At 39.7% G+C, this 144179-nt stretch overlaps 1 protein-coding gene across 1 annotated transcript; it reads left to right on the top strand.

The window, feature by feature from the left end:
* The first annotated feature begins 33873 nt into the window (after positions 1–33873).
* Positions 33874–143372, top strand: grin3ba (glutamate receptor, ionotropic, N-methyl-D-aspartate 3Ba). Its single transcript, XM_055038737.1, has 12 exons — positions 33874–34770; positions 95918–96618; positions 101894–102390; positions 104352–104623; positions 106366–106602; positions 111985–112131; positions 113365–113510; positions 121303–121418; positions 135050–135201; positions 136321–136485; positions 137767–137834; positions 138351–143372. The coding sequence occupies exons 1-12, from the start codon at positions 34231–34233 to the stop codon at positions 139321–139323; spliced, it is 4014 nt and encodes a 1337-aa protein (XP_054894712.1). The 5' UTR covers positions 33874–34230; the 3' UTR covers positions 139324–143372.
* The last annotated feature ends 807 nt before the right edge of the window (positions 143373–144179 follow it).

Here is a 144179-nt window from a genome sequence, read left to right as displayed (position 1 = left end):
GATTTGAAGGTTTGGCTATATATATATGTTTGAGAGGTAAACAAGTTAATGGGATGAAATGGGACCAACACCCAGGGGTGTTGGTTCAATTCAAGAGTGCCATGTTACCTTCTCCTTTCCCTGCTTTAATATTCAGCTTTGGCTTTAACAGAGGATGTGTGAGCGTCTGCTGTCTTGTTTCAAAGTGTATGAAATGCTACTTTCGAAGCACAGAGCTTATCCCAAGAAATTCCCGGGAGATTTCTACACCTTTTAAGGTTGGATGAAACCACTGGTTTAAATGAACTCTGACATTTCGGATTATTCCCTCACCTTTCGGCGTATCAGTCACCATCAGCGGCGCCAGAAGGCATCAGGGGACTTGTGGGGGGGAAGAAGAGGTCTTATTGGATCTGTTGCATGTGTGTGAGCATTGGTGGTTATTGACACCAGCAGAAGGACAGAGACGCCCTCGGGTTGAGAGAAGAGAAGATGTGGCATTCTAGTCGTTTATTTTCATTTCGGTCCATACCTCATAGGAGCTACCACACAAACACTCATGTTTATTTACAGTGAAAGTCGCACACTTCCACACACATGCACACACGCCGACACACACCCACACATACACACACACGCAGAGCGCGCTGAAAACATAAACGTTCAACCATCTCACAAATCCGAGGATTAAAGCCCTCTGTTTGCTTACAAATTAAATGCATGTGACTTTATGTGTGTGCATCAGAGAGTTGGTTTGGGTGTTGGTACTCTTTGATGAGAAAAAGAGGAGAGATTTTTTTATTTATTTTTTTGGCAGAATGCTGAGCAGAGAGATGGCTCAAAGCTGTGAGATTTTTTTTTCCCAGTGTCCCTGCTTTCGGAATGTGCACCACCAATGACCTCAATTAGCTCTCTGTCTGACAGATACACACAGTGTCCTTAGATCATACACATATATGGCAAATGCTGAGAAATTACATAATGAGGAGGCGGGGGAGAGGCTGTGCAGTGACGAGGGGATTAGAGGAGAAGAGAACCTTTTGAATATTTGGCTCCAACATGTTTGCGTATGTCTGTGTTTCATCACGGGAGAGGAAGCCTGCTGCCTGTTGATCGGCATGCAGAACAAATGACTTTCCCAGCGATCGGAAAGTGACAGAAAAAAAGGGGAATTAGAGCGAACGAACAATTAACAATAATGGAGGCGACAGTGATGAAGAAGTTTGTTACGGATCAATGAGAGTTAAGAAGAATGAAGGGAAGCGGAAGAAGCATCGAGACAAGTAGGGGTAAAGAGAACACAAAAAACTCAAATGCTTTTTCAATTGCAAAGGTTTTTCATTCAAGTTTCACTCGTAGTTCCTGAGCTTCTCCATTTGCAGTCATGGTTTAGTTTCGGGACGTTTCGACGTATTTCGTGTTTCTCTGAATGTGACTGTGCCTCTTTGGGTGCAGATGTGGTGAGAGTCTTATTTCTTACACTTGAAGCTAATAGCTACAGCTAATCTTCTTTAAAAAAAAACCCATATTATATACCCCTCTTTAACCTAGGGGGTCAGGATGACTGCTGTGATGTTACAGCATAGTGGATTCTCTGGAGGTGTTTTAGGAAAGCTGTGGGCAACCAGAACACTAATCTTAGCTCTGGTTAAACTCCCTTCCTCTTGGTTGCTCTGGGGCTGTCTTGCCAGACGGCATGGCACTTTGCCCCCATTGGTTGTTCTGAGTTCCAGACACCTTGCCGGGCTGTTTGGAGGCTCTGGGGGGTTCTCCTCCGCTGTGCTGTTAGTTTTTTCTGCTGGGGGCTTTGCAGGCAATTAAGAAACATGTGCTGCTGCTCCAGTGCTTTGCAGCTGACCTACATCTGCATTTGGTTATTTCTGAGGGGTGCCTGGTGTCTTGCTACCTGCGACCACTGTGGCCTGCAGGTAACAAAGGCTAACAGCCCATTGCTGATCTTGGGCCCAATTTGTTGCAGTGTTTCTCTCTTTCTCAGCATTCCATCAATTTTGCACCTCCATGTGCCTGACAAATTCAGGTGACAACAATTATAAGCGCACAGAAACAAGAAAAAAACCCTTACAAATAATCCAGATGGTTTCAAGGCAGGTACACAGATTCCTGTTTTATTAAAAGTCAATCACCCATTTAGGATGTCCTCTTGAGATATTATTTTCTACAACCCTGACACATTGAGGTGACCAGTTTCTACATATGGGATTTCTGAAACGCTGAGAGGAAACACACTCACACACACGCAGAATGATCAAATAATAACTTACTTAAATAGGCTACTTCGGGACACCAGCCACATTAGGCAGTAAAGTAGGTAATATCCCAAAGCAGCGCACAATTACTTTACTCACTCATATTTTTTAAAGACTGATTTTTTTCAAATAGAGAAAGAAACAGAAAAAGCAACAGTTCCTGTAATACTTTCTACTTTTTGGTCTGTTAAGAACATCATGAAGAGATTGTCATTGTAATAACAAACCAGAACTCTCATGATTTACAATATGAACTCAGTTTTCTATCCTTATTTTTCTTTTTAATTACAAGAATGATAATACTAAAATTATCCTTCCTTTCTGTGTTTTTATTAAGTTCTCCAGGTATTTTGGCATCTTTTGGAAGTTATTAATTATTTTAGTCATGTATGTTTTTTATATATAAATATACAAAGTTGTCTATCACAGGCTTCAGATGACAAACCAAACGAGAAGCAGAAATGAGAAATTCTGAAAGTAATAAAATACTCAAATGAAATCTGCACAATGTAATACAAAAGCAACACTGGAGAGAAAAGTAAGGAAGACAAAGATGGAGAAACAGGCTGTTCACAGATGTAGACAGAGAAAGCAGGAATCTGTCAAACCGCAGGTACACCACTCTGACCTTCATGGGACATGCTGTTACTACTGGCAAGAATTTATGCATCATTTCACTTTGCTTTCTTGGCCAGGTACAGTAAGAGGATGGAAGAGTACAGAGCACAGATGCCTGCATGTATTTGCACAGTTGCATGCGTGGTCTCATGTTGGACTGAGGATGTTGGGTCGGAACAATTTCAAGAACATGCAGAAAAAGGAGCGAGCAGATTGTGTGTGTGTGTGGCCCGTGCCAACCACAGCATGAGTAAAGTCAAGATTGAGGATATCCCATCTATTGCACCTTCTCTGTCCTTGTCTTCTGTTTTTGCTCGTTCTCTTACTTTCTGGGCAGCTCCAGTCCTGCCCCCTCCTACCCCCCCCCCACCTTCCCCTCCTCGCTCTGTGGGAACTCCATCAGGCGTCGCACCACGTTGTGTTATCCAGGAAAAATAGCCGAGCCGCCTGCAGTTCAGAGCAATTATGGAACACCGTATCTCAGGAGAGGTTACAAATTAAATGTGGCTTGAGCTATGCACGTTAAGCTTTAAGCAACACAGTAACAAATAAAAGCTAATAATGGAACATTTGACTATATCCCTCATCACAAAAGACACATAGAGACTCGCACACTTTGAAATAGCTTGAAGGAAATAGACGTCAATGTGAAATTAGAAAAAAAAAAGAAAGAAAGATTATCTTCTGCCAGAAGAATTAATGTGATTCACCGTAAACGTCTATCACCACATACACACTGGAGGAAGCATTGATGGCCTTCAGAAGAGATTTTTTTTCAACTTCGAACTCCTAAAGCTATTTTATTTTGTCCTCAGAGTTGGCCTGAATAATGAGTAACTGAATTATTTATGAGCTAATGGGTCTCATGGTTTTCTAAAAAGACATAAAATGGTTGCAGGCGCAGCTGTGAACTGTTCAGCTGTCAAAAATGATTTTAAGCTCCAGACCACCAGCTACGGTATCCACACCTCTTTTTATGTCACGTATCCTCATTATTTTAGTGTTGAATATGATGTTTGAATTAATTAGATTCACCTGTAATCGCTGCATTATGTAAAAAAGCGTTCACTCTGGGGTTACTCTGCCTTACCTGACAAGCACCGTACGCTTTCAAACCAGGGAATACGTTCCACAGAAGGTTTGGGAGTGACATTACGTTTCTCTAAATGTTCTTCAACCGTATTCTAAACACTAAAGATTTTTTTGTGTTTGTTTTTTTTTTTTTTTTTTTACAGTGCTTAGTGACTTTTGTGAATGTTTCTATTTGCAGATCAGTGTTTTGCATAGATGAGAGCCAGCATCAATGCATAATGGAATACATTAAATTGTGTGTGAAATCTTAAATTGGTTAATTTGTGATACATTTAATCTTTATCACTGCAGTAACGGCTCCAGAGGACTTTAATGTCCATAAACCAATCGGTTGGCGAGGTTTATCAACAATCAGCCTAAAAGGACAAACCATTCCTTGAGTTTCCCTTTTATACGAAATCCAATGATTATTTATTATAAAGAAACAAACAAACAGAAAAATAAAATGTCTAAATTACTTGACATCAACTCCCTATTGATTATCTGGGATTAAACAAGACAGATTGAATCTAATCTATATTCCATCAATGGAAGGGTAAAAAAAAATTACGCGGACCAGATTATGGTTATTAAAAAGTTAAAACCTCATACTGATCACAAGAATATCAGTCCTGAAGGTGGAGATTTTAAAACCTGGTGCTATCATCTAAATCTGTTTCCTTTAAAACAGTTGAGAAGAAGGGAAAGTAGTTGCTGGAGGAAGCCTAGTTTTCTTGAACCTATTTGGACCTTAAACCTTAAAAAAAAAAAAAAAAGGCACTGCTTTTGGACTCTGTGAACCCAACCACTGGGTTTCAACGAGGGACAATCAGGTTTCTGAATTTTTCAGTAATTCTGAAACAGAAGAAATTGATGCAACATGGTTGCAGCAATGCTCAATCCAAAGTCTCCAGGCGTATTCTCATCCAGCTCCCGCCTCCGTCATCCATCCAAAGTTAGAGCTATACTCATGACTCTATGATGTGTTCAGCTATAGTAATAGTAAAAAAAACTGAGCCTAGATGGCAAATTCAGACTATATTTTTCAACAAGGATGAATAATTTAACATTTCTATGCAAGGCTTAATAAAATAAGTTCAAATTAAAGGGTAAAAAAGAGAGAGAGAGAGAGAGAGATTGAAATGGCTTATTGAAGAACAATCAGCCTCAACTGACAAGTAAATCATTCCTCTTTTAGCATTTCCTTTATTTCTAATAGTCTCAATTTTCCGCAATAAAGTCTTTTCTTGCTTACTCGACAAATGTTCTGGCTGTTTATCTGGCTCTGGGAGTCTGTGAATAATTGACGGCTCGACATTATGCAAGCAAATTAAATGCATCTCATGATAAGAAATAACGACGAAGTGGGGAAAACACTTTTTACATAATTTCCGCACCATTGCAATACTTACTTGGAATCCTGTAACCAAAACAAATTGCTTCCTTGTAGATCTCCTGCAGTACTAATGCGGGATAGCTGCGTGCAAGGCAGATTTTCTACAACAGGCACAACAGGGGGGGAGTTCATTTTCAATGAATTGAATAAAAAGCTGCTGTGCTGCTCAAAATGTCAGGGAACTTAAATGTACACTAAGAGGGAAAAGTGAGTTTGCAGACTGTGCTTGTTTTATTGTTTATTCTTTACCTTTTCTGATCTAGGTTTGCATATAACTCCTGAATTTGTATCTAGCCTCAGTATGTATAGGTGTGTGTGTGTGTGTGTGGGGGTGTGTGTGTGTGTGTGTGTGTGGGTGTGTGGGTGTGTATGTCTGTGTAATGATGTGGGTCCCTGCATGTGCTTAACCGTGTGGTTCTTCTGAACGCTGAGCGTTTCCACACAATCTGGCAAATAGTTCTTTTTAGGAAGCTTCAGCATCTGTGCCATCCACCTGTTGTGCAAGCAAACTGTGCAGACGGCTGTCCAAGATTTCGAGAAGTTGGGTGGAGAGGGGGGCTCTAATGTTTGGCCATGAGAGCGGTAGGAGATTTGTAGCAACACAATGATATATTAAAAAACACGGAGGATAATAACATGTTTGACAAAAATAAACCACTCTGTGGGAAAGGGAAAGGAAGAGTACAGTGCCTTGTATTCAAACCCACAACAGTTTCTTTCTTTTTTCAGATTTTGTCACATCATAACCCCAAACTTCAAACTGTATTTTATTGGGGTATAATCTGAAAAGGCCAATTGAAAGTAGAGTTTTTCTTTCAGGATTCCTCTGCATTAAGTTCATCCATCTCCACCATCAATGCTCATTAGCTTTCCTGTCTCAGCTGAAGAAAAGCATCCCAGCAACCAGGTGATGAAGAGAGAGCTATGAAATACTTGCTGCATACATAGTGAGAATCTAGTTTTTTAAAATTTTTTATAACATATGTCTTTTTGTAATCTTTTCAGAGAGACCAGATACAGCGGTCATTAATGGAAAAACTGAAATTAGAAATGGACTCATTGACCGTTTTTGCAGCTGGAGCTCCGTGTAGGAATGTCAGCATGGAGAAATGTTGAACTTGAAAATTACATTTAGAAAAAATACTGCATATCATTTTTGATATTGTGGCAACTTTTTAAATACATTTTTTTTAGGAAGCATAAGGTTCTGTTGTAATAAAGACTAGAAATATATGATGACCATGTGGAAATATTTTCACTGGGGCAAAACGGACTATTTAGTAAAATCTTAAAGGGATTTTTTCCCTCAATAGAAATAGAAAGAAGATAAAAGTGTTTATATCCTTTATGAAAGTATGTCTCTTGGTTGTAATTATAGGAAAACAAATATTTTTACAGCGTGAACAATAATGTGGTCCATATTAAGTTGATTTTTTTTTCACAGGGTAAACAAGCATATAAAACACCGGCAGCTCCCTTCTGATTCCTACTGGTTTCTGTTGAAATTGTCAACTTCAAGTCAACTGCTTACTGTTTACTCTTTTTATTAGTCACCACCAGCAGCTAATTTCATAACAGATGTAATGGAGAGGGGATTCACTTGTCACCACTTTGTAGTCGGCAGAGCTGTCTGTGTCCCTGTGTCAGCTTGTACTATTCACAAGTAGTAAATATTTAAACAGATCGAGCAAGCTTACACGTGTTTATTACCCCACTGTTGCGGATGATATTGTCTAACGTTTTTAAATCGCTCTCAAACATTGGCAGTCTTTAAAATGCTTCGCGGGGTTTTTAAAAATCCATCACCTTTTTCTACCTTGTAGATAAAATAGCTCAGAACAGAACTTTACTGGAAAGAGTCACAAACGGTCTTTTCTCCAGACATATTGGTTAAGTTGTAAACTTCATGACAATTCAGGTCACCCTGTTTTCCAGGAGGGGAAGGACAAGATGCCTGCCTGTCTGCAGCACTCCTGTGCTGTGTACACTTTTACACCTACGTGAGGAGATAACGGGGTCTGAGTGTATTTTTTTTTTTATGCAAATCGGTTCCTTTTCGAACAAATTTATGGATATTTTTAGTACTGACTGCGACATAAAATCTACCATTTCACTTTGCTATATTCTGTGTTGGTCTGTGATGTTACATACTAATAAACTACACTGCTGTTTGTGGTTGTAAGGTGACAAAATGTGAACAAATTTACATACAGCTGCATGAAGTTTTTTTTTTTTTTGTTACAGTTGCACAGGCAACAGATTCCTGGGTGATATCCGAGTGTAGCACACACAAACCGACTGATAAGTTAAAGAGGTGTTCTGCCCCGTGGTCGTCCTTGGGCCAAATAATCAGAGAGAATCAATAGAGCTATGGCTCAGAATGAACAGAAAGGAGAAGACGGAAAGACATTGAGAAATATACGAGACTGGGGGTGCGAGAGATTAAGCGCGAGGAAGAAAAATAGACGTGCAGCTGATAGAAAAAGACAGAAGGGAAGGAGAGAGAGGAATAGAAAAAGTAAGCTCTAGAGTGTATCATTAGAGAGAAGAAAAGTAGAGTATCACTGTAGGATGAGAGAAGTGAGGAGCCGGCAAGGATATGAAAGGCAAAAGCACGCAGGAAAGAGCAAGAGACAAAGTGAAACAGAGGATAGAAGGAAACAAGTCAAAAGAAGAGGGATAATTTAGAAAATGTATGTGATCAAATAGTGAATGAAAGGAAAAAGCTGAGAGGTTCAGGCTGATGAGAGTGAAATCACTCCTGGAGTGAAATAAAGAAGAACGCATGGAGAGAAAAGGAGTAAAAGGTGTAAATGTGGACGGGAGGACATGCAGGGAATTACAACTAAGAAAAAAAAAAGAGAATGATTAAGCCCTTGAGTGAGTCTGTGATTAAGTGAGACAAAAAAAAGTGACCGTGCAATCAAGTTTTGGCAGATTTGTGGTGTGCTGTACACGGATGACACGTTTTTATGTCCGAGGATCAAACCGCCATGTAATTGTTCTTGTCGGTGTGGCTGAACAGAGCACATGATTTCTGCTTGAGCAGTAACACATTTTCCACTTCATAGCAAAAAGGAAATCTATAAAATGTTTTAGCACTTATTCGCGTAAAAATTGGGCAATACCAAATATCCATCTATGTTACGTGTGACAGAACATGACTAAGCAGTTCAGCCTTCACATCCTAGTAGAGATGTAACGAGACTTTATGTCATATTGACATAAAGTCTGTCTCACTCGCAATGCCCTGTAATTGCTGGCTTTCAAATGCACCTGGAGACTTAAATTTAAGCTTTAAGAGAAAGAAGAGAAAGTGTGTTTAAAATCAGATTTTCTGTACTTATGTTTGAGTCTTGAAGCAACAAAAAATAAATGAAACTGTTCTTCAGCTATTCTGTTGTCTTATCCTTAGATAAGAGTTGACTAGCAACACTTCTTCAGCTGTTACTTAATCACTGAACATCTCAGATTCTGATTTTTGAAAACCATCTATTTTCACATAACCACATCGAAGTTGTCAGATCTCATGGAGCGAGAGTGTACACCCTTCACTAATTCATTTATGAAATCTTTACAAAGGGATTCTTACTCTTCCACTATATATATATATATATATATATATATATATATATATATATATATATATATATATATATATATATATATATATATATATATTCCACTCTGTTTCTCATCTATTGCGTATTGTCTCAAGCTTGTGAGTTGGGTGTATTAGCTCTCTGTGGATGCCCATGAGTAGCTCAAGTTTTGGTGAGTTAATCCTATTGACTTACTATACATTTCCGCTTGATTCAAATCTCGCTTCACAGCTCAGCCTGGACTTCTTCCCCTTCACCTGGATTCCATCCGGTCAATCAACAAACAGAAGGACAAGTTGTGAACTATAACATCAATTTTTGGTGCTATTGGGTCAAATTTAAAACCTCAACAGAATCCACACCTTCAGGAAGCAGTCGTTTCTCAATAGCCGAGACCCCAGTTCCTCTGGATGAAGCAAAACACAGTACATGAAGCTGGTTTCTACCAAGCTGTGTGCGCCAACAGTGAGAATACACATGCAAGCCAGAAGGTGGAGCCCTAAATGTAGCAGTCAAAGAAAACAGAGTCATATTAGGAGCAGAGGAAGAAAAAACAACAATGGTACTTTTATAGAATTTTTCAAAGACCATAAATATATCAAAACGTAATTGCTATCCTATTAAGAAATTACTTTAATGAGTCTTTCAAGGATCTACTACGTTTCTGTGTAAGAAAACAATACACACCACAATTTCAGGTTCTAGACTATTCTGTCTGAGTGAAAATGGCAGCTCAGCTGAGCTAGAAATGGTACAAATACGGTGATATGCATGTGAGGTTTGAGTCACTCACATTCATGCAGTTATATACTGCAGGTTATCAATTATAAACCATTCATAAACTTTCACTAGAACCTATTTTGAAGCTTCTTAATCTTTTAAAAGCAGAGGTTTTTTTCAATCTAATTTCTTTGATAATTTTACAACATGAGGTAATAAGGTTGGAGCTTTTTCCACGGACCACTGTTTTATACAAGGCGCACTAAAAATGACAAATTGTCTTGCGTGATCTAATTGATTTTATTCAACATGACAAGTCTTACAGCCACCATTCATTATGCTGCGAAATTACATCTGATATTGCTAAAACGATGTAATTTCAACTCGGTTTTGATGCAAAGTTTTATGAAATGAGAGCAAGACGACAAATTGGTTTCTGTTTGTATTTGCACAAACACTCAGTCATGCTCTGTTTACCTTTTCAGTTGGCACAAAAAAAAAATAAACCGCTACATGTAATTAAAGCTGTAATACAAAAGCAGCAAGTATTCATACTCCAGCTGGCAGAGCAGGTTTTTCTTTTTCAATTCTTTGTGTTGACAAAATTATGGTGGGAAATAATTGCCATGATGTTTACCTCATTTGCCATCCTGTTGTGTGCCGTTTCAGTTTAGTCCTGTACACACTATCATAGCCTCTAACAAACATTTGTTTCCATTACGATCAAAACAGTAACAAGTGAGTCATGTGAAATCATATTAATTTCCTCCTCTGTTAGTCACTGTTGTAGTGGAAGGGGTTGCAGATGAGTAATTCCATTGGAAAGGAGCAAAAACATGTTGGGGGTTTCAAATAGCAGCAGCATAAAATGATAGCATGACTTGGAAATGGAAATTAGAACCATATAATTATAGTTTAATCATTTCATTAGAAAATACATTCATACATACAGGCAAAATATGAATAACAAACTATTCCACCGGTAATTTTCTTTTTGTGAACCTAGCTATAAAATTGTCTGCTTGTGTCAACATTCCAGTGCTAATTAATGCCATAGGAACTAATTAGCAATTTAGCAATGACTGTAACATTTTTGTGGAGTAGGTCAGGTAGCGGCAAACAGTCAGAAGAAGTGGAGCAAATCTCTACAGGGAACCTCCCTCACACAGAGAGCTACGCCACAAAGAGATACTCAACATGTGTCAGCTTATGGTTTATGCTTGACAGCTTGTATCTTTTTCCAGTTTCATTGACTCACTGGCTGTGTCTGTCAGCATGTTTCTAGCTGCCAGCCGCTGCTAGCAAAATGGCTGCGCGCATTCTCATGATGTCACGTCAACCCCTTTGAGTATTTCAGGGAGTTCTTCTCAGCAGACATTCCAGATAGTCCTTACCGATCAGTCAGACGTCCATGCTGTACATTGCGTCCCAAACAGGTCACTGACCTCGCCGCAAAATAATTGGAGCAGTTTCTAGGTATTGGGGGATGTCATTATTCAGTCCAGTGACATATTTCTAGGGTACACCAAGCTCACTATTGAACTGAATATGTCATTATTCAGTTTACTGACATATTTTTAAGGACCACCAAGCTCAGACAAAAATGGGGTACAATATATTTTTTCCTAGGGACATAAAAAGTCATGCCAGGGGCTAACTGTGTTAATGTTTAATTTCAAATTGCATCTCTTTAACGCTTTTCTTACCTTAGAAGGAGTGAAAATACAATCAACAAGCCTTTATTGCCCTCTTGATATTTGAATAAAAAAACTTTTAATTCGGTAGATTATGGATTTGGTCGTCTCACTTTATTCTCTCGTTAATAGATCAGACCTTTATAGAATTGAACCCGGACAAAACATTTGGTTTCAGAAGTTAAATTGTCTCTTCATGTAGAGAAATTCAGGGAAACAGGAGAATACTTCGCACATCATTTCTACCAACACACACACTAAGATTTGACATCACACAACACTGCAGCATGTCACTCTGACTCGCAGTCTGGTCAGAAATGTTGTGGATGGACATGGCAGCATACTGATAAAATGAATTTATGCATTTTATCAGATATTTATCTTTGTCAACCATGGCTCGTGCATTTACACAGAAATTTACACAAATGAAAGCTGAAGTAAGAGGAAATACCTTGTCTAAAATATGACAGAAATAAATTGTTCAGCATTATCCAATTTTTTTTAGATGCACTTGCATGTTCAGAGGTGGGCAGAGCAGATGTACTACTGACATGACATAATTATAATGGGTCAGTCCTGGCCAGTAAGGCAGCCTGTCTATCATCAAGTTGATTAGCGAGTCCCATGTTAATGCAGTGACAAATGGCCTTGGACTGGACACAGGCTGATTAAACTCAAATGGATCAGAAAGGACCCAGATTAGCACGTTAGCTCCACACAGGAGCTGTCATTATTACCCAGCTGGCCTGCGCTGAGCTTGGACTCCCGAGCACCTTCTCCTCTTCCACATACGGTTCTTCATCCTCCTCTCTCCAACTCAACACATTGCAAATTGCTGTGAATACCTAGGGAGAGGCATCGCGGCCTATATTAATGTAATCCTCTACACCTAGCACTGCCAACTCAGCACAGTGCAGCCTCTCTTACGACAATAGAAGTAATGGGTGCAGCTCTTGCCTATTATCACAGCTCACCGTTAGCTGGGGGACATTAACCTGTAGAACTCAACATGTACATCTTGCTCTCTACGACAGTCTGCCGCAGTCTGATTTCACTCTCTCTCTCTCTCCCTCCCTCTCTGTCTCTCTCTTTTTAACATAGCGTGAAGAAAATGATCCACCAATATTTAATGAAAGCTGCATCCATACTGCTGTTCTGGGGGAAATCTCTATCTCAGAGAAAAGTGTTGGGATCATTTTATTTTTTTTTTTCCCACAGCTGAGAAAATTGAATTCGAGAAAACACGTCCAAGGTACAGCTAATCTTTCTAACATGTAAATGTGCAAAAAAATGTAATTAACCCACACATCCTTGAGGCATGAAATGAAAACACACTTTATTCACACATACCAGTTCTATTCCCTTGGACCTTATAGTTTCAAAGTCTCCCGAAACAGGACGAAAACTTTTCTTCAACCGTAAGTCGTGACAACAACACAAGTAAACCCTGTAATTGTAGAGTTGGGTTTTCTAACAAAATTATTGATAATCTAATGATAATAATAATATATAATCCATTTTCTATCTGCAAACGCTGTGTTATACAGATTCTTCATAAGGAGCCAGTTCATAGGCCATATATCACTGTCGAGTTATCCCTAAACCCTGTTACAATTACCTCAAGTAAACAAAGCTGAAAACACTGCAGATGTACTTACATTTTTATAGATGTTTTTCTGTTAAATCTGACTCTTGTTAAAACTATAAAATTTGCTCCAGGAAAGAAGTGCTAAATCTCAACATAGCTCCTTGTACAATTCGATTTACTGTTTGAATACACTGTGAAATAAATATGCACCTTTTGATGAAGCATTTTAAAAATTTAAGTTAACCTGAATAAATACAAACCAATGATAATTTTTTTAAAGAAGAAAACAAAAAAATCTCTCCGATCTGCCATGTTCCATTATGGGAAAAAATAATTGCCCCCAAACATAACTTGTGTCACTCTGGGAAGATGAGTTTTTCACAAAATGTTCTGAACTGAGTCTTATTAAAGGATTTTTGAACCATAATGCCCAGCTCAAGGTCATACTTAATGATATCCATAAAACTTTCATCACTTCAAAATCTTTGTTTTGTGTGTGTTTTTAAGCCATTTGGCTGTAGACTTGGTGGTGTATTTTGGATTACTGTCCATAATTTACCAAATGGAGTTTTAGTTTTACACCAGATATAAGAAGTCCACACAATATTTTTAAAAATGTCTTTGGGATCATCAAATGTATTTAAGCAGGTTTTTTCTCTTTTTTTTGGTTGTATTTTCTCCTAGAAACTCAATTTCTTTTTCACAATGCCATCGGTATTTCCTCTTGGTGTATTCTATATCTCCATTCATGAAATTAAATGCAAATTTGAAAACTGCTTTCGGTATTTACCCAGGCTGATCCTTGCCTGATTATGAAGTGGTGACAATTTAAATGAAGCGCAATAAAGTGAGATATTTTTGTTGCCATTTTCAAAGCACACTTGGCATTTTTTTTATATAATTATCATCAGTTGATCCTGATAAAACAAAAATGATTGTTGCTGTTGATAAAACATTTAGGACAATATTAAAGCTCCCATTAGGTTTGAGATAAAACAACCATCTCAACAAGATTCTTCCAAGTGACTTTCGTTGTACATTTTATAGCGACATCGGCAGTGTAGAGCCTGCTAAGGGAGATAGCCACATAATTATAATGGTCAGCATGTGGAAGGGTAAAACAACATGACAATGTAAGGATGAATAATAGGTCAGTGCAAATACCATTAACACCACAAACAGACTCATGTAGGACTCTGTGAGTCATCCGCAGTAGCTGAAAGCAACCTTGTTTGAACTTGGATGTAATAAATGCATTGATAGCCCACAAGAGGATCACAACAGTTATTGTTTTGGAAATAATGATTTGGGGAGATATCAGATATGATGTGTAGTGTGAAGAACCACAGGGGCCTGAAAGAAAGAGGAGCTTCTTTTGTGACCATAAATAATATGGAGCTTCATTGTGAGAATGCATTAAAAAAAAGTGTTTGTTGTCTAAAGGAGGCAGGAGCAGTTTTTCACAGTGCAACAACAAACTGTATTTATTTGTTAATAAATAAAACTCTGAAAGGTTGTATCCATTTACGATAACTGTTATATCTCTCAAATACAATCAGTGGTCTTCAGAACTCATCTAATATTGAATCTTTGTGTAGTTTAATCTTGGTAAATGTTCTGTTAAGACATACTACGTTGGTTGGAGAATATCAGTGAAAAAACAGCATCATGACGCCAACGAAACGCAGCAGAAAGGTCAAAGATGAAGTAGTGGAGAAATTAAAAGCAGGCATAGGTTTCAAAAAATGTCTCCAGCTATGATAATCCAAATAAATGGATGTAGATACCACACATTTTAGATTGTTAAAATGTGTACATGCCATGTACATGGTAGGTACTCATAACCGCTTTGCAGTTCGTTATGAACTGCATCGTAGTTTTAGGTGCTTAAAAGCACCTGAAACTTTGTCATCATTTACATTAACATTTTATTTATTACCTTTACCTCAATAAAATTTGTCCTTTGTAATTATGTAATATTTCATACAGATGGTTACATTATTTCCAAGAAGACGGATAAATTAATCATTTTATTTTGCATACCCACGACAAAAAGAAAACGAGTCAGTTTATGTGTGTGATTTATTCCTCAATACACTTGATAGGAAGGGGATTGTAATAGCAAGCGCAATACATCAAGTGATGTAAAATGTGGTTAGAAAAGACCTCATCAGATTGTGGCTGTGACCTTTATAGACAAGTGCCTTGGCAGGAAACAACTGCCATAAGATTAATGACATCTACTTCAGAGTTTGATTTAGAGTTTCTCTTTTATTAATATATGTAAAAGCGTACACTTAACACAATTGTTAAAATAAAGTCAGCAGAACAACTTACCTGGGTCGCATCTGACAGGTATCTTGTTTGAGAAAGTTCAAGAAATAAACCTTTACCCAAAGAAAATGAGTCGCGCACAAGAGACTCCATCTCAGAGCTCCAGACTGGAGCAAAAGAGCATCTCAAACTGAAATCGGATGTGCATGACTCAAAACAAGAAGGGATCCAAGGTAGGCAATTAAATCTGTGCAGAACGTCTCCGGTACCCATCTACAAAGCAGAATATCTGTGCGGTAAGGAGTCTGTGGAGCCCAAAGGATATTGGTGGGGAGAAACAGCTTGAGTCGGTTCAGCCTGCTGCTGTCTGACAACGAAAACATCTGCTGCCTCACCGGCAGGCCTGGGCAGGTTTTCTCAGCTCAGGAAACAGAATTTATCTTTCACATACAAAAACTAACTATTTATTCTGGAGGTGGTTATGTTTGTCGGTTTTTGGCCTTGCCAAACAAAAACGATTAAACTAAATGCAGCTTAATTTAAATTAAAGGTTTTCTAAATGTACTTTTTTAAATAGTAGAAAACCAGATCTATGAGTCCTAACAACATATTTAGCGCTAAACAGAACAATGCACACACCTCTATTGAATTAACCACTTAGTTTACTACGTATCTGGTGTAATCTGACAAGACAACCAGCCTATTGATGACTCTGTACTGCAAGAGGTAGCAACACAATTGCATCCAAACAGACAATTTAAAGTTTCGGGGGATTTAGACAAAATTCATTCGAACAGACTTTTAAAAGATAATACCTTTTAACTTGCTCCTGATGATCACTAAAAAAAATAAAAATAAATCCATCCTTTTCCTTTGACTGAAACTGCCAATAATCCAATTACCAAAGGTGGCAGTGATTGTCGCCCTGACACGGTCTGGTAGGGTTTCAGCATTTCTTTCTGCTTTTTGCTAAACAGTGATTTGTATTGTAGCTTTTCCAATTTCACAGAGCCCTCTATACCCAAAACTCCCATGAGCAGAACCTCTAGAAGCAAGGAAATCCAAGTGTTTTTTTTTTCTGTTGCTAACTTAAAACCAGCTATCAAATAAAAGGGTAAATAGTTTTTTATAATCACACAGTCATCATGAAAAGGGGAGCAATAATCTGAAACAGTTTGGAATATGGCCAATATGGCTCTTTGCAGATAGCGCCACAACAGCATGCATGTTCAAAAACAAAAATTATCAACAAATAGTGCCCCAAGAGAGTTTTCTGTGACTTATTGGAATATCCAGCTAAAGGGGGGAAGGCTTGGGTACCCATGTGTTTTGTGTATAATGTTTAAACACACTGCATCAATGGCTGCCACAACCAGCCATTGATGCAGAAATGTATTTCCAAGTCAAAATTTAGACTCAGTGTGCTAGACAGAGATGGCGACTCGAATTAAAACTTTCCAAGTTGAAACGTATATGTGATGCAAATTAAAAGACTTGTGCCCAAAGGACTTGACTTGGACTACTGGTCTGAAAGTAACTGGTATGTGAGCTACTCATTGCAGTGACGTTGGTGGATCATGATGGAATGTTAATGTCCCATTAAAATTTGATTAGATGAAAACATGTTCTTCTCAGGCATTAGAGATTTGTATAAAAGCCTTAAAAGGTAAGTTTTTAAATCTTACCAAATTTTCATTTGCTCTTGATTTGTTTAGTTATTTGCATGTAAAAAATGAATATTAAAATATTTAAAAGTGTTTCCCCTCCCCCTCTTTATTCATCTTTTTCTGTCAGTTTTCAGGCTAACAGAATGAAACACTGGACGACCCTCGCCTCCCATCTCCTCGTTCGGGGGGATCCCAAGGTGTTTGCATGTCAGATAAGTTCTTAGATGAGTTGCAGGACTGCTTCCCATAGTCAATGGGATATGAGTGCAGAACCTCCAAAGGAAGGCACCCAGGAGGGACCCAAATCACATGATCGCATCATCTGATGCCTTATGCTTCAGTGCAGATAAACCACAGATCTACTTTGAGCTCCCAGGTGAAAGAGCTCTTCACCTTATCTCTAAGGAATCCGGCCATGCCATGCAAGAATCTAATTTTAGCCCCTACTATTCTGGATCTTATGCTTTCATTTATGGTTTCTACCTCATTTACATAGCTGAGAATGTAACGGTAGACCATTGCTTCTCTATTTTCTGAATACTCACCGCTGTGACTATAAACATGGTGGCTGTATAAACCCTGCACATGCCAAAGTGGACATACAAAAAGGTGTTTTGTATGTCCACTGTAGTATTATTTGTATATAAAATTGTTTCTTAATTCCAGTCCTCAGGCCCCACTGGTCTGCATGTTTTAGATGTGCCTCTATTTCAGAACAGCTGATTGAACTGATTACATGACCTCTTCTGCAGTCATTAATTCCTGCAGAAGCCTGTTAATCGCCCACAGATTCAATCCAGGTGTGTAGCAGAAGAAAAACTCCTCCTGCCACAGGAAGCACCTGCCAAGGGAAGCCACAGAAGGGTGTGAGGCCATGTCAAGCTCAGCTCTGAATCGCTCCAGCGAATCCTGAAAGTGATAGTTTGAAGATGCCAGCAGGGTGACACTATGTGCAAAAAGCAAATTGAACACCTTGATGTTGCCTTACACCCTCCTTTCCATCTGTTGACCATCTTAACATCCTGTCAACAAACACCACACATAAATTGATGTCATGTGCTGAGAACAAGCTCGACGTTTTGCTAAGACTGCAGTCAATTCATGGTTTGGACTAGCCCTGATAAAATCCTCAACACCACATATTCCATGTTTTTGCTTTTATGCAAGTAATGTGACTTTGTCTTTGTACATTTTTCCATTCATGGATGTGTAAATCTACTCTTCTTTTACATCTGTAAACTATAGTTTTACCAAAAATTCCCTTCCCCTTGAAAAACAAATTGCAAACAGATTTTCTAAGCTTTTTTGCTCACAGACAATCAAAATTGCAACCACTTGTATATTTCCTCTTTGTGTTACCTGTCTGAGAAAATGGCAGCGAAAACTACAACAAGCTGTGCAGGAGCTGAAGAACCAACAAATTACCTCTTCTGTCTTTTTGCTTCCACTGGAAACAGATGCACTCGAGATTTGTGTTTGATCAAACGAAGGTGAGAATCTTTAGCAATACATCAATGATTGATTGATTGATTTATTTATTTATTTATTTTAGCTTGGAAAGTGCAAGAGATCATTTTCAGGATACTTTATAGTAATCACAGATCAAGAAAAGACCCCAAAGAAGACTACAGTCTAATTCAAGTTTCCACCTTGGGAAAGATTAAATGATTAACCAGCTCCCCCGTTCTTCTCCCTCCACAATCCTTCTGCTCATTATGCATCGTGTCCCAGTATTGGACCTCATCATTTTCTATAATTGCCTCCCCTGGCCGGATTCCCATTTGGCCTATTTTGTACCATTCTGTTGAGAAATTAAGGCATTCCTCTTGCAACCCTGACCTGTCCCAGGCCTTGTCACTTGACTGACAGCCCATTAGCGGCCCATTGATTGGTTGAAACTCAAATTGTGTGAGCCAACCTAATTAGGGCCGAGTCCCACCTCTCTGAATGTCAATTGGGACCCTCTGTGGGGAACAAAAGTGAGGGAAAATTAGGCCTTTCTAATCCTCTGTTGTTTCCACACATGTAGATTAGTGTAGTTTTCAGACACAATCTTGAAGTACCCGAGTGGAAGTGTTGTACAATATGCACATATTAATCAGTCATGTCCAAGAGTGGACATGTGAATGAACTCACTTGGGTAATAAATGCGTATTTTGTCTTTTATACAGATACATGTTCATTAAAATCTCTCCTAAGGACTTGATTAAGACTTCATCTCACTTATATGCAAAAATACCTTTGTCTCTCAGGGAGTTGATTAAGCAGACTAACACCCAAACAAACAATTAGGCATGACTTTGTAATGACACTGCTGTTTGTATTGGCCCTTATTCTCTGCAACACACTGGCTTTTATTTTGCTGTTTGTAACTTTACTTTACCATACTTTTTGTTTGCCTTTTTTCCCCCATTTACCATACGCAAAGACCCCCATACGCAAAGACCCCCCCTTAATATCTCCCCCCCACACACACACGCCACCTACAACATTCAGTATGATTAGATATGTGTGTACACGATTTCCAGGCAATGCCTTATGCCTACAGCATTTCTGGAGACTGTTTAGGCTAATCAGTGCTGCTTTCCACCACAGATGTTCCCTGACTGAATCTACTACTATCGGGCCATTAGTCATCTTGCATTCTGCTTGTTATTCATGAAGCACAACAATGTATTTCTTCAACAATTTACCTTGACAGTTTGGACTTTAATGGGTTTGTGAATTTAATCCTGAAAATGGGCCCACTTTTGTGGCCACGGCAGGGGGGCCCAGTCTTTCTCTTTTTCTTTTTTGCAGCGTGGGTCAGATCCTGATGAGATGTATCACTAGCAATTTTTCCTGCCATAAAGAACTGGAGGCAGTATAGATATGAAACTGACTCCTGATGTCTTTGTTTGAGAGCAAGGGGAACCAGTAAAATTTCACCTTGTTTTATTGTGGTACTGTGTTACGGTGGATATATAAAGTGTGTCTGTTCCCTTGTTAAAATGTTGAAAAGGTTCAGCTGTTCTAGTACGCTGTTCCTGAGAGTTGCATCCAGCGACAAGAGCCGTGGTTGACTGAGTTTCTAAAACATATCAGGAGAGGAGAATGGTATTGAAGATTTTTCATGGCATTGGGTAGAACTCGGGATACAGAATGACGATCATCACACAGTGGAAAAAATATTGTATTGCAAAAGCATTAGCATGAGCTGGAGGTGTTACCAATGTTCATGAAAAGACTGATTGACATTGCTAAGACCTTCACTCTTGGCTCTGATTGGTTGTTTCTGACTGGCAGCAGATTGTTTCTGACAGTGTGGCTGCTGGAAGGAGACAGTTTGTTGTATCTCTGCTAAGAATGGAGTAAATATTCCCATATTTTTGTCAAATGTCATCCAAGATGATCCGTTTCTGTAGTTTTCAAGTCATTTAGTTGATTGTATGAATCTGCCACCTGTGAGGCAGATTCATACAACATATATATGGATAGGTTTTCTTAGTTCTCCATCAGTCTGATGATTTACTCGCTTTTTAACAAGTTCACAGAAATGTGACATCTTTATAAGAGAATTATTGCTAAATTCTAACAATTTTACAAAACATTACTGCAAGAATTATGATCAAACCTTTCATGGCTGCACACACTTAATATCAGATTTTTCATTTCTGCCTTCACCTTCATTTGAATTTACCACATTAAAGCAGGAAAGAGATCAGATATATTTTACCTTGGTTGCATTTTTTTCACACTAAAAAAATCCCTAGAATTTTAGCCGTAGTTTGTAGGCTTTTTTATAACCACTGTACAAGCTCTATGCAGTGGCTTCAGGATATAAAACCAGACTAAGCTTTTCAGTCGAGTATAATTTGCTCAGTCGCTTTTCAATTACAAAGTAACATCAAACATTCATCTCCCATCTAAAAAAATACTACAACACAAAAGTAGGTGCATACTTTATTCTTAACCCAAATTGCTAAAAAGCTTCAGTGTGAAATAATTCACCTCTTAATTGCATTTCTTTGTTATGACATTTGCTGCATTATCACCTGAGGTTACACAAATCTACGCTGGTCAAGACTTTGCGGCTTGAGTGTTGTAAAAATGTCAGTAAGAAAACATGGGAGTGGAAACAGCCCAAATTATTACAATAATGAATCAAGGACAATATGAATTTGCCAACATGAAACTGAATATAGTGATTTTTAGCCTTTTCTGTGCTGAATAACTCCACATCCAATGCATTATTGATTCTGAATTTTCCCACTGCAATAAAGGATAGTTTAATTATACTGTATTGCATTTTATTGTCACACTTACTACAGAAGAATATGATACACCACAACTCTGCAGAGATCAGTGGGTAGAGACCATGGATGGATGGATGGATGGATGGATGGATGGATGGATGGATGGATGGATGGATGGATGGATGGATGGATGGATGGATGGATGGATGGATGGATGGATGGATGGATGGATGGATGGATGGATGGATGGATGGATGGATGGATGGATGGATGGATGGATGGATGGATGGATGGATGGATGGATGGACAGACGGACAAATGGAAAACGTTTACATAAAAAGTAGATCATGGATTGGTTTTCATTTTCGTCTCAGTCCTTCTGCTGTCCTCCCACGGAGTTGCCAGGTTGTTCGTTGGTTTGTGGTATCGCAGCCCTCCTTCTAGTTTTGTTTGAAGTGTTTGAGCAAAACATACTCATTACCTCCCTGTGACTTAGAACTACCTCTCTTCCAACTTACTTTGAGCCTCCGTTAGAGCTCCCTTCCTGTTCCTGCTTCAATGTTCTGAGAACCAGTGTAATACTTTGTAAGTGGCATGCAGCTGAGATATGAGTGATCAATGATATTGACCAGATGTGGATATTCTTGGACTGTGTTATGTTATTCAGGTTTTGCTTCAAATTCGATGCTGGCATGAAGACCTGAGGATACTTTTGCTCCCAGTGGAGTTTAAAAAAAAAAAAAAAACTATGAAAAAAGTAAAAGTAAAACCATAAGAGGTGGTTTGCAACCAGTGTCGACTATTATTGAGTGACAGCCATGTTGATCCTTTCAGCAGAGGCTAAAGAAGAGACTCAGGTGAAACAAAAGCACAACTAAGCCTCCTGTCACTTATGAAGGTCGTTAACCAGAAACAGGAGGAAGCAGAGAGAGGTAGGAAGAGGCACCAGAAGAAAACAAAACCACATCAAGATTATTATTAACAGTTACCTGGGAAACTCAACTCTCCATAGGAGCTACCCAGTGCTTTTGCATATGAGTTTAAAGTAAATTGCTGGCCTTTCTGGTGTCCTTCAGCAACAGTAAGCAGAGGCATAGTTATTCTGGCTTTCAAGGCAGTAAACAAACTAATCAATAACATTAAGGCATCATTGTGTAAACTGGAGATGTTCTTGTTTTAACATTCAGTTTTTGATCTTTACTTTTATGAAGCTTCAATACGTTAATAATTATTCATTATAATTTTTAAAAACAGATTTATTTGCTTTTCTATGTAGACAGCAAACAATTTTTTTTCAACATGTTTAAGTAAAGTCTGAAAAAGTTTTTTTTTTTAAGGTGGTAATAAACATTGCATTCACTCTATATACTTATTAGTCATTTCTTTTGTGTAGATTATGAGCCAAACGACATCATGCATCATGTATCTCTCACAGGCCTGGGTGATATTCAGTTCAATGCAACATAATTAAAAATCAAAAATGATCTATTAATGCCATATGGATATGAAGTATCCATCATATGAAATGCTAAACTAATTGACTTTCTTTACAGCAAAGGACTCGGGGAATCTAAACGACCAAACTCGTCAATAGTTATTTGAGCTTTCAGTGTTGTTTTTGTACCAACCCTTAAAAAATCCGTAGCAGTACAACCTGCTATGAGGGCTTCCTCAGCGCTGACAGGGAGTATGGTGGCAGTAAATGGACCGGACATACGCCTGCATGCTCACAAAGGGAGCTGTCTGCCAGACACATGCCTGTCAACATACATTTGCACATGTGCTAAACACAATACACCAAAAACACACTCGAGAACACATGTTCAGCACACATACATAAGCAGACTGCTGCTGCTCCCAGATAAGTCTCCCTTCATAGACCGCCGTCTTTGTTCAGCGGTGTGTCTAAGGAACTTCAACTCTGCAAACCCCAACACACACAAAGTCCAAATCTTCACAAAACCTCCCCTCTTCTTCCAGACGTGTTTGCCTTGTCATGCAGCCGGGAAACCCTTCCAGCCCCCCGATTGTCTTTCCTCTTTTGATTTCTTTCTTTCCTTTCTTTATTCTTGTCCTGTGTTTCTCTCTTGCTCCGTGCTACTGAGCATTGTGCTAAAAGGTGATATTATAGAGCCTTTAGTGCTGTGCCAGGAATACTAACTCGCAGCTCCCTGGCATTTAAAAAAAGCTTGTGTGCAACCTGGGCTCGTCCTGCCAGATTACTTAGGATTACACACACACAGAGCGAACACACATGCTTAGGCATAAACTACCCCCCACCCAGACCTCACTTCGTCTCAAATTGGCAAGTGTTATTGGCTCACCCCTCAGCTGAACCCTTGTGTTCTCCTGCAGTCTTTTACCTGTGTAATTGCAGTTGTGACTCAGGAATGAATCACTGATGCGATTTAATAGAGCGGGCCACATGTTTCGGTACAAGCTGCAAAATTTCCGTCTACCTTGAAGTGACATAAAAAAAATATGTATATATGAAAGGCAAGAGTTAGACTGTGGGAGGAAAAGATCAGAGCCAAAAGGGATAAAGGTGAAAGGGGAGCGAAAGGGGCGGGGCTGCGTTGATAAACCAAAACGGATCATGCAAAGAAATGATATGTGCGGGTTTAAAAACGCTTTCATGAAGGGAAGAAATCATAGAAGGAGGGCCCTGACAAAACAGAGGGCAGAAGGCAGCGAAGCGGGGATCGCACACAGCGGAAAACAACAGGCTCGGCCCCGCTTGGAAAAGATGAAGGGCTACTTTAATTAGGTTTCTGATGCCTGCCTAATCCCATTCTCCATAATAATCCCCCGCAATGTACATAATCAAAACAAATACACCCAAAGGAGAGAAACTGGTAATAAGGAACACTATTACAGAGAAAGTATGCGTTTGAGACACCTGTATACTACCTTAGGGCATGCACTGAGGACGCGTCCCAGTCATCGCTCTCCCTGTGCAACCATCTGAGCACCAGAAGGGCTTTGCTGCTACACTGGAGACTCTTAAGAAGCTTCACACTCCCGGAATGCATTGTGCTGCTGAATTGGAAATGTACCACTATTATATTGTTGAATGCAGCTTTAGTTTGATAGAAGAGAGCAACAAGTGGAAGCAAGTCACACTGGCCAAATATGAAATGACATTGCCATGTACCTGTATTGGATCTTCTGCTTGCTCCAGTTCAAATATGTTACAATTACACTGCTATACTTGAGCCATACGTCTTAACAAATGTATATAATTTATTAAGAAATGAGTAATCCAAATACTGTTTGCAACAAGCCTTTTAACTGAAGTATATGTTGATTTTACAATTAAGTAATGTTGAGGCTAAGGACCAAGGGCTGAGAGGGCTGTAAAAAAAAATGTAACTCCTGTTCCAGTACAAACAGAAATTAAATACTCAAATTTGCTGTAATTTAGCATTCCTATTATTTGCTGAAGCTCCACTTCCTTTAAAGCAGCAGCGAGAGTGAAATGTCTCTGTGGAAAATACATTTTCTTTTCAAATAGCTTCCAAATTGTTTTAGGTTTCCTCTGACTTCATTTTGACAGAGAAACTACCTTCAAATTCTTCTTCAAAACTGCCTGTCAAATTAAAATTTAGATACTTGAAACTAGGAAATAATTGAATGCTAATGAGAAAATGACCCTGAACGTAAATAAATTTGATGAAGCAAACTAGCATGAGATTTTTGCCTTCTAAGTTATATAAAAACTCAATTTTGCTAAGGAAGCTGGTCAAATTTCCACCTAGAAGTGTGACAGGAGCATGCTGATGGTAAGAAGTGTGTGGCTGAGGTGAGATTTGCTAAGGGACTTTTGGACAAATAATAATGTGGTTGACATTCTGTGTGGATTAAACCAAAACCCATCATAAATTAAACATTTGCAAGCAATACTATTTATCAAAGCTTGTTAAGGGTGTAAATTGTGCAATTATTCCACACTAATAATAGTTCTAAAAGCGTTCTTAAAAGCCAAAACATTACTAATATTCATGGAACTGAGGAGTGTATTTAAATATCTAACCATGAATTACCTTGTGACGTCACACAGTTGCAATGTCAGATTTTCTTTTCTTTTCAGAGCATGAATTTAAGACACATTTTTGTCATTATTCAGGTGTTGCCACAAGAAAATTACAAAAGGTTCAAATTATAAATGTGCATTAGAAAATCAGTAACATAATGCAAACTGTCTTAAAGTAATGAATCAATGTTACTCCAAGTTTCAGTTGAAAGTTTTCCTTTAAACTGAGTGAACGAGTTAATTAAGAAATGAAGACTGAAACAGGTGTTTCAAAAATCGAGCTTCACATGTAATTGGAAACCTTATAAAGTATTGGTTCCTTATTAAAACAAAAGGTTTGACACCTTATGTGATAGATAATAGTGTTTCACATTCATTTAATGTGATATTAAAAATGCTTATTTTTAGACATCACCATGTTAGTGGAAAAGATTGCTTGCCAAGTGTTTGTGTCCATGTCAATGAGCAGCAAAAACAAACAAACAAACAAACAAACAAACAAACAAACAAAAAAGAAACTGTTTTTCTGGGCCTTAAAGTAGCACCAACACAAAAAGCATAACATCTGAATGTCTGGGGAAGTAATTCAGTACATCTATCACAGTTTGAAGCTTTATTCGGAAAGAATGGACTGTAATAATTTGCCAGTGCCACAGAGAAGGAGACACTTAGAATTGCCTCAGGATTAAGCTAAGCAAATTGTACCACTTACTGCTCCAGTCATGTGATCCATGCAGATTACTGAGATATTGGATTCTTTTTTTTTGTAATCCTGTTTGAGATGTTTCATTTTTGCCTGCTGTGCTTAAAAACCACGTTTGTCTTCCTGTGCGTGGGCTCGATAAAGCCTGGAGTTTATTTCTCTCGGTGGCTCGCTTTTGGCAAACAAGAGGAAATCTTCAATAGCACGTAGACATTCACCATCGACAGTTCAAATGGATGTTTAAGTAGTAGGCAGGTGATGGGTGAGGGTTCAGCTTGTTTGGTTAGTCAACAAGTGCTTACAATTTAGACCAATCACATTTCACATGGGGTTATTGAGCTCCTGTTGAGCAAGGAAAGCATTTTAGGGCAAGAACCAAACACTCTCTGTAAAAGCAGGTTACCAGATATCTGCAGTATGAAGTCAGACAGATAAAACATAGTACTGTACAACCACACAAATACAGCAACTTGATTAAAAGAGGTGCAGTTAACTACGCTTTTGTTTCCTATTTAGTGCATTTTTGATTCTTGGGTACCTAAATTTTATGAGGCAAGAATCCATCTCTTACAGGACATTAATATTTATATGTCATGCCTTAATTAACCCACTTTTGGAGAAAGTTTGTTGAGTAATTTTATGAAGCCAGTTATGAGTATTGTATTGATTGATCAGACATCACAATGTTATGTTTTGCAAAACCAACTACGCCAAGATCATGAGCGCAATCAATAAAAATGGGTTGTGACATAAAATCTTCAGTCATTATAAACAGCAGCGATGGGATAATCTGAAATAGTGAGGTCCAGGTGCAACCTTGGGCAGAACATATTTGGAATACCAAGTCTCGCTTATCGGCTGATTCTAGTTTGAAAATCCTTAAAGTGGCTGAGGTAAGAAGACATCAAGCTCTTGGGAATCGATTTCAAACAGAAGATGTGGAGAGTCGAAGTGCATGAGTTACTGTATCTGTGGATGAGGAGGTGGAGGTAGCACTTATCAATGTGATACGTGTTGATTTGTGTGTTTCCCTTACTTGAGGTGGTTGTTCAACAAATGGCGTAGCAGATTGAGGCGAACAATCGGGTGAGTCCAGTGGCTGGAGTGGAATCCAGGGTGGAAACGTGCAGCGATCAGCTCATGCAGAGTCCGGGACATCTTGAAACACAAGGACATAAAGAATAAGTCACTGGAAACTTGAGGAAGGTTAGATTAGCTAAGAAAGCGAGATTATCATGACCACAATGAGCAATTAGGCAACTTGTGGTGCAGAGCACCGACTTCAAATAATTAGAGCTAACTATCCGGTGTATTTGCGGTCGCAGAATCAGCACTTTACACAGGATAGGTTGCATTATCTAACTGTTTGTACCTCATCACTTTAGGTAGAAAAAAACAAAACTATTTGTCACGGGACATTTGTACAAGGAATGGGTTGTTTTGTTCTCACCTTAGGGAACGTTGGTATCCATTTTAACAACTAATAACTGAAAGTAATTTTCTGAAATGAAGTCATAGTCTACTGTAGGGAAATTTGGCTATGTGAGTATAATAACTATTATCTACCAACAGGAGGTTGCTTACTTATTTCCAGTTATCCAGGGATCAAAAGGCCAACACTGGTATGAGAAACATATATCATATGAAACATTTGAGCCATTTTATTGTTTTTTATCTTGGTAATTTAAAGAAAAATAGTTTAACAACCAAGAGAATAAAACAAATGAACAACAAATAATCAGGTGATATAAATGACTTTGTTTCCAGAGAACAGAATGGAAGTAGGTTGTGATGAAATGGTAATGACTTCAAATCAGGCTGTGTATGAAATGGGGCCAGAAATTGGTAAATGGAAAAAAAGAATGACTTGAAACCTTTTTCATTCCACGATTCTGTTTTGTTGATCACTGTTGGGGCATGTTGAGATTTATAAAATAGGAGATCATGAACTCTGAAGGAAGCCAAAAAAATTAATAAAGAAAGATCTTGAAGCAATCTCCTGCTGGTAAATGTTCTTTTTAAAAATCACATACAAACATGTTTTATAGCAGAATAGACTGGGGCAAAATTACTTTAAATTACCAGATGTCTAAAAAAAAAAGACAGACATGGATGGCAAAGAAATAATTATGACGTCTAATAACCAGCACCTGAACAAAGGATTATGTACACATAATATGTACATAATGTGTGTACCACACATTACGTGATAGTAACAATGGGAGTTGTTACTTTATTTAAGGTTTGCCCTTAAGTGTTCAAAGATGTTAAAGAAGACTTAAAGTAATTTGAAATAATCTAATTTAGTCTGGCAATAAGTGTACTAGTGGAAAACAATCAAAACAACTTCCAAATTACCTGGGTTTTTCCCATGCAAGTTCTCTCATAAAAAAAAATAAATAAATAAATCCCAAGACTCTATAGTCTGTAAAACCTCTAAAAATGACATTACAAGATCTACAACAGGCTCCCGTCGCTGATGGAATGAAAATCCTTGGCTCTACATTCAGAAAGAGACTGAAAAATGTTTAATTTTCATGGGAGGTGTGAAAAAAGGAGAGTGCTCTCTACAAAAAAAACCTCAGGACCAGACTGAAAGAGAGTGGGGGAAATGACTATAACCTGTTGAATTATTTCCTTTAGACAGGTAAGTCTAATACTTTATTATTTAGATCCCAGAACAGTGAGCATGTTGATACATTTCAGAAAATAACCTCTTACAAACTGTTGGCCATCCAGGTGAATGTATTATGGTTCGGTAACGGGCAAGTCCACCTTCATCTGATCAACTAATAAATTGACTGCATGTCATAGAATGCTTGAGAAAAATGTTAGTATAAAAAATTGAGTCCTCTATAGTGAACCTCATTGAAAACCTCATGGTTATCCCGCCAAATATTGATTTCTGAACTCTTCCTGAGTGGAAAAAAAATAAAAATTAGTGTTGTTTCTAAATGAACATGAACTTGTCTTCTTTGGATTATTTGAGGCCTGAAAGCACTGAATATTTTTTGTTATTTTGACCATTTCTCATTTTCTGAAAATAAATGCTATATTTTTGCTTGGAATTTCAGAGACATGTTGTCAGCAGTTCATAGAATGAAAGAACAATGTTCATTTCACTCAAATATATTCCTATAATAAGTCAAATTAGAAAAAAATTGTCATTTTGAGTGGTCTCTTGCAACATGAAAGTGATTCCAAACAAATCAGTAAACCCACCAAGACCCGGCGGACAATTAAGAATTAAGAAGTCCACAACAAGAAAGTGTTTTATTCTGATAATATATTTGTGAGCTACTTATCTGTAACTGTAGCACTTCATTTTCCAGCAATAAAAAAACATTAAGACATCTATACATGTCATCTTTGCTTACATATCCAACTCACGTTTTCCCATCTGTATTTAATAACTTACTTTGCAATACTTACTTCAATATCTGACTGTGACTTTCATAGTTAGTGCTCTGGATGACCCAGAAGCAGGACACAAGACACAGGAGGTTAAACTAAACAAAAAGTCTTTAATGAAATTTTCAAAGAACAAAAGATGCTGCAGGTGCAAGGGCGCTTGAACAAAAAGTCCATATGACAGGCAATCCAAGCATGAGTCCAGGGAGCAAATAAAAGGGAGATGAACAGGAGCGAAACACAAGAACACGACAGCCTGGATGAACAGACACACCAACAAAGGCAAATGAGAGAGATGGGACTATATATGAACAAGGGTGAACAGATGCAGATGGCAACATTTACCTCTGAGCAAACAGGAGGCAGGCAGTGGAAGGCAAACCAGATACAGGAGGTTATTAGAAACACACTTTCAAAAGAGGGGCAAGAGAGCTAATTACAAAGTCAGAGACAAGAGAACTATGACAACTTTGACAAAGCCTGGACTTGTAAAACAAAAACTTGATAAATTTGCTTAATATTTGTAAACTAAAATGATAAAAGCGACGATAGACAGCTCTCGGAAAATCTTGATGGGATACTGGTGGTCCATCAAATTTTGTAACTGTATTGTTTAATGCTTTTCTGCTCTTCGGGAGAACCGGTGCACACATCATGAACAAATCTTTTATGTTTGCCGACAGCCACGCAATGAGTTTGATGATGATTTGATCAGCTGTGAAGAACTCAAGCATCAACAAGATACAAGATTAAAGCCCGAGTAGATGAGTATCAGCGAGAATCTCGTCTACTCCTTTCTTCCTTGATAGCTGCTATGCGCGGTGCATAATAGTTCAAATGTAAATTCAAGCAAGTACTGTTTATTAACATCGTTGCACGATTGTAAATATAAGAAGCGATCGCATGTGCTGAATTACAGAAGCATTTGTTTTTTCAAGCACAGGTGTTGCAGTAGGTGGGATGCCATGTGGGAAAAACCTTCAACTGAAAATGAAACCAAACAAATTGCTCTGGGATGTTTTAGAGCAGCTCAGTATGTTAATGATTTGTCAAAAAAAAAAGTTAAAAGAAAGAGCCTTCTGCAAATAAGAAAAATATACTTTTAATATCTCCCAAAAGTATTCACCATCCTAGATTCACAGCCTTTGTTTGTTTTGTTGCCTTTTTTATGTTATTGGGATGTTATCATAAAACAACAAGTGAAGGTTTTTTTCTGTTTTTTTTTCTAATAAATTAAATTCTTGACTATGTAAAGTGCATTTGTATTTTAGCCGCCTTCTTAGGAATGAGTGTTGTAAGTTTTTTTTTTTTTCTTTTTTTTTGGTACGTTGGTACAAATGAGGACTAGAAAGACAGATGCTCCCATCTGGACATTTTCTAAAGATTCGTGATTGGACTTAGGTATTTACTTGGACTAGGCTATCCCAACACAAAATACAGCAGACTGTACCTGTGGCTGTACGTTTAAGGTAGCCGTCTTGCTGAAACTTGAACCTTCACCTCTTCCTGAAGTCAAATGCTCACCTTGCCTGTTAATTCAATAACTGCATGACTTGGGTAGGATTGCAACAATGGCCTATACAGGCTATGACTATGCAGTCATAGCCTGTATAGTTTTATGAGATTATGGATTTTATTTAGGGGTGACACATATTTGTGACTTAAATGTGTCAAATTAGAGGACTGAATACTTTTGCGGCCAGTGTCTGTTTGGAAATAGTTGGACTTAGCTTGAATGTTCCCAGTTCTATGCAGTTTCAATGGCTGCCAGAAGAAATGTTGATGTTTTTGCAATGGAATGAGGTCTACAGCGCTGGTTTTGCTCTTTTCTCCACATTTAGCCAGTCCAGCATAAGGACAAGGACGGAGATGGAGGGGAACACGTTTTTTTTTTTTTTTTTAGATGTATCAACAGTCGAACAGCTTTCCCTCCAGGTCACCCAGCGAGCTGTGAAATGACATGTTGATCCCATGAATACGTGTGTGTAAGTGTGTCTGTGCGCGTGTGTGTGTGCAACCAAGGGACAAGAGAGGTAGGAATTCCTTTATCAGGTTGACCAAAGAACATTATTTATTTTTATTTTTTTTACGCTACCCATCATGGTGAAAGTGGCCCTTCAGTGGAAGTCAAACTTAGTGAAAGTGTGTGAGGAACATTTAAGGTAAAAAAAATAAATTTCAAATACCATAAATCAGAATTGTGGAGGAGAAAATGACTGCTGAATGAAGGGAAGAAGAACTTAGTGCTGTCCCTTGCTTTAAGCCAAATTAGCATGCGCAGTAGATCTCTTTTATGGCTCTGGCGCTGTCTATGGTGCTGAAAAGTCGTGATTACACAAGAGGTAATGTTCTAGCTGGACGCCAGGAAGAAAGTGGAAATAAATCTCCAGGCAAAACTGAGATTTCAGCAAACTATTAGTTTTGTGTTCACCAGATTGGCAGGAACATCTTGGTGGGAGCCCTGAAGGTGCTTGAAAGTGGCCCATTACTAAGGAAAACATGTTGAGCTCCTTTATAGAAAAGCAAAGATGAAAGTCCATTCATGTTTTTACACTGTAAAAAAAAAAAAAGTAAATTCCGGTTGTGTTGAAAAAACTTTAGACAACTTACTGAGTTTAAAGATTGAAAGTACAAACTTATATTTTACTGCAGTAGCATTGATTCACACTGACATTCAGAAAGAAACTGAAACTCAATCTAAGGACTGGTGTCTTAATTATTGCTACCTGCACTCCCCCTTTGCCAATAAGGCATCGCTCAGGCTCCTATAACATTTTACAAGTTTAGATCTGTGTAGGAAGAGGGATCTTTGATTATTCGTCCTTCAACAAGCTCTACAGATTGTCCAGAGATCAGGTTTTCCAAATGCCACTGGTGGTTTTTCAGCTCAGGTTTTGGGTACCTGATTCAATTAAAACACAACCAAAAATGAGTGGCGCTAATAAGTACTAACAGCCAAAAAAGATTAGTTGCTCTCGGTCACCAAGTTTTGGTCCAAGCAGAATGTTGCCAAAACAAACGTTCTCTGCAGAGTATTGAAGGAATAATGTTACTGAAACAGAAACATGTGCTGAAGGCTGCTTTCCAATTCAGAGCTTAAATCTGTGAATCACACCTCAAGTGTTATGCCACACTCGCATATCCGGCATTATATAATTAATTTTACTCAAGTCACCCAGATTGTTATTTCCAGTTACTATTTGCAGTCTTGATTCTTTATTATTATGAGGGACACATCTTGTATTTTCTACTGAAAAGACATTGATTTTTTCCCTTCTGTTTTTAATGGATTCTGAACATTTAAAAATGATTTTGTACCTATAATTTTAAGAGCGACAATCATAATTTGCATTGCTTGAGTGATTACAAGTTTGACATTTTGAATCACTTTCAAAACTGATTTGTTTAAAATTATAATTCATGTGCTTAGGGTATATTTTCAAATGATCATCCTGTTTAATATTCTGTGTCAGAATATCTAATATCAGGGTTTGTCTCCAAGGGCGAAACATTACGTCTTCCGACACTCCATCCTGAATGTCTGATGATATCAGAGGTGGCAGAAAGTCACTGTTTTTGCAGGTCACAGGTAATTGCTGTCAAATCCTTCAAGTTCAGAGTCAAGACACGTAAGTGCCAAATCGAGTAGTAAGTGATAAAGATGTCCATGTTTGGAGCAGAGTCCACATCCTAAACTATGAAACATGAAATTCAAGTCTTACCGTAATCCTATGAAGCGTATTTTAAAATAAAGATGTGGTTGTTATTGTTGCAGTAGGAGTTCGTCCATCAAGTTTTGGGCTTGAGAATACAGGAAATGTCGCCAGCCGCTGCTACTGTCAGAGCGAGGCGGGATAGGGGCGGAACGGAGGGTATTTGACTAGACCACCGTAAACGCGATGAGAGAGAAACACGTGAGAGCGAGGGGGGCAATACTGAATATTCACGAGAAAATACTAATACGTTAGCACGACAGGAGAGGGAGGTAAAAACACGGTGGTTTCCTGGAAGAAATGGGAGACTTGACAGTTATGAGCCTCGAAGGAAAGAAGAAAAGCCAACAAAAAAAGAAAAAAGAAAAGAAAAGAAAAACGTTTTGCATTGATAATAAGAAACTACTTAACACTCCAAGGTAGCAGCTCTGCTGCCTTGCAGCAAGAACGTCCTGGGTTCGAATCCTGGCCCGGGGTCTTCCTGCGTGGAGTTGAATGTTCTCCCTGCGCATGCGTGAGTTCTTTCCGGTTTCACTTGTCCCTGTTTCCTCGCGCGGTCCAAAAACATTTCAGTGAATCTAAACATGTCTTAGGTGTGAGGGGCTATGCGTATATGTTGTACGGCCTGGGTGTCTCTGTGATGTCCCGGGCGTGTCCTGAATTGTGCCCCTATAAAAAGACATGTTCCACGTTCCAAACTTCATATTAAGTAGTACAATATGATTCACAGACTAATCTAATGCGAGCAGCCGAAATATATCCGGCTGCTCGCATTAGATTGACACTGGGAAACCTGAAAAAGTCGGAAGATGTTACTCAACGAATTTTCATTAAAATTCAGCAAGAGGCAAGCTGCGTGAGAGGTTAGGTTATTGGCGGGCAGGCGCATGGACACACACACACAGGCACACGCACACAACCGCTCTCGCTCACACACGCACACGCACACACACACACACATCCATACACACAAACTTCACAGCTGGTGTGCCTTCCTCCAGCAGAGACTGACAGAAGCAGGGCGACCGCTTTAAGCTGCGAGCGCTCATCTCTCCTCTCCGCCACCGGCGCGTCTTTCCCCGCTCTTATGAAAAACTTTGAAGGGCTGAGGGGCGAAATGTACACGAAAATCGTTTAGGGAAAAAAGATAAAGAAAGATCAAGTCCGAGAAGAGCGGTGGAGCCGGGAGAAAGAGGGAGCTATGCCATCTCCCGCCGAGCGGAGCCCAGTCCTCCTCAGTTGCGTGTCGGATCTACAGCATGGTGCCTCTTTCTGGACTCTGGAGCCGCTGCCTCGCCCCGGGGAGAGCCCGTCACCTTTTCATCTCTGTCAGAGTGCTCCCGCTGCTGCTTCTGCTCCTGCTGACTCCCTTCTCCTCTGCCGAGACCTGCTTCCCTCACCCGGCGCCCTGTCACATCTTGGCACGGATCGGACACAGCGTGCGCCTCGGTGCGCTCCTGCCGACCCGCCAGCCGGCGCGGATACAGAACGCGCTCAACCGCGCCCTGGCGAGTATCCGGCACCAGAGCGGCGGGACGGACTCCACCACCGCTTCCGCACAGCCGGCCCCTCTGCTGCCCTACAACCTGACCCTGGAGATGGTGGTGCGGTCGCCGGCGGGGTGGGACCCGGAGTCGTTGTCCCACAGCGCCTGTCAGGACCTTGTGATCAGAGGCGTGACAGCCGTGCTCGCCTTTCCACACTCCAGGGAGGAGCTGATCCAGGTGGAGTTCCTCTCCTCTTTCTTGGAGATTCCTTTCGTGTCCATCCTGGAGGACACGGAACCCCTTGTGACTAAGGTAAGATCAACCCTAGCCAGCGGCATATTGTAAATATCGTGGTAATTGTGCTTCGTTTGCGCCTAAAAACAAGCAACAACCCATGCCTACACATTTTTATTCCCACTCCCCTCACCACCACCACCATTAAACTTGTGGCTTATAAGTGGGTTGACACTCAGCAGAGAATCTGCCTGATCCTGTAGCTTGTGGCAGGGATTTTGAGTTTAAGCTGCTGCAAAAACCAGCCAGATATTCAGGGTTATAGCGTCGAGCAAATGAACAGTTTAAGGGAAAGTAATTGTAACAGGGATAATGAGGGTAATTATCCCTGCACCTAATCTAAGGAATGATTAAAACAATTGTGTTAGGGAACCCAAAAAAACAATCAAAAATGCTGCAGAGTTAATTGCAACAGTAGACAGCAGTCTTCAGACTCCAATCTCTGTCGTTATATTCCTTGTTCTAGAAAACTCTGATGCTCAGATTGATTTTGGTTGAGCAGCTTGGTGGACCTGGAGGCCCACATCATGTTTAATATCGGATCGAGCAGAATTTGTAAAGACAGAACCCTCAAGGCAAGTACATGATGACCCTCCCCCCCCATTCATGCGCCCCCCCGCCAACTCCTTAAGCCTTATTCTTTATTTTTGTGAAAGCGCAAACACAGAAATGGTGAGAACAGTTATTTGTGCTTGTCTGAAAATGTTTCATTTTCCTTAAAGCACCTTTCAGAATGAATTCAACCAGTTGTGATGGTGATAGATAAATAGCCGTTTTGGACTGGTGTTGCTCCTGCACTGTGCGTGATCAAATATTTCTACTTTATTTATATGCATGTGTGGCTCTTGTTCTTGTCTTTTTGGAAAGACAGAAAGAAAGAAAAAGAAAAGTGGCTGGGCAATAAATGTGTTGTTTCAGTACTCCTAACAGCAAATAGAGCTGCTTGCCTGTTAACGTTTCCAGTGATTTCCATCTCATTCCCAAGCAAGCAGCCAGCATCATCTATCACATACATATTTGACTTTGTGCAATAAAGACAAAACGCATGAAAGATATACATATATAAAACCTCACACAGGTGTCAGAATCTGAATTGAAGAGCCAGAAGAAGTGACCTTTTTGACTTTGACGCAGCAAGAGTGAAAAAACAAAAGAGATGCTCTGATCAGATGAAACCATATTTGAACTTTTTTTTTGGCATCAAGAAAAACACAATGCGTGGTTTTAGCCATTCTAAAACATGGTAGCGGTTGCATCATGCATATTTTATTTAAAGTTTTTCTTTAGGGCAGAGTAGCTGCTTAGTGAAGATTGACATGAACGGATGTAGATACAAGGAAAGCTGCAAAAGACTTGAAACCTGGGGTGACGGTTTGTTAGTATTCATTAGAGCAGTAAGAGCGAGTCGCCTGCCAGCGTTTCCAGTGGTATCCGCCTCGATCCGGCCAAGCAGCCAGCTGCATCTCGTCTCCACACCTATTTGTTTGTGTGCGCGCTATTCGGCAAGCTCAATCACCCAAAGCCAATGTATGCATGTATGTGTGGAAGGGGAACTTCCAACTTTCGCAGAAGTCTGTTTAAGAGAAGGGGCACCTTCACTAAAAGGTCATGCTGACACAAAAAAGTTAGAAGGATGGGGAAGAAGAAGAAGAAAAAATGGTGCATAATCCACAGTTTTGAAAGTCTTCTCTGAGTCATGCATTCTTGTCAACAATGTTATGGTTACTTAATCTCAATTGAGCCAACATCGGTGAGAAGCCAAACCACTTGATGAATGGCTTGAAAATGCAAAGAGATAAGCGAGCGAGAGGAGGAGAGAGCAGATATGAGGACAGTTTTTTTTTTTTTTTTCTTGAGCTGTGGGAGGCTGGAAGAGCAGAGTTGTGCCAAGCAGGCAGGCTGTTGAAATAATAATAATAGAAAAAAAAAACTCCTGTGTCCTGATGGCTCAACTTTCAATATTTTTAGCCATTATTTCAAGCATTGTGTTGAAATCGATCATTGTTCCTTTTTCATGCTTAAGAGAAAAGTCTTTTAGTTTTTCATTAAATACAACCATCCCTTTCTCATTTGAAGTCTGGAGTTTATTAGCTTATTGCAGGATTTCAGTTTAGCTTTTGTTGACTTAAATACAATGTTTTTGTAAGGTGCTACAAAAGCAGGTGGTTGGTGTAAAATAAATGTTGATGAATGTGTTACTTTCAAAATATCCAGTGGTATGCGTTTGCGGCGACATAAAAAAAACACAAAAAACACTCCACTGAAGTAAATGACAGTAGATTTCCCCAATGTAAACCCCTATTAGGGAAAAAAACAATTACGGTTTTACTTTATTGTTATTAAGCCAAAGACTACATACCATTTCATAGCACAATCAAAGGTGCTGTACATATAAAACATCACCTAAAAGAAATTTGTCTTTACCTTTTGACACCTTGAAAATTGTCCTCTGTCTCTTTAAGAAGCTCCTGTTCTTCCTGACACCTCAGCCTCAGCACATCATTGCTTGTGAGCAAGCATTTCTGCAACATGAATGGCTGCCATACAAAGATTTTGTAAACATGCATAAAAGACTCAAAGAAACACCTCTGATATGTTTTTGATGCGTATATCACATCATATCATATTGATGTTGAATAAGTCGATTTTACATAATTCCCCAAACAATTGTAGTTCCCTTCAAATTCCCTTCGAAAACAATGACATGTAGAGCATATTTAGATTCCACACATTTAGCAACAGAATTATTCTAAGAAAACTAAATTGATCTTTCCAAAAAATAATATTTTTTTTATTACTCTGGGTTCTAAACAGCTAAATATTTTTGCAGCTTCTTGGTTACCAGAAAAAAAATTAAAATATGCATGGGCATAAACGGCAGAATAGTTTAATCCAACCGCCAAAATATATTATGAGCAAGGAAAGTTTGAATCCATCACACCTGCTATATTAAAGCACCCCGAAGTTTATTGTTATCTAGATAAATCCCTATGCTCATAACAGCAATTTGTTTTCCCAGTAACGATAAACAATTGGATAATTTCCTAACCTGAATAAACTGGATGCATGGTTGGACTAATTTGTAGGATTGGGCTTTTTGTAAATCTGTCCGCATAGCAATAATTTTTGTCAGATGTAGCAGATGATGCAACAGTTCTTCAGGAAACATAGTCAGGTCTTAAAAATTATTTTAATTAAATGTGTTGACCACACTGTATTGTTTTTTTTTTCTTTTTACAACAGAAACAAATAATTGTTGGAGATTTGCCATAACAACATGCAATCATTCCAGTCTGCTCTGTCTCATCCACATATGCGTTTCTTTGGCCAAATTGTTCTAAAATCTATTTAGTGAACACTAGCAAGCTGTACACAATACAAACACTTTTAAAGAAGGAATTTGATCAAAAATGGGAAAATAAATGGTCAAAAGAGCTGTGATCTGTTGTCCCATGCCTTTTGTGATGTCACCAGAGTCGTGCAAACTTATTTGTTGAGAGGCTAGAGTTACATTTAAAGGAACAAAACGGCAACAGAAATAGAAAAGCTAATCGAAACACATTGTTCTATCGGTGACAAACTAGATCCAAATAGAGTTAAGTTTTTTCCTCATCAAAGTTTGGTTTCATTTTATATCTGTTTTGTAGCTTAAAGTTTAAAAAGAAAATCGGTGGGTCTAGTCGCACTTTCCAAACGTGTCCGTGTTGTTTGGGGATATTCACATAATTTAGGGAAATTACAACGAGTCGTTGTTTTGGGACCTTAAACAATATGAACTGCAGCAGGACGGTTCAGAGCACCTCTACAGAAAGGGAGCAATGGGTTCTGAGCAAACAGAGGAAGCAAGGAGGTGGGGAAGGTCCTCAGACACACAAGCGCGCAAAGGGCAGTGATAAGTGGGTTAGGTCAACAGGGAGGCATATTGTTAGCCTGTACAAACAGGGTGCAGCACACTGGTTTCGCAGTGAAGCAGGAGGTACGATTTTAATTAAAAATGCAATTTACATTGTAGCATCAGCGGACAGGAGTGCTCCCCAGAGAGGAGGGCTGGAGAAAACAGAGGCAAAACAAATGGTTCTGCCAGAGAATGTGCTGGATCTGTCACCAATTGATCCAAATGAGGAGGTGTTTTTGTGTTTGTTTATGAAAACAAAATCTATCCCCCTGGGTTTTAACAATTAGGGAGTTTTATGTGACAATGAGAAGAAAAGAGAGAGAGGGGGGATGATGGGGGAGGAAGAAAAATTGGATATTTGGACATGGTGCTCCCTGAATGTATCCAAATAGAAGTATTCAATTGTCATTCAGTGTATCCTGTAAGAAATTTGTTGAAACAAATTAGTTTTTGTTCATTTCATTACATGTTTTTTTTCTGTTTGATTAGAAAAAAAAAACAGTTTTCTACTCCTTTCACCTCAACAAACGTAAAAGCATTTGATTTTCATGCATATTACATAATCGTGAAGTTGCATAGTTTTCAATCTTTTTCACATGTTGCAAAACTGAAAAATGTCAGTCATTTGTGCCCTTCAGTCAGTACTTGAGGAATAAGAACAAGTTTCTCTGTAATATAACAGGATCATTTGGATCAGTCTTAGTTCCTCTTTGCAGAAAATCTCAACATCAGTTAACTGGAGTTAAAAGCAGAATTGTAGGATCTGCATTTGAACATCAAATTGTTTAAAATATGACAACGTATTTATTTTTTAAATGTGAAGAATTATATAAAAGAATAAACACAAAATCAACAGTGTAATATGCTTATACTGTGGCCTTTGTTTGAAGGTATTGTAACAGGAAAGAGGGTAATGAGAAAGGGGGAAGACATGTGGCAAATGTTGCCAGGCCAGGAATCGAACCTGCAACCACCGGCACGAGGACTAAGGCCTCAATATGTGGGTATCTGCGCCACCACAGCATCCCTGCTCACATTTCATTGCAGCCATTGAAATGTAATCCATTGTAGCTCACTCTGCTTTTGAATTCAGGGTAATCGAACCGATTTGTTGCGTTACCAAAACTAACCCGTTATCACCCATTTACAGACTCTGGTAAACGGGTGATATCTATCGCCTTGACGTTGGTGGATGTCTGGCTAAGGTCTGCTGCTTTGGTACAGAAACAACTTAGCCATATTTTGTGATTGACTTGAAGGCCCTTATCACCTCTTTACCCTGAAAACATACACATGCTGAATAAAGAAGAACAACCTCAAATGGATGCTACATGCTATAGTGCAAGCTGCTTTTTGCAATATGCATATTATTGTTGCCAAGTTGAGAAGAGACGCCATCAGTAGATCCTTGTTCTTGATTTCAAAGAATTCCCTCACAAATTAACTCTCTTTTTTTTTTTTTTTTTTTTGCTGGTTGTTTCACCCTTTCACTAAATGTATTCCTCTTCAATTTTGGGTTCATGCCCGACTTTTTTCAAGTCCAAATGATGCTGAGTTATGTTTCGTACCAACCACACATAAATTCATACTAGCCAGGGGGGATGTTTCATCACTCCTGCTCCTCCTGTCATATGTACTTGTTCTGACTTTGAAAGCACAACCGCACGACACATGCAAGTTCGTGCTTTGAAGAAGGTTATAACAAGCAGGAGAACACACTCACAAAGTGGAGTGTCTTAAATATCTTGTATTGTTTTGACAATTGCATTGCTTTTGCGAGTATCAAAATCTGAATTGAACAATGTACATACAGTTACAGCCTTCATGGCGTATGGCTTGCTAAAGATTCACAGCTGCCATTGAGAATTTCACCGGGTGATTATGGGTTTTGCACCATAAATAACATTGCGGTTTGTATTTTTAATGCAACAGATTTGACATCACCGTGAAAAAGCTAATATGGTTTTCCGCCGTGTTTGTTGCGAGCTGTACACTCATAAAATTAGCTTTAAGTTCAAGTCTTGCAGAAAACAACTTTCCTCCTCTGAGATGCTTCTGTTTTGTCAAGATAAAAGTCTTAAACACAAACAGTTTTGCATGAAACTTAAAAATGATAATAAAAATGAAAAAAAAAAAAAGATTTCCATGGAAAGACAGAGTGGACATCCTCTAACCTGTTGCTGATGTAGGGGAATGGAAGAGTTTTTTTTTTTTTTTTTTTTTTTTTGCCAGAACCCTTTTATGAATGAAATCTGCTCATAATTATTCTGGGATTACTTGGGACTGTCGTTTCACCCGCAGGCAAAACTCAAATGCCAAAGTAAACCAAATGTGGAAAAGTGTTTGATATGAAAGAGACATGGAAAATCTCTTCCACCCAGCGGTCATTTTAACACAATACATGCCAGATACCTGCGTAAGAATGGATTGTTTTTGTCACCACATGAAGTTTGGTTTATCTCTCTGCACTGACCAAACAGAAGGAAGGAGGACAGAGGAACAGAAAAAGAGACGGAGACGCAGCACGGCTATCCATCTGTATCGTCCAGTCTCTCTCTCTGCTTCATCAGAAATTGCTGTGGGACTATACGTGATGCATCTCGGCGAGGAAACGCTCATTCCTCTCTCCCTACTTAGGCTAATTAGAACCACAGTGTGACCCCTGACGGTAAATCTCCTTTGTCCATCTTTAGCAGGCATGGAAAGGGAGGAAGGAGAGAACGAATAGAAATGGGTGGAAAAAAAAGAAAATTAGATTCAAATTCCCATTAGGTCGATTATGGGCATATGTGCCAATGATCTGCCGGTTGTAAGCTTTGATACGTGATCTGAAACAGTGAGGAAAAGCAAGAAATAACGCCAAAAGAGCCTTATTCTTGTTTTTAGGTTGATTATATATTCATTTGTCAGTGCGTGTTGAAAATTGCTAAGCAGTCCTTAATAAACTGACAGCTGACAAACGTAATTGAAAATGAACATTCATGCATTATCAATGTGTCCCGCCTTTTCTAAAACCCGGCCTCAGCAAGACAATCCCAGACTTGCTGATAAAAATCGCAGAAGTGATTTTGTGGATCATGATTTCTATTTCAGAAACGTATTAGCGGCTCGAAGTGAAGGAAATGGTTTCTGCCGAATCCCAAATGTGATTAGGTGAGAGCGACGGCATGGCGCAAGTTCATTATTTGTTAGTCTTTGCAGTGGATGCTGCGTTCCCGTGACTCACTTCTGCTCCCCAAGCTGCTTGTCATGCTGCTGAAATCCAACCCTGAATTTTTTTTTTTCATAAAGTAAAATTTACAGGTCTCTATTTCAGGGTCTAATTTGAATAACAAGGACTAAGAAATGACTGGCTCTATTTAACACTGATAAAAACACAGCTGCATTAAAATGTTAAAGTGTTTGCATGAGAAAAGGCTGTAAAATGTAATCACAGAGCTCCAGAAACTCGTTTTTTTTTTCTTTTTTCTTCTTGGAGGTTTGTTGTCCTTCTGCTGATTCAGACAATGCTGCTTTTCCCCCATCAATTATGAATAACTATGTTTTTTTTTTTATCTCTCTTTGTAGTTCAGTTGCCCCTTTTTCATCCATATGAAGTTTCACATTTGAATATATCCACTAAAAGACAGAGGACGGTTTTATTTTTGCTTTGGAAATTGGTGCCTCACAAAAACCATTCATATCCATAATGCATTTCCACATCGTCTGACTTTACACACCACAAATGTCTTTGTGTTTTGTTGGAATTCTACACGATAAACAAAGACAAATTAGTTCACATTTTCACTAAGTGGGAGAAGACTATGGTCTTACATTGTTTTAATGAATATAGATTATGTACTTCTGTACAGTCTCTCCGTGATGAACTGGGGGCCAGTACAGAATGTACCCAGCGCTGGTCTTCTTCAGAGATTTTCGTGTTGTTTCCTTCAGTAGTTCTTGGTGCAGCGCCACCACAGGCAAGGAGGTGAACAGGTTTCTCTATTGGTTTGGATAGATTGACAGTGTGGTGTGAAAGCGATCCACCGCAGCTGAAAGTGTAGCAGATGTTGCAATTTTGCTTCCCAATTGAATCAAGTCTGCTCGACTATCATGTGTGAAAACACCCTGAGTTAGTTCCTTCAAAGGTTTTTGTTGGAGAACGTCAGTGAAGTGACACCATCATGAAAACCAAGGAACTTACCACATAAACCAGGGAGAAAGCTTTGCAGTAGCAAAGCTTCCACAGGTCAGGAAAGACGGTTTGAGTCGATTGGTTGGTGATTTATCTAAACACAAATCAATCCTGGTCCATTTTAGAGCCTGGGAATGATTTTATTTTGACTGCAACCACAATTCAACATTGGTATAGGCTGTTGATGCAGAAGTAATGTTTCAAAAAACATTTTAAGGTGATACTTTATCTTGAAAACCAACATAATCTGGAAATGGAAAGCTAAAAAATTGGTATAGCACACATATATTTATTAACCACATTTTTCGTTCTCGTTTTAACTTAGAGATATAAAATAGCAAGTTTTTTTTTTTGAGAATAGTTACTTATATCTTGTTCTTGTTGAACAAAATATAAGTAAAATTTAAACACTTTCTAGACCAAGAAGATAGAAAACAGTCAACCCTACCCAAACATTTTTTTTTTCTTTTAAAAGTTCAATTGTGCAGGAGTCTTTTTATGTTTTGGATCTATGACTCACATATCCCTTTTTGCACAAAGTTCAGACTACTGTTCACAAGTTTGCGAGTTGTTGAGGATCAGATGTTAAAAAAGAATATTTAATGGAACAAAAAGAACAAAGAAACCAGCGTGAGAATAGCAATAATGTCTGACACTGTTTTACTGATATATATATATATATATATATATATATATATATATATATATATACAACTATTTTTGTTTCACAAAAAACTGCCTGTTTACTGGGTTGTTCAGCATGTAAATATTTTTTTGTTAAATTTATTCAGTTTGATGTTTTTGATCTTTATTTAAGTCAGACCTTCAGTTTCCTTCAGATGTTGTCAATTTAACTATTTTGTCCATTTTGCAAAATGTCTAAACACCAGGGACCTAAACATATAACCAGAACAACTACACAGGGAAAAATGAAAGTATTTTCCCTGTATACCCCATTCACTCCAAACTGAAATCCGATTGAGAAATCCACCAATTTTCCCTCCAGTCTTGCTAAGATTGAGCAATTTTTCACAGGAAAATGGGCAAAATGTTCAGTTGTGCAAGTCTGGTAGAGACCATGGTGTGACTTGTGTAATGACTTGGAGCTGCAGTGAAAAATGATTCTACAGTGCATTAACTCAGAAGGGCCGGATACAAATACACTACTCATATTTCGCATTTGTATTTTTAATAGTTCTGAAAAAAATTAATAACCCTTTCCCTAATAATATTATACTTAGTGGCGTATGGCATAAAATCCCCCAAAATGCACTGAGGTTTGTAGTTATGTTCGAAAAACCTGAGGGGACGCAAACACTTTGGCAAAGTTCTGCGCACTGCTATCTTCACCTTTATGTATAAAAGTGTGTTTTGCCTAAAATGTTGTGATTTGACTCTGTAATTGAGATAATTTTTACTCCCTTAACTTTAAAATCAATCCCGGTAAAAGCAGTCGTTGAATACCAAAGCAGCAAATCTCTTGATGTCATTGTCCCTAAAACTAAAATGCAACAACACACTTATATAGCTGTACATGCATGCATTATTCATTAGGTTTTTACCATTTAGAATAACCTTTGGCATTCCTCTAGCTTGCTCTCCTCTGCTATCTTTCCATCCTGCTTTCTTTCATTAAATCACAGCTTCCTTTTAATGGCATACCTCGTTCTGCTTAGCAAAATGAAGATTAGTACAGTAAAAAACCCAATTTGTGACTTTGAATGAAATTACATTTTAATCCAGGGACCCTGCTGAATAATACACATTGTGGCTTGGAGCTAGCCCCACTCCCACAGCACACACACATGCATGCGTTTCCCACATATGTATCCTCGTGCTGAGTGTCTGCTATGTGTTCACTAAAGGTTATTAAGCCTAATGAGGCTTTACCGGGCCTCGCTGCCTTTAGTGTTTTCTTAGGGATGAAGGAGGGATTTGTGCCCCCGCCACAATGGAATGAATGAAAGAGAGTGGGACAAAAGTTGCACCAAGCCTGCACGCTACGGGCAAGCTGGCAGTTTGAGACGAGCGAGGCCACTTTATGCAAACAGCTCAAAGCTTTATTATTTTTTTTTTTCTGTATTAGCGTTGTGATGACAGTGAGGCCCAGTCTTGACTGAGCCTGATTAATTGAGCTGAGCAGACAGTGCAGTATGTGTTACCTAAAGGAGTGTGCGAGTCTGTTTAGCATTTGAGTTAGTGTTCCAATATTTGGCTTACGCTTGGTGTTTGTTTTTGCCTCGGGTAAAGCACTTGTCTCCAGTAATCCCAAACTAATTTTGTGTTTCGCTGCAGAGCTGAAGAAACAGAAAAAAAATAAAAATAAAAGTAAATGAAGTAGACCAGTGATGGAGATAGAGAGGAAAGGTAAACAAGGTCTTTTTGTGTATCAGCTAGAAATTAAGTTGTATAAAAGTTGCTTTTATAAAAATGTATGTTTTTTTATGTTTATTATTAAAGCTGTCACAAAATCATGACAGATAATCTGTGGAGAACTGTTTATCTGCCATCATTGGTGGTCATGCTAGCTATATTGGGAAGGAGTGGTAGCCTTGCAGAGAGCAAGGGGGGGGGAGATGTGAGGAGCATGTAGACAAGGGTGATTGACAGCGCTGAGACCTCCTGGCCCTGATTGGTTGTTTCTGACCAAGCTGTGTACTTCTATAGAAACACAGGGAGAAGGCAGAAGAGCTTGAGCTTTTTCACAGATGATCTGTCACGACATAGTCACAATTTTAATAAAGATGTAAAACCGTTGCAAAAAATAAAATAAAATCTAAACAATGAGAGAGTGAAAGGACTTTAAAGGCAGGAAAGGACTTTAAATGAAGAGAAGCAGGAGTTTGGAGTTATGGAAAGCTTGGGTTAAGGGGGAATAGCACTAAGTTAAGAAGAAAATAAAAAACAAAAAAAGTCAAACATCTGAAAAACTGAGGGAAGATTTATCAGAGTTAAAGATAAGCTAACGCATAGCATAGACATAGATCAAGGCAGAAAAAGCCAGGATGTTGGAGCAAAGGGTGTGATCAAGAAGGAGGAAATAGAAGGACTGAGTGGGAGGCGAAATGGAAAGAAGGGATTGAGAGAAGGGCCAGAAATAAAAGCTGGTGTTAGAAAAAGGCAGCAGGAACAAAAGGTTAGTGGCATCAATCTGTTCTTATCCAACAGAGCACACTACTTTGAAATACAGTGTACTTTAAAACCCAACCAGTGTTGTTTTTTTTAAAATAATCTTTATGTTGCTGATAAAGAAAAGAAATCCTGACATCCTGCAAAACATAATAAAACAATTGTCAAAGGAGTATTGGTTTTGAAAAAGACATGCCAAAAATTATTCACATATTAATGGGAAAAATAAAATCTTAACAGTACAGCCAAAAAGAAAAAAGCTTTTTATAATTGCGGAGTTTTATAATTGCTTATGAGCTCCAAGTGTTCAAGGTTGGAAAGCAGCCTGGCCGCCATCCTAATAGTTCATTCCCTCCGAAGATTTGTGAGCAAATTCAAGGTCTCTTGGTTTGACCACTTCCGACGAGAAGAGATTAAATCAAAGATTCCTTTAAGTGAAAATCTGACAGAGGTGTTGATCATTTTGAGCTTAACCGGATCATAACTGTCAATGTAAAGACTGGAAGTGTATTTGTTTGTTAGGGGAAAAACTCATATTTCTGATCTCATCCACATGTACACACACCTTCCTCTTTATTAGTTTTAGCTTTTGAGCATGTAGATGTGTGGAAAACAACTTGTTTACGTTCAAGCTGAGATTGAAAACAAAAAGGTAGGTTTTGAATGTGACTTGAGTTATTTTTTTCTTCTTCGTCTTCTTTTTTAGAGCTAGAGAGGTTGGTCTGAACATTTCAAACACAGTTGACCTCCTGAGATTTCCAGTCTAAGGTCATTGAAAGTCAGCTAAAATCAGGAAACCTAAGCTAAAATTCATACAGACCTACCGATTATTGACAAAGACAGATTGGAAAAACCTTGCTCAATCCAGTGAGCCTTGACTTTTAGCAGCAAGATTGAGACGGTGGGGTAAAATTAACATAAACAACACGAGCGTATGAAGCCAACTTGCTTTGTTTCATTGGAGCAGGCTGGTAGTGATGGTGCAGTGATGTGGGGCACATTTTACTGGTACAATTTGGCAACGTTAGTGCCGTGTGAACATAATTTAAACATCCCACCTTCATGACCCTAGTTTACCAATCCATATTTATTTTGTGGTCATTTGGAGATTTTATCACAATTAAAACACAATAGTTTTCACTTTCTTGAGAATGTCTTAGGGCAAATCAAAGTTTAAATATGAAGTGTTTATTTTCAAAGCATATAATGTTTTCATGTCTTGCATGTTTAAAAAGGAACTGTAAAATAACTAAAAGGAACTCTAGAAGAATAGCAGTATGTTCTGTCTCTGTGGCGAAACAGTTGGTGGTAATAACATATCAAATAATGAACGAGGATGACAGGCAGTTTCTTATGGAGTTTTTTTTGTTGTTGTTGTCGAGGAGCTTGATAGCTTTATCTCTAATGTGCTCTGGCTCATTAGTTAGTGATTAGTTGGTCCCTATCTATAACTACATACCAATCTGCACTTACTGAAATAAGTGAAGCCATGCTCAAATGCTCACACACACTCAAACACAGGCAAAGTGCTTTTTTTTTTTTTTGTCTTACAATTACAGTGTGAACCTGCTGTAGACCGTGTTCAGACTTTTTTATGATTAAAGATACTTTCTGATTCTCTTTGCGCTTACAATCCGTGAAGAGTGTGGCTGTGATGTTTGTTCAGAACGATGTTTGGCAGAACTCTAGAAACCCTGCCCGGTGCGTGCCATCGACAGCTGAAGACCCCCAAGGCAACACACATTGATCACAGCGTACTGAAGCATCCATAAGCGTAGGTCAGAGGTGAAAGACGAGCAGAAGGAAGAGGCAGACCACTGGGAACATCAGTGGGAGAAGGTTGGCAGAGGTGTGGTGATGTTAGATTACCCAGATGCTGACGGATGACTGCGGGACACGCCTCACTGAGTGGCAAGGTGACAGGTTATCCAAATGCCTAAAGAGGAGACGGGAAAATGGGGTAACAATCTAGTAATGGGCGGCAAAATCCTAAAAAAAAAGAAAAAAAACGAACAAGCGGCTAAACTGATAGAAAACCAAAACCAACTATGACAAACAAAGGGATTAAGACAGGTTCCCAGAGGGAAAAGAAAAATATTGAAAATTGTGAAGCAACAAAGTAAAAATAAATAAATAAAAATAAATAAATCAGCAAATAGAAGAAGGACAAAAGGTCTCAGAGAAGAGTGAGGAGAATGGAAATGCTCCAAATCCAAAAGCCATCACAGACAAGGCTACTTTAGAAGCAAGGTAGTTATGGACTGAAAACCGAAACGTCGGGAATCCCAAAATGAGTTGCCAAGAAAGCAGGCACGATTTAGATCCCATCTGGAATGACTTTCATTACCACCTGCCTTGGGAGGAAAAGCTGTCTTCACGAAGACAGACAGCAGTAGTCTAGTGGCTCTCACAAGTCCTTAAACATTTACTGTGACGTCCTAAATATGTGTTACAAATGAAAAAACGCAAAGTCTTCCTGTTGATCCGACTCTGTTTTATGCTATTAGATTTACAACAGTCTGAATATTAGATTTTATGTTGAGGCCTGCAAACTTGTGAAAGCCTGAAATGACAAAAACATATTCAGAAAACATTTACAAGATTTGATTTGATGCGTTTTATAAAAGGAGGAGCAAAGAAGAAAAGCTGTTTTTTTCTAATCTGGTGTCCTACACATTGCACCAGTCCAATATTTCAAAAATCACCTCAAGTAAAAAAAAGTGAAATACTTCAATTCATTTACTACAAAACTGCATTAGGGGCAATAACTCTGAGTCGTAATTTTCTGGCTCATTTAAAGAGTCTATCACTGTCGTGGAGGAATTTTGAGCCACTCTTTACAAAATCCCTTTATTGAGGTTTGCGAACGTTCGTTTACACACAGCTCTCCTGAGGTCTTGTCGCAGCATTTCTGCCACACAGGTCTGGGCTCGACTCACACATTGCAGCACCTTAAATTTCCCCCCCTTTTTTTCTGCCATCATGTTGTGGATTTGCTGCTTTTTTGAGATCACTGCCCTGTTTGAACAGATCTGGAGCAAGTCTTAGCTGCAGGCAGATGATGGCCCCACGTTTGACTGTTGAACACTTTGCACTCTGAGGAGTAGCAGTTATTGAGTTACTGTCAAAGCATCACTCCTCCACCACTGTGCTTTGTAGTTGGTTTAAGTATCGCTTTCTTTTGATCATGTCGGCCATGTGATTTGTTTGGATACAACTTTGAAAACACAAATTAGAGATCACAGGCTTTATAATGCAAGTTGTGAAGATGCTAAATGAGAAAGTTTCCCATCAAACTGTTTTTTATTTTAATTTCTAATTAAGCGTTCACAACTTGAGTGAGTTATGTACACTCTGACATGTAACTCATATTTAATATCGGGTTTCATTTGCTGCTCTGTCTCCTTGAAAGTTTGACCATCACTTTTCAGAAGTTTTTCACTTGTGAGTAACCCTGGTCATTGTGGAAGATCAAGCATCAAGTTCACTTGGAAATTTTCTAATGACCCATGTATGATTAAATGGCGGCAACAAATGATCTTAAAAGTTAATTTATGATGACCACTTCCTTGACATTTTATGACACATTCATGCGCTCCACAGCAAAATTGCCAATATTTCGGACATTTTAGCAGCAGTTTCTTTCATTATTCCCCGATACATGCAGACATTCCGCTGAAAGAGGGTCTGCCTTCATCTTGCAGTGACTGTATAGTCCTGCAACGACCACAATGGGCCTCAAATTGCACTTATTCCACTCATATGGGGTAGATTATTATAAAAATATGGGGAATATGTAGAGCATTAAGGTTGGTGTCAAGGCTCTGACCTCATCACTCCCCACAAGGAAACACTGAGCTCAACTCAGCGGGGACTGGAGGGTTATTAGAGTGTGCAGGCATGCAGCAAAAGAACGAGTGGAGCACTGACGGCTTAAGTACTCCACTGTGATTGAAAGGGTTTGTTCGTTGGATATGTGTTGCTTTATGGAGAGCGTGACATATAAGAAAAGTAGGAGACCCATACAGGGCTTTCTGGCTTATGGGTTTAGCTTAATTTTTTTGTCTTATATGTGTATATTTGTGAAGAATTTTGGCTCTACGTTTTGAGCACCCTAGAGGTTATTCGAAACAGTTTGAAAATAGCAGAAGAGCACGCCAATTCTACACTGAAACAGTGTCAACACGCAGGTGGTAAACAGACATCTTGGTGTGCTAATCGCTGCACCAGGGTGCCCTGAACTTCAATAACTTCAAAAAGCCTGAAATGTCTCTCGCTAAGGGCTGCTTTAAGGTATGAAGAGAGAGAAACAAAGATGCTTACTGTGTCTTCTAAAAGACAATTTGTACAAAATTATTTGCGGTCTGTGAAAACAATACAGATCATATCATATTTTGGTGAAATATGAAACACTTGCCACTCATCCTCACCCACTGTCCGTCTCCATCATTTACTTTTGCTGTAGGTGGGATTAGCTTGGTTTTTGCGGGCAACTTCTCATAGTCTTATAAGGAAAGCTCCTTCAAATCATCCTGATTTGTAGGATGATTTGTAGGAGCTATGTTAGCTTATCAGTCCCTCCATTCACTTTTATACTGGGTCGCTGTGTGACAAAGTCATAGAACTTTGCGAACAAACAGCATCGTGAAGGCTGACAAAAGTGGCTGACAGGGATGAAGATGCCGGGAAGATCCAAGTGCACTTACAAAAACAACACCCTGTGCTTTAAACGCCTCGAAGACCATTGTTCCAGGCATCACCTGATAATGGGCAGAGCAATATCTCACAACTGAAAGCCTAGCAAGACCTGTGCTGTATTGCTGAAATTTAGGAGGCAAGAGCTCTTGACAGGACGACTACAAGTCAAACACTGCACAGTCCTGTTATCTAGATAATGGCGGCGAGAAGAAAGCCATTGTTGAAAGAAAGTCATAAGTAATACAATATCAGGTCTGCAACGAACCATGCACCAGACAAAGCAAGCGTGCTCTCTGGTTAGATGCGATCAAAAATAATCATTTTTACCTAAATGCAAAATGCCATAATGTGGAAGATAACTGATAACAGACATTATCATCCAAGCCATGAAACACGGTGGTGGCAGCATCATGTTGTGAGGAATAACACAGGACAGAACAGAGTTGATGGAAAGACTGTACTGTGCATTTTTATTGCAATGCAACAAAATGTATAAAAATGGGTATGAATAATATTTTACATGGCATTGTAGATAAGTGCAAATGCACTAAGAGACAGAGGAATTTTTTTTTAAATTAAAATCTCTCTTCTTTTGTAATCTCACTACAAGTTGGACAAACAGTCACAAAAATGATTAAATTTTTTGTTAGCTAAGCTGAAATGGCATTCCTTGGCTCCTGAGTGGTTCGTCACTCCTTCAAACACATCAGTCTTATCCTGCACCATACAGCAACACACACAGTGTGCAACCTCATTTTACTTTACAGACTCATAGCTGTTAATGCTGTTAATGCTGTTATAAGCATTCACTTGTTCTCCTGCTCACACAAACCACAAAATGATGTGAAAAACACACTTTCGCTCAGACCGACACATACACATGCACACATGGATCTCGAATCTGGTAAGCATCAATCAAACACAACAAGTGGCCATTAGTCAGGGGAAGTCATGTCTCTCTGTCTCTTCCTGTACTGACCGCCTTCATAAAGTAGAGCAGAGAGAAGTCACAGATAAATTCTTAGCAATGTCCCAGCCTGACTCTTCTTGCAGGGAAAATGTCAAAAATGATCTGATACCCACATCAAATATATAAACCTCGTTTATGGGACGGACGGACGGACGCAGACGTGCCGCAACCGACGCGGAGGTCCAATCGTAGGCAGGCTCGTTTTCCAGGGAGGAGGTAGTGAAACAAATGGAGGGCTGGATGAAGCGAGGAGACTATAAATGAGAACTTATGACATAAAAAAAGAGATGAGATGAAGAAATAGATGGTGGTAAGAGAAAAGAGATGTGATCAATTTTTCTTCTTCAGTGCCCTTCAGAACAGAGGACACATTGTCCTCAAGATTGTGCTAAAGCAGCTTCCCTGTAGCACTTATCTCATGCCAAGTCACGCCAGAGAGCCGGGCAATATTTCACTCTAATTCAGGTCAGTAGCGTTCATATATCTTGTGGCGGGCTCCCGTTTGCTCGATGCCTTGTAAAGGCAGTAATGAAGAACGCCATGAAATTACCACTATTTATAACACTTTTTTTAAAAGATTTATTTCATGACCAAGTTTGGGAGAGGAAACGCGCATTCAGTTAAAATGTCATATCGTCGTTAGCGGGGAAATAAATCCCTTTTAATCTGTCTGTTTTTCACTGTAAATAAATTACCAATTTGAATGCGATTGGAAAAATAATGTTGTGATGCTGGGAAAACAGCACATATAGAGAAGAATCATATTAAGGAATCCATAAGTTCAGGCAAAGAAACCAGAGAGGTGAATATTTTTTAATTGAGGAAAATGGAATGGACAGGCACATTTTTTATGGGTTCCTGGCTCAGTATATTTTCCCTTCGCTCTCTGTTTATTAGGAGTAGAGTGGACCAACATAAGTTTTTGCCCAAGGCTCTCCCTTTTTTCTCTCTTTCATATATTTTTCAAAAATAGTTATAATGCGAATGTCCCGGCCCCCTCAAAAGAGCCTTTTCAAACTCAAAATGCTTAGCTGAAGAGAAATTTCTCATAGACAAAGGGGGAGAAAAAATTCTTAATTCATAAGCAATATGATAATTTCATAAAGTTTCTACTGAAGACATTTGGTCAATTGATATGGTCACCACACATGAAGGGAGTTGATACATTAAAGTTAAGGGATATTTCTATAAAATTATTCATAATCATCTGTCACCAAGAGAACAAGTCAGTCTTTTTTTTTCTGTTTAAATTACCATAAATCTATGTTTAAATAGAACATTTAACCTCCTACAAAGCAAGCTGTACATTGTCATGTCGCATAATGGCCATTTTTATTGAATTTAATGTATTTCCTTCCACTTTTTTCCAACACTTTCCCTCTTCAAAAGCGTCTATTTGTACGTCAAATGACTGCAGTAAAAAGTCAGAGTCTTGCATAGCAACACCGTGCGGGTTTCAGGTAAATGTATCGACCACCCAAAAGTCATGGAGGCGATGCTTGAAGACGAGCAGGGTCAGACTTCATTATCAGTGATCTTCGGTGCTCATTTCAAGTCCAGGTGAGGCTTCATTCATTCAACAAAAGTCGATCACAAGAAGGACCTGAAGCCCTTGCCTAACTCGCTGGGGCCAGGAATTCGAACAACTTGTGCCTTGGGTCTGTTGAACCAGGGTTTCACTAGAGGTGCAGCGTATGGTATTAGTTAAAGTCTCATAGGCGGCGATGATGAGCAGAATTGTGCTGGAAGAACAGAACTGATAAGAAAGAACAAAATGATTTCTTATCAGGATGCACATTGTCAAGTAGATTTTTCTTTAAGGAAAAAATGTTTTATTTGCAGGCCAGTAGCAGTCAACATTTGTTATTAAAAATAATAATAAAACATACATTATATGGATCGCATCTTTTACTCTTTTTCCACTTTTAAAACAGAAAGAAAAGGAGCAGTTATGACTGCAATACATTGATGCTAGCGTATACAAAACAGATACATATGCAGCACTTTAATGTCTCTGTCCTTAAGTGGGAGCAAAGGGGCTACTCCACTTGAACATCATTGGCCTCTCATGGATCTAAAACCCAGTACAAATCAGGCTCATTTTAAACAGTCATTATGAAACAGCCCGGTCGAGCCAAGATTGCGTAATAAGTTATAAACGTATTACTCACATCCTACAATTCACACGACAGAAAAGAGAAAGAGAAACGGCTTGGAAATTCAAATCTCATCATTTCAGCACACAAGCCAATTTATTTGTATTTTTTGCTTTAAAAAGATCAGCGTGAGTCAGCAGACTCATGTGGATTCCTTTTCGCTTTTCTGTTTTGTTGGTTCATGTTTACCTCTCTCGCCATTTTGGCAGAAGAAACTGAGGTAATACCATGAGTCAGCAAAGCAGTTGTATTGGCCCGTCCAATCGATGCCAACACTTGTTAACAGTGTTAATTTTCAAAATGGCGCTGTAGTACTGTTGCAGAATTTATTGGCAGCCGTGTCAGCTCTTGTTAAAGGCAGCTCTGCTGGTTCCCCTGTCTGTTCTGAGTCTCGGTCTGACTGCGGCCAGCGGCAGGACGGGTTTTTACAGGTTGATTGCTGAGGTTCTTACGGAAGGCATGACGCCGCGTGATAAAAGCTCGTCGTGAGTGAACGCGGCTTTCTCGATTTTGATCTGCTGCATTCCCCCTGCGCATTTTTGTCGGTTTATTTTCCTTTTTTACTGCCCCACAATCTTGTCCTGCAGATTTTAAATACCAAGTGGTAAAGCAGTTATGGATGCTCCAATTTATTTCCTCCAAGCTCTTTGGAGGTCTTTCCATTTGTCTCTGCCAACTTTCGAACATAGTCTGAATTTTTCTGAGAAAATTATTTAGCTTAGAGTTTTTTTGTTTGTTTTTTGAGCCACTTACAGAAAAAGGAGTAACCTAAACATAAATATCAAATTACCCAAAGTTGTCAGGAATCAGCTGGCTATTTACACTCCCTGCAGGCACAGAGGACCATTAGCCTTTATCTTAATTTGTTTCTTGGCCTCTGACTAATGGATGTTCAATAGTCACCCTGATTTTATGTCGAAAGGCCTTTTTAGACACAGGATATGTAACATTAATGGCTTCATCAATGTGTTCAGCTGATGGCATCCAATCATTCAGACAGGTCCCACTTTTTAAACTCTAATGGCTTCATTGATACACACAACTACGATGAGAAAACCCGCAATGCTCGGAGGACTTTTGCCATTAATTTGAGATTTGACACCAAAAAATAAGATGGAAGATTCCTGATATTTTTTAAATCAGATATTAACATACAAAAAGATAAATACCTCCCTAATTTGTCTCTTCAAAGTATGAAGTATAAATACGTTTTGTAAGCACTTGGTGCCATTGCCTGCAAATCGTATGACTTCAATCAGATGTTTTGGAATCCACAAGTTCATGACAATAGTTTGCGGGAATTTTGCCTGATTCCTCCTGACAAAATCGATGCAACCGAGTCAAATTTGCAGACCGTCTTAGTCACATAATGTTGTGCTCTGCCCACAAATTATCAGTGACACAGAGATGAGCGATTTGTGTCTTTTTATGTAGTGGATGAAAACATCTGGTTTCAATTGTTGAACACAATTTTCCTAACTCTATTTCATGTGGTGTTCAAACAGCCAATGACCTAAAACATTCAACCTCTGCTGATACTGCTCATGGGTTCAGATATTCAACAGAAATGGCAGTGGTAAATAGTAAAAACAGCAACATGTTTAAATTTAAAGGGACAGTATTATTTCATAACACAATCACAACATTTTGTCCTCTTCAGTGGTTATATATCAAACATGACTTAAAGGAAATTTCATCTTGCTTTTTAGCACATTGGAATTGGGTCTCTGTCTCTTTAAGAAGTTCCTGCTCTTTCAAGCACTCCAACTTCAGCAAGTTATCACATCCTCTCTTAAGCATTTATGAAAATTTGTTGGAGCTCTGGACTGAGAAATTGTTTGTATGTTGAGCTCGGTAGATGCGCAGTTCCACCAAGTGTTTGCCACTTGCTGCAGCTAGTCTGAAGGAGCAGAGTGGGGGCTTTGTGGAGGATGGGGTGCTCTGCAATGCAGAAACTCGAATTGGAAACTGCAGCTCTGAGGAGGAGCTTCGGCATCGAAGACGGTGCTTGGTTCCCGCAAGCGTTTTGCAAACCCGAATAGTTGCTATGAGAGATTCAAGGATTTCACCTTCAGCACACATGAAAGAATCGTGGTATGTTTTTGATGGGGGATAACATTATAGCTTTGTAATGTCATAAAGCAAATGTTATAAAGTAAAAAAAGTACATTTTACATCATAGTGCCCCGTAACAATTATTGTTGCAAATGTTATAGAGGATGAGCCTAAACTGGGTAAATTTGTGCTTAAAGGAATCTTTTAATTTTGTTGATGTTTTGGAGCAGAGTCCTGACATGAACCTGATGACCAGAACGCCTCCCAGTCAGTAAGACTCAGAGTTCATTATGGGAGATAAATCATCAAAGGGCTGTCATATTTCGTGAATCAGAATATCACTGAAAAGTTCATTTATTTCAGTACTTCAATTCACTAAGTGGATCAATTACACAGAGACTGATATTTTCAAGCCCTTATTTCTGTGATTTTCCACTTGCTGACATTTAAGTTGAAATTTACTGAAATGCTGTTGCTAGTCATTTTAGCCTGTTTGTGAGTTGCAGTGAGAGAAGAATCCACTCCAGTACTTTGCTCGTCGGTGTTGTTGAGTTGGAAAAGCCTAATATAACATTCCCTTAAATTGCCGACACATTTTGTGATTTGTGTTATTTTACGATGAGCTTTTAAATTCCAAACACGTGGAAAACAGACAAGTTCTTCAAATTGATATTGCTCTGACTTGCTCTCTGTTCTGCATGTTATACTCCCTATTCATAACACACAGCAGAGGGCTGAAAACAAGCTATTCCTCTCACAGGCGTTGAGAAGAGTTCAGATTAGGATTATTCGTCAGTGTTGTGAGAGGATCCAAATCCACGGAGGAAGCATAAGTGAAGCCAATAAAAATATATAATAATGAAAACTGACACATATAAGGACTAAGCTTAAAGTAAAAAAAAATAAATAAATAAAATCAAAACACAAAGCAAGAAACGGACATAAACCAAACCTTGGAACGGTGGCCACCATCTAAGCTTTTGGCGTTGAGCTCAAAAAACCGAAACTGGAACCAGAAGGAGACCAACAGAGAAACCCGAGGCTGGACGCCATTTAAAAACAACCGAGGGAATCAAATGGGAAACAGCGGCTGGATGACAATTATACAGGGGACCCCGAGAAATAGCTAAGCACAACACAAGTAGGATAGAGGTTAAAAAAAAGAAAAGAAAAAAAGGCGACAATGAAATTCACAGGAGTAACAGGAAAACCTGAAGCCATGAAAACAGAATAAATTAAAGATAAGAGACTTCCAAAATATATTAGGAACCCACGTCTACAGAGACAAGCGGCGACTAACGAGTAAGGTGCCTCGACTGTTACATGAAATAATAATCAAAGCGCATTTAAACTTTGACAGCAACTTGTCAAGGAAAGAAAACTAGCAACTCGAGGGCAAAAGATGTCAGACAAATGGCCGATAGATGGTCCGACGCAACACGGCATTCTGGGAGAGGGTCCAGCAGAGATGAATCTGACCACTTCATATTTAAATCAGTTATGCCTGTTAGGTTATAATTACATATATTCTCAAAGGAGTCAGAAATACAAAACATTTTTTTCATCACAATTAACTGGAGAGCTGGCCTGCAGAATAAGGCTACCGTACATCCCTCATGTCATATGCTGTGAGAAATGCAGGTCAAATGTAATTCCTTGCTTGTACTTAAAGAATGAGATATTGATCACGGCACGCGACGCTTATTTTCCTGCATTACGTAAATCAGATCTTGATTGACAGCTTCCTAAGACCCAGACGTGTCCGCCTCATCGACTGCTGCCGATTTCATCAGGCGTACCTGCCTTCGACTCTCTCACAAGCCGGCCGCTGGACAACCCTTGCTTTCAAATTAGCATCTGCTGCGTCTCCCATTTATTAACAGTGGACACTTTCCAAAAACCTAATAATATTGTTGGAATTTTCTCAATAGCATGCCTGGTACCGCACGAGCCTAAGTGATTAGTTTTGCGGCGGCAGAAAAAACGCCTGGAGGTAGATTGTCAGCAAAGAGGCTAGGAGGTCCTGCGCAGGAAGGCATTCATTCCTCTAGCTATTTAATTATGAGGGCGAGAGACCCTTGGGTGCATAGCTTTATTCTCCCACCAAAGTGGCTCGCTAACAAACTCCGCTGAGTGCCTTTGATTGATCTGAAGCCATTTAACGCAGCCATGAAAAGACAAAGGCAGTGGCAGAAAGAAGGGGGCTGTGGAGGGGCGAGAGGTAACCGGTAAGCGGGGATAGAAAATGGAAGGTTGTGAGACGAGGAATACTGTGGCGGGAGGATTAAAGGAGGCAAAAAAAAGGTAGAATGGAGAAGAAAGAGAAGAGGCATGTCAGCAGGGAGGGAAGCACATCGCCAAGGAGATGGAAAGAGGGATGAAGGGGAGCAAGGCATGGATGTGTGGCTGGATGGATGAGAGGAGAAGCAGGAGGAGATGGAGGAGGCGGGGGTGTCTTTCCTGGCACAGCAGTTTCCTGCGCACACACGCAACTACACACAAACTCGCACGTGCATTTATACACAAGCTTGCACAAAAACACACTTTGTTAAACTGCCGTTAGCATTTCCACAGCGTCAAGAGAGCAGAGATATTGATACATTTGCATGAAAGGGCATTATGCTCTAAACCAATGGACAGTGTCGTGGCGATAGCTGGACCAGATCAGATAAACTTTTCATTCAGATTGTCCATCCCACCCAGGAACCTTGTACCCACACACACTAAATTTCCATTTACTGCTTACCTTTTTTTTTTCTTTTTTTTTTTACTCCAGGCAGGGAAAATGCCCTTTTCCTATGTTTCCCCCTTCCGCTTCCCTGCAAACATCCTCACCAAACAAACACATCGATTCTGTGTGTTTTGTTGTGCCGCTAACATCTTTGCCTCTCCTGCACCTCTCTCCTCTTATCTGCTTTACTTAACTCCCAGAGTGCGAACTTTTTCAATTATCCCTGCCTCTACCTCAGAGGGTTAGGGGCGAAGGCACTGTTTTGGCAGAATAAAGAGTCTGCAGAGGAGAGAGTAGGTTCGGTGCAGGGGGGGAATGGGACGGAGGAATGGGTTGGAGGAGAGGCGTAAGGGGGGGGGGGGAGAGAAGCTAAAGGAGGGAAGATTCCGCAGCGACTCTGTTCCAACAAGTCATCTTTCATTTTTATAACTTCAATCAAGCGTCCTTGGAGCCTAAATACACTCTGATCATGCACTCTTACACTGGCTGGAAGGCTGGGAAGACTTTAAAGACGTACGTGCGCCAGTCCTCTTGTGTGGCTAGGTTTTATTGCCTGTCGTTTAGCAGCAAACTCTGTCCTGTCTCTGCCTGCTTTGGCACCAGAACTGGAACCAACGGCATGCACAGATTTCTTTGCTCACTTCATCGTCCTCCCCAGTGTAGCTCACTGTCCGGCACTGTTCATTCATCACCTCACTGTCATGCAGTCTCTCACACCCGCTGCGTCTCTTCTCTAACAGCAAGCTGCAGAAGTTTGTCGCTTTCATCGTGTGTGTTATGGATATTTTCAATTTATATCGCTAACTTTATTGGTGCTATTCGTGAGCTTAAAACGCAAAGCGTACAGGAAGTGACATTTTTAAGTCTTTTAGGTGAAGATCTGAATTCAGATGAACTTAAAGCTTTAGGCTTGAATTGCTGGTGTTTAGACCTGGGACACACTATTAATCTGAATATTGAACCATATTAATAGGTATGAACCAGCATGACATTCTAACAGTTGGACATCCTGGAATAAAAGTGTTTCATTGCGTCAATATAAAGCAAAGTTGTGTAATATTGATCTAATTGTTTTTTGTTGTTGTTGTTTGTTTGTTTTTTAAAACAGAAATGCAACAATTGTTACTTTTGCTATGCTAAAGGTAGCATAGACATTCACAGTTAGAGTATTGCTATCTGACATTTATGGATTTGGGACAAAATCTGCTGAGAGCCAAATTTGTGTTTGTTGTTAGCAAGGGGAAAGTGGAGAAGCCTTTAGTTACTCTACGATCTACACTAGTGATTTGCAAATCTAAAATTACTCTAAACTCTTTTAATGACATGAAAATGATTTGCAGTTAAATGTTCAGCTGTCTGAAACCTTGCTATGTATTTATATCGGTTGATATTTGTCAATAAAATGCTCAGATAATGATTAAATAAAATTTTTTTTATGACATTGACTTAAACTGTTTGTCGTGAACATAGCTATATGGTCAACTTTCACCTATAATTTGTGACGTTTCTATCTGGACTCACTGGTTAAGTGGTCTTGCGCTGTGCTAATGCAGGTCAAACTTTCTAACAAGCTGGATTTCTTACCCTGAGGCAATTGTCAGAAACATATTTTAACCGTGGTTGCCAGGGAAAAGAGAGTGTGCCTCATGTAATACAGGAGCTCCTCTGCATTCACAAAATTATATTTCTTTTTAGGGTTTTTTGTTTGTCTTTGTGAAATCATATTGTTGTTAATCAGCTGACTTGGAGATGATTCCAGATGGAGGCATTTTAAAACTGGCTACTATCCTGTTATTTTACAGTTTCCTGTAAAATAGTTTTATGCCTGTAATGTCTGAATACATAAAGTATAACTCCCAGAGCTATTACAATAATGGAGTACATTTTAGCTAGAAATTTACCAATTTGTATCGGAGAAACATTGAATAAGTGACGGCCATAAACATGCCAACTCATACTCCAAATCCATTGGGTTTTAAAAGTGTTTTTTTAGGGCTTGCCTGTGATGAATGTATTTCAAGGAAATTTGGAATAAGGGCAGCCATAAAGGCTTGTGAGTGTGAAAAATTGAGATTAATAAAGTTGCTGAGAACGTTCACCTTGTCCAGAGAAACCTGGCTTCAAAAGGCCAACTGTCACCTTCATGTTCGCCGCGGCACTTCTACAGAGTTACAGGCACGTGTAATTCCATCTGTCAGCGTCTGCCACACCGGGATGCACTCTGTGTATGTAAAGGTGTGTGTTTTCAGCAGGTGTCCATCCTGGAGTGCATACAGCAGCAGCATGACACCTTTCCATGTCCCATTCGCATCCTTCACTTTCTTATTAAGCCCTGCTTTGACTCGCTTTGTTTTTTCCCCATCTCTCCCCTGTACCTCCCTATTGCCTTATTTATTTCTTTGCCTCATTTTTTTTTTCCTCTTTTTTTTCCCCCTCAATGCCTCTACTTCATCTCGGTCCATCCATCTCCTCCACTCCCCACTTTTGTTTTTACGTCTCGCGTCCTTTCCTTGCCTCTTATCGCCTTTCTTCCCCCCCTCTGTATTTTCCTCCTACTCATTTCCCACCTGTACGGGATTGCTGCTCAGAGCCACCGAGCCCCGAGCATGTAATACCCTGACCAGAGTTATTTAGTTGCACAATGACAGGTAGGGAAATGAAATCACCACTCCGCCGTGTGTGTGCGTGTGTTTTTTTTTTTCTTCGTTTCGGTCCCCTTTACTGTTTCTCCTTCCCATTTATGAGACCCTGCTGCAGGGCTATTTTTAGTCAGCTGCCACCTTCTCGCTGGTTTGTAAAATCCATCTGCCAGACATTCACTTAGGCTGAAATTCCCCATCATGATTGCTGAATAATAATGTCATCTAGAGCGGCGTGTTGGCATGAGGAAAGCGCCACAGTTTGCGTCTTATCTCACACGGTCCGTTTCTCTGTAATTATTTCAGAGGCATTTTAGATCTGTTGCCTACAATGGAATGAAACTAAAATGTTTTCGGCTATTATTTGATAATACAGACATCATAGAAAAGGTTTTTGGGTGCGTTTCTCACCTCCTCCGTGTCAAGTCGGTTTTAGGAGTGCAGTCTTCAAATTCTCTTTTTTTTTCCTTGAATTATTAAAGGGCTCAATATTCATTGGTATTGCACCTGCATGTTGGATTTTTGAAAGTTTCTTTCATATTTACCCCTGTTGCTGCTGGAGCACCATCAAACCTTGCTTCATTGTGAGCTACTAGTATATAAATGCATTCATTAGCTCTAGTGAAATTGCTTTCTGAAATTACATGGCGAGCAACTTTCTGCCGGAAGACGTCTACATGCAAAAGTACCTCTTGAATGTTTCCACATTTTGTCGCTCTATAATCAAATGTAATATAGGGAGCTTTTGAAATATTTGTAATGAAAAACTTGAAAGTTGATTTGGAGTCAAGTCAAAACACTGAGTCAATGCTTTGCATCACCTTTTGCTGCCATTACATCAGTGAATGTTTAGCAGCGTTTTACTTCTGAGTGCCTGGAATTATTCTATATAAAATAGCTGAAGCTCAGTCAGGTGAGCAGGGCATCTGCAGGTAAACAATTCTTCAAGTCTTGGCATTAGCTTTAGGTTAAATAAGAGTTCATCTGGACCGTATCACTGTAACTTTGGTGGTATGTTTAAAATGGGAGTCCTGCTGTAACATGAACCTCTGCCAGGTTCTGCCAGAGTTGCCACGGATTTAGCTCCATCCATATTCATCTCGATGTTCTGGTTCAAGCATAGCATCCCCGAACACGATCCTGCCACTGTGATTCAGCATAGATTTGGCTTTGTCAGGGTGATGTATGTCGTCAGTTTTCTGCCACGAGGCATTTTGAATGCTGAATGTCTCAAATGTCCAGAGATGCACCTTCGCCCATGCGTTTCCTGTGTTCCTTATGAAGATTAAAAGGTACATTTTGATATAGAGTTCATATGGCCATCTTTCTGCAATTGCCACTCATTGCAACTTCTCCATAAGAGCCAGATATGCAAAGTGCAGAACTTCTAGTTGTGGAGTGGACATGTATCAACCTGAGTGCTACATTTTTGCAGCCAGGGCAGTTGGTTGCACTAGATTTTTGAGGGGGAAAAAAAAGTGCAAACACTCTATTTTAGATTAAACATGTAGAGCTCATGCAAAGTTTTTCTTCCGCTTCAAAATTAGGCAAAACTCTCTTCTAGTTTATTTCATAGACGTCAAATAAAATATCTTGCAATTTGTGATTGTGACGAAATGTTAAGCTCAGTGGCTGTGAATACTTTTGCACAAAGCGCGATATATAAGTGAACGAAGAACTAGACTGCATAAATAATAAAGCTGCAGTCTGGAGCCAGTGGAAGGCACATTTGCATCTTAGTGGCGACAAGAAGGAACTTCTCTTCAGCAGAACATGCAGCAAAGCTCCAGCCGCCAGCTGAGATGTACAGATTTTGCATTCTGTGATGACGATTCTACATTATTTAAAAAGCAGAAAACATAAGCAAAGTGATGTTTGGATAACATCACACTTTCGTTCATATTCATGCATATTTCAGTATTCAACACAATTTTATCTGCGTCAACATTTAATGCGTCTAGACCAACAAACTAATGCTCGGTGTGGACAGGTTTTTTTGTCTCTTCCCCTGGACTGGCAGCGTAACATCCTGAAGAAATACTTGAAAGGCAGCAATAACACTTAATGTATCATCCTAGTGATGATGTCAAATTTATTAACACATAACAGATGCTTTCTTCGTTTTCTAAGAGCATCACCTCTCTCTACTACGACTGTAATAAACAAGAATTTCTATCAAATTCAGATGCAAAACTACAACCATTACAGTCTTGTTATCGCAGACAATAGCAGCTAATTTGCAGATTACTATATTTATTGCAAGTTCCCATTTACTAACATTAGATGAAATGCCCCTCTGTGCACAGTAAATTGATTTGGTTTATGGAAACAAAAAACCGAACAAGAGCCCAAGGCATTGAAAAGCTCTGCATTTCATACCTCTAAAGTCTTCCACGTTTTGTAACATTACACCAACATACATTAATTAAGCTATGTGGGATTTTGTGTGGAAGAAAACAGAATGGAAGGTTTTTAAGATTGGTTTAGAGCTGTGTTCTGGAAACGTTTGCTGTTATCTGTTGTTAATTCCCTCACTAGTCAACATTTCACTGCAAATACAGCTGCAGGTCCTCGGGGTAATGACTCTGCCTGCTTTGCAGATTGAAGCACTCAAGGTTTTGCCACATAGCTCAAACCCGATCAGATTGCATGTGTCTGTGATTATCCATTTTAAGTCATGCCATGTATTCTCAATAGTGTGAATATGCATATATATATAATTTATTTATTTATTTTTTTGTGAAGCCCTGTACTGCGGTTTAAATTTTGCCACAGTATTGACTTATTATATTTCACCTCTTTCTGATCCAGTCAACCCGTATCGCACTACAAAACTGTCTGTGCGCGTCAAAAATCCGCTTTAATTCAAAGAGTTCAGGTTGAAAAGTCACATATTTTTTTTCTTTATCCATTTATTGGATTTGACTGCAGAAGGGTTGTATTTTTTTCCAATGTGGTCTGGACAGGTCTGTCAGGCATGCTGCTTGTTTGTCTTGCCAGTCCCCATTTATATGCCTACTGTCAGGCACACGCCGTTGCATGTGTGAACGACAGGCGAGTCGGTCACCTTAACTCTTCAGCAGGAAACGGCAACATGGTCTCGCTGTTCCCTTCAATGCTTTGTGTCAAAACAGAGAAGGGAAGCAGGTTTCCAGTTTCCCGGAATTGTGTCCGATTGAGAACATTTCACACTCTCTGAAAGGACCCTGTAGCGTTCTCGGTGCCATGGCCCCTGCGAAGTGGATCGATTTACTCATGCGGAAGTGTGTGCAGATCGTCAGGGCTCGTGGGAGGAAAAGTTTGGGTTGCTGGAAAACTGTGCTGAGACTAAAGAACCGGCTGACTTTTATGAAAAACTAACGAGGGTTTGGGGTGGTGTAGAAAAGGCAGACTGAACACGATAAACTTTGTTCATGGCCCCTTGACATTTCAGAGAAAAAGAATGGCCATAGAGTAAAAAAAAAACATAAATCTCTCTCTCTCTCTCTCTCTCTCTCTTTCTATATATATATATATATATATATATATAATATATATATATATATCTATATCTATATATATAGATATAGATATAGATATTGATGGAGCTTTTTGAACTTTTTGGCACAGAGTAGAGCTGTTTTTCCTTGTAAGAGTATGTCGTTTCCATCTGCTGTAATTTTTTTTTTTTAAACCAAGCTGGTGGGCCCAACCGAGGTGACAGATTGGTCCCAGGGAAAGGACAGGCTGCCTGATGTTAAGGAATGGAAGACGTGTGAAGATCTGATCCGTAAATGTCATTTTATCTCTTGGCCATCTTTCAAATTTCATTCTGTCCTCCTCTGTCTCTTTAAAGGGTGAGGTTTTACACACAGAAGCGCCTACGCTCTCACATTTCTCTTACATTTCTTCTCTTCCCTTATCTGTCATATACATAATCTGATGTTAACCATATACTCCCAAAACGCAAAACTACCCCTTCAGAGAGCTCCAATCTACCTCAGAGACACATATACCCGCCAAAGACAGTCACCCTCGTCTCTCCTCTGCCACCTTCCTCTTGCACATTTACGGCACTGCTCTTGGCAAAGATATCGATTCCTTCCTCACCTTTCCTGTCTCTCCTATACTCCTGTCACACACACACACATGCAGTCTGACCTACCGTCGCCACACAGAATATCATCTCTTTTTCCGGAAGGATATCAGGATGTTGGGATGGGGGATGAAGGAAGAGTGTGAAGGTGGCCTTTGGGGTGGGGGGTCTAGGATTGACTGAAGGACACACATCAGACATGAGCAGGATTTCACTTCTGCGTGAAATCACGTTATCGGAGCGGCTCAGGATATGTCAGCCGGCAGAAGAAAGCCGAGGAGGAGCTTATGAGTGACAGGAGAAATTTGCTCTACAAAAAATTGCTCTGCATCCTGAAAGCTTTCGTATTCTGGTCACTAACTGTGAGATGCAGATGCAAATTTGCTTCTATGTGTACGTCAACAAGCCATAAAGCTAGTTGAAATTTGAGAAAAATACAACTTGTTATGTTGCAGCGTCATAAAATTTTGCCTAGTATGGAGGAGTGGGGGTTGCAAGAGGCGTGGCTCTTCCTTCCTTTAAAACGGAATCCGCTTTCACAGCAGAGTCCCGTCTTAAACCCACACACAGCAACCGCTCTCTGTGAAGCGGAGGGTCATTTATACTTATTACGTGAACTTGAAATATCCCATTCACATACGGGACTCCATAGGTCGGCAGGATGCAATGGAGGCATTGAGTGGAACTCTGCAGGGTCGGTATAGAAAGCGACAGAATATAGTCCTCCTAAAAGGTTCAGCACGTCTGTGGCGTGAGCCACCCTTTTTGGTTTTGTTCAGTTTTCAAGCATAACCCGTCCTGAAGAAAATGTACCTGGCTGAAGTGTCGGTGCGCCTTCTTCAATAACAGAGTGAGAAGCTCTGTCGGAGCTGCTGGGACACAAACAGCCCAACGAGATCCTTCAGCATCCACAACAACTCTTTGAGGAAACATCTTCAAGTTACAAGCTCTGCATTGTAACTTGAACTATTGTTTTTGAATAGTATTGAATTTACCTTGCTATTTTTTGTTTTTTTTTGTTTTGTTTTGTTTTTGTGGCAAGCAAAAGTTGTGCGTAAAATGCATATCACACAGAGGGGGTCTGTGTGTGTTTTTACTTCAAATCCCCAGCCAGCAGGCGGTGAAGACTTTGAGCTGTAATGCCAGCTTAGTCTTTGAGAAGTCAGCTAGCTAGCAAGAGGCTAATGCTTACCTTTCTTGGAGTGAAGCAGTGGTGGGTTGACTTAAACACCCTTTACCGCCTCATTTTGCCTTTTAGAGACTTCCTAAAAAAAATAAATAAAAATACGTCCTAATCAGGGAATGCTCAAAAACAGGGATATAGAAGATATGCTTGCACATATACTCATAAATGTATATTTTCTTGCTCATCACATTTTTAATGGAGCAATAACTGCTGTGATTTCTAGTTGAACATGATCCAATAGACTGTCAAGTTTTCTGCCATGTAAAACAAAAAAACAAAATATCCCAACTACTATGCAGAAATACAACCAGGAGGTTTTACATGTAGTTATGTCTAACATCTGTATTTTCATTTATTTCTAACAGCTTTGCTCAGGTTTTCTCAAAGAAATTTGCTGGCAGCATTCCTTCACTCTGTGATTTGCAGATTTGGCTAAGGGACGTTGACGTTAATAAAGTGGCTTTAGTGTCAGACTAATTCATCAAGTATGTCTAAAGAGAAGAAGTGGAGTGGCAATCTATTATTTATACTATAAGGTTTTTATTGACTAATAAGTTATCAAAATTAAGATCAATTAAAGCAGATATATTTGCTTTAATGGGCACCTTTCATAAAAGGAGTTTGTCATAAGAAGGTTGATGCTTCTGCCTGAATGCAAGCAAGGGAGGCAGAAGTAGAGCAAAAGATAAATATGTTTTGCAAAGAAAATAGGGAGAAATTGTGATGTTGGAGCTAAATAAGTCCAAAAACAAACCAGGAGCTGCGTGCGGCAGAATGAGCGGATGAGCCGGCAAAGAACGATGAAAAAACAGACTGAAGGAAGAGTGGAGAATGTCACTGAATGCCGGTTTGGTAATCAGAGGATTAGGAAAAGAGGAAGAGAGCAAGCGGGCAGAGGAGATGAAGGAAACAGAACCAGACATAAAAAAATATGTATATATATTTATCTCCAAACCAAGGGAAACAGACCAACGCTGATCTAAGGGGAATAAATCAAAATGCACATTAAGCAGAAGATGAGAATAAACTAAAAAACAAAACACGAAATAATGAACTAATATTGCCTGCACCTTTCCATAGCAATAATAAACACAGAGGAATGAGATGAGGGATTTCAAAATAATAAAAACTCATAAGTGATTCACAAAAGTGAACCAAAATACTTTTGGAGTGGCAAGTTTATTTTTGGACCACATTTAAGACCTACAACAGTTGACCGAAATCCTTTACAAAACCATAAAATAGCATACAGAATAAAGCTAATAAATATAAATAAAACACAGAGGAGTTAAGAGTGTCATAAAACCTCATAAGAGAGATACATTTGTTTGTTTGTTTGGTTTTTTTTTCAGACATTTAAATGATTGTTTAAGCAGGTAATTGTAATTGTCAGGTTGTGACTCCGGTGTCCCACAAGGCGGCTCCATCATCTCAATGTTTTAACTCTAATCTCAGAGAAACTAAGCGTTTACATGACACACACAGATGAAGGAAGTCTCACTTTTGAATTCTTTTTACATAGTAAGTTGTACAGAGAACTGACAATGTATCGGCTTCTTATAAGACTGTAAACCGTCTTATAAGTGGACTATTTTCACCTGAATTAGGTGCCCAGAGGTTCGGGGAGTGCTGTGGGGAGAGACCGGCTGAGCAAACAGGATTAAGCCTGAAATGGTTTCTATGGCTTTTGATGAAACGGCCTCTTGGTGTAACAGATCTCCCACCAACAGTGGACGTGAAGTGTGTTTCTATGTATAAACTCCTTGTTTTAACCTAACTTTAACCCCATCAGGCATGAATGTTGCCAAACGTCTCATCTGAGCAAAGTAATTTGTAATTGTGAGACAGATTCTTTTTTTTTTCTGCAGTCACTCGCAAAACAACCTCTCAACATATAGACTGTTGTCCACATGTTAAGTCTGCTGTCCACCTAGTGCAATAAGATTGTACTTGTATACACTGAAAAATAAGATATTCTGTGCCGACGAATGATCTCCTGACAGGTTCACGTTCGGCGCTCAGAAATGTTCAAATGGCTCGTTTGAATGCATTTTCAATGGATTAGGTGTCAATTTCATGGTTACTTTGTCTCACACACCAACCTAAGCTTCAAAGAAAAGTCTTAGATAGACGCAGAGGCGTATAATCACACACATAATATGCACTCACACATCCTCACACATCCTGTGTACTCACGTAGAGTACACAGTGTTGGCATAATCTTCCCCTGCTTTGGCATGTGGATGCACACTCAAAGCGCACACTTTTATCTCTAAAGTATCACATTAGACACCCGAATTTCTTTCCTTGCAGGACACACACGCACATGACTTTTATTTTTTTCTTTTTTGTCCCCCAATGTAAGCTCACACCTACAGGAATTGTCAGTAAAAATATTCCGTCTCTAGGTGTTTATTATTTTTTGTTATTTCTCATATTTGGGGAAAAGTGGGGGGGGTAACATTAATTATTCATCGCCTCTGGAAGGCCACAAATATCATCCCAGAAGATTAATGTAAAATTTATCTGTCCCACTTCCTTTACCGACGTGAGTTCGCACCGGTGGCGCGCACCTGACACCGAGGAAGAAACCTATTTGCTATGCAGGGGCATCTCTGACAAGCTGAAGACCTAAAGCTCAGTTAATTAAACATTAAGCATTAATCAAAATGAGATCGTTAATCTTGACACGATTATCTGTTATATTTTGTAAATTATGTGCCTCCTTCTCATGCATACTGAGAGGAAGGAGGACAAGCAGGGGTAAGTGCACGAGCTGACCCCCAACACACAGGCAAAGACTCGCGGATGAGATCACTTCCCTGAGAATGCGTGGGTGTGCGTGGGTGTGTGTGCGTGTGTGTGTGTGTGTGTGTGTGTGACTGTGAGGTGAGGAGGAGTGGGCTGACATGCTGCCTCTTTTTGCTCCTTGATGCCCTTTAGAGGGTTCAATCAACATCAATCAGCAGGTGGGACTCGGCTCTTAATATTAATTTAGAATGGAAAATGCAGCTGCAAAGCGACATGGGGATTTTCTCCGGATCAGTAAATACCGCTCTTCTTTCATTTACAAGATAATTGGGTCAAATGTCGCCGTGGACCAGTGTAACATCATTGACCTGTGCGCGCCGCGCGGTCCGTGCACGCACAAATCAAATGGACTCGCTGGGAAGGATCACACAGAGCGGAAATGTTTGCCAACTGAGGGAATTAAGTTTGGTTCTTTAAAGTCTCTCGACTTGGAAATATCTGACTCATCCAATCTGTTTTATGAATCTAAATTAGAGGTGACTTTGTAGAGTGTTAAAGTGTGAGCTGGCATTTTATAGCCTTCTCTCTTTTATCATGTCTTTCTGCTCTTCTGCTTTGAGGAGCAGAGCCAGAATTATTAGTCGGTTTTGTCAAGAGGTAAAATATCCCAGTTTTAGGGTTTATAAGTGGCTGACTATTTGCATCTTCTAGCTTACACATAAGCAAAGCAGGGAAGTAAATAATACACATGTCAATATGTCTTCCGAGAAAACGTTTTAGATTTAGATTAGGTATAAGAAGTTATCAATAGGAAATGAGACAGACATTTCTAGAACACAATAAAAGTACATAAAAGGAAAATCACATTTTCATTTACAATTTTATTTGCATGGTTCAGGTCCCAACCATCCATCACGCTAATTTTTTGCTCACTACACAGATTAACAATCAGGTTCAAATTAGGATTTTGGCTGGTCCGCTACAAACATTAAGATTATGTCCAGTCAAGAAAATTGTGTGCGTTAAAAAAAACCCAAATTATTCAGGACTGAATAATTTTGGACTTAATTATTGAAATAATATAAACAATGTATAGAAACAGATTACAAAATGGCTCAAAACTATTCGTTTTTGAGAGCAACTTTATCACCATTCAGCTCCAATTGACAATGGCTGTTTAACTTGTCTAAATGGTCTCATGAAAAGTTTCTCTTAACCAAGGTTCTGCAAGAAGCATCTCATGATGGGCAAAGGCAAATGCCATGTTAATGCTGCAAATCATGCAAGAGTTACTAGACATAATTTGTATTACAGTTCTTCATGTTCAGGTGAACACCGTCGGAGAAATTATCCAGAAGTGGAAAGAACCTCCTTTCTCTGTGAGCTGGCCACAAACAGGTTCTCCTTGCAAGGCTGACAAATAAGGCAAAAATAATAATTGAAACAATTGTCCAAAGAGTTACGGAAAAACATGCTAGCAGCTAAATCTTTGTAAACGCAATAATTATTACATCTAACCACTGCTGCCTCTCTGCCTGCTCACAGCAACAGACTGCTGCAGAATAAGACCTTTAAAAATTGAACCTTGTTCAAAATCTGTTGCAAGATGTTTTGGATATCGCAATAAATTACTGGGAGAAAATGTGTAGTTTGGAGGTAGGAGCGTAATAATGAAGCACAAGACATTAACTTTATATGACTTGATGATCATGACTTTATTATAATGTTGTTAGTAGGAAACTGAATCTAAAGCAAAAGTCATTTGCAACAATCTCAGTTGGTTTCAGGAAAAGAAACAAACAAGGCAGAACGGCCCAGACAATCTCTCAACTCAAAGCCAATCCGAGCGAAAATTGGACAGAAAGAGCCAACGATCACAGGACGTGGATGAGTTACCAGAAACTTCAAGATTTGAAGACACTTTATGTAAAAGAATGGGTCAAAGTCACGAGAAAAAAAAAGTGTTTTGATTCATCTGTAAGTGTGGACAACTTAGGTTGTTATACTGAGATCAGATGTGAGTTCCAAGCCAGTAGTACCAAGATAAATCTATTTAGCAAAAGAAAAATGTTGATGTGCTCAATTCTTATTTGAATAGTGAGCTTCCACCCTTTGATACACCCACAGGATCATCAAAGACTATTGTTTGCATCACACGCACGCAGCCGTATCAGCTCACGCGTAGCTCTAAGACAATAATACAAGAGAGTACGCTCAGCTTCCAGCAACACAGAAGTTGCAGGGTAATCCTTTTATTTTTCTCTGATCTGACAAAAACCGCTTTGCGCAGTCGGCCACCCTTGCGCCTTTGTTGATGATTAGTTATTTTCCACAAGTATGAACTGCTCCAATTATACCCCCTGGCTGGAAGCACTAATGGCAGATTAGTGATTAGAGCGTGGTGCAGAGATTTGGCCCATTTATTTGATGTTGCAATTAATACTCAAAGTGAGGTACCAGACAGATTAGTGAGTCGATTTTCCTATAGCCCAAAAGAGTCCAAAAGAGTCACCGGCGCATACATATTGACAATGCTGGATTTAAACAAACAAAAAATACATAAAAACACTGACTTGAGAGTCTAATTGAAAATTATTCCTGATAAAACCAGCATCATGTTTAGATTTCACAGAATGTCAAAAAGAGAGCTGGCTATTTTGTTTTGCATTTGTACTCAGTGCTGCACTCAAAGCTACTTATATAAGAAGCAAAAACATGAAAAGCTACCAGATCTGCCCTGCACACAAAGTCAACAAAAGAACTAAGAGCCTTAATTAGTGAAAATCAATGACGGTTTCATTAATGAATGCAATTTAGTTTGGGATCAAGGAAACCGGAGGACGCTTTAAAGTTGAGCACAGACATGAATCGAGTACAATCTGATACTTAAAATGGGCTCAAAAAGCAGAGCAGGAGAGCAAACAAATGAATAAACGCAGCATTATGTTCTTGGTAGTTTACTTTTTTATTGAGGAACATTAGTCAGTTCAACACGTTCTTTGAGGGCAAATAAACTCTGTTGACTCCATTGCTCTCTTGGAGTTACAGAACAAGTTAAGAGCAGCTAATTACACTGGCTGATTACCGAGGCTGGCTGTGTTCTTGAGGTTGCAGAACCGGGGAATCATGAGTTTTCAAACCAGGTGTTTTATTCCCCTCATCTGATGTCACAAGGCAGGTTTTCATGGCACACTTCAGAACAGTCGAGTTTTTTTTCTTTTTTACTTCAAATCGGCCTGAGCTCATAATTAAGTGCTCACTCTAATTTTTAGCCTCATTCCAGCATCAATTCTGGATTTTTATTTTTCATTTTTTCAGAGGTTATTATAGTTTTATATAAATAACATGGCTCTATTTGGAATAAAAAAAAAATGAAATGTTAAAAACGTATTTGGATGTAACAAAATGAATCATTTGAAGTCACCCTGACTCCAAGTCTGGGACTTAATGCTATCGTCCAGGATAACAGATTTTCTGGAATTGTTCCAGAACTTATTGCGATAAACGATAATATTGCTGTTTTGAGAACATGTTCAAGTTATATAATAGTAATAACGGCATAAAAATGCAAGAACACCTGTATGTTTGCTCAGTCCTCTTTCCCAGACTTTCTCTTTCACTGCACCATGTGGCTCTTGCACTCCGGTCTGCAAAGACACAAAGAACCAATTTGTGTCATTGAAAGCAAATTGGTCCCGCTTCGACGACACAATACACGACAGTTCACTGATGCAGTTCTAACAAAGTAGAGAAACCTCTGCCATAAGGAAACGTAACATCAGACTTATTCAGTTTTATTATAATCAACTTGTGTTGCCATAAGAGTTTTAAACATTTGTCAAATCAGATGTGCTTTTAGGTCATATATGTAACGAAACACACCATTTATATGTATGCATTTTTGTGAGGACTCTATAGTAAAACAAAAGAGGGCATCTATTGCTAAAAATAGCCTGATATCTGGGTTTAATCAAATAACCACGGCTAAGTGGCTGAAATTAAATCATGACCAGAGTAGATTAAAGATAAGACATCATCTAATGAAGCCAGCTCCTGTCAGTTGCCAGAAGTTATTCATATGAATGACAAAATAAGTTAATGAAGCTGTTTTACTGCCTTGAGACATATAAAAATGTGCCTCACACCTTCTTATCTTTAAAAATCTCCTCAGCGCTGCAGTCAACTGGCACCGTTTCTCCCTGCCCTTTACTCTCCCCACCGCTCTGTTAGGGCATTCTCCTCCGGAGGCCCGTGTCACTGCGCCATGTGTTGTGTACTTCTGGATCAAAATGAGCTTTGGGCTCCCCAGTCGGTCAATTAGCTCTGTCCTTGAAATGTGCATTGGTTATCATGACTGAATTGAACACGATTGGATGCAACGATGATACGCCAACTGTCGGGATGATTCTGAAATATTCTCCTGCGCTCTCTCGCCCCGGGGGCGCAGATTAGTCCGTGTGGGTGTTCTTCCGACAAATCTAATAAAATCATACAAAACCATTGCTCTTTTTTGTTTTGTTGTTGTTGTGCAAACCGTGTGCAAGTGCTTTTTAAATGTTGTTTAATGTTAGTATTATGTCATATCGCCAGCAACAGTAAGACCTATGACTCATCTGATTGAATAATGTTACATTTAAAGAGCAGATGTCTTAGATGCTTTTAAGATGGACACTATCTCATTATACTATCGGTTTTTGTATGCGTAGAAGGAAATTCCTCCATGTCAAGTAGCCCATTTTAACCATTAAGTATTTATGCTGTCATTCTCTCATATGACTAATCTTTTTGTTTTTGTTGATGTTTGATATTCCAAACAACAGATAAATAACCAAATAACTCAGGCCATACACTACAACACAAACAGCATTTCCATATTACATATTACATATATTGCATACGTTCCTCCCTCCTTTTATTGACATCACATAAAACAGTTGGGTAGATCATTATTATCACTCTTCCTTAAAGGGATGATTCAGATACTTTGAAGAGGGACTCTACTGAGAGGTTATGTGCACTTAATTCACCTCACACCATAATTTTGTTATTTATGACGGATTTCTTTCTCCCATTTTGGTGTCAACCTATTACAAACTAGACGGACACATAATAAATATAAGATTAGAAGGTCTATCTTCTGCAGGAAGGCTAATAATTTCTCAAAATCTCTCAATAGAACCTCACTTAGAGAATAACCTAGATTATGATTTCTTTACGAAAATAAAAATAAATAACCTTTGATTTCAACTGTAGTCTACTCATCTCAAATATCTATATACTGTAGCATATTAAAAATAGTAGTGTTCTACAATTCAGTCAAGATAAATAGTTAAATAAACTAAAAAAATGAAACAGATGTTGATACAAAGTAGATGAAGTGTCAAAATTTCTGTCCAAAAACTGTTTTAATTCCATTTTCTACTTCCGTCAAACCTCAAGGAGACAAGACGGGCTTTCAGCAGGGGTGTAATGATCGCAGTTTTCTGGCCAATCATCGATTATTGATCTTAAAAAGCCTGACCTGCTGACTCCGATGTAGGACGATACCAATTTTGTTTTGTCTGAAATTTGTCCAAATAAATCACGAAAGTCACAGAGTTGGAAATGGTGGGATGACTATCGTAAGCTGGATATGTGCAGAAATGACCTGGTGGGCCGGCCTGTCAGTCAAACCTCTCTCACAGGAGATCAGAGGAGTACAGCGGCTGATTTTTTCTGCAGTACAGAAGTTTGATCAGATCGGCTTCCCATGCAAGTATCTGTCGATCACAGATGTCTTAAAATTAAGAAAATGGACGCCGAAAATTCGGCTGGCCGCTAAATTGGTGCTCTACAGTGACTGGTTTGGAGTAGCCACTACTGAGTACTAATTTGTTTGTTGCTCATCAATTTGGATCACCAAGAATGGAAAAAAAGCTAGGCTGTTAATCAAAGAGCTCTAAGAGGGAAGTAGATGTTGTGAAAAATTATACAAATTTTCCAGGGACCATTTAAGACTTCAAAAGTAGTCAGTAGAATTTTTAATTTAATCCTGAGATTGTCTGGGACGCAGTGGAAAGACGCCAGAACGTGTTCATGCTTTAATGTCTGTTAAAAGATGAGCTGCAGTATTCTGGACATTTTGTAGGCGAAGTAGAGATTACTTATTAAAGCCAATACACAAGGCATTGCAAACTTTCAAACAATTGGTGATAAAAGCATGAATCACTTTTTCAGCAGCTTTGATTGGCAGAAATGGGTTACACTTTCGCAATTAGACATAATTGGAAATAGCTTGATTAAACAACAGCAGACATCTCTTTCATCTCGTTCAGGGTTTCTCAATCCAGGTCCTCAGGGACCGCTGCCCTGCATATTCTGCTCCAGCACACCTGATTTAAATGGTAGCATTAGCTCCTGTATGCCATCAAGTGGTGCAAAAGTCTGTTAATCACCCATTTATTCAGGCCATGTGTCTGGTCGAAGGAAAACATCTGACACAGTGGCCCCAGAGGAGCAGCAATGGTCTAGTTTAAAAGCGCTATAAGAATTTTTTTTTTCTTGGGATTTAGTAAATGTTTGACCTACTTCTTTTACGTGATTTCAATTGCTAAAGTGTGTATTTTTTGGATTAATGGGCAGATAAAACTGGACATGAGGGTCAACGATGGATCCCTGACGGACTCCACATGTCAGATGAGCAATATCAGAAAAAAAAAATAAAAAATTCTCACGTAAGCAGAAAAAACATTGCTGGTCAGTTAGGACTAAATGTAGAAAATAATGTAACCTTTGACTCCAACAAATTACTCAAGTCATGACAACAGACTAACAGCTGAGTTTCCAGAATCAAAACAACGTCATTAAAAACTCCTGGAAATACTATTTCCATCATGTGGTGGGATTTAAAGCAACAAAGATATTTATCTTAAGTGTTGGCAGCAATAAATCTCTGCAGTCAAGTAAAAACAACTTTCTCTAAAATCTCTCGATTTTGATTTGTTGTCAGTGAGCTCTGTTGTGTCAAAACTTCGCTCCCATTTTTTTAAGAGGGGCTACCTAACAGCATGTTTAAAGGCAGCTGTGACAAGCCAGCTAAAAAGACAAGAGTGTAAGACTCTCAAAGGATAATTTCCAGAGCTGCATCTGACATACAGTGCCCATAAGGCCAGGAAGTGTCACTAACAAGGCTGAACATGAAGGAGGTAAAGAGAGACTTGTGTCATGAACTGCAGAGGGTCTCAGAGCTGAGAACTTCCTAAACATTTCACAAAGTTCAGGAGATTCAGCCATGTGACCAGCATCACAAGGATTTACTGAAATAAAAAGCAGAATGAAAAACAAACAAATCAGAGGTTTGTGGCAGCCATTCCCTCTGACCTTTGGGGAAAATGTCTTTATTTATACCGAATAAGAATAAGATAAGAGACTTATCTAATGCAATTAAGCTTATAACTATTCATTGTCCCTCAACAGAAACCCATGTTTCATATCTAATCGTCAGCAACAGCAAATGTGTGTTTCTAGAAAATAAAGGCATAGGGAGAGTTGTCTTCTGTAGATAAGCTATTGACCTTCATCACATCTCAATATAGATGTAAAAAATATTCAAACTGAACTGGACTTGTTTTACAAAGATTAAAAACCAAAAAGAAAAATAATCCCGCATCAAAAAATTCTGAACCTTCTCTTTAAATGAGAGCACGTCTTATTGTTCTTTTTTCGTGCATCAGTTTCAGCAACCATTTCAGTCTTGTTTGTATGCATGTTCTTTCTTTCCTTGTTTGTCTGCATCAAAATATCTGCCAAAAGGCCTTTTAGATTTTTTTTCTCTGTCATTGCAATAAAATATTGTGCTTGATTGTGGACAACAGATGTTCTAAAAAAGCACTCTGTATGCAGATGAACCTTATCTGCAGAGATTTGACACCAAGATCAACAGAGACATGTTCTATGCTCTTCCCTGATTTTGGATAAGTAATCAAGCTGCCTGCAAGAATATTACTTCTCATGAAGGAAAGTAAAAAAACAAAAACAAAGAACACACTCCCTGAGCCATCATTTCCTGGGTCGATTTTGGTGTTTTTGCTACCTGTTTTGGAGCTGCCGTCCAAGCGTGTGTTCAGGCTTTCAGGTTCTGATGAAAAACGTAGTGAAGGCGTAATTACAATGCAGCTGCTTTCAGTCCAAACAGCTGGGAGTCAAGGTCCTCCATAATATGTTGGTGTAAAAAGGAAAAAAACAAAAAAAAATTATACACCATGCTGGCCTTTATAGACATCCAGAATCCTGTTTGCCCTTGAGCAAGGCAGGCTTTTACGTGGTATAATTAGCTTGCTGGTGAGGGCTGGAGAGATGCGAGAGCTTCCCGAATTTGACTATGTGTAAATGTACGCACCGACAGTGGATTCCTGTTAAAAATGAATAAATAAATAAAATAAAATAAAACTGCAGACTCAGCACGTGCCGCAAATCATCCGAGGCTCAATAAAGGTTTAAATATAGACATAACAATTGTAGCTCCTGCAGGAAGAAAAAGGGCAAAAAAAAAACATGCACATCTATTTTGAATTAAAGCTGCAGCAGCCACCGCAAGTAATCCCCTCTTGAAAGTTATTCATTAGAACAACATTAGAGGAGTTTATTCACACTCCGTTGGCAGAGTGAACTAATGACAAGCACAGATGCACAAAATTTATGGGGCTACCACCTTATGTTCGCCACATAGAAAGCGTGGCAAACCTTCTTTAGTCCAAACGTGATCCATCATTGTTTTTGTAAGAGGACAACAAGTAAGAGTGATTACTTGCAAACATCGATCTGGGGAAGGTGAAGCAGTTTCAAGGCATTGTGGCAACATTTCATTTCGATATTGGCGATTACCCGTGCCGATTCACTCACCTGCAGTTTTGAGCCACGCGTATATTTTTTCACATAAGCACAGAACTGAACTTTTTAGAGCCGCTATCCATGTTCCACTCTCCAAGAAACGGGATCTTCGGTGCAGCCACGCTGCTTTAATCTTCCTCTGTCTGCATTTTATGCACGTCCTTGTCTCCACTTTTTCCTAACACAGAGCTCATGACTTTTGAAATTACTTTCGCCGAGCCATTTTCTCCAGCTTTTTGCCCAAAACCAAAGCTGACACTCAGAACAAATCAGACGCCTCTCGGTGATACACCTGTTGGGTACGGTGGGGCGGCAAGGGGGGCAACAGATTGGTTTAGATTAGCTGAGGCAACAAAACAATTTTACAAACAAAGCTTTGTAGATGAGTCGGCTTATGCACTGCAGGCCCAATTAGGGATAAACAATGTTCTTCAGGATTAATTTTATCATTGGAAAAAAAAATGACACCAAAAAGTCTAATAACTTGAAACGTCCTGATCAAAAGGAGCCACTGTTTGTACCGTTTTGTGCCATTGTTGCATATTTTGTTGATTCTAGCAGATTTTTATTATCAAGCTTATTCAAAATTGACTAAATGATAAAAATATTAACAAATAGACCTAGATATACTAAAGTTGTTACACAGCACATGTCTCAGCGAATGTTAGAGAAAAAGGGAACTATTAGAAATAAATAATAGAAAATCGGATGCGTAGATTTCTCTGCTTTGAACTTAACTATTTTACATGAAATGACACCAGGCCTGATGTAAGCTTCCCCGCTGTGAAGAAAATGAAGCGAGAGACCAAACTCAGCCGCTGTGACATCTGACCCGTCCCAAATGCCAGGAGCGGTCATGAGAGCATATTCTGTCAAACACACCAGCATAGTCGAAAAGAATCCATCCACCAAGAGCCGTTTCCCTGCCGGGGATTTATTTTGATTTATTTACTGCTTTTTGTGCATTTAAGCAAAGGCTTAAATGTATCAAAGTCTTATTGAACAGTTCTGAAGCCCCATTTTTTCTTTAGTAGTTTCATCAAATGTGATCAAAAATTCAACAGTGGACTGAAATTTGATACATTTTTGAAAAAGTGTTACAAAAAAAATGTACAGATTGAAAATGTGAACGTTATTTGCTCTGTGACGAATAAATAACATGCATTTTTCTTTTGATTGTTGCGCACTGTTTCAGTGCCACACCGGGTGCTCTTTCTTTCGCCTGGTCCTTGCTGGATTCTCCTGTTGTTTCCTTTTATCTTCCTATCCTCTTGGTCCCTCTGATGTTGCAAATGTAACCTTATTATTTGGATTCCTTCACTGTCTTTGGCTCCATCAGTGTGCGCTCCGGACAGTCTATTTCATATAATCTTTTACTTTCCTCATTATTGTTGCCTGGCTGTGCAACACAAACACCAAACTTGACAGTGATTCTATGAAATTATGAAAAATCTCACAGTGACGCAATTCTATAACTAACATGCTGTTTTTGAAAAAAAAAAAAAAAACATTTACCATTACTGCATAGGTACTCAGATAACTTTTAAACCTAAGATTGCATTTAACATCCAACATAACACTCGCAGTTCAAATGAATAGCTGAATAATTCTTTTTAAAGCGTCCCATCGCTTCTTCGACCTGCTCAAAAAGCAGCAGCCATAGCTTTTGAATGCTGTTCGTAGAGTTATTTATTATTTCTTATTCTGGAGACAGGGTCATGCTTGAGAGAGGTTAACAGATTTACAGGATTTAAATCGAATGAGGAAGGTCATCTGACTTTTTTTTTTTTTTGTTATCTTATGCCCTTTGCTGGCAAACCAAGTTGGATGCAGGTAAATCAATTGTCTTGCGATAAAAATCGGAAATAGGCACCTAATCAATAGTGTAATATTTGTGGCAACTCACTTGATTGTGCAGCTTTCACACTCTGCAAAGTGCATTGAGTTTTTCTTGTATGCAATTGTGAATTTAAAGGCAAAGGATCAAAAAATAGTGAACTCTTATATTGATTTGTTCTTTGAGACAAACGAGAATATCTTCCATTATAAAGCACTTTAAATGCCTCTTAATCAAACGTAACAAGTGAACAACTCTATGCTCCGTGATTCCTTTTGAAACAACAGATAAATTGGTGTCTGTCAAATCAAAGCGTGTGCAAGAAATCATAGAGCAATGGAAAGGGGAACTAATTAAACAGAAATATGAACACAGTTTTATTAACCACCCTTATCAAATGTAACATCTAATTGTCTCTTGAAATTTAACAGTTGAAGAAAGACTCTTTTACTAAAATAGCACCAGATGTATCTCCTCATTTTTATACTTCTTGAAAGCATCCATAATTTCAGGGATATAAAACACATGGTACCAAACACTAGGATTGCCACACTTGGTCAAAATACCTATGTCTTTTAGATATTGTCCCAAATCCAGGAAAGCAAGCAAAAAAAAAAAAAAATCAAACCTGGAGACAAACAAACATGGAAGTCTAATTTAGTCACTTTAGACTGTGCAGACTTTGAGCTAACTTCAGAAATCAATTGTGAGATTCAAGCTGCCAGTGTACTCTCAGTTTTGTTTTCTTTATTTTATTTTTATCCAGCTCTAGAAAAAAAAAATTACCATCCAAGGACAGCTTCAATTTCAGGGTGTCTTTACTGGAGACGAAACGGAGCCGTCTGCCACTTGTCTCCTCATTCAGCAGGTTGAGACGAGAAGGTAATGCCTGAGTGCAACGTGGGGGAAAGGAGTGGAAAATTAGCCGAGTAAACTGGAGCCAGTTGAAGCTGTGTGTTAGGAGCGATCCAGCCAGGCGCTTCAAGCAAGATTATTGCTAAAACGCATTAAAAAGACAAATGAAAAATGAATACTTTCATTGATTTAAACATATTGTGCTGGTCGTTCATATTCCTGAACGTAGCAGTTAAATAAATAACGTCATTAAATGTCCTGTGATGTGAAAAAGTGGCACACATTTCTGTTTTCCTGAGCCAAAGTCACTCCAAAGAAGACTTATTGCCAGTTATCACAAATGCTTAATACCAGCTGTTGTTGACATGGACAACACAACAAGACATTACGATAAGGGAATAATTACTTATTCACATTTGTTTCAATAGCATTTTATGCATTTGCAAATTAAATCATCATTTGAAAAATGCATTTTTGTATTTAATAAAGTTGTCTGATGTTAAAATTATGTTTTGAAGATCTAACATTAAAGTAGGACACCAAAAAACAAAACAAGAGAAATCTTTAAGCCAGCAAATTCCTTCACTACATAGCTGCACAAAATAAAATAAAAACAAAAAATAAAAAAGCACACCAAAACTAAGTGTTATAGGAAGTGACAGCTTAAGCCTCATAGTCACACAGCAAAACCCCACTGTCTCATAAGAGGCTGTGGTTCAATTACAGCAAGGTACTCAATGTGGTGGACTGCATTTACTGTGAGAACTACAAGCTAAACACGGCCCTGAACAGTGTTTTGGTCACCTGGGCATGGACAGTCAAGATTCAGCCAATATTAAAGCGAAACCTCAGGGTCTCAAGAAAATTGCTCTGAGTCGCTTTATTCCTTTGCCACTTCATTGTTCTACTGTACATCACATGCAGGAGTTATTAGTTCATCCTAAGATCAGTGGCAAATGGCCGGGCCAGGAGAGAAAAAATGAAGTATTGTCATGGATTTTCATTTGGGATTGCCTCTAGACTTTGACTGGTCCACATGGATATGTTTTATCTAAATCATTCCATTGTAGCCCTGGCTGTATGGCTACTGGGCTTCAATGGACTTTGGGGACTTTTTGGACTTCACCCCAAAATCCCAAATGACTATTTGGATTTTGGGACAAAATATTATTGGAGTTTCCAGGTGGCTTTTTTTTTCTTCAACCCCCTTTTTTGCTCCACTCTGCTTCCCATCATTTCTGCTCTGTTTACTGGTTCTTGGTGGGGGAAAAAAAGCTTTCACAAAGCATAATGCCACCATCAAGGTTCACCGTGCAGGTGGTGTGTTTTGGGTGATGTGCAGTGTTGAGTTTTCCACCACACAGTGCTTTGCATGTTTTGGATCCGTCTAAGAGCTGGCTGGCCTGTGGGAAATGTTAAGCAGGATGTTTAGTGGCTCTTTTATGGAACCGTGGCCTTTTTTGTGCAACCAGCAGTGGCAAGGTTTGTTGAGTGTATGACTAATGCTTCATTTTGTCATAATGTACTTCCACCTGAGGTTTGGCTCTCTGCAGTTCCTCTGGAGTTGATATGGTCTACTTGACTAACACACTCTATAGTCTGTCCCTGCAGGTGGATGGTTCTGTATGTATAGGTTTTCGTCTGGGTTGTTATTTTTTGTTTGTTTGTTTTTAAGTGGAGGGATTGATCAGTGCTCTTTGAGATTAATCCTTGTGGTATTGTTTTATAACCTAACCCTGCTTTAAACTTCTCCACAATTGTGTTGTTTGGATTTTCTGTGTTCCTTCATCCTCATGATGCTGTTTGTTGACTAATCTTCTCAAACAAACCTCTGAGGCCTTTGAAGAACAACTGTGTTTATCCCAGGATTAAGTTACACAGACTGATTATGTAACTTCTGAAGGCAGTTGGTTGCACTGGATTTTTTTTTCTCTCATAATAGAGTAAACGAGGATGAGTACAAATACCTGCCACACATCTTATGGTGCATTCACACCAGATGCGTTTTGAGCGTCAGGCGCGTTTACATTTAGTCTTATATGGAAGCGTCGAGTTTCAAGCGTCAAGCGTGACGAGATTTTGAACCACTTGACGCGTCCGACGACTCAGATAGACTTTGAATGTAAACCTGACACTCAACGCGTTTGGTGAGAATGCACACGCATCAGACGTGAAGCGTCAAACGCAATTGGTGTGAACGCACCTGTAGAGATCTAAATTTAGAAAACAAATTCATGGATTATGTATTGTTGACCAACGGCATAAAAGATTTATATAACATTACAGGCATTTCTGTTTGTAATCCACAAACTGAGGTTTGAGAGGTTATGGGGTGCAGATACTTTAGTTATGCACCACTTTTCTATAGTTTCACTTAGGACTGGACAGTAAATCAATGATACATGTTTTGATAAACATGATCAATAGCAATAGATCATACATCAGATGGAGTAATAAATTTTACTGAACTATGATCCAGAAAACAATCAACAATAATTGGTTGACGGACATAAAACGCTTACATTGTTACATCCATATCTTCCAACCCTTGTTCCCCTAGGGATGCATGATACTGAAGAAAACCTCAAAAAGCATGCAATATTTGCTAGTAAATGTTAAATTGGAAGGACTTGTGATCAACAAGCAAATAATGAAAAAATGTTGATTTGTATTTTATTAAGTGAGAACCGAAAGGGATTATGTATTTACATCAACTTTCGCCCTGAATCTCAGCTCCCCATTTAATAGCGAATCAAATTCACAATTATGAAGCACTTTCGGTTTGTCGAACACATTAACCCAGATTCGGACTTCAGTCCGATAGTCCATTGTTCCCCTCCTCTGTCCTGGTCGCTCCTGCTTCCAAATGTCTCCCTCGTCTTTAATTAGCTCCTTTATGCCTGCTCTTGCTCTTGAAATCGTTGATTTGTCTCTGTGCATATTCATTTCCTCACTCCCTCGCCCTTCATCTCTCTGTCATCTCTCTTATAAAGATGGATGAAAGAGGGCTATCAGGCAGTCTTAGTGGAGAACTCAGTTTATAAGGTGAATCAAGGCAGGTCATTCATTCACAGTAAGCTCATCCATCCTGGGACTCGCACACAAACACACTTCATACACACTTCCATGACTCACCACAAGCACCCACTGGCAAACCGACCGCCCCTGAATGACTTCTGTCTCTCTGGTGTGTTATTTCTCTCCTGGGAAGTCTGGGTGTTACGTATTCAACAAATGGAGCGAAAGAATCCCTTCTCTGTTAGAAATTTGCTCATTCACACATTTTTGAGACTGCAAAAAAAAAAAAAAAAAAAAAAAAACACAAAGGTAGACACACACACCCTTAAAAAAGCAATATCACGCATACTCACAAACACACTCTGTTCTCAAAGCTTTTGGCATCTCATTACTTGGGTGGTGCACCTTCACCGCTGGGGCTTTGTAAATAAATGTGTTCCCCTCTAAAGTTTCTACTCCTCACCTCTGCTCCCGTGGGCTGACTGCTAATGAAATCACACCACTATGCGTCAGCACTGTTAGCATCACCCCCTCCTGTAAGTAAATAACGCCGGCGTCGCTTCGATCCGGCTCCCTGCGAGAGATTACCCAAACAAGGGGGCAATCATCGTCGCCGCCGAGTTGTCGAGACGACCCAAAGCAGCACAGTTTGCCCCCAACGCGGCGGCGTTATTAATCCAAACTCTCGTCGCCACCTCCGGCAGGTTAGCAACTCAGCCAGCGTGGAAGATAAAAACCGGGCCACGTGAAGCGAGGCTGAGTTATGAGCCAGAAAATCGTGATGATGGAAAGCCGGGTGAGGTGTTCGGAGAGAGGAGCGGCGAGCGCATCACCAGGATGTAGTCTGTTTGCGTTTCTTTAGAGCAGACGAATGAGTCGGAGGGGAAAATACCATTACGGTGGCAATCATAACTCAGATTAGCCATCCTCTGTACTTCTCTCAACCGTTCGGCTCGCGAATCAATCACCATTGCATTCGGCACGCTGCTTCAGAAGGTGCATGGGGAGGGCCACCCCAAAAGGACAAATTCTCCACCCAGCAGAGAAAACAGCGCTGTCTATTAGGCATGGACAACAATCGCTCTCTTTAATAAATAATGGCAGCTATTATCATCATAAATAGCGAGCGGGCCAGAGGCTGTTTTGTAGGGGGTGGATTGATACATGAATCCGTTCAGCATATTTCTGCTGTGGGCTTGTATCTCTGCAAACTGACGGGATCAAAGAGGAGCCTCTGACAAAAGAGGCGCAGATGCAGCGTGCTGAGATGACAGCACTCGCCGACGCTGGCTCTGCACTCAGCACTAACGCTGGCTGACTAGAGACCTGACTAACCAGTCCAGAACAGCACATTCCTCCCGTTGCTGATGACATCAGGCCCTTTCGCAGGCCCGAGGAGACTCATTAAATCTCGGCTAAATATTAATGAAACTAAACATTCTGCTCAGGATTACTTCATTTACTCACACTGACACGGAGGCATTTGCATACTCTGATGTGCGCAATGCATTTTGGTTTGTTCCCACCGGACTGCCGTTTGATTAAAGTGTGGAATCGTGCTGGGGGGGAAGAAAAAAGAAAAGAGAAAAAAACTTCTTCATGGATATTGCGTGAGGCCCAGAGCTCTTGTCGGATCAGTCTGCATCGCCTTTTGTGTCATAATGTTTGTGTACAACCAGCGTTCGACGGTTTCTCCCTTCCACAGCAGCTTGAGATGCTTGGGGGAAGAAAAATGCTGATGTCTCTGTGTCTTGATCACTCAAATTAATTTGAAGTTATGCTGAGAACAATATTCCATCAAATGGATTGTAAATCATTAGCATTTCTACACAGGCACATAAGTAGGTAGCAGAGTCTCGCCTCACTGTGGCTTACAAAAGTATTCATACTTTTGTAAACATATTTAGTATATTGTCACATTACAGCCACACATTTAATTGGTAGTTTTGTATTTTATGATTGACCAACAGTAGGAAATTAGCTAAATGCATTTGCATGTACTTTTGTGTTCACTACCATCTTTGCACATAATTTAGACCTGGACTTTGGCTAGGTCATTCTAGCATATAGGCCTACATTCACTTCGATCTGAACAATTTCATCGCTCTGGTTGAATGTTTGCAGTCGCCCTGCTGTAAGGTGATTCTGCACCACCGTCTAAAGACTTTTGCAGCCTTTTAACAGGTTTGCCTTTTGTAGCCACTGACCAGCTTCGAGTAACTCTGGCCAGATTCCCTGCAGCTGCTAAAAAAAAAGAAGAGCATTCCCTCAGTGGGATTCTGCCATCATCAACTATAGTGGTGGAAATGGTGTGTTCAAGATAAGGTACTCTGTTTTTTTTCCACAGATGGTTATGTCCTCAACAGTTTTTCCACATCTAGTGACAATCACATTGTCCCTTGCAAAAAAAATAAAAAATACAAAAAATAACGCATAGTCAGAGTGGGATTAGGAGCCTATATCCTAGCCTGCCTAAAACCTGGACATGAATTTTTAATTTTGCAACTCATCGCAATAGATTCTAAGTTTGAGCTAGATTTGAACTTTGGCTGGACCACAGTGACACACGATTGAGCTTTTCTCTGAACCTTTCCCTTGCAATGAAGTCTGGCCTATTTCTAGTAAGCTCTGTAATGTCGAACTGGCATATTGCATACTTCATGGGCAAACGTTAGCGATTGAAGCAATTGTTTCTCAATAGCTGAGGATCCAAATCCTCTGTACGAAGCAAAGTGTAGAACAGGAAGCTGTTTTTTACCAGGCTAGCACCATCATTCTAGCCTCCATTTCTTTAAGGCTGTAAAAGGTTTTCCTCCTTGTATCTGCCTCCATTCATCATCCAATCAACTCTGACCACCTTATCCATCCATGTCGAGGAAATTCCTCCTCATAGCATGATGCTGTCAGCGCCATGTTTCATTGTGGGAGCTGAGTTCAAGGCAACTTGCCTGGTTATTATCTGCCACATATAACAGACAATGTCAGTTGGTTTCACTAAATAACAGTTGCTCCATGACAAGATTCCTGTAGCTGGGGTATGGATGTCTGCAGTTCATTCAGAGTTACAAGCCTATTGCCTTGACGTTTAGTACAAGGCACCAATCCCGGCGCTCACAAATGAAAGATTTTACTTACCTATGTTCAGTCGGCTATGCTCGGTTTAACAAAGATGAACTAAATGAGCAAATCCTATTTTCTTTTCTTCTGCTCTCTCGCACGTACCCATTCCCATAAACTCGCAGCCTTTAGGGAAAGAGAAGGCATGGCCTGTCAGGACGTTTATGGCTCCTCTCACAATCACTCAGGACTGCAACGGTATTTTTATGACTGCCACTGTAAAGCCTCCATTTTCCCAACCAGCCACAACAACAGCAAACTAACAAGATCCTTATGTTTAATGGACTCGATACACTTTTACCTCCAGCCGCCCCCAAATTGTTGCCGGCTACAGCACAAGAAGCCTGAGCAACAGGAATCCATTTCCTTCTAATCAAACCTAATTCCAAGTGTGTTTTACACTTTGTGCCTGCCGTTTCATTGCGCTTCCCCAAGGGCCCCGATTTTGTGCTTACTTTTTCCCCTTCTCAGTCGCTCTACTGGCAATTGTGGGCAGAAGTGGATTGAGTCAGGGCAAATGGTATTAAGCGACGATAGGTCAGACTGACGTGGTGCTATCTCCATCAAGTGTTAGCAGTGAGACAAGACTCAGTCTGGCCTAATAATTTTTACATTACTGTTCATCGCTCTCCAAACTAACATTATGTTCGCTTAGATAACCACAGTCATTCCTTGTGTTAAGTGGCTCAATGCTTAGTAGTCCTATTATTTGGGTGGATAAGTGTGCATGTGGCAAACTTGCGCAGGCGCATGAACTTCACTTAATGAATTAGCACGCATTGCAGTTTTTTATGTATGTGTGTGTGTGTGTGTGTGTGTGTGTGTGTGTGTGTGTGTGTGTGTGTGTGTGTGTGTGTTTGCCCACATTTCTGCTTACGCCTCATCTGCATTTGTGTCTAGCAGTGCCAGGCTTCTTTCCCTCCACTAAGTTTAGCTTCCACTTCCTGGCAGCGTGGCTGAGTGAGATTAAAGTCACCCAAATAAGTCCCAATGCCAGGAGACAGGAGAAAATTAGAGGAAAATTAAGAAACACCATTTGCATGCACTTAAAAATGGCCATGTAGCCGTCTGGTTATCCTTTGCCTGGTCAGCGCGAAGGAGCGCCGCTCAAATTGCTTCATTAACCATGCAAATACCTGTGACCGGTCTTAATGCTAGGATTTTATTTTGGGCTTTGAGAAAGAAAACCTGGAGAAATTACACATTCAGCTGTTTCAATTATGTATGAGATAATGCAAGAAGAAGCCAAAAAACCAAACGAACATCTTCCCGGTGTCGATGCGTTTCGTTTGGAGGCATAAATAAGAAATGAACTGGGTCTCGCTGCTTCCCCCTACACCCTCCCTCACTGGGTTCTGATTGAATGCGCTCATGTTGGTTTTTCTTACTCCACATTGCCCACAGATCCCAGAGGATTTTCTGCTCAAGTATTCCCACCTCAGTCTGCTTGCTCGGTAGCGATGCATGCCTGCTCGAGTACCCATGTGCGGTGGTTTGTTTGTGTGGTACGTGTGTGTTTTTGTTGCATGGATTTCTGCACACATTTTTTATGCCGAAATGTGTCACATTTTATAAAAATTTTGTTTTGATAGAGGTGACAGTTCAGTTCAAGGTCTATAATAAAAAAAATGCATTAAATAAGTTGCGGCTTTTTTAGTAGTTAACCAATGTTAACGAATAATAATTTGGCTAAATCAGCCATTTGTTTGAGTATATACAAACGTATTTAGGTGTACACTTTGCCGATTTGAAAGTAATTCATTTGAATCACTGATAAAACTAAAAGAAAATGACAATATTGAATATCAAAAAGTAAGACTGCTAAGAAAAATAAATTAGATTTTTCAGCATTTGGATATTAAAAATATCAATATTTGATTGATTGTCAAACTCTTAATTTCATATTTTATACCAGAGTAATTTTGATACTGGTTGTTGGTGGAAAATTGTCTCCAGAGCATGAGGCTGCCACTACTGTGTTCTACCAAGGAGAGTGTGTGATTATGGTGTTGTGCAATGTTTGGAAACAGAAAATCTTCAAGTCGTGTTTCAGATTCTCCATCTTCCCCATCATTTCTGAACAACTTCACTGATACCAGTGAGGAAAAAGAAAGAAAGCTGCCGCCACTAAGTTTATTACAGTGCATATTGCATAAAGCGGCCACAATTCTCATTTGTGACCTGATCTTACCTGAGCAGACTTGTTCAGGCCCCACCCACGTTCTCACATCCCCGCTAAGTTACTTCCCATATTCACTGCCACACAGTGAGAAACACACAACTTTGTAGAACTGAACAAGATATTAATCGACTAGAGAAGTCGATGGAGAAGGGGATTTAATTTAAGTGGACAAACCATGTCTTGGTTGATTTGGTTGTCAAGCTGTACTGTCAATTTGGATAACCCGAATGATGGTTGAAATGTAAAAAGCTTGTGATTAATAAATTAATATACACAAGTGGATTTGTCCACCACTATTCACACCTTGGTGTGCTTTTAACAATATGCTCACGTGTGTTGATACGTTCACTTGAACTGAATATGGTTGGTGAATCATCTGCTGCACATATGGTTTGTTCGAAGATCTGAAATTTACTAGATCAGCACTGCAAGCAGCAGTGTGGATTTCTTTTTTCTTCTTTTTTAGAAGAGGTAAGGGTTCAGTTCAAGGCTTGTAACTGTAATTTGCAGATGCAGGAGATAAGCTATGGATTTTATATTTTATGCCAGAATAATGCTGACACTTCTTTTAGTTGTGCTTATCTTTCATCCTTTTCTGAGTCTCTTTACCCTCATACCTGCATGTGAAGCTTTCCCTTGAGAATAGAAGATAAGACCTCAGAAGCAAAAAAAAAAAAAAAACACACACATGCACATACACAATAACAAGCTTCTGTTACATTTTTAACCATACCCGAAGTCCTTCACATTAGATCAACTCGGATTCTGGGTTGACCTACGGAGTAGAATTGGACATGACTTGCAAGATCAAATCTGTCTGTAGGTTTTCTTTTGCAAGGTAAATCCCCTGAAAAATATTGAGACATGTCTGTATTTCAGATAAACCCACCAATAGCCTGCAAACTTCCACCGACTGTACAGTCACCTTTCATCTTGTCTAGACATTGACATCATAATATCTTCTCTCCCTGTATCCCTAGGCTGATGCATCACAAAAGAAAAAATTAAAAAATCACCATGAATTTAAATATTGGATATGCAACAGCAACAACGTTGGCTCTGACCAGGAGCCAAAATAGGGGATGTCAAAAAACAAACAACCAAAAAACAAAATGCAAATTCAGGCCTCGATGGACTTTGAAGATCTGTTGTCTTTTCTTTATGCACCAGTTTGCACACACAATCATACACATGCATTAAATCTGCTGCGTCACGGGAGATCAACACTGATGCTTGCCAGCTCGCTTTTAAGACACGCCGGATTAAGCTGGAATGATGACTGTCAGGGATTTCACTGTTCTGCATACGCCGCCATACTTCCAAAAGCCACGTGTTGGGTTCTGCTATTGTTTGAAAACGGGCGTCAGTGAGCGGTTTGGGGATTTTCGTGATTCGGTATCAATAATAAATAGAATGATTTGTATTATACTGCTCCATTGTGAAGACGAATTTATTTGCTGGACTTGCACATGGCAGAGTAAAGCTTTCTGCTCCATGTAGGGTTACTGTTTTATTTTTGTTTGTTTTGTTTGTGTAGATATGATGTTGACCATTCTTCTTGTTGAGGCTTGGGAAAGAATACGATGACGTTCCTTTTAAGTCATTTTAATATTTTATCACATTATAGCCACAAACTTCATTTAAGTTTAATGTGACAAACCAAAGCGAGGTACATATTTGCTGTGTTCCCTAAGTTCCTTGTGTGAAAATGCAAACATCACCTTTCATGATTTTCTCAAAGAATAATTATATCTGGACTAGAAATGAGCAGCACATTTATATATATATATATTTTTTTTGTATAATTATTGTTGCTTAGAAAATTGACAAAGTATCATTTTCCTCTACATTCTGTTGGTCTAAAACATAAAAACACAATAAAAAAAATAATTGAAGGTGTTTTGGTTGCATCATGACACATGGTGAAAAAACCTTCAGTGTAGTTTAGGTTAAGATAAGTTCTGCAAGGTTTTACTGCACAATCAACTATTAAATAATTGAGATACACTCCACTAAAGGAAATGAGTGCATAAAAAGTGGCTGCAGTTGTAATAGCCAATCTGATCGCACGCTTTTCGTATCTTAGACTCCATTTTGGAACTTGTCAAATTTGAGTGCCCCATAGATTAAGAAATTGTTCCTCCTCCACTCCAAAAAACAGCAGAGTGCTATCTCATCTAATGGACTAGAACTCTTGGCTTAAGATAATATATCACCTTATCTCTTAAGAGTCACTTCATGGCTCCCAAATCTGCCTTCCTCCTTTTGCTCCTATTTGTTTTCTCTCCTGGCAGGCTCATCTAAACTACTGTAATGCTGCTGTTACCTCTTATTATTGTTCTCACGTCTTTACGTTTGAAGTAATTCCACTGTTGTCCTCGTTCAGAGTCTGTCTGGGTAAGAGCTCGGGTTTAGCACCAGGAATGTAATTGAAATGGCGAAGGAATCTTTCGAAAAGTCAAGCAGGCTGACTGTAATTGGGCGAGAGAAATAATGAAATAACGCTGGCGTGAAACAGCTGACACAGCCACGGGATGTCCCGCAGACGAACATTATTACAATTAATTTAACAATGATGTGTGTGCAGCATAAAGCTGGCTTTGACTTGCTAACAAGCTTGTTAATCGGGGTGTGTTTTTAAAACAATTCTTTGGGACTGATTGGTCCAAAAGTTTTCTTTCTTTCCAAGCATTTTGTCGTGAATCATTGACTCAGACGGATTACACTCTACAATACTTTGCATACGGATTTCCACCGTATTTCCCCCGGCTGCCTTCAGGTGCAGTGTTTATCTTTTATCATCACACATTGTCATGTTTTCTGAGCCTTTTGACAAAATGGGCATTATGTTAGTTTAAATCCTGGGAGTAATAGACTGAAAAATATTCACACCTGTAGCACCACCTTCCGCTGGCTCCCCGACAATCCACCCTCATCAATCATCCTCTTCACTGCCCCCTCCCCTCACAACAAACCCAATTCAAACGAACAGATCTTCCCTTGTCTGCCCCTACACACCTGGCTCGTTCCAGGAGGATGAGTACATGGGCCGCATTAATTCTCTAGACTTCAAATAATTTTCCTTTAACTGTCTCCAGGGACCTGAGGACTTTCAGTGGAGTGTTGCTTTGTTAGCTTTGTACTCCCCTGGTGGCACATTTCCATTTGAATGAATGCGCCTCAGTCGCAGTTGTGTTCCGACGTCTCATCCTCAACCCCGCGTCCATGTTTGCTTCGCGACAGTTATGTAAGCATTTGCTCCACCTGCATTGGACACCACCAGATTTACAGAGACAAGTGGAGTTTTGGCCTCACATGTCTAGAAATGCATAAGCAAACAGTATGAGGTTTTCTGTTGAGCAGGCCGGTGAAATTAGTCTCGAGTTTTATGTCTGTTCATGTTTTTTGGGTCCAAACAATCACAATCATTTGGAAATTATTATTATTGTATGAGTCTAGTACCTAATACTAATAAGAATGATGCTACCTCAATGGAGGATTCCACAATAACAAGAACATTATTGTAATGTTCTTATAATAGTTATTATCATTATTCCAAGCGTCCTGGTGGTCAGAGGATGCTCAACATTTCTCTTCGGCAGAATGTCCTAAACATTTTGCTGCAGTTATTCCTGAGTTCATATTCCTCTGTGGGTCATGTTTTATGTAAACTCTGAGCTACCCGACCGAACTTTACATTTTTGTCCTCAGATACAATATTTTAAACCAGCCTCCTGCTATGTTTGTATTTAAATACTTTCCTAAAATTTGACAACCTTAGTGGAATGATTTAATCGTCAGAATCAGAGATCTTAGCTTTCAGCACCTTTGTGGAGATGGAGGAATAGAATAATGCTCTCGAAGGCTTTTATGCAAGAGATTTTAAATGGCATTATTTGTGGTTACCAGGAGACATATCTCACAGGCTTTAATTATTAAAGATCTTTGGACTGCTACAAAAAACCATTTGGTTTTAATACTATCTCAAAGCCTAACTGCTATAAAGCCAGTATGAAGTTTTGAGGTAGCTGACCCCTATCTGAGCACTCCTTTATTTTTCTTTCTCTCATCAGGAGTTGTGATCTGTGAAGTTAAATGAAAATCCACACTACCTACTCTTTTTACTCTTCTTTTCTTCTTATTTTTTTTATTTTTATTTTTTTTAGTTTGACAATCTGAGGAGTTCGCAGATATTAATCATATTTTGGATTCCGCAGTTGCAAAAATCTCTTTTCTCATATCACAGTAGCACTCCTGCAGGAGGAGAGTAGGTCAGATAGAAACACAAATAAAAAAAATAAAAAAATAATAGCCTTGAAAATAAAGTGTTCTGGGAAATTCTGCTTCTCACACAAACACACACAAAAAGAAACTCCCAGTAATCACTAGTCTAAGCACTGCTGAAAAGTTTTCAAAATCTTAAGAAAGAACAGTAACAGACAGACTGCATTGTTACTGCAGATTCCTGTCTGTGGCATTCGACCTGCTCTGTTCAGGCCTCAGACTGAAAGCTGAAGGACGGAGAGACCTGAGCAAACCAAAAAAGGTAGCGCTTTTATTCTCAGACGGTTGAACCTAAGAGCTAAATTTATGAAGCAGAAAAAAACACTTCTGCCATTGAATTTTTTTTTTCCTTAATTAGCTGCACACCACATGAAAAACCATTATCAACCAAACTTTTGGAGCTTTTTTAGTACACAGAGGAGATGAGCATCCACTATAGCAAAATCTTTCCTACAATGATTGTCAACAGAAGCGAGATGAACTGTCATAAAAAGAAACCCAAAAAGTCCAGAAGAAACATGTGAGCCATGTTCAAAAATCAATAATGAATCAATATAGCACATAATCACAGTGACTTAGAATGTGACACTGATATGTTTATAGGTTCATATATTACTAAAAGGTAAGTAAACACCTAGATTAGACCTTTCACTCATGCTTAGTGACCTACGACAGTACCCTACTTTGGCTAAGTACATGAATCTGGAAAGCCAATTCATATGAATGGTCTTGTTTTTATAGTTCATCAATTCATAAAAGATTTTGATGTTAAACCCAGTTTAGTTACCTTTCAAATTGTCATTAAGGTGTTATATTCAATGTGAGAGTGAGGCTTTATTCAACAGAATGATCGCATGTTTGAAACCTTGATGCGTTCAGCTCCAAGGCATGCCGCTGAAGCACTCTTTATTGTAGTAGAAACAAACACATTCTTTTTCTCCAAGTGGATGTCTTTTGTGGTGTCGCACCCTCAATTTGTTGCTTTTGTTCTGCTGTTTTGTGTGACGTTCCACTTCCTGGTTCAATGGATGTGCAGCTTTCGTGAGTTGTTTTTGCAACCTGACTGGACGTGTTTGGGAGGGTTGTTGGACTGCTAGGGCTGACTTGTGTCACCACCGATTTTTAGGTTACAAGAAGCTGTGTGCGACTGCAAGGTGTCAATGTCGCTCCAAGGGGTGCCAGCCCAGCTGCCATTTACCGGTGTTGGAGGGCGGCATTTGTGATCTTTACGGAGGGTTGCAGTTCTCTTTGTTTTGTTGGGATTTCATGGGAATTGTCTGAGTGTGGGTGGGTTTTTCTGACTGCGGTCGGTGAGTGGGTTTGCATTGCGTGACAGAGATGGGCCTGGGGGCTGGATTGGTCCAACCAATGCAGCTTTCATATGCCCTTACTTGTACAACTCAATCCAAAATGACTTGCATTGTTGGCAGATTTCGACATTTTCATTGACCCAAGAAGATTGTTTCTTATAGGAAAGGCATTTATCAAATGCTTGTTTTTATTATGCATCTTCGGTGTTGAGTCTTTCAATTTAATGGTCTTCTTACCATTAGACAAATATTTACTTCCCTTCACATATTTTCTTGCAGATTCAAGATAGGACCCTGACTCAACCACCGCATTTTTTTTAATATTAAAGCAATCATAGGAAACTTTGCCTTACTATTGTTTATTTTTTTGTGAAAAGTGTCAATTTTACAACAGTGGGAAGATTCTATTACCCTGCTTGTTGTTGAGCTAATCAAACAATGTCATCAAGACAGAAATGAAAAAAAAAACACCTCCATTGTAAAGGACAGATCAGGCTGCAATTTCAATAATGAAGAAAATATATTCTTTCCATAATTGAGTCACCCTGCTGTTCTGTCATAATGCCTGAGATGGGATGTCATAATGCATTCAGAGCAAACCTTAAATCATCTATGGTCAAACTTTGCCTTATCTATACAAACACACCCACCCTACCAACCCCCTATCAACCTTGCCTGGAGCAGTGATAGGATGAAAAATGGATAGAGTCTCTCAAAGGAAGCAGGGGTGTGGGCATCTGTGAGCTGCATTCAAGGACAACAGTGTTGTCCATTTTGGAACTGTATGAAACAAGCCAGTGTTTTCGGTGGGGTTTGGGAATGCCGGCTCCTGGATGAACTGTGGATGCTACTGTTGTCCTGCCAAGCCAACTGTGATGTTGCAGATTAGATGCGAATCATTGACTCCTTGTTTGAATCAGTGCGCCTCTTTTCATTCAGAGTGAGAGATAATGAGCAAATATGACCACTTGATTATTTCTGATCTGTGTAGTGTTAAATTACCACAGTGACAGGAACTGCAGTCTCTAATGTTTATAAAAGCTGTGTTTAATGGTAGGTTAGCCCTAAGGTTTTTTTTGCGATATTCATTAATATCACTTCTGATCTTCTTCCTTCTTTTATCCCTTACCCTCTTTTCTGCCTCTATGTGCTCTTGTCTTTCATACTTAACATTTCTTGTTCTTTATATATCTGCTGCTAAAATGCTTCTAAGACTCTCTTTCATCTTTTTACAGAACCGGTTTCACCTCCAAATGTCGGCCCGTGTACCTCCTTCAACCCTTGGCAGCCTGCTGCTGGCGGTCCTGCAGAGTGGGGACGGGGACAGGGACAGAGGGAGCCGAGGAGAAGGCAGATGGGGAGGAGCAGCTGTGATCTGCCCTGGATGGGATGAAGGCAGCGACGGCTTGCTGACTCACCTGCAGAGGCACAGCGGTCCTGCTTGGCATTTGTGGGATATCATCAACCTGACGCTCATCACCGGCGGCAAAGAGAGAAGGGGGGAGGCCAGCGAGGAGAGGAGGGAGGATCAAATGGAAGAAGAGGCTTTGAACATCATCTCTTCCAGTTTCCTGCGCTCCCCCTCGCCGATCTCCTCCGTGCTTCTCATGGGATCTGACCCGGAGTGTCTCTCATCTGTCCTGCGAGCCGCTCAGCGCCTTGCCCCGGTACTTCCAGCGCTGCAGTGGATCATGGGATATCCTTTGTCCCCTGATTCACTGCACACTCTGGGAGGTCCCCTTGGACTGCTGGCCTATGGGGAGGTGGGACGCAAGCCGATAAGCTTCTACATACGGGACGCCCTCCAGCTGGTAGGCCGAGCAGTCACTACGGCCACCATGGTGAAGCCGGAGTTGGCGCTGGTTCAGAATTTGGTGAACTGTTACGACAAACCAAACAGGCATGAACTGCCGTCTTCTGGACAGTATCTTTCCAGGTATGGACATATGAGCATGTGCACACAGTTATACATGTTGCACTTATCAACCCTTGGATGTTTTTCCCCAGAGTTTGGTGTCCATTTAGCCCCCATGGGTCAATACAGTCTTTCACAACGTGCTGCAGCTGTGCTAATGGTGGAAAAACAACTTACTGTTGTGATAGGATGACTGCTAACTACCCTGCACATTCACTGTAGGCTCTGTTGTGGGGAAGAAGCTGTAATGTGACATAGAGCAAGAGGAGGATGTGAACAGCACATACAACCTGATCAACAGTGCCAAGACCCTCCTGATGGCTCTCATTGGTTGTTTCTGACCGATATTTCTGCTAGCAGAAGGACCACAAATTGAGGCAAATTACCCGTCTCACAGTATTCTGTCATGACATGGTGACAGTTTTGACAAATATGCAGAAAAAAAAAAACTTTTTCCATCAAAATTACTTACTGCACCTTTAGGGGTTTTTAAAGGAAAGCGGTCTAAATAATCCATAGTTTTTTATAGTGTATTTGGCATTTTAATTTTAAAAAAAGGTATAGATTTTGTATTGTTATTCACCACACCCTTAGACAATTTGCATAAGTAGTATGACTGAGAATTGGAATGCTGATACTGCTGAGATAAGTGGCATCTGCATGGACAGAGAAATACTAAAAGTCATTATTTTAGGTTTAAAGCAGCATTAACATTGAAACCCTGGTGGCCATTTTTTCTTCATAATGGTGATTTTTGTTGTTGTTGTTTTTAAGACTAAAACATTTATGCACTCAAAATTATAGCCCTTCCCAGCCTAATGCTCAATTACTTTTCTAATACATTAATAATCTCCTCTGGTAAAGCAACAAGTTTTTTTTAAGAAAATAGTTTTTATGTTCTCTGCTAAAGACTAATTTCTGCCTCCTGCCATCATCTGTACTTTGCATTCTTCCATAAGAAAACCTCAGCAAGGCGGAAGATGCATAAGTTTGTCCAACCATTAAATATCTTCCCTCAGATGATATAGGACTAGCAGAAGTTCTAGTCACACCTTACTTCATCCCTTATAAAAACAGTTTCCAACTCTTACAACCAGCCCCGGTTTCTGCTGTGAAATCATTATTACTGGGAGTCTAAAATTACGAGACGTAGTGCCACAAGTGAGCAGTTCCACAATCACTTTACAACACATTGATCACGCTGACAAACTACAATTAATTTCAGCTGGTCCCACAACTAGGTGTCTGTGAGCTCATTAGTTTACTGAGTGACATTTTGGCTTTTTAGTAGTAAATTCTCCGCTCATGGCTCTTCACGCTCTGACTGTTGCCCTTGCCTGTCCTCTGCACAATAGGGGCTCTAATTTCTTAATTCTCATGCGAGAGGTGGGGAGGAGGTCTGTGTGACATATAGATTCACAGACTGACACAAAAGGGTCCGTGCTGTTACCATCAGCCCAATCCCTGCAGCTTTAGAAAGTGCCTCCGACAGCTTTCAAAGATCTGCCAAGGTGCTCTCTGTGATCTAAAGACACGCGGAGAGCAAAAAAAAAAAAAAGACTTATTAAATAATAATGTTTTCACTTGAAGAAGAAAAACGTAATCCTCAAATATGGACACACACACACTTACCGACTTCAGAAATCCAGCTAAGCCCCATGTAGCTGATACAGTTTGTAGAGCTGAACTCTTCTTCTGTAAATTCCCTCCAAACTGAAACATTTTTGCCCCGTCAGTTGACATGGATATTCCTCGAAAGGCACAATGGATAAAACAGCAAGGACCCAGCGTCTTGTGGTCATGAGGTGTTGAAGAGAAAAGGATTTGCAGAAGGAGTTGGGGCTGCAGCAGATACTGAGCACACATGTTGCCTCCCAGCAGAGAGTAATCATCTACAACACTAATATTGTTACTGGCTGGATTCTCTCTCTGCAGTTTAGACAAGTACCGGGGTGCACAAACTATTGACCACTCAGGGCCAAAGGATAAAAACATAGGTGCACCAAACAGAGAAGGAATACAATGATTTTTTGTGTGTCAAAACAACACATGGTTTTGGGAAAATCTTTAGGCCTAGCACTGCTTTTGCAAAGCTTATGCTCATCTTTTGACGCTTATTTTTAATATTACTGATTGGAATATCACAATCAACATAGAAGGTGGGCAACTGAAAGTTCTCTGATTTGTAGATGTATGTCTGCTTCAACACATGTGAGTCAAAAGTAAAGGTCATTGTCAGGACTCTGGATAACTCGACTGCATATTAAGGACGTAATTCAGCCATTTAATTGAGGTGTGTTGAACCAGGGACGCAACTAAAAGTTGCAGAAAACCAGCCCTAAAGTTGCCTAACCCTGGAGTAGATCATTGGGTGTCCAACGTCCTCACAATTTCAGATGTGTCTCTGCTCCAACACAGCTGATTTAAATGCTCCAACGCTCTCATCAGCATGTCAATAACCTGCAGAGGCCTGGTAATGAACCATCATTTGTAGTCAATAGTGCATCTTTCCAACTTTGGAATTTATTTGCTTTCAACTGTTTGCTATGAAAGGACAGCAATTAAAACAAGACCACAGTGCAAAAATCCAATTTAACAGATTTCTGCAGTGTTTAGTTTGTGAAGTTGTTTTCTGATCGATCCGATGTTTGTAGCACTCGCCCTGCTAATGTCCAATCTAAGGATTAATCTTTAAACTGTTGTTTAAAAGACCAGATTTTACTTTGTAATCATATTCCCCGAATGACAGTTCTTATCAAATCTCAATTCCAACACATTTCAGTTATCTTTGCAAATAATCTTTGCAGGGTAGCGATGATTGTTGCCACCGTAAATATTAGACTTGCTAAACCTCAGTGTGCTGTGAACAGATTAGATTGATTACATACTGGAAGCAGTGCTGCCAAGTGCTGCCTCATTTGTAGTCTTGTTGCTCTTTAAAGAGTAACTCAGTAATGGTTCACAGTCACCTCAAAGTTTATCAGGACACCAGGAGAAGTTACAGTCCTTCTATAGACTGTCAATTTGGACAGTCTATGGACTTTCCGATTGGGCTGTTCATAATGGTAATATAGTGCAATATAGTGCAAGTGACCTTTATTCTGGCATGAAAGAGACTGATAAAAGGGGTTGTATTATCACACCATGTGAAACTGTGAAGTTACACTCAGTACTTTCCCTCCATGCAGCCCGATTCTTATCCTTCTCATCCAACAGCCAGACATTGCATTGCTCGGGCGAATGCTAACAAAGCTGAAGGAAGTGAGAGACTTCCACATGGAAGAGGCAATTAACAGTTCAGTGCCCCAAGGGATGGAGTGAGAAAGGCAGGGTGGGAGAGAGAGGATGTCTGGAGATATGAGCAGGCGAGTGAGGCGCGAAGGGAGAAAGTGAGGAAAAGCAAAATGTTATAGTTTAAAATACGAAACTTTGGAGCAACATAGATAAAGCCGAAGTATTGATGTCCCTATTGTTTTTTTTCTCAGAATCTCCAAACTTGAAAGATCCCAAAGATACATTAGAGAAAAACAAGAACTTGGTCAAAGGCAAGCAGATAGATCAAAGACAGAGGAAGTAGGAAGCAGCAAAAGGTAAAAATCGGAATAAAGTCAAAGAATAGCTTGAGAGGAAAAAGGGTGTGGGGGAGGAGTAAAGGGAGGAAAGCAGATAGAGGACTATTGTTATCAGAGTGAGATCTGCCAGTCAGTTCCATCTCACTCGACACAGCTGCCGCACCGATTCCATCTCCACAGCGGAGATTAAAACTGTCTAAACAAGCAAGTCTTGTATCATCTCAAACACTCAAAAAAAGACAGAGGGAGTAAACTTCCCTCCAAACTAAAGAAGATGGAGTGATAAGAGGCCAAGGCACATGCCTGCGACTCTCTTATAGAGTCATCACTTACCATCCGCTTTGCTGACATTCGGGCTGCCCGGGTAAACCGGGCCCAGGTGTTAGTGAGCGAAAGCCATCCCTCTCTGACACTGCGAGCAGACTCATCAAGCTGCTTTGACGTCCACCATCATTCTTTAAATTCTGCTTTGGGCCTTCTTCAACAAAACAACATGCTGAAAACATCAACAAAAAAAGTGGCATCGCTTAAAAGTGTTTCATTTGCAACACCTCAACTCTTGCTGCCCAGTTCTATCCAAAGGTGTCACTACATGTGAGCAAGTGGCTTTGTAGTGTACACCACAAAGCACAGATAGGAGATGTAAAGTGGAGCTTACTGTGTGGTTAATTAATTTATTTATTTCTATTTTTGGCCAGCAGAACCCATTAGAGTATGAGTCTAGAGTGGGTTGGCTTGATGAATCTGCTGTCTGTTCGATATGATGATTCAGCTGCACCATTACCATGAGCGATTTCATCTTAAGGCAAGACGAGCTCTTGCACTTTATGGTCAAAGAGATAGAAAGGGCTGCTGATGACAAAACACAAGTTAATGTGGAATGAGACGCGGGCATCTTTAATCAGGTTCATCAGATATATGGGAATGCTGACATAAATTCTAATGTAACGTGGGCCAATGAACAAATTCACGAGCAGAAACACACACAAGCTCTTAAAATTTGGCTTGGAAAAGAGATTAATGACCCACATGATCAGTTTAGTCTCGTCATTGTCCTTTGCATACGCTGCATTTATGAGCCACAACTCAAACACCCTTTTCCCATTAGCAGAAGTAAAGCTTACCATTTCAAGTCTTGACCATGACATTCCTGGCACAGTTCAGTGCACACAAAATGCAATGAACCTTACTTTTAACATTTGCATAACTGTGTCTACAATTTGCAACCTCCCTCTATTTTCCAACTAATCAAGATGAAATGGGCCCTGAATGCCTCTTCAAGAAGTATCATGACAGCATCATCATGATCAAATGCTAAGACATGAACAAACAATCCCTGTGTGGTTTAAGAGAGGCCAGGGAAGATATATGTATGAATGGGGATTGCTCTTCCTAATATATTCCACAGTAAAGACCAGTGCAGGGCCACCAGACGAGTGAGATGAATAGCAATGACTGTTTGTATGGACTGGCAGATAGAAGGAGACCCTCATTGCACTGCATTAACTTTTAATTATGACCGTCTGGGAGATTCAATTACCCATTTGAGACGAGACCTGCTAGAGTGCTACAACCAGGCTGTGCCCATCTGTGCAAGATTTAGAAAATTTTGTTTGTTTTTTTACAAAGTATCCTGGTGGTTATTTCAGGCTACATTTCTACAATTGTAAGCTGCAACATTCCTTTTGTTGTCTTTGTCTGATTGTTGTTTCCTTCACTTTGAGGTTTCTGTCCAACATCTCTTTCGCTGGCTCTACGGGACTGATCCAAGTGGATGCTGATGTTTCTCGAGTCCTTTCCTCCCAACTGTTCCACGTATGGAGTCTTAAAAGAGGTGCGCTGGGTCAGCCAGCGTGGGTTACTGTAGGACAGTGGACGCGTGGTCGACTAGAACTTGAGGGAGGCATTTTGGGACTGGTGGGAGGGCTCGGCAACAGCCAGGGACAAGGCCTTGGAGCTGGTGTCAGAGGAGGGGATGGTCAAGGGGATGGCTATTTTGGAGGACACTGGAGACCAGGACTTTCCGTCGAGGGACACCGCCTCCGTGTGGTGACGTTGGTTGAACATCCATTTGTCTTCACAAGGGAGGTCGATGAGGATGGGTTGTGTCCAGCAGGTCAACTTTGTCTGGATCCTAAAACCAATCGGACTGATGTAATCAATGGCCTCTTCAACCAGCTTCACAACCCCAACTCTACAGTGACAGACTGGGAAGGAATTGGTGGGTTTGTTTTGGCAATTACTTACAAATTGCGCATTTCCAATGAAAAAAATAGTAATACAATAAGTCATAAACGAACCCAATAACAACTGCAGCATTATGGAAGGATTTTTACTTACTCTGAACTCCACATTAATGCCTTAATGTGTGAATTTTTGCTTTTATGTTAATACTGTATACAATATACTTCAGATAGTACTATATTACTTTAGTATTGAGCTCATTTTGTTGATGGTCAGTATAGTTCAAAAGCATATCTGGCTTGGTGTCAAGGGCTGAGCTCTACAGTCAGATTACACTTTCATGAATGAAGAACGAGAAAAACATTAAATCAATATTAGATTAAATCTACTCTATTAAAGATAAATCAAGTGTGTTTTCTGACGCAAACAGATATTTGGCAACAAGAAAGCTCAAGGTTTTCAAATGGACTTTTCTTGCACTTTTTTGTAACTTGAATCAAAAGACTACAAATAGAAGATAGAAAGGTTCATAAGCTAAAGCAGTAAGTCATGATCATGTATAAGTCACCACAGTTTTTGTAAGGGCAGTGCAGTCATATTGTTGAAGGCTCCTTCATGGCCTTCCTGTTACCAAGTGGTTCATTCCCTGCATTTGGGCCAAGACACTTCCTCACTGGTAATGTCCCTTAAGTATCAACTTTAACACTCCGATATCTGACAAAATTTCAAATTGGCGAAGTTAGTTTCCAAAACCAAAATAATCTACATAACTACTAGCTTCAAGCTGAAGATGTCATACAAGAATGAGCCAGTAGATACAACTTTTCCAATATTTTGCTCCCTTTATAGCCAAAGATGCAAAATGACATATTTCTGTAAAAGCCCTGAAGGGGGGAATGACTGAAATAAAATGAGCCACAGACATCTTCTTTTCTTTGCTCCAGCGTAACTGAGTCATTCTTCCTTGTAAACATACACAACAACAATTCCAAAGTCGAAACAACAGTATGGTTTTCTTCTAAACCGATGTAATGCACAAATACGAGAGTAACAAACATTTTGAACAGACAAACTCTCACTGTCTACAACTGTAAACACAGTCTGCTGCTACATTCACTCATGATTTAGTATAGTCTGCTGTGAGCTTCTGGCTAACTGTGGCTAAACTTTACTTTTACCTGCTAAAACAACATATGAATGTAGTCAGTAACATAGCATATTCACAAGCTCTTCAGCAGTTCGTAAACCCACTTAACAGCAGTAGAGATAAGCTTCTGTGCAGACCCACACCTGAAATGGAGAATCGAAGAAATGAGCCACAAACATGTTCTTTCCTTTGCTCCAGCGCATATTGACTGAGAAGGAGGAAGCTCCCTATTTACTATTGCTCACTTACGCCAACTCCCCCTTGCTGGATTCATTTAGTTGTTACATTTACTGAATCAAGTTAGACATTATTTAACCCAAATTACTGGCAAAACATTGTAAATGTAAACAATAACATGCAAGAAGTCTGTAATGCATGCAGACTTGTTCAGAAAGAGTAAATGTATTTCTGACTTTTAATGAACACATGCCAGTTCATCGCATTTCCACATGATTGTCCTTGGGTTTTGGACTTATGGAGGAATCTGGACCCAAATTGAAGGAGTTGGCAGACAGCCACATTTAATTAACTCAGATTGTAAAAAAAATGCAATGTCACAGAAATCAAAATGGCAAAAAGTATATTATATATTGCCAGCTGTCTTTTATACATATATTATTTTTAAAAGTTTTTTAGCCTCAATTTTAATAAATGTAGCCTGGACCAGCATGCCAGGTTCATTAAAATGTCCAAGCTGATTTTTATTTATTTTTTCTTTGGTGATCCATCAGCAATTTTCTTAAATCACTGTTGCATAGAGATTCCCAGTGGTGCAACCACTGCACTTACAAAGCATGCATATGAATGTCCAAATGGTTTGACATCACCATCACTCCTTTGTTTCCTTTTAGATTTGCCTGCGGATCTAAGGAAATGCTGCTATGGGTACTGCATTGACTTGTTGGAGAAACTGGCAGAGGATATGGGATTTACCTTTGACCTTTACATTGTGGGAGATGGAAAGTATGGCGCGTTGAGCGGGACGGGACGCTGGACTGGCCTTGTGGGGGACCTCTTGAATGGAACAGCTGACATGGCCGTCACCTCTTTCTCCATCAACTCTGCCAGGAGCAGAGTGATAGATTTCACTTCTCCCTTTTACTCCACCAGTCTGGGAATTCTGGTATCCTTGATTAGCATTATTTTGTTCATTTTAAGTTTGCAGTCAACATGCTGGTGGCCGCAATTATTGGCACCCCTGATGAAGATCTGTCTAAAGCCTTAAAATAAATTAAAATTTTATGACAGTAGAATAATCTCACGCTGAGATCTTTAGAAATTGCATTAATTCATGTAACATCTCATGCTATTAAATGTTTTTTTTCTATGCTAAATCACTGGAGCCACAGGTATTGGCATTCCTATCGTCAAAGGTTTGTTCAACAACACTTTAGCCACGTTGAGACAACACTAACAGTTCTTTTATATTTCCTATCTCTTTTACAAGGTTGGACCATCAAAAAATCTGGATTTATTCTAGACAAATACGAATACAGGATCACAGATCCATCACTGTATTTAACAGTAGTCTCCTCTAATCAAATGACACCAGTTAAAGTCCTGGTGAAGTTTAGCTAACTCCTGTTTACATTTGTGATGGTATTGCAGAGTAGGCTTTTTCTGACATGCAATCAACCAATCAGTCAAGTTTATTTCAGCAACATGGCAGTTCAAAGTGCTGTACACTGTGAAAACATAAAGTCATCATCGACGCATCACACGTGAAAACCAAAAACAGACATCGCATTTTGTCAAGTGTCATTTGTTAAAATCATCGACACATATCAAATCTGTACCGATAATGCAACTCTAAAGAGATGGGTTTTCAGTCTTGATTTAAAGGAACTCAGCGTTTCTGCTGATTTGTAGTTTTCTGGAAGTTTATTCCAGATTGAAGCTGAATGCTCTTTCTCTTTGTTTGGGTTCTGGATCTGGGGATACGGAGCAGACCATTCCCAGAAGACCCAAGAGGTCTGGAAGCTCGATACGTGCAATTGGCACACGGAATGCATCTAATGGTTCTTATGACAACTCCAAGAAAACTCTCTTCACCAATGTTTGACAGTAAGATTTTGAGGTTATTTTGCAACATTTAACTGGCCTCCTGGTGGCGAAGTAAAAATAAGTCTGGCTCCAGCCTGGTGACCGAAAGGAAATGCCATCTCATCAACGAAGAGTTCAACATCAAACATGTTTAAATGCATTCATTTTCTTGGTATTTCTTTATTGGGAGAAATATCAATAAAGGTGCCAACATGGATTTGCTGAAGACATTTCATTTTCATCATGGGATATTTTCCCCAATATGTGAGATTATGCTACTGCAATAAAATATTCATTTATTTGGAGGCTTAATATACATGTTGCCAATGGTGCCAATTTTCTCATATTTGTATGAGGCAAGGCTAAAAAAAAATCTAGACTGTAATAAAGCTTTCAGAATTTTTTCTCTGCGACTTTTTCAGTAAAACCTAACACTATGTAACCTTTTAATTCTTCTGCATATTTCAGTCTTAATCCTAGTCTACTGGCAAGAGACAGATCATATTTTTTGGCAATAATTAGCTTGTGGAGCTTTGTGGAGGACTTGTTAATTATAAAAGTTCAAAACAAGAGTTAGCTCAAGAAACATCACATAGGAATATACAAACTCAATTAAGGAAAAATAAATTATTTCCTTAAAAATGCAGGCAGAATAAGCAATTAATTTAGTCTGCTTCAAACAAATTGGAATTGTGTTGACTGTGGTTATTTTCTGGAAATAAAGAGTTAGATATATCGTAACAGTTCTGGATTAAGCACAACAAGATGAAATGTTCTGAATCAATCTTAAGTTTTCTTTTTTTCCTTTTTTATGTCATTCAGGTTCGTAGCCGGGACACGGCAGCACCCATTGGAGCCTTCATGTGGCCGCTCCACTGGTCCATGTGGGTGGGCATTTTTGTTACGTTGCACCTCACAGCGCTCTTCCTCACCTTGTATGAGTGGAACAGCCCATTTGGCATGACCCCCCATGGCAGAAACAGGCTGCGTGTGTTCTCCTACTCGTCTGCCCTCAATCTCTGCTACGCAATACTCTTCGGACGCACCGTCGCCACCAAGGTAAAGAAGCTCTCGCTCTCTGTGGCGAGCAGGTGTCATGAGTGGTGCGTCTGAAAGCAGATTATTAGCCCAAACAAGTCGAGAAGAGGAAGAGAATCAAAACAGTCAGGGGTCAGTCAGGGGAAAAGGCTTGGGGAAGATGATAGAGACGACCATAACAGGAAAGATTAATAGGAGCGTGGTTAAGAGGGTAGGCAGTGATGAAGTAGAGAGATACAGAGAGGGTAATGTACGTACAGGGAGAGAAAGGGCAAAGGGTAAGTGCGCCGACAGACACAAAGGAGAGTTTGTCGGGTCGAATGATTGGGATGGATGAAAGCGGGAAAAGATTTAACGGTTAGAGGTGAACATCCGAAAGTAGTCACACACAAAGCTAAAAACAAGAAAGCAAGGGAAGGAAGGCTGCTTAAGGGCTGGAAAGGTGATAGGAAAGGAGGTAATCGGCAAGCTGACAGAAAAATTCTCAGGGTAGAGTTCAAAGTGTAATTGTGAATGTGAGAGATGAAACAGTTTGAGTGTGCTGGAGAAAGGGTGATGTACACCGGGGCAAACAACAACTGAACAAATCAATGCTTCTCTCAGTAAATAGAGTTATAATGTGCCCACTGGCAGGAAATTCAAGTCAGACATCTGTATAAGCTCAAGTAATCCGCACATACAAGGAAATCAAAACAAGCTAGTTCATAAATTATGTACATAAAAAATGGAATGACACAAGAAAACAAGTACTTAACATGGTTACAGAAATGCATTTAATACTAAGCAGAAAAGCTTTTGGCTGATACACAAACCAGCATCAAATCTTTCTCCTATGCAATTACATGTTCAGATATTTCCACAGATATTCACTTTGACTCAAGCTGCATGCCTGACTAGGCAATTGTAGTAGCTTGACTTTCTTTATTGGGCTGAATATTGGCTCAGTAAAAAAAAAGTCATCCACTCTCATTATATCTTCTTATCAAGAATGTTTCAGTAATTATTTTCTCATTTATTCTTTCTTCGATTTTATATGGGAAATACCCCAACCCCCACAAGGTTCCTATCTCCAAGCTTCACTGTTGGCGCAGTATATTGCAGTGATAAAACGCGTAATTCCTTTCATAATTATAAAGTTTCAGTGATGTTCACAAAGTCAAATTTCATTCTCCTCTGGCCAAACAACATCCTTCTAGTATTTCGTTGACTTTTCCAAATATTCAGCGGTAAGCTTTAAATAAACTCCAGAATGCTTTTTCTTCAGAAGTGGAGTCTTGTGCTGCGAGTATTTATAGTGTTCACTACAGTTGCGTTCATCATCGATCCCATGGACATGTTTTGATTCCAAGTCTCTCTGGAGTGCCTGACCCAAGACAAAGTCAAGACTAACTCATTAGAAACCAGAACAAAAGAAAAGACAGTAAATAACTGCTCTACAGGCTAACTGGTTGTATTTATATGGCTGAGTTTTATAGCGAGGTGCTCTTCCATGACATTTGGGTGAACCTAAACTTTAATGTCAGCAAACTTTTAAGTCTATGCCATTTTTCAACTAAATCTAACCTGCTGTAACAACCAAGCAAGTATCCAGAGCATAAACTATAACAAATTTGCCATTAGCTGCAGGCAGAGTGGGTGGAAACTGATGACCAACCCACTCAGAAGCCTTACTTTCTGCATATTGCACAGACAGATGGAACACCAATATATGTGTCCATCCTTGAAACATTGCTTGCATTTTAAAAAAAAAAAACTTGTTGCATTTGAATCCAGACTGCAGATTAACAGAGAATCATTTAAAAAAGATGTTCCAGCAGTGGTCTAGACTGTCTGTGCTGTTCATGCCCAGCGTGTCCAGAATGTAGAAAAGAGCAAGTCAAAATTCAGCTGAGAAAACGTGATCGCAAGGTGAGTCTTCAGATGCTTCTTGTGCGATACACACAAGTAAAGAGAAACCTCTTCATATACCATCAGTAGAGAGGAAAACAATAACATTAGTCGACACTTGCAGGTGGTGAAATTCCTTCGCAAATCCTCACTAAATTTAGACTACAAAGCTCCAACGAAGAAATGTGACTGCTTCTTGTCTGTTAATGAACATGCGTCGGCTGGTCAAACAATCTAGTTTCCTGCACCTTGTTTCCATGTTATTTATTTGACATAAATATGTAAAGATATTAAATGCGCCTTTGCAATAACGGCGTTCTTCTGGGACGTGTCAGATTTGACAGATTGTGTCACACCCACAGTCACATTGGCGCGCACGTCCAACCACAAAGCGGATGAATGATGACTCCATCTTCCATGCATTCTTTGTTTCCATGCAGCGACGCAGCCGTCCAAAAATCCATCATTGTGAAAACTTGCGCTTGTGCTGCTCAAAATTTCAAGCAGCAGCAGGTGTCATTTCCCAAAAATCGCGCCTGTCCCCCTTGTTGAGTTTGCAGCAGATCATGAAGTATTTTCAATGCATAATAATATGCTGTCCCTAAAGGAAGCTTCTCATAATAACCAAAGTGAAAGAGCTTGAAGGACTTTCCCACAACAGAACGTGACGCTGGTGAAGGCCACAAGCCAGAGCGAGTTGGTCTGCGCATGTCTTTGCTCTTCAAGTGTTGCTGGAGTCTTCACCTCAAAGCGTTACTCTAAGGTCACACGTTCGATCTTTGCAGCAGCTAATGTGTCAGTTAACGGTTGTGTTCATTAGTAGTCTCAGGACCCGTTAAAATGTCCTTCGGTAGCTCCGTGAAGCCCTTGATGTCGAGCCAAACTGTGACGTTTTCTACACGCCCTGCCTGTCGGGGAGGGAGGGCAAGTGAATCGATCGCCAACTGTTAGTGTAAAGTTCAGCTTTGATATTTGCTTTAATCCTTTCAGACATCCATTTGCTATCCCCAATTTGTTTTGGAGTGGGTTATGAGGTGCTGGAGCCCAGCCCAGCGAGAAGCAGAATATTCGTGGAGTATTATTCGAGTGGTAACACACAAAGACAAGCCTCAGCGCTTATAGAGAAATTGTAGACAAAGTAGGCAGATTGCTTCGAAATAACTTTTTGTGGTTTACATGATCGAAGGCCTTTGAGGCATCAATGAAGCAAAAAAAAAAAAAATGATGTTGAAAAGATCTGAAATTTATTTCAATGCAAAAATGCATATGTCTGCCCGATGTTTATGCTTAAAGAACTATAATTCTTTAACACAAAGAGCTGTAACAATTTTTAGATTTTGAACTCGTCATTATCTATTGTGTTGACAATTTGAGAAATTTGTCAGAGTTGTATGTGTTAATTGACAATGAGTCTATAAGTCAAAAGTTGAAAACAGGAGGAGAACAAAAGGCGGGAAAGTGACACAAAAAATTATTCATTGCGTCCACAGCTGTGTACCAAATGTCTAAATCTTCATCTGCTGTGCCATTCTCTGAAGAATATGTATTACACAGTTCTCCTGTCATTTCAGACTCAAAACAATTAAAAGCATAACAGTACAAAATAGGGAATGTGTTTTTCAACTAATTATTCATAATACATGTGTTTAATATTTTTTTATGTATTTCTTGAAATGTGTTTCTTATTAAAGTTTAACACACAGCAAGGGAGTCATTTTGACCAGGCTTTCTTTTTCACCAGGCTGATGACTTTTCTACTTTGACAGTTTATGATTTACACTACTTTTTCTTTTTTTTTTTTTTGGAAACTCCTCGCAGCCTGCTGTCAGGGAATGTGGTTTATGACTCCAGTAAATAATATCAACCAGCAGGAGGTGGCGCACAGCTATTTTGCTTTAATCAGGAGTCACAATCTGTTACATTTCATAAGTGTCAATCAGAAAGACAATCAATGAAAATGGTTGTAATGTTTCATCTTTAGCAGATTGCATGCAATTTATCTAAATACGTGACACAAAATGGCGTGGCAAGTGGAAATGGATGTAGATGAAATGTTAATGTGTGTTTATGAAATGGAGCTGAAATGATCGCTTCTTTGTAAAATATGAATTTGTTCAGTGGGGATTGTTCTTTCTTTACAAATTTTATAGCTCGTCTTCTGAAATATTACATATTTAGCTCCGATGTTTTTATATTTGTTCAGCTCAGTTTTGCGCTTCATTGTCACTCATGGGTGAAAACATAGTACACAGCATTAGTCGAGGTAGCCATAATCCGTACATCACCACAATACTGCATTCTACAACAAAAATAAAAATCACAATGCAGTTTAACATGTTAGAAAGTGTGCCATTCTCAGTCAAAATTGGTTAAGAGCTTTAATTTGTGTAAACTATAATTATCTTTATGAGAATATTGTGTTTATTTATTAAAGACTTTGCATTAGAAAGCCTTTCCTTTCTAATACAAGCAGCACATAAACAGGTTGACGTCTGCAGCCGTTTAACGTTTTGATGGTAAAATCTGAGCAACCTTTCGAGAAAAAGAAACAAACTTCTTACAATGTTGTGCCAACAAATCTTCTAATCCTGAAGCCCCCTTCTGCAAACACATTCAACTTGTGGAGACAAACAAGTATGTAGGCTAAGCTGTCAAACTGACTGAGTTAGGTGTCTATTTTAAATCCTGCTTGATGAGCTTTTCATGCAACAATGCTGTATTTTTTTTTATTTTATTTTTTTTTTGTGCTCATCAGCTGAGAGTTTGCTCGGAAAATGCTGCTTCCAGGCCTTTATTTAAATATGTTTGTATTCGGTAAATTAGAACCAGTTTGACAAGATTTATATCTCGCGTTCATTTATAAGACACAGTTTCCATAAAACAGTGCTGAGTCGGCACTAAGACGCCACTTTTATTATTACATCTCCACTGTAGAGATGTTGGAGAGCATGTAAGCTTTCCTAAGGATGACTTTCCTCCCCAAAAATGCTAATTGGAAAATTATGCTCATCATGTGAAGTCTCACTTTATTCCCTTTTCAATAGACCGACTAATTATGCTGAGTGTTCGTCACCCTCTCCACACTGTTGTGAAAGTGGGTTATAACCTTGTTTGTATAATTGATGTCCCATTAATCTCCAGTCTTTAAAACACTAGAAGTGAATTTATTTTCTTTCTTTTAAGTGGATTTTAATTGGTTCGCTAATTGAATAATTGCACATTTCAGGTGGTGAATTCCCCCTAAGTAGGCAATTTAATGAACAGATATGTACGATATGCTGCAACAAAGATGCTTGCAGTTTCTTCTCTCTTTTTTGCTTTTACCGGTTCATTGGTTTCACAATTTGTTAATTTCAGGGGAAGAAAAACTGATTTTGCATGAAGGTTTTGCGATTAAACAGAGGGAGAAGGCGGGGAATACCATTTCTGACACATTGTTAATTCTCCGTTTCGTCTTGAGCTTCAATCTTTTAGATTTGTTCAATGATTCATTCATCATCCGTCATCCCTCTGCAGACTCCCAAATGCTGGACGGGACGCTTCTTGATGAACCTCTGGGCTATTTTCTGCTTACTGGTGCTGTCAAGCTACACAGCCAACCTTGCTGCTGTTATGGTTGGAGAGAAAACCTTCGAGCAGGTTTCAGGAATTCATGACGACAAGGTAAGGTGATGTGCAAGCTGGCAAGTTTATAGCTGGAAGGTCTCTGACATACAATGCACAGCTGTAGTGGTCTGGAAAGGTATTTATACCACTCTCACTGTTTCCAGCTTAGCCAGCATGACAGACTTCAATGTGTTTTATTATGATAAACACAAAACAGTGCATTGTTGTTTTGTTTTTTTGGAATTGGAGGGAAAATTGTATCCATATATTGTATAATCATTCCTATTCAATTGAATTACCTTGAAAAAAAAAAACCAAAGCATTAATTTACCTTCAGAAGTCACCAATTGCAGTAGTAAATAGAGCCCATCTGTGTGCCACTTAATCTCAGTACAAACCCATCTGTTGTTGTGTATGTCTCTGAGGTTTCGTTAAAGAACAAAAGAGAACAAACAGCATCATGAAGACTGAGGTATACACCAGACGGGTCAGGGAAAACTTGTGGAAACATTTATAACAGTTTATAAGTTACAAGATCCTAAGTTTGAATGTCTCATGTTCGACCAATTCATGCTCCAAATCTCGAAAGAAGATGGCAAAACTTCAAACAAAGTCCTAAACTGACAAGCAAAGAAGATCAGTTGTGTTTATTGCCAGGGAACTCTGGAAGAAAGCCTGATAGAGGAAGCAATAAGTATATGTCGGGATTGGACATTCATCTTCCTAAAGGACAATATCCCTAAACAAACAGCTAAAGTTTTGATAGAATGGCTTAGAGCAAAGCATATCCATATTTGGTCAAAATGTACAGTTAACAGGTAATTTGTTGCAATATATCAACATTAATTTTAATTTCCAGTCTGCAGTTTTGCAAAGAAGACTTAGCAAGATGGTTGGTCCCTAGATAAGGAAAGCTGTTTAAAAAAAAAAAAGGCAAAATGCTTGGAGCTGTAGCTGCAGTGGAAAGTCGTTCCTCAAGCTCTGACTCGGGGGCAGACTACATTAATATGTTCAAACGACATTTTCAGAGTTTTGTGGTAAGATGTGTCCACCATGCGCAACTTTGTTTTTGAGAAAGAGACAATAAAAAAGGTGATAGTTGTAGACAAAAAGTGAAAAATGCTCAAGGGGGAAGGAGCAGAATAATTTGTCTAACATGACGACTTTTCGCTTCCCTGTTCCATTTTCGGGTGGGTTTGGAGTCGCTGTGAATTTCTCCTCAAGTTCCATCATTTTTCTCTTTTACTTCTCCATTACCGTCTCGGCGTTATCCTTCACCATCCTCCCCAGCTGCACCATCCCTCTCTGGGCTTCCGCTTTGGGACGGTGAGGGAGAGCAGCGCCGAGGACTACATGAAGAAGAGTTTCCCAGAGATGCATGACTACATGAGACGTTTCAACCAGCCCACAACGCCAGAGGGTGTGCACATGCTAAAGTAAGGCTTAAAGCACGCTCTTTTCTATTCTCGAGTCGCTGCTGTCCAAGTCCAAACACTCTTGTGTGTGTTGCGTCTGCTCGCCCTACTTCTCCACATCTGTTTGGAGCAGTTCGATTATGTCCTAAAGATTCGTTTTGAATTTCAAGGAGAGCAGTCAAAGGCTAGATGTGTTTTTGTAGGTTTTGTGAGATTTGTTGCCATTTTTCCGCCCGAAGTAATGTTCCCTCTAATCCATTTTTCTCTGTTTTCTTATTAAGAGAACACGGTACTTTGCAATTGCACCTGTCAAAGAAACAAACGAACACCAGTTGATGTATGCATTCGCACTCCGCATTAACATGACCTTTTTTTTTGTTGTTTTGTTAATGCAAATCCATTTCGGATGAAGGTATAAGTGAGGTAAAGCTAGACATAAATTGCACTGACAACATGCTTGCAATGGAGGGGGAGGAATTGTTTTCTTATTCATAATGAGTTTTTGGAAAATAGGAATGAATGCAAGTCAGGGCCAGACTGAGGTAATTATCGCTGGGAAGGAACGGTTCGGTGGGATGCTGAATGGGGACAGAAAGCAGATGAAAGCAAGGAGGCAGGGCATGTTTATTTTTAAAGTTTAAGCAATTCACTAGGTCTGCAAAAGTGATTCGTATACGGCATTACAAATCGTAAAGTGGATGAAGCACAAAGGTGCAAATAAAAGAAATATTTTCAGTAGGGAGAGAAGGGTTTATGTAACTGCGGGATCCAGTCCTGTGGGGGCCAGCTGAAATATGGAATTTGAGTGACCCGGCATCTAAATATATTCACACTGGTAGGTCTGTTCTGTGGACGCTGGGAGAAAGCCAGAGTACCTGTGGAAACCCCACATGTGCACAAAAAGGACAATCAAATTCTAAACAGAAAGGGCCACAGCTGGGATTTGACCCCGTGACATTCCTGCTGTAGCACACCGCCAAGCACCACCATGCTGCCAGATTTCTGTACATGCCTGGGCGTCCATTAAAAGGAGATACACACATTAACTGGCCATTTTATTAGGTATGCTCATTCAACCAACAAATTACAAGGCAACTCATTTCACTGACATTTAAATCGAGTATCAAAATGAGCATAAAGGGACTCACGTGACCTTGAACAGAAATAGCAATGTATATACTATAAAAAAAAAAAAATTCCCTTCTCACCCACCGCGGGTGGTTCTTATCCTCTGAGCTCGGGTCCTCTACCAGAGGCCTGGGAGCTTGAGGGTTCTGCGCAGTATCTTGGCTGTGCCAAGGACTGCACATTTCTGGACTGAGATGTCTGATGTTGTTCCTGGGATCTGTTGTAGCCACTGCTCCAGTTTGGGGGTTACTGCCCCGAGGGCCCCGATGACTACAGGCACCACTGTGGTCTTCACCTTCCAGGCCCTCTCCAGTTCCTCCCTGAGGCCCTGGTATTTCTCCAGTTTCTCGTGCTCCTTTTTCCTGATGTTGCAATCACTTGGTATTGCTACATCTACCACAACGGCTTTCCTCTGATGTTTATCCACTACGACAATGTCTGGTTGGTTCGCCATTACCATTTTGTCTGTCTGGATCTGGAAGTCCCACAGGATCTTAGCTCTGGCGTTCTCCACCACCTTTGGGGGTGTTTCCCACTTTGATCTTGGGGTTTCCAGTCCATATTCTGCACAGATGTTTCTGTACACTATGCCTGCCACTTGGTTATGTCGCTCCATGTACGCTTTCCCTGCCAGTATCTTGCACCCTGCTGTGATGTGCTGGACTGTCTCAGGGGCCTCCTTGCACAACCTACACCTTGGGTCTTGTCTGGTGTGGTAGATCTGGGCCTCTATTGCTCTGGTGTTTAGGGCCTGTTCCTGGGCGGCCAGGATGAGGGCCTCTGTGCTGTCCTTGAGTCCAGCTTTTTCCAGCCATTGGTAGGATTTACTGATATCAGCCACTTGGGTTATTTGCTGGTGGTACATCCCATGTAGGGGTTTGTCCTCCCATGATGGTATCTCTGGCACCTCAACCTCCGTTCCCTGTTGTCTGAGACATTCACTGAGCACATTGTCTGTTGAGGCTTTGTCCCTGATGTATTTATGGATCTTAGTTGTTTCGTCCTGGACAGTGGTTCTCACACTCACTAGTCCTCTGCCTCCTTCCTTGCGGCTCGTGTACAGTCTCAGGGTGCTGGATTTGGGATGGAACCCTCCATGCATTGTTAGTAGCTTTCTGGTCTTGATATCTGTGGCTTTTATCTCCTCCTTTGGCCAGCTAATTATTCCAGCAGGGTATCTGATTACTGGCAAGGCATAGCTGTTTATCGCACGGATTTTGTTCTTGCCATTGAGCTGGCTTCTCAGGACTTGCCTTATTCGTTGGAGGTATTTAGCTGTGGCTCCTTTCCTTGTGACCTCATCGAGGTTGCCATTTGCTTGTGGTATACCTAGGTACTTGTAACTGTCCTCTATGTCTGCTATTGTTCCTTCTGGGAGTGAGACCCCTTCTGTGTGGATGACCTTCCCCCTCTTTGTGACCAGCCGACCACATTTCTCTAGTCCGAATGACATCCCAATGTCAGTGCTGTAGATCCTGGTGGTGGATCAGTGAGTCGATGTCTCGCTCACACTTGGCGTACAGCTTGATGTCATCCATGTAGAGTAGGTGACTGATATTGGCCCCATTTTTGAGTCTGTATCCGTAGCCAGTCTTGTTGATAACTTGGCTGAGGGGGTTCAGGCCTATGCAGAACAGTAGCGGGGACAGAGCATCTCCTTGGTATATGCCACATTTGATGGACACTTGTGCAAGTGGTTTGCAGTTGGCTTCAAGGGTGGTTTTCCACAGCCTCATCGAGTTTGCAATGAAGGCTCTCAGAGTCCTGTTGATGTTATACATCTCTAAGCATTCAATGATCCAAGTATGCGGCATTGAGTCATAGGCTTTCTTGTAATCAATCCAAGCCATGCACAGGTTGGTGTGTCGGGTTTTGCAGTCTCGGGCAACTGTGCGGTCTACGGGAGTTGGTGTTTGGCTCCTCTGCTATTTACACCGATACCCTTCTGTGCCGTGCTCATGTGTTTATCCATGTGTTTGCTTATCTTGGCCGCTATGATGCCTGACATGAGCTTCCAGGTTGTGGAGAGGCAGGTTATTGGTCGGTAGTTGGGTGGGACTGGACCCTTTGATGGATCCTTCTGGATTAGGATTGTCCGCCTTCAGTTAACCATTCAGGGTGAGTCCCACTTTGTAGCAGCTGGTTCATTTGGGCTGCCATTCGCTCATGGAGAGCAGTGAGTTTCTTTAGCCAGTAGGCATGAATCATGTCAGGCCCTGGTGCTGTCCAGTTTTTTCATACCTGAGACTCTTTCTTGGACATCTGTCACAGTGATGGTTACCGGGGCTTGCTCAGGGAGGTTGCTGTGGTCCTCTCGTAGAGAGATCAGCCACTGTGCATTGCTGTTGTGGGACGCCTCCCTTTCCCATATGCCTTTCCAGTATTGTTCCGTCTCCAGCCTTGGTGGGTCTGCTCTGTTGTTATTGTTACCCTGCCATTGAGAGTACACCTTAGCTGGTTGAGTGGAGAAGAGCCGGTTAATCCTTCTGGATTCATTCTCCCTTGTGTATCTCTTTAGGCGGCTGGACAAGGCTTGGAGCCTCTGTTTGGCAGTCTCGAGTGCTTCAGGTATGGGCATCTGCCTGTACTTTCTGGGTACTGGTCTTTTCATTGCACCCTTGTGGAGCTCTGACAGTTGGCTCACTTCCCTCCTTGTTACCTTGATTTTAGCCTCTAACCGTCTTTTCCATGGTGGGTATTGGGTCTCATGGTTGCTCTTATAGCCAAGTATCTCAAGGATCACTGATGCTGAGTTGTAGATCAGCTCATTGGTTTCTGTTATGGTGTTGGTAGGGATCGTTCTCAATGCTGCATTCACATTCTCAATGAGACTTTCAGATGGTACTTCACTCAGCCGTTGTAATTGGCGCCGGGGAGGCCTGGTTGTCATTCGGGTCATGATTCTCTCTCTCAGGTCAGCAGCTGTCTCGTTCAGCTCTGTTTCGCTCATTGGGCCGTGTATCCCCTCACTGGGTGGGGACTTGTAGTTAAGTCCCCACAGTCCTGACATCCGGGTTCCTCCCTTTTGCCGTAGCATTTTGTGTTGTATCTCGTCAATCTCAAGTTGTGATAGCAGTTGCCGTTTGCGGATGTTGGAACACTGAGCTACTAGTTGTTTAGCGCTTAGTGTTGACTGGGGATGTCGAAGTAACCATTCCTTCCCCAGTCTTTGCATGTAACCTCTCTCACTAGGGTTACTTGAGTAGTAGCAATCCAACAGATCCACATTTTCATCTCTCGCCCATTTCCGTCTTGTTCCAGTAGCCCATTTGTCATCAAGGTGCTCTGGTTCCCCAACACCTGACGCAGACCTTGTTTGGCCGGGCGACGTCTGAGCCGGCATGTTATGCAACTTAGTATCTCTCATGGTATGAGGTAGGCAGTAGCTTGAAGCGTCTTGCCTAATGACACAGACTGGATTCCAACCCTGCCCTCTCGGGTGATATACTGATGCATTATGTATTGAGATATCCAGTCAGCTATATATATATATATATATATATATATATATCCAGTCAGCTATATATATATATATATATATATATATATATATATATATATATATATATATTATATATATTTATATTGCTGATCTATATAATTCATTTGGAGAAAACCATCCATCCTCGCTGCCTCCCTGCACAATTCACGACAGACAGGTGTGTGGTTAAAAAGGCTTTGTAGATGTGAGATAAGGATTGCAGAATGGTTCAAGAAGACAAAATTATACAGTTCGCTCAATTGGTCACTCGTAAACAACCGAAGTTTACAGAAAACATAGATGGGCTACAGCAGCAGTAGACCACCTCTGATTGGCTGAATGTGAGGCTTCTTTTTAAATCATCAAATCTCCATTAAAGTCAGATACAAAACAATAAAACATGTACATTCAGAACAACCCATAAAATTGAATATGGCAGTAGAAAAAAAGAAAATAAAGGATTATAAGAGAAATTGCCTGATAGGGTGAGATTTCACATTAGCTGCAAGATTTAGATGCTAGAATTTAAGGCATCACGTCCAAGTTTGTGGCTGTTCGCAGTAGTATGAGGTTGTTTGGGATACTTTCTTGCCCCCCCTTGAGCTCCTCAGGGCAGGCTGTTGAGTTTTAAACAACACAGCCTGTACCTGAGTATTTTTGCTGACAAGGCCCATGCCTTTATAGCCTGTATAGCCCTGGATACTTGTGGTAGGGTAAGTTCAAGCCTCAATCTGGTTTCTTGAACAAAATGAGTTCGCAATACTCTAATGGCCTAAGGATCTCAGTCCTATGGAGCACTTTTGGCATGTTGTCAAGTGAAATATTCACGTATTCATGGATATTCAGCCGAGAACTCTGTAGCAACTCTGTGATGCTTTTATGTTGATGTAAACAAAACTCTTTAAAGTTTTTGACAAGAAGTTGAATGTATAACAAGAATATTTAAGGCAGTTTTAAAGGCAGTGGAGTTCAACTCAGTACCTGCAAAGCTTTGAACGTTTTTCAAACAGCACCAGATCCCACTGCCAACTCTCGTCAGTGTTAGTGGAGCCAGGCATGGAATCGCTTCGGATGTTATGTTCTCCGATCTGAAAAAGATTCGATTTTTGGGAGGGTGGGAACCAGTCAAGCTAAACATCAACTGACTCTGGTCACCAGATGATTTCTGGGTTTGTTTCTTCTATAATGATGATTCAAATACATCAAAGAAAGATAAGGAGAAACATTTTGATACAGAGGTGACTGTCTTTGGTAATCCAGATCAACTCTTTGCTAAATTTGTATGGAACAAGTGGATACCTGACTCTAGATCTACCTACCTTGGTCCAGCATTAAAACTGCCTTGGTGAAGAAACTTCACATGAACCTTTTTAAAACATATACTGTGAAAGTCTATATTTTGAAAATATTTAATCATATTTTTATGTTCTTTGGCATCAGCTCATGATGCTTTTCTGCTGAACATAAACACTCACGCATGCATTACACACCACCTCCACAATCTCTGTTTTGATCATATTCCTGTTGTGATGTTGATTTTGAACATGTAAACAGCTATTTTGAGCTCACTGTACCTGAGTTTTACACCAACGCATCCAGAACATCTCACTTCTGTGACCGAGCAGTGCAGCCGAAGTGCTGGTTTCTGGGCCGCTTTGCCAGTTTCTTCAAAAGTTCGGCTTATCCTGCTGATTGTTGTGACAGTAAAGAAGGATGAAAGTGACAATACTGAAACCCTTCAAAGTCCTCAACTTTATTGAACCTGTTAGATCAGTGCATAAATTCTTCCTTCATCATCCTAAAATTTTCAAATAAACCGTATCGCGAGTTAGGTAGCGAAGACTCTCAAGGCTTCATAACTTATTCCGTAACATCTGACAGGGCAGCCTTCAAAAGCTTCACGGAAAACTAGCGGAATGAACACAGAATGCAAGGGCTTAAAAAGTACGTTTGGACCGGCTACATGCAGCATTGAAGACAGATGATGCTATAACCGTACAGGCACTTGTCAGAGGCGCTGCCTGCTCCTTAAAGCACCAGCAGAGATGTGGAGATAGAGCATGTGCTGACTTTGTGATACCAGTGGGAAGATACAAAGCGCTTGTTCAGAAAAAGAGGATGATGAAGGCAGTGTTTGTTTGTGTGCAAGGCAAAGCTGAATTGTAAGACACAGCAGCACAGGGAGCCCGAGTTGGAATGTAAAATACTGTGTTGGCAGAACTACTGACCCCAATACTGCTCACAAATCTTAGAAGGAAAAACCCAATCCTTCCTTGGCTACTTTCACATATGCAGAGGGCTCAGAAAATAACTTGCACACACTCCACCTGTGAACACACTTGAAACATGCCTTTCTGGCTGTCGTCTTTTATGCATCCGCGTGCACACGCGCGCTCGTACACGGGGAAACCCAATTCTTATTCCAAGGCCATGCATCGGTTGAATTCCGACCCTCTTTAGTCCCGTAAGTTGTCTCTATCCTCTCTGCTCCCCCACGCCTCATATTTGACAGGCCGAGATATCGAAAAACAGACTTTCCATCTTTGCCAGGAAAGCAAAGACTTTGTAAAGTCAACCTTTTGTTTCGAGGCTTATGTCCTGAATAGCAAGTTTCTGGAAATTTGATCAGGCTGGTCGGATTTTTTATTAGATTTTTTTTTTTACCAATAGACAGTAACAATATCTTTTCATGTCTGTGCACTTATGGAAATTTAATGATCTCGGAACCTGGGTGTGTATGGGCTTACGTTGAAAAAGTGAATGTCTTTATCTTAGGTAAGCAAGTATATTTTTCAGACTCTGAGTGTTGTGCATCCTTAACCACAGTGGTCAGCAGCACAGGGATGGTCTGTAATTAGGGGTCAATTAGGGTCGATTGGATCAATATCGCTGGAGCAGGAGAGTCCTCTGCAGAGTGCATAATGCCTTATCAGTCTGTTGCAGAGCCTGTTGGTTTAGGTAATGATATATGTGTTTACAAAGTGTATTGGAGCATGGTTAATCTAATCCTCCCTATAAATGACGAGCTGACATGACAGCCTCACATTCAGAATCGTGGGCATCAGGGTTGAGGAGAACTCAATCTGGCGTATGTTTATATTTACTTTTCTTACAGATTAGAGGTCTTTAATTAATCCGTCACTGTCTCTCTCTTTTTCTTCCTCTTTTTCTTCTTGTTGCTATGTGTGTATGTTGGTGGTGAAGGACAGATCCTCCGGCTCTGGATGCATTCATCATGGATAAAGCCCTGCTCGACTTTGAGGTCTCCATTGATGCAGACTGCAAGCTGCTCACAGTGGGGAAGCCTTTCGCCATTGAAGGTACACACGCCAGCAGACTCACACACTTGTTTATGTGACTTGCAAGGAATTTTTATTGACCAGCGGTCAGGGTCCTGTCCCTCTCCCCCGGGCAGTGTTTTGTAAAATAATTTTTACTGGCCCTCTCTTGATCTTATCGCATATTTCTGGGTGGCTTACTTTAAAAACAACAACATCACAGGGCTTATCTGAACTTTGATCGAACTAAGTGTTTGGTTTCTAATAAGGGATCAGAACAATTTTGAGGCTTAATTTCCATGAAATGTTTGACTGTTTGAACACCCGCTTCATCGTCACATGACTTTGGTGGAGCAATATATCTATTGTGTCGACAATCTTTCCATAATACGTTGAAGAAAAACATCAGACTTCCCAATTCACTCGTCAGGGTTCAGTTTTCTGGTTTTCCACATGCAGTGCCAGTCGGAAGTATAGTTATGTTCATCATTTTTAAACTTTGGTAATTTAATAATGGATTACATTTGAAATTTTTTTTTATCCATGTGAGAATCTTTATACCACCATAAATTTCTGTGATTATTCTAAAATAATACTTACATGCACAAATTTGAATTCATAATGGATATCTAATCAACACATGGAGGGATATACATACAGATATATACATACAGATCTGGAAAAACTTAAGAGACAACTAAAATGATCAGTTTCTCTGATTGAACCTTTACAGGTATATGTTTGAGTAAAATGAATATTACTTTTTTTTATTCTATGAACAAGTAACAACATGTTCCTGAAATTTCAAGCAAACACTTTGTATTTATTTGTAAAAAATGAGGAAAGGTCAAAATAATGAAAAATATGCAGTGCTTTCAGACTTCAAATAATCTTTAGTCCATATTCATTTAGAAACAACAGTACTGATGTTTTAACTCAGGAAGAGTTCAGAAATCAATATTTGGTGGAATAACCAAGAGGTTTTCAATGGGGTTCAGTGCAGTGGTCTCTTCATTTTTTCCAGAGCTGTACATCTCCACTAATATTTGAATAAACAGGCTCTAGTAGAGAAACCACATCCTTTTGTTGTCATCAACAAGTTTCTGGTATAATTTTGCCTGGTTTTTGGTCACTTCTCAAAATTGCTATAATTCACTTAAATTTTTTAGTTTCTGGACTGCACAGCAAAAAGTCTCTTGATTGAATCCTGGCCATTTTTCTGGGTGGAACTTGAGTGTTCTCTGCACTGGATATATGGGGTATATGTGCAATTGTAGTCTTGTATGTGTGTGTCTGAGAGTCTGTGGTGGTGTGTGGGTGTGTAAAAGAGAGAAAAATATATTTTTTTGTTTTTTGTCTTAAAGGGCACCCCATATGGATAAACTAGGCTGACATCAGGTTTCTGGAATGATCCGACCTCAGGTTTATAGAAGTCCTAAGAGAATGCTTAAAAGAGAGGTCTGTTACAGAAAAATAAATATTTTAAATTAACTCCACTAATTCTTCCAAGAAGTGTGAATCTAATATTCAGCAAGAGAATTTCCAGAAGTTTGTTGCTGTCTATAAAAATAGTGTGGTTGAGGAGCAACTTGCTAAGATACATAAAGGCATGAGAAAGGATGTATGTATGTATTTATAGATGAACGTCCGGGTAATTTTGACCTTAAACCACTACAACAAATGTTCATCTAATTATCTTGTTCAAAATTCGCTGAAGTTGTTTGTTGTAAGATCAGTCCACCACAAAAACAGTTTTATTTCTCAATTAAAAGCTTAACTGCTTACCAGCCTTTTAAAGATGGCACATCTGTATTCACAGAATGAAGGATGGCTATCTATCTCATACTCACACACTCATCTTAGAAAGATCAGTTTTCTGCTGTGAACTCACGCAAAGATCAAGATCAAATGCTGTAGTCAGCAACATGACTGACAGGATAACAAGTGTGTGAGCTTATAATGCCCCCGGGGTACTGAGCCATCTATTATTAATAAGACAATGTTAGACAAGAAGACTTTGGACTTAATGATCACAAGTTAGACTAACAGCAAACCAGCCATAAGGCCCATAAACAAATCCATAGCCAGACAGGAAACACCTAATGACCCGCATAGGGGTTTAGTTTATGCAAGTTCGTCCTCAGTGCCACATGCATGCATGGATTACTGCATGTTGGTGTGTGTGAACAAGTGTATGTGTTTATCAACTTACGTGTGTGTGTGTGCGTGGGGGCGTGTGTGTGCGTGCGTGCGTGTGTGTGTGTGTGTGTGTGTGTGTGTGTGTGTGTGTGTGTGTGTGGGGTGTGTGTGTGTGTGTGTGTGTGTGTGTGTCCCAGTGCCATCTTTGCTTTGAGACTTCCGGGGGAGGACATTTTTTCACAGCTGAGGTCTTCGCTTTTGTTCTATTTGATAATCACAGTGTGGGCCATGGCATGAATGAGGAAAAAGAACCTGGTGTGCTACCAAGATGGTTCCAGCAAGCATTTCATGCAGCTCCCAAACTTACTGGTTAAGCGGTAAACACACTACTTTCTCCCGTCTTGTTATCACTCTAAAACCTCTGACTGCAAATTTTGCAAAACCTTATTTTAGGAACCAGGTTCAAGGTTTTCCCTAGAAAATTTGCTAAGCACAGTGGTTGGGTCCCAGCAGGGTCCAGAAGCCCATTATGTTTTTTTATTTTACTTTTTTTTTCTCAAAGAAAATTTGAGAATAGCACTTTATAATTATGTGTTATTGAAAAATTGTAAGAATAATACCTGAACGACATCTATAAAGTCTTAAAAAATGCAAACATTTTAAAAGGACTGAAGTAAATAAGCAATCCTTAAGCTGGTGGGGCACAAGTAAAGCCTGGTGGCCCGCCAGGCTTATAATAAAACCTGAGGTTAGCTTTAACCAAATCAGGTTATCAAGACAGACATTTACCCCAGAGGAAGTAGGTTTAATTCTGCATTGAATCATTGGCGTTGAGCCTTGTGGTGGGAGTTTGCTAACAGTTTTTGTAATTGTTTAAATACCACCTCTATTACATATTAGTCATCTTTCAATTTAAACGTATCAATACATTACAAAACATTCTTTTTAGAAAGCTTGCAGATAACCCTGAGCTTCTTGTTCATAAGACTGTTTTGTTGTCAACAAGAAATTTATTCATCTGTGCTGTGATAAAAACAACTACAGGAGGTCCTTCCTGCCCACAGACAGATGCAGCAACAGCAAATGTTTAAAGAAACCTGGATAAAATTGTTTAGCACGTTTTCCAAGACAAATTTCTCCTATGGGGACAATAAAATAGACCTTAAGACTTACAAGAACATTTAATTTCCCTTTGGAATTAAGTATTTTTGAGGTGAAGTGAAAAGTGGCCCAGACAGCATTGAAACTCAGTTGGTAATGTTCCAGTGCAAATTCAATTATACTCGAATCAGCTGAACCAAACACAGATGCTCCTTTAAAAACAAATAAGTGAAGTCTGAACTTTCAGACATCAGAATGAATACTTTGATCAATGTTAATTTATTGGATTTGAAACGAGATATGTTAGGTTTTCATTTACACTGTTTATATTCCTAAGTAAAATAATAACGATTGTACCAAAGGGACAAAATAACATTATGGTTCCATCATTAATAGCAGGTCGTCTAGGTCCTGAAGCCAGATCATAATACGACCTCCACTGTATTTGAAATGTGTTTCAATATTGTCCCAGAAGTTTTGGATATCATCAATGTTTTGTTGTTGTTGTTTTTTTGTTTTGTTTTTTTTTTTTGGCAAATGTGGGATTTTTTTTAAATTTTTTTATTTTGAAGGGGTGCCAGTCATTATTCGTTTGACCTTGTAACTTTCCAAGAACTTGGATGCCTTTCTACCCAGATGAATTTGTCCCCTCCAGGATAATTGGTTAGTGTGTTCTTGTAGTAACTTTGGCTGGAAGGTCACTTTTTTTTTTCAGTGTGTGTGGTGATTAATGGTTGATCCGATTTAGATTTAAGGAAGTTGTTTAGCTGTAACAATTTCATCGGGAACGACGTCTACACATGTGTTGAGCAGTGGACTATGTCGCTTTAAGAAACAAAAGGCTGCCGACGACCTGCAAGACAAGATCATGTCCTCTGTCTAATAACAGCCAGCCTCTCTTTCACTCTGTTAAATGAAAAGCTATTATTCACGGTTTTACATTATTCTAGTCACATGCCATTTGCACTTATACGCCTTGTGAAGGTGACTTTGACCTGAAATTTCAGCTCGAAGAACAAATTTATTAAATATGTCAAACTGTTAACTTGTAACCCTACTCAGCTCGTCTCACGAGGAGGCTCCTGCAGAGATGGGACGAACTTGCGTTCTTGTGTTTGTGTCAGTCTTCACATCTTCAAGACAAGCAGATACTACTAGTAAGGGTGCCACGTGGGAGCAAACACTTACTTTGTTGCACCTTCTCTGTCACTCAATGTGCAGCCTCAGAAAGACCCCGCTCACGCATTTCCTTGCTTGGTGTACAACTGTTGTGCGCTGGAGAATATCTACTCCTTTCTTCGCTGCACACAACAAAGCGAGTTAAGAAGCGCCGTTGTTGCAGTGCTCTTGATCGCAGTGGTAAGCCGGGTCTCATTGGTATGTAGAACGGGTCAGTTTGATGACTGCGTGATTCATATTCCGTGTGAAAAAGCAGGCTAAAGGAATCTACTTTGGGCATCAGTGGTTATTTACCCCCATAGAGTGAGTGAGGAGGATGGGAGTGAATACCTCAATAAATCTTTGCAGTGTTAGAAGAATGAGCAGGAAATGACCCAGACACGAAACGTTGAAAACACAAGGAAGAAAAAAAAAAGAAAGGGCAGCGCATGAGATGGAAGAAGATGGCAAAAAGAACAACAAAAAAATAACCAGACAAAAGGGCCGACCGAGGTTGGAGTCGGCCATGGGAAGGAGATAGAGGGCTTTCATTTGCCCACTGCCAGCCCTGTGCCTTTCTGCACAGCAAGTGATAAAAGAGCCAGCCAACAGAGTCCCCTAATCAAGACAAACCTTTACCCCAAGCAGATGGACTAAGGCAGGAAAGAGAGGGAAAAGTAAGAGGGGAAGAAAGAGAGGAAGTGTTATTTGGTCCATCTGAGGAAGGATTTATGGAGAAGTTTGCGGTCTGGAGATGCAGAAGAATTGGGAGTGTGCAGTTGCTGCAGGCAAAGTGCTCAGCTGAAATCTTCTGGCTGCTTAACTGGAGAGAGATGCGGGGGTGTCGCTGTGTGTCTGTCTCCTCTGAATGCTGCTGGGAGATGTTTACGACAGCCGAGACACACCCCATTAATAATATTGCCACTGAACGCGGGGCTGCTCGCTGCTGCTGCTGCTGCCTATGTGCGCGGGTGTGTAGACGTGTTTGTGAATGTGTTTTCTTCCTCTGCGCATAAGCGCACCATTCAAGTTCAGCCAAGCAGCACGGAGTACGTCTGAAGATCAAAATAAGGATGGGAGAGGACTTTGTTACCAGGGCTAAGGCTGTTATTGGTCGGGCAGCTCACGTCCGACGCGGGCAAATACACGGACACCTTTGTCTGTTTCTCTGGCTGGAATTCCAGAGACTCGGATTAAAAGAAATGCAAAGCAAAATTTTAAAAGATCATTTAGACAGCCGTGATAAAAAAAAAAAAAAATAAATAATAATAATAATCAAAACGTCATGATTACAAGTTGATCATTTAAAAATTAGCTTAGCCCATTTTCAAAATTTTTTGGTCCTATTTTATGACATTGTTCATGCATCATTAAGAATAATAAGGCCACAATTTATTCATGCTTGTGATTGTGACTGAAAGTGAAGTCAAAAGGCTTGAGTATCTTTTTTTAATATGCATTGGAAATTCAGATTCTTCAGGCACAAACCTGATGAAAGGGGAGGAACTTCACTTTCAAAGCAAAGATTCTCATAATTGCTTCTCTTCAAAAATACAAATTTCTACTGGCAGAAAAATACATGCAAGGGCTGTCACTTCCACAAAATGTTTGTGTTGTAGACATATTCACAAGTCATCCACCCCTCCAAGTCCAAGTCAAGTTTCTAATGATTGAAATAGATGTTTCTTTTTTCTCATAAGTGCACGCTATTCAGTCTACCTATACTGTGTCATTGCTGTAGTTCAGAAACTCAAATCCATGTACTAATTGTCATTTGGCGTAAATTGACATATGAACATTTACCTTTTCTTGTGATCTTTTAAAGAATAGCAGAAAGGGAGCTCCTGGCTTCTGCATGAATCAAATCGTCTATTTTATTTCACTGCTTATAATAGCTTCGTTAACACCTATTAATCTCACAAAATTGATACTGGAGAGTGAGTTACATTGTGTTGACTTGTGTATCGATACATCATTTAAATTCTTTCCATTTCTTTCTATCTCTTGTATGAGTTTTCTGTTTCCAACCTACTTTGTTTGTGGATTCAATTGAAATTTGATTTGGATAGAGTTGGAGTAACGGAATTTTTTTTTTCTTTTCAAATTTTAGGCAGCACTATGCGTTTCTCCTTTTAAATAAAAAAATAGTTATCGCTACGCAACACAACAAAAGTTATTGTTCTATCATGCACATTTTTATCTCGCCAGATTACTGACAGTTGTTAACTTAAAGAAAAGATGAAGAAAGAAAAACTAAAAAGTTGCTGAAAATCACATTTCTCAAGCTATATTTTCATTTTTCTCAAGTGAGTACATTTTTAGCATTTCCCTGCGTCTCTTTCACCGGTTCCAGCATCCTGGATGAAAAATCAAAGTCAGCCACATGAAGGTCACACACAATGCACTGCAGTCAAGCACAGCATTAAAACTGACGGGTAAAGTGAATTACATCCATTACTGTCTTACAATGGCTCCTGTCAAGTGTTGGGGAGATTTCGGCCATCAAGTGAACAGTTAGTTCTTTGGCAGCGACTTGAGTAAAACTGGCAGAGGGGCTAAAGCATGGGAATTTGAGAAAGTCTGGGAAGGACTAAACTTTGATAGAGTGACAGCTAAGTGAAGCCATCTGAAACAGGCAATCTTGTGAAGCTGAATTTATATCCAACGGTTTGTACTTAAAGAAAGCAGTCCACAATATTTAGCAGTCGAAACGGGGTTATGGATGTCACAACAGCTGCTGAATAATCTGCATAGCTCCAAATCAGTTTGACGTCCGTGTGCATAGGATGTGTGCACACTGAGCACAGAACTGAGCCGAGAAGCAATAAAAAGAGGTGGAATCACATCTTTTTTTTTAAATGTTCATTTGCGAAACGGATGGAAGGAGGACGCTTTGCCAGGCTCTACCCAGATTTCGGCATTCACCTGGATGTCATTTTGACACTCAGAACCACCTACCTGTCTTCCAGCACAATTAGCGCACCCAGCCTCACTGCAAAAGCAGTCAAAAAAATAATAATAAAAACTGCTGTCAGCCACGTGCTAATGTTAGCTGGAAGTTCAATGTTGCTGTAATGCCGAGCGAGAACGCATGGGAAGCAAAACAGACATCTCGCTAATTAAATTTATGCTTGATGTCTCAACTATGCAACGGTACATGCATAAGCCCGACACATATAGTTTCTTTTGCACTGTCCAAACCGTAAATGCGGCAATGCCGTGTTCCGCGGTTTCTGGTGTGAGCCGCAGGAACCACTCAATTTGGACCAAAAATGACTGTTTAGAACAGTTTGTTGCTGTTTTCTGTGGATAATGTTGCATAAAACAGACAAATCACAGCTGCGATCATCAGCATGCTGTACAGTGCAATCATTTTGTTCCTAAATTATGACGCTCGTGCACTAGAGCAAGTTTGATTTTAACGCAGGGTGAGAAACATATCACAGATTCAATCTCAAAATAGCAATACTGTCCAGGTGTTCTGTTTCTATTTTATGCTAAAGACATAATTTAGAGGATCCACTACATAATTACGAAGCACTGTTCCGTGCCAGAAGCTTCTGAAATCCATCAGCAGCTGTCTGCTATTATCCCCTTTCGTCAAACCTTACTTTGCACTCACTGTATGGGTGGACATAAAGGATAGAAGTGGACATTTTAAATACAATTTACTTGAACCTCTGCATGTTAAGGTTTTTTTTTCCTCTTTCTGCCACTTTTTTGGACTGATGTGTTAAATGTTCATTCATATTGACTGACTTGAACCCAAAATATAATCATTTCCATCTGTAGCCGTGATAAAAGCTAATTGCGGGCAGAAAGCAAGATGGCCGACGATGGCTACATAAAGAAGGTGTGGTGCAGTTGCATTTCTGCACAGTTTCTTTGGAGATTAACAAGAATGACTTTACAGGCGAGACTTCTTGATGTTGCTGCTTTACCCAACACAACTGCATTTTTTTCACCTGATATTTACTCTGTGCAAGTCTTCACAACCTCATCTTTTAAAATTTGACAAACAACTGAACTTGGATGAAAAAAATTATAGACCTATGTAGCTTTGTAAAAGTAACGTTCGCCCTCATCTTTGCTTAGAAATGATCAGCATTTTTAAGTATTTGTCAAAACAAATGGTTCAATTCAAGTATAAAAATGTCTCCTAAATAATTTAAATTGGAATGATATGTTTGAAAAAGGGCCACATAAACAAAAAGCATTTAAATACAGTTTGTTTGTGTAGCACATTTCAGCAACAAGGCAGAATTAACAGCAGTTCAACACTCATATGTTGGTTACAAATTAATAATTCATGCAATCTGTTTTATTGTATCTCTTATATTCCACACACTATCAAACAGTTTTTTTTTTTCAGTTTTATTGTATTGAGTGCTTCTAAAGTGCACCATCACGTCTGTTTAAGTCGCTGTGTGGGAATTTGAGTGACGACTTTACGGCTTCAGGCTTCAGATGAAGCAACCGAACGTCTGGGGGACACAATCCAAACAAATGACAAGTGGCTGCCCACTTGCATTTCACTGCCTGACTGAGTGCGCCACAGAAATGCAGATGGAGATTGGCTGATGACAGAAAGAAAGCCGTCTGTCGGCTGGAAGTAAAAGAAAAGAGGAGGGAGACGTGTGGAGACAGATGAGTGGACCCGGGAGAGGACCTGAGAAATGTGAAGAAGAATGGATTGAAGCAGAAAGAGAACAAAAGCAAAGGGATGACAGCGATGAGGGGGACACGACCGGCGGCAGTAGAGAGAGAAATGACCTCAGTGTGAGAAGGAGGAATAATGAAATGATGGCAAAAGGAGGGAAGAAGGAACAGAGATAGAAATGGGAACAGAGGGGAGTTGAGCGTAGACAGGCTTTGTAATGTAGGAAGCAGAGTGTGACAGTTGCGTGAACCTTTGCTATTCTCCTCTTTTTCTTTTTTTTTTCTTTTTGTCCACAACCCCATCAGGCTCACACACCTTGACAGTCACATAGGGCACACACCCCCCCACACACACACACACACCCCCACACACCCACACACACACACACACACCCACACACACACACACACACACACACACACACACACACACACACACACACACACACGCACACACAGACAAACAGCTGCCAAGCCTGAGACAACCCCACAAAGCTAAAAAAAAAACAGAAAGAAAGAAAGAAAGTTGGCTCGACCGCATCTTTGACTGCAGTACAGATGAGATGAAACAAACAACCCCAGGGGAGTTTGTAATTTTCAGAGTCTTTTGATTGAAAGCTAAGGAACAGATTTCGGTTTGGCTTTTTTTTTTTTTTTTCCTACTTGCACAGATGCATGGTATAATGCAGATCAAAGGCAGTTTCTGCAAGCCTGCGAAGGGCAGAGTCATTTGTCTTTCGAGATTACAAACAGTGATACATGAAAATGTCACAAAAGCAATTAAGGCGATACAGCAATAAAGACTTGTGACAGACGTACTTTAATATCTTACTTAATTAAAAACATTAATGGTTATATAATTATTAACTGTGAGTGTGGTGTGTTTTATTGCTCTCCGGTCCTGTAACCCCACACATTTTCAGCTTTATACAGAGAAATAAGAACAATGTAACAACGTCGACAAACAAGGAAGATTTAATGAACTACATAATGGATTTCATTTATTACACTTCATAGTTCTTATTACATACTTTATACATTATAAAATTTGAACTGCCAATTAAGTGATTTAAGTACTAGACACATCTTAATATACAAAAATATGGGCAGTGGAAATAAATGGTGTTTATAATCTCGGTTTTTGGTGGGCAGCTAATCAACCACACAAAAAATAAACGCCACTCCTGAATTGGATGTTTCGCATGTCACCTAGCACTACTCCTATTTCAGCTCCCAAAAGCTGCATTTTCTTTTCAATATTTTAGATATGCTCTACGAAAAATCTACAAACATGCCAAATGCTGGCCATAGTGTTCTGCTTACCTACAATTGAAAAAACTTTATAGTTTGTTTCTAAAGTTATTTCTTTCTCAACGCACACAGCAACAAGCTTCCTAGAAATAGTAGAAATATGACTACAATTCTACTTTGAGCACTTTCCAGAAGGGCAAGGCAAACATTAGCGGGTCTAGCCTCTGTTTTGATATGACTTGTTGATAGTTAGGCATGCAATGCATTTCAGTGGGGGCTCCAGCAAATTGTCTGAAATGAGAGTTTACAGAAAATCAAAGCAATTTCTCTCACACTAACAATATCACAGCAAATTCACTGAACAGAAGCTGAGGCCGGTTTTACTTACTTTATAAAATCTTTCCGAAAGACGAAAAATATTTAGCCATTTAGATCGAGGAAATAATGTGCATGGTGGCTGAGTGCAGAATGTGCACTAAAAACAGTAATAGAGAGATTATTTAGGTCAGTAAACCCAGTGAAGACGATTTAGAAAAGGCCTTAATCAGAACACTAGTCTGGTTTCATTTCTAAATGCTTGTTTTGGGTATGTTAATCCCTTTAAACAGATCCTCATGTTTTTCTTGCATAGTCTTTGAGTGATTCAGTTGTGTTTTGGTAAATTTCCACCAGGCTCTCATGTTCATTATTGTGAGAAATTGCTTGCATGTAACTGTTCTACCGTAAAGCTAGTACACTGTTTGCTGATGGCGCTGCAGCTTTTGTTGCTGCTCAGCCTCAGTTAAATATGAACAGAAACATTTATTCCACGAAATGTAATAATGGTACATTGGAAGCCATGAGATAACAATACATTCCCCAGATATTGTTTTGTATGTCTGTGCCACTTACTTGGATTTTTGTATATTTAACAATTTATAACAGCTCAAAGGATGTTTTTTTTTTAAGAAATTGTATTTGGATCAATATTCAGTGTTTTAGAAATTGAATGACGGACCGCTTAACTTACTTTTTGTTTTTAAAAACACTAACTGAATGTTATCTAATGCTGTCCACACTGATTCAGCCGTCACCACTCACAACTAAAATCAAGGTAGAAATGTAAGAAGTTGCGAGTTGAAAAGGGCAAGTACAGAAGAGGAAGACCTGTGAGAAACATCCCGTGGGGTGAGTCACAACCCTGTGACCTTTAAAAACAATGTCTTCATAAATTCCCTGTCTGTATCATCAGTTAGCAACAAAGCGGATAAAGGCAGATGCTGATGCGGTGTATCTAAGTGTATATTTGTTCTGCTTTGTAACTACTGACCGCCCTTGTTAACAAAATGTAATGGAGCAACAGTTTTGGCAAAGGATTTCAAAGTTGTACTTCTTTATTCGCCTTACAATCATATTGTTCACATTTCTTCTGACATTGGCTGACAAAGTAGGTGTCTGCAGCAGGACCCAAATAAACTGCACTAGATGTCGAGTAGTTTACAACCGGTCTATAGAGGTTTGACCTGAGAGACTGCGAATTGCTACTGCCGCTAGTCTAGAGGTGCAATTCCATGGAGGAGCTTTGTATAACAAGCATTTAGACACCCCCGAATGTCTGTTACAGGAAACTAAGGGATCTCTAAAATATGCATAAAATCAATAAAACATCACTTCAAGTATATTTTTGATGAGCAAATAAGATTACGAATACCTCCCCTTACATCCCAGCACACTTTAAACACAATTATGGTAAAAAGGAGATTGTTTTGTTGTTGTTTTTTCCTGCCTCACAATCACTTCTAATAAATAAGGTGTAGCTAATTATGCCGTCGAGAGAGGCCAGTGGTAGGAAACTGTGTTAACCCTGAGGGGATTATTTGATAGAATTTGACAATGTGCATTGAAATTATGCAAATAGACACAGCTGGTTTAATGAATAAGAAGATATTTTAAGGCTGGCGTCTGCAAATCTTGCTCCATTGATTAACCCAGAATCAGACTGATGACTGATGGTCTGGCTGTGTGCAAGGAAACGAGTAAAAGTAATATCTTGTCCAGACAAAAAATTAGGATGCTTCACTGAGTTCCAACAAAAGGACAAAGATGACTATTTTTGTCACCTCTCACATAGAAGAATACTGACATCTATTTATTTGTCTCCGATACCATTGGAGGTCATGCATGAAATGAAAGACCTCTTGCTAATATTTCTATCTTTTGTTGGGTTTTCTTCAAGGGCCTCTTTCTGTTTATGAGCTTTTCTTTAGATTCCTTTGCTTTCAAACTGTGAAACACCTCTTGAGTGTGAAACACCTCAATTCACAGTCATATTCAATAAAATAGAATCTTCATTTCAATGAGACTTGTTCGCCAGATTAATAATATCTTTTGAAAATAACAACCTTTGAGCAGTTCTTAAATACACTTTTCATTGAGCCCTCATTTCTGTGTTAAACATTGGTCTGATGCAATATCCTAAAAAGTAACCTTAAATGTTGTGTTTTCACTACCTATAGGCAGATTGTCGTAACTCAAGCTGGTAAATGGCCACCTATGTGTAATTAAATTATATATTGTTTCACTTGCTGAATTGAATTACTGCTATATATTTACTTTTTAATAATATTCTTATTTTATTAGCTACAACTGTATGAAGAGTATCATCTCCGAATGTCCGACTCATTGAACTCCAAAGCAAATGGGCCATAGCAGCAGAAGTCCAGACGCAACTTTTCCCAGCAAAAACAGGAAACTGAAGCAAATAGTGAAGGCTCACAAAAATCGCCTGGTTCTGTGACCATGTGTGATAGCGCTGACCCTTTCCATCAAACGTGTTTATCGAACCCAACGACATATTTCAATGGCCTCCACAGTCGCCTCATCTTTATTCAGGAAAGCAGCTTTTTGGATGCAATGCAACCGAAGATTGGCATCGTGAACATGCAACAGGACACATCAGCAGCACGTTTGTGATGTCGTCCTGTCATTGCGAAGCCAAATCCCAGAGGAACGTTTCCAACACCTCGCAGAATCTACGCCATGAGGAACTAAGGGAGTTGTGAATGCAAAATGGCGTCCAACCAAGTGCAAGCGAGGTGTGCCCAATAAAATGTGTGGTTACTGCACTAAATATTGTGCTCATGCACTGTACTCAGGCAGAGAACACGGTTGATTCTGATTCAAAGTGAAGCCTGGAAACTGAAGTTACATATTTTCCGTAGGGAATTTGCCCTTTGGCTTTTTTTCCGAGCGGCCAACTGTTTTCCTACAAAAAAAAAAAAAGAAAAAACAAAGTTTATATGCCCTGTTCCTCGGGCACAGCTAAAGTTCTGAGTCCCTCCACCGAGGGAACATTCATTTACATCCATGTCTATGTCTTCTTCCAGGCTACGGCATAGGCCTTCCCCAGGGCTCTCCTCTGACCCGCAATGTGTCAGAGTTTGTGAGTCGCTACAAGTCTGACGGCTTCATGGACATGCTGCATGACAAATGGTATAAGGTTGTACCCTGCGGAAAGAGAGTCTTTGCAGTCACTGAGGTAAGTCATCAGTGGGAGTGTTCACATGGTGAACGTGTATTGTGTACAGAGCGAAGCCTATAAATGAGTCTCCCATTGGGATGCAGACAAGATTGGCTGCCAGCTAAAGCACACATGCACAAAGACGCACGCATAAGTCACCAAAATTACATAAACTCAGATTTATTCACCGACCTCAACCACCGTTTCAAGCTCAAACCGAGTGTCGACTCCTTTTTCGTCGTATTTTTTGTGTGTGATTGAAGAGTACATAAAGTTCTCTGTGCTTCCGTCTCCTTTCACTCTTTTTTTTTTTGTGAAAGATTAAAATCCCCAGATACAGCACTCTGCCTGTATCTCATATTCGCAACTAAAGGAGCAATACAACTCCCTTCGGCCGTTGCTTTTAAAGGATCCTACTTCAAAGTTGAAATATGGAAGCAAAGCGCAATTACGCAACCTTAACTTCACCCCGCACCAGGAACTTATTAGTCTTCATCCCATTTAAAGCCTGGAGAGCTGGCTACTCTGAAACAATGCGAGCATTAGTGCAAAGTTGGCCTCCTGGATCAGGAGCAGAAGGAGGTCATTGTAGATGTTGATGAATTTGTCGAGTCAGCATGGGGCTAATTGCCATCAGAGGCGACGCAGAAATGAGTTGGGTGGGAGAAACGTGATTAGACGGTGGTGGAGGAGCTCCCCGCCGGCCCCGCCACTTCCTCTGATGAACTTGTCATAAGATGGACGTTGCTTGAGTTAAGGCTTGTGGGCGAACGGAAAGGAAACAAAGTGCTTTTTTATTTCTCCATTTTCCCCTTTTATCGTCTCTCTGCTAACTGCTGTTCCTTTTTATTACTCTTAGTTGAGCCTTCCACTTCTCCCTTCCTCGGTCTTCCCTCTCCCCCTCTACCAGCATGTTTTGTTTTTTTTTTCTCTTACACTTTATTACTACTCTTATGGGCTTACACAGCCGCACTACAACAGCAGAATATCAATTGCGCACTCACTAGCGGCGGCCTTAATGGTAATTAGCTTAAGAATAAATAAGAAATCGTTCCATTTGAGTCCCTGCCAGCTCTCGGCTCCAGCGGTTTCTGACGCTCCCATGTCTTCCTTCCCTCCCTCCTGTCTCTTCGACAGACTCTGCAGATGGGCATCCAGCATTTTTCAGGTCTGTTTGTGTTGCTGTGCATGGGTGTCGGCGGAGCTCTGCTGACCTTGGCAGGTGAACACACCTTCTATCACCTGGTGGTCCCCCGCCTCCGGCGCTCCAACACCCTGCAGTACTGGCTGCACACCAGCCAGGTGGGTGAACACATGGAGTGGACAGACATGCACACACACCGAACCAAATATACTGCAAAGATGTGCAGACGTTGCTTGTAATCTTAATATTAGTCTCTGGTGTTCATGCACTCCAGCTGCTCCTGCTGCAAAGTTCCCACCTGCATCACTTGCAGATAACCTGCGCCCTCTGCTGTTGCAAACTTTTAATGGCACTTACTTTGAGATCATTATAGCTACAATTTGGTTATTTATCATTGAGGAAAGATACAGTCTGACCTCTTTATGTTGTGTTAATTACATTAATTAATGGGGGGAAAAAACTTGTTAATTACCTAATTAAGTTCTAATGCTGCCTATAAATTAAGAAGTTAATTTAAACTTCTTAAATTAAGCACATTTCCGATAAGCAGTGCTATATGCTCTGGTTCATGGCCTGCCCATTACACATCTATGCCTTTTGTCAGTAAAAGTCGCTTTCATCTGATGCTAATGGGTTCTTGAAATACAAAACAGGGCTCGAGATTTTAATACAACATACTGCATGTGAGAATTTGTGTGTTTTGCAGCAATATTGAAATAGCAAATGAATAACAAAGCAGAATTTAAAGGTCATGTGAAGTTTTTCTTCTTATGCAACTCTAGTCATTACCAAATGAGAGCCCTGTGGCAGTTTCTGGAGTGAATAATGGAACCAGCAGTCTGAATATCAAGACTGCTCGCATTCTTTTGCTACATTTTCCTAAAAGGGCAGCCGCTTCAGCGCCGCTATCTACGGTTTCTGACGTCGTAGTTCAATACGAGCCCCGTAAAATAAGAAAAAGTTTCGTTACCGAGGCTGTAATGTTCTGGCCAGACGTTTATATGCACTCGTCATAGCTGTAAACATCGTGAATTTTTTATGCTTACCGTTGTCGTTTTGTGTTTGCTCTAAAAAAAAATTACAAAAAAATAAGTGGTTCTATTAAATCGGTAAGAGCAAATGGTGAATGTCTGTAATCTTCTGAGCAGAACCGGGAAAATGAAAGCATGTTCATTCATTATGTATTTTAACTGTGTGCATTTGGACAAACACTAACACTTGCCTTAAACTGTCTCAAAATGGCAAGCATGAAAAATGTGTCTTTTGCTGAAATCCAGAGTATCTCCTCTGAATTTTCTGAGTCAAAGCTGCCACAGATGCTGTGAAACTAGGTGGAATATTAATGCCTTGAAAATAGCTTTCCTAATTTGACACAGGTCAGATGTATATATATATTTATTTTATTTTATTTTTTTCTTTATCATCACTTCTGCTTGCAGAAAATCCACAGAGCGCTCAACACTACATATGAGGATGTCGGGAAGGAGCTGACCGGCCTTGACCAAAAGTAATGAGCTCACTGACATTTTGATCTTCGTTTACTCTCTGTGTTCACAGTCCCTTGTTCTGAAAATGTCCTGCTAAATGCAGCTTAAACACTTCAGCACAAACGCATAGTTGCAAATACACATTATTGTCTTTTTTTTTTTTTTTTTTAGTAGTTTACATCTTTTAAAATGTATTCTGATTATTAGTATTTGCATCTATACTCATTTTGAGATTTTACTACCACTTCTTGTTTCCCTTTAAATGTCAACAAAAGACAGTGAAGTGTGTAGTATGAGAAAAAAATGTACGATAAATAAAAAGATTAAAGGGTTATGAAAAGTTTTGCGAGGTATTGTATGATACTTTGTGCTGACAAATACTGCATGTGTCACAAAATCAAAATGTAGACCAAAGAATATTAGATTAGAAATTCTATAAAAAAGATTTGCTTCCTCATATATGTAGGGATGTTATTCTTGTTCTGTTGTACTGAATGTCACTTGAAACATGCTGCGATCTTCCTCTCTTATTCCAGGCCCTCCTCTTGTATCTCAGAAAACTGTACCTTACACAGGAAACAGCATCAGCCTTCTCCGCCGTCCCCTCCCACATCCCTCCCTGCTTCCACCACAGCTGGTGAAACCGGAAGCTCCTCGCCGTCTCATGAACCCAAGGAGAAACGCGTACACTTTGACCTGGACACGCTTCACAGCTACCGCTTGCGCACGCACACAGCGTCGGTGCGTGGTCGGCCGGGCATGGTCGGCCGTCCTGGCCTCGGTCTGGGAGGGTTTGGTTTTGGCAGCCTGGGCAGCTTTACCTCCCCGCCTCAGATCAATCTCCATGTCAATGGAGGTCCGGTCTCTACCCTTACGTCCACAGGTTTGGTCCTCTCTCCCCTGGGAAATAGGGCTACTCAGACCAGCCTGTGGGAGGGGGAACTGCAGGAGCTTCAGGTGAAGATCGAGACCTTCCGCAACCAGCTGAGAGAAGCTCTGGCTCGAAGAGCTGAGATCCAGACCAGCCTGGACAGAGAGAGGAGCGGGCTGGTACGAAGGGACACCAGTCTGGACAGGGAGAGAGACAGACAGAGGGTCCAGACTATCAACACAGACAGAAGCAGTTCCACCCTGTCCAAACTCCCAGAAAGAGACAGGACCAGCCAACTGCAAACCTTGAACAATCAGCAGACAGGAAGGCCCAGCCAGACAGCTGGGGCTGGTACCGCGGGGCTTGGACGGACCAGCCAATTAAACACAGTGAACAGTTTGGACAGAGGAAGAGCCACTCAATCACGCCCCGTCGTCACTGTGACAGGAGAAAGGACTGTCCAGTCCCGCACTTCGAGTTTGGAGCGAAGTCAAGTTAACCAACAAGGTGCTGGGAACATAACTGTCCAGACAAGGAACGCTTCTAGCCTGGACAGACAGAAGGCCAACCTATCACGCACTCTGAACACTTTGGAGAGGACAAAAGCCAACCAGTCAAGTGTAAGCAGTGGAACCTGATTGGTTCTCTGAAGCCTTCTGGTGTGCAGGAATTAACAGAGAACTAGTCAGGTGGAGCTAGCACAGCCGCGGGAAGATGGCTCAGAACAGATTCTGGTCATTTCACCCTTTTGCCATTTTGTAGCTTTTGCAGCTTTGGTCTTTTTCTAGCTGACCTTTTCAGGTTTGAAATGGAGCCTTATGCCACAGGATGTTTTATACTGTCCCCGAGTCACCTGAACACCACACTAACTAATTTCAAATATATCCAACTTACATTCTGCTGGAAGAAAATGTGACTCAAATTGGAAATATGAGACATCTTGGTGTGATTAGAGGTAACAAGGGTTGATCTCAAAGATCACAAATGTGCCCCCCTTTTATGAGTTTCTTGTGTTTTGTTATACCAAGTCAAATTTTAATACAAGATTATGATAACCAGAGTAAATACAATCAGCTGGTAAAAAAAAAAAAAAAAGATTCATAAAACATGAATCACTTCATGTTTTAAGAGAATAAGCAACCTGGCTCTAAGTGAAAATTTAGTGCATAATCCTTTAAATGTCTCTCAGTGAGGATCAAAGACACAACCTGGCATACAATGATTTAACTGGACAGATATTATGCAAAGAAGTGACAAAACGGCAATGAATGAATTGGCAAAGGGGTGAATTGACACGATTCGGTTGGAGTTCATTGGGGGGTTTTTTAGTTCAGGGGTGAGATGTCAGAAAGTTTATTCACAATTTCATTTGTAGCAATCCACCTAATTTCAACAATTTCCACTCTCACTTCGATTTATACCCAGAGACAAACGCAAAGCTGATTCTTGAGCGATGATGAAACTTCCACATTTACCCAGCAATAACAACAAAAAAAAACTAGTCTTAGGGAAAGCAGCAGCAATTGCGACGGTGTCTTAATCTTCCAAATCAGATAGATTAAAACTGGTAGAAGAAAAACAAGTGAACTTTTGGTGGCTTTTCACATCAAGATCGATTAACCACAACTGATTAAAAAGAAGATGGCCTCTGGCAACTACATAATCAGTGGCAAGAGGGCAGAAAATCTATTTTAATCAAATTAAAAGGTGACTAACCAAATTAAAAATTTGAAGTGCAAAACACCAGCCTGACACAAGAATCTGCAGAAAGCGAGGTCGAAAAGAAGAAACTATAAGGATGGAGACTTTAAATCGCTAAATTTAATGGACTCAAACTGTAACTGTCTTGATATTATAGCCTGTCCTTAAATATTTTCTATTTTTTTCTCTCTCTCTGCTAAATAAGACATAACAGGTGAATGTTTCACGGGTAATGGAAATGGATGACATCGGAATATGATTTACTTCATCCAATGTCTTGTTCTCTCGCTCTCTCATTTTACTTCTTCATTTTTTTCTGAGGTGAGATCAAACAACACACAGAGGCCAGCTTTCTACGTATGCAAGACGTAGAAACCTGGCCTCTGTGTGTTTCAGATCAAAAAGGAGGATGCTGTGTAAAACATAAATGCAAATAATATGTGAAGGAGAAGACACACGAAAAAATAATAATAAAATCCCAAACACATTCTGCACTCTGGAAACTGCTGCGTGTACAATCCATTTGATCTCACCTGTGAAATATGGACATATCTGGTGCAGAAACTCCTTAATACAATGGAAATATGAAATATTTACTTTTCTTAAGTCAAAAACCTTTTGGTTTAAGGATAACCAGGGTGTCAAAAAATACATGCAAAACCCCCCCCAAAAAAACAAGAAAAATCAGACAGGATGATTTTTTTTGTTTTGTTTTACATATATTTTAGTATAAAAATTTTTCTTAGATTTGTTACAGCAAAGGGACAAGGATTCTGACATTGCTTCCAAAACATGCCAATGCCGGTGCTAATTAAGAGGTGGAGACAAAAACGCTTTTGAAAAACAAACATTTACATATTTACATTCCACTTTAACGACCTAAGTCCAAAGCCAAACAATAATTCAGACCCAAACGCCGTCCAACCCGTCTCCTCTCCCTCCAGTCAACGTGGGGGGTTTTAACTGAGAGAGAGATTGAACACACTACTTCCTCGTCAGCGCTGCTCGTAGGCCCGTTTCCATGACAACGCATGACCAGGTGACCTCTGAGAGCAGGAGAGAGTGATGAGAGAGAAAAAATGTTTTGAAGTTCAATTAATAAACTGGTAAATCACATTTAAGCCCTTGCAAGTAGAGCAACACAAATCAAAAGAAGTGCATTTATGAATTAAGACGTACATAAATGCAACACCTCACTTTTATTTTTTTTTTACCAATTCTTTTGTCTAAATGTGACTGAATATAGGTAGCACTAGCTTTCCTTGGCAGGTAAAAGAGCAGACTAAAGTCATTAAAACGGTCGACTGAATTAAATATGACTATTTATTGTTTCTGACCTGCGTAAGACCTACATGTATGTCACTGTTTGGCACTGATAAGGCTTTTTCTTGTCTCTCTTAAATAATCCAATAAGTTAGAATTACCCAACAGCATAAACGCAGCATTTGGGTGAAACAAATATTTCACTTTTACCTTACTTTTGAAATATCTTTCCAGTCCTATAGTCATTCTTGCAACTGCCTGGGACAGTAATTAAACATCAGAGCGATGTAGACATTTAATGCAGTTGTAATTGCCGAAACAGCGAGCAAGAGCTGTAAATACACAGATGAAACGTACTGTAATAACCAGTCTTTCCAACTGAACAGATTGGTCCTGTTTTATGGCTTTTAAAGCTTTAAAACTTTACATCTCTTTCACTGTTTTTGGTTGCAGTCAATTTCCGTTTAAGTGCCTGTTGTTAAAAGAGTTAAAAGCTGCTCATTTTTGCTGAGATCCTGAATTATATGCAGCGATTGTGCATGCAGTCACCAGCAGGATAGAAGAGTCGTCTCCATGAACAGGTTTCAGCTCGCTGTTGCAGACCGCCAGCATTATTCAGTTTGTGAGCATGCACAGTAATTAAATCAGATGAGAAGTTCTTTGTCAGTGCTTAAAACATTTTTTTTTTTTTGCAGTTCTGTTCAAGAGTAGATGTTTTACACAGCGTCCCAGATCTTCTTGGAAAGTTAGTTGTGCAATATATTGCAAAGGCTGAAAGCACATGTATATGTACAGGTAAAAAAGCTGCTGCTGAAAAATCCACTGAGGTGGTTTGACCCATCAGAGATTTGGTTATCTCAGCTTTTTTTTTTTCTTTTTTTTTAAAACACATTAGGTTTTTATTATCCTCTTTTTCCTCATGCCTCTTCCAACCCCAATCCTTTTAAGGTGCAATATTAAATTACTACAAAGTACCTTTAATTAAAATCCCATCCCATTCCTGCTCATTCTATTTAGGGTTTGACAGCTTGCAAAAACCAAGTGCATTATTAGGATTATGGAAGAAATTATTATAACAAAAATATGGCTCCAGAAACCTTGCCATTGGGACCTCGGCTTGTTTTGTGCGCCCTTCCTTTTTAAACATGTCTGCTTTTCATTTTGTGGACGCTCCTGCAGGTATCCAGTTGCCCACTAGAGGGAGATGCATCCCTGCTTCCCAGTGGCTATGGAAACCTGGAGAGGTTCCAGGGAGATATTTTTGATTAACAAAACAAATTAATCAGTTCACGTGGTTCGCGTATAAAGAAATAACGGCATGTAAAAGGTGCATTCATAAACTTTCTTCTGGTCTCTCCAGCATCTTAACAATGCAGTTACACTTATTGTCTTGAGATTCTCAATCTCTTCAAGCAGATTTCAGAAATCTGAAAACACCCACTGATATCACCTTGATGAGTATTTTTTTATTATTATTTGGTGATACTAATGTACATTTTAGCGGCTCAACCTTTGCTGTGGTGTGAAGTGGTTGTGTTCACATACCATGGTGTCTTCAAGGACGTCAAATATTTTAGGACTTTTGTCAAGGAAAAAGCTTGTGGTACTGGATACTTAAAGAGATACTTTTAAATTATCACTTATTAAAGTAATATCGACATATTAATAAATTTTATGCATAAATGGACATTCTCATGTTTTGAAATAAACATTTATATACTGATGTACTTGCATTATGTGATTCTTAAAGTAGGGATTTGTTTAAAGAACAGATGTAACCGGCTGCAAGTTAAAAATGGGAAGATTCAGTGACCAAATCAGTGCAAAAAATAATGAATAAAAGCAGGAATAATAATTATAGCGTGGAATCTTTTTATAATCTAAAAACACTTAGTTTAAAATCAGAAGTTTGGGTAATTTTGCCAAAGGACCAATAAAACCCTGAGCTGATTCTACACAGATTATTATTATTATTATTATTATTATTATTATTATTATTATTATTATTATTATTATTATTAATCATGCATTAAGAGTGATGTCAGATAAAGTAAGTTTATGTTATGTCAAAACTCCACTGTAAAAATATTTATTGTATTAATGCAGCCAGGATAATTTTGAGCGCAAAACTGCAAAGAAAACTTAATATAAATATCAATTTTTGTCCATTTGAAGTTATTTTTGATCAAGATGTGAGTGCTGAACATGAATAGCACTGTGCTAGACAGGTTACTTTATATGGTATATTTTGAGTTCATGTTTAGTTAAAACTATAAATGCCTTTTTCTACAGGGCAAAACTAACATTAAGATTAATGAAATAACCCCTTCAAATTATTTGAGACTTTTTTGGGGGTGTTTTTCCATTTTGCGAATAAGAAAAGAAATACATAGAAATACGGAAGTATTCTGTGACTGTATTTTTATTTTTTAAACTGCTCTGTTTAAAATAAGTATTGGAAATGAATATTGGTCTAATGTTGCCTCAGGCTGCAGACTTCTGACTTAGCTGATCAATTAATTAGAAATTG

The sequence above is a fragment of the Poeciliopsis prolifica genome, unplaced genomic scaffold (genome assembly GCF_027474105.1).
Source record: "Poeciliopsis prolifica strain line A6 unplaced genomic scaffold, Auburn_PproV2 SCAFFOLD013, whole genome shotgun sequence".
Taxonomy (NCBI): Eukaryota; Metazoa; Chordata; class Actinopteri; order Cyprinodontiformes; family Poeciliidae; genus Poeciliopsis; species Poeciliopsis prolifica.
The sequence above is the reverse complement of the archived record's forward strand: the minus strand, read 5'-3'. Positions and strand labels throughout refer to the sequence as shown.

Excerpts from the sequence above, each read along its gene's own strand:
- grin3ba (XM_055038737.1), top strand. The coding sequence starts at position 34,231 with ATGGTGCCTCTTTCTGGACTCTGGAGCCGCTGCCTCGCCCCGGGGAGA. Across the intron at positions 135,202-136,320 it reads GAGTCTTTGCAGTCACTGAG|ACTCTGCAGATGGGCATCCA; the intron begins GTAAGTCATCAG and ends TCTCTTCGACAG. Across the intron at positions 137,835-138,350 it reads CTGACCGGCCTTGACCAAAA|GCCCTCCTCTTGTATCTCAG; the intron begins GTAATGAGCTCA and ends CTCTTATTCCAG.